Below are 142,781 nucleotides of genomic sequence, written 5' to 3'. Positions count from 1 at the left end.
TTTGAATTCTATAAAAGTGGGTTGCGACTTAATGACCATGGGAAAATGTGGGTCCCAGTGTGAGACTAGTTGAAAACCCCTGATCTACCCTATTGTAGTGTGGTGTTGACACTGCTTTGTGAGATAAACTATGAATTTCCAGTGAACAGATTTAAGTAATACAGAAGACAACAACATTTTATTGAAAAGTGGGGCTGAACTCAATTCAGCTAAATCTCTGTAATTATTGTTTTGCAGCCTTATCCCCCTCTCTTCAACTAACACCTTTTAGTGCTGTACAAAGAAACCTGTGTTGCATTCAGTGAGTTCTTATACAAATTTCGCTTGTAGGTGTTTGAAGAGTTGTGAATTGTCCTGCAGCTGAACCCTGCGTGCCGTTTTGTACTTAAGCAGAGCAGAATTAATCAACAATCAATCCCTGTGCGTCATAATCCAGATAAACCAACAATATTTTGCTAACAGATCCAGCCCACTGGCTAAAAGTGAAATCTGCAGTCTGTAACAGCAGTGTTAACAAGTCCCACCGCTCTGCCCTGATCCTCCTCAATCATACCCCGGCCTGGAGATGAAGGAGCTTTGTCCGTGCAGCCCCGAAGACACGACGCCCTCTGTGCTGATACATGAGCTGCTGTTTCATCCCCACAGCTCATTTTAAATAACAAGAAAAACCGAGATCGAGCTCTTTCCATGTGAAACAAGCCTGCTTTGTGTTCCTTGGTGTGTGTATATTTACCTTCTCCAGTACTGTACGCCTGTCTTCCTCACAGAGCTGGGCTACAGTAGAGGGGGCCCCATCTACACTGCTACACATCAAAATTGCTGGTTCAGTTTATGGTTCCTGCTCCAAAACGCTCAGGTTTCTCCTCATCTGGTCCACATAACACTAACGCTGTGAGGGGGTATTCTCATCTCCAACTTGGGAATCTGTATGTCTGATTTAGGGGGGAACTGAGAAGTGGCTCCAAGACTCCACAGCTCCACAACACTGCTGTATCCTCAGTCCATCAGTAAATCCACAATAAAGAGAGCTCAGAGTGATACAAAGGTGGATTGTTGTTCATTTATTATTGTTGTGATGAAGTGGCAGTGAGACACTGAAACCCTTTCTAGGAGTGTTGACCTGTCTAACCTCTGACTCTTTTGGAAGAAAAAAAAGGTTGGTGGAGAAAGTAAAGTTTTTCCTTAAATAGAATATCATTCCATCATCTTCGGAAATTTCTTGTTTCCCAGAGTTAGATTATCTGACAGGGGGGGTAGTTTATATCTTTGCTAACCCACACGGAAAGAACCTATAGGTTTTAATATAGGTTTGAATGTGACATACATAAAATTGTCCGTTTTCATATATACGCATATATGCTAATATATATGGTGCATATGATGCATATATACAGCATATAGATTTCATCTATGCACATATACTATATATCCTATATATCCTCATGAGGATATATGTGCATAATGAAACCTATATGCAGTTTATCTGTGCATATATGCAGCATATAAATTAGCATATATGTGTATTTATGAAAACGGCCAATTTTATGTATGTCACATATTCAAACCTATAGGTTCTTTCCGTGTGGGAATGGTTGAAATTGTTCACTAAAACTAATGGATACAGAGTTGAAACAGCTAGTAAGCAATCCATTAACAGTTAGTATTATGCCTTATGGACATGATGATACACGGCTAACTGATTTAACCAATGAACGTCTATCCTCTGTCACCCCAGCTGGTAAAATGCAATGTCAACCATTTCCACTTCAATACCCACTTATAAAATTGCAATTATACAGTATGATGGGTTGTGTCGATGAAGGGTTAGTGAGCTCATCTGACACTAATCCAAATTCCTCAGGATGGAGGGTAAATGACACTGCTTCTGCAGTAGATTATACTCACACCCTTATGCTCTGTTTCCCTGCAGCAGGCTTGTCAGCAGCGCTGCAGAGTCCTGGCACAGCTGAATACTTCATCTGCATCACTGTCTGGACCAGTTTCCAACAGAAAACCCAGGAGACACTTTTCCGCTTGAAGTTTTCATCATGGTTTTCTGAATGGTGTGTTGCATTTCAAATTTCGATCTGTTACTCATTTGTACTGCAACTAAAGCCAGTGATGTTTTACATGTGTCAGTTGATGTGCACAAATCAAACATGGCCAGATTTCAGATTGCATCCCCACCAAATATGTTTCTTCATGATACAGTAAAGGCACTTCGGATGAGGGCATTTGAACCATCAAACAGGAGTGTGTTTGTGTAAATCCTGAAGTGTCGATGGAGACCCATCGGTCCCAGCCGAGCGTTGACAGTTGGAGTCATCAAAGAGACTTTACTGCTACTGCATCTGACAAAAAACCCCAAACAATGACAGGAAAAGGTGCTGCAAGTCTTCAGGAGATGAGCCACACACAGACGTCTTCAAGAAGGATTCATTAGACTGGCGCTGAGGTTGGAGGGGTCCGTTCATTTCCTGTTTTTACCTCCCAGCTCAGCGGTGATGAGGGCCTGCGTGTGCCAACACCCTGATGACTCAAAACTTGAGAGCTGCTGCTAACACAATCATTCAATGCTCTATTATGCCCAGAATGGAAGTGGTGCAGACCAAGTATCCCTCGGCCCGCACATGTGTATTGGCAACAACATCATCTCATCATTAGTGTTGACCAGAAATGATGCCAGTGACTGTGTGTCTCCAGCTATGAACACAATGGTTTATTAAGAGCCTCCTAACACAGAGGACATCCTCTCCATATGGTTGAGGGAGCCCGGCTCCAGTACTAATCTGCTCCCACTGTTTATAAAATAAACACACCCCCAACGCTAACCTACAGGCTGCCCAGTTTCCCCCCTCCTGTGGCCTCTACATCGCATCTGGCTGACCTTTGACCTGGACTGTTTGAACTGTGCTTCCTGTCCAGTGCAATGTGAATATGACATGAGGGCAAAATTCTTTTTTTTTCTTTTTTTCTTTTTACACTGTAGGCATTATTTCACACAGCGGAAGAGGAGATTACCAACACATCCCCATGGAGATGGCACATGTGCCACACACATGAGACCATAGGGTTACAGCCTATACGTAACTTAGTGGTTAAGGGGAGACACTACAGGTGAATAGGGTACAATTTTTAAATAACAGATATCACCATGAAACTTCCCAAGTTTATCATTTACATTAAGACAAATATTTTTTGTATTACAAGTTTTGTCAAATTCTGTGTTTAAATATATAAATAAGGCAATATTTGATGGAATATGCGCTAATTTGCATACATTTCCAGAAGCGAAATCTGAAAAATGGATAAAGCTACTTTCAAAATTCTTGTTTTATTTTGTTGACATATTAGAGTCAGAAGTTTTTACAGAGGGGATTTTGGATATCTCTTTTTATCACTCTGTAAATGAGAAAATACTGTCACCAGCCCTAAAAAAAATCCAATTTCGCCACGTTTTTAGGAATAAAATGTTGTATAAATCTGCCTTTGAATGATATCAACAATCCCTTCAAAATATAGACAGGAATAAAACTGGAAGGTTTGGTGTAAGTGCTGCTGAAGTGGAGATTTTGGGTTCAGAGTCTGAGGAAAAACTAATTTTGAGAAAACGGCCTTTAAAATTCCATAGTTGTTAATGTAAATCATACTTTTATGATTGGTTGCGGATACGGAGGAGATGACAATTTTCTGAGCCTACATCATTGTTCAGGAGAGAGAGAGCTTTACAATGATACCTGACATGACATGGGTCAGACAACAAGTACAGCACAGTATGTCACAGTAGCTGTTAACTTTTGGTGAATTTAGGAGAAATTTACCAACAAAAGAGACACAATGAAGTAAAATAACCACCTTAATGTGGATTTTCTACCATTTCTTTTGACTTTTCTGAAAGAATACATGTTAAGAAAGAAAAATAGCCCAGAATCTCAAAATTGATCAGTGCATGAAAAACCAGTGTGGTTCAACACCTGGACGTGATGCTATAAAGGTGAAATTATGTATACATTTAGATAAGGCTCCATTTAGCGGTGTAGAGTTACTTCTAATTGCAAAATCTGTGCCACTTAAAGGCAGCAGCATTACCTTTTCAAAACAAGGCTGTTTTCACACAGACCTCCCCACCAGACACCCCCGCCCCTTCTCTCTGGGAGCCCCCGAGCCTGCTATAGGCCCACTGGTGGTGGAATGAGACGAGATAAGCCCATGGTCGGCCTCCGTCAACACATGAGGCTTGCCAAAGTGAGTAGAGTTACAGACAGGCCCTCCTCTGGGGGCTCAGTGGGAGTAGGAGTGGGCTGGGGGGGGGGGGGGGCTGCTCAGACACGGGAGGCTGCTAATCTGCCCCCAGCCAGCCTGCTGATGCCCACCATCTGTGTCTGTAACTTATCACCCAACGGCAAGGAGCCTCCGCAGGCACACAGACAAGTAAACAAACACCCAGAGAGAGGGCTATTTACCAGCTCATTCTCAACCCAGTTCTATTAATTACTGATTATCAGTGCCATCCAAAAAGCAGAGTACAGGAGCCAGGGGGGGAGGTAATCAGGAGCAAACTCTTGAGTAGCTATTGGCCGATTTACTTCAAGTTGTTTCCCAGTCCTCATTACCGGAGGAATTTGTGTCCGACAAATAAGAAGGAAAAAAGCCCAATCAGGATATAAAGATGTGAAAACCAATCGTGACAGGTTTAATTGCCACAAGTGGGGAGGGAGGGAAGACTCATGACTCCGGTCAACAGACGTCAGCAGAGTCAGGAAAAAATGTGGCTGCTCCTTCTGCCTCATTTACTTGACAAGATTTCACAGCCATAATTGTGCGTGCCTCTGGCTGCACTGAGTCAGGGGATGTGGAGGGGTTAAGAGGTCAGGAGGATGGGTGCAGAAGGGTGGGATGGGATGGGGGGGCAACTGATGGAGATTAAATGAAACGCCTAAAACTCCTCAAGGAGTATGAAGCCGCGCAGGTGTGCAGCGCTTACCCCCACCTAACCCCCTCATCCCCACCCAACACACCCATCGTTTGGAGCTAAAATGTCCTGTAGGCGTATAGGACCTGGCAAGTGATTAGCAAACACAATTACTATGCCTCACTTACTCTTTCACCATTTCACCCGCGGGTTTGAATCTCGTTTGACAGAGACAGCCTCGTTGGCTCATGGGAATTCAACCACGAAAACCTGTAAGCGGTTTTAGATTTTAAGGTTTTTTTTTAAACATCTGCTAAGGGACTGTATGAAAATTACAGGAGGGGATTGGAGGGGGGCATCAAAGAAGATTAAGGGTAGGTCTTGTTTCTTTGTGCCTAAAGGAGAGTGGTTTCAAATTTTTCAGGGGGTTCAAAAGGGTCTTAAATCTTTTTTTTTTTTTTTTACATGCGTCAGATTTGTCTTACATTTAACATTATAACAGAATTATGCTAAAATGAAATATCATCTAGTGTTAAAGGGACAACGAGGAGTTACTATTTGGTTATAAAAAAGTCTCACGTTAATGTGGATGAATGTACGTTACCCACACTTGTTAATGGGCCCATTTTCGATACATATATCGTTTTGTCTCTATCGATATTTTGTTATTATTAGTGGTGCCGGAAATGCTGGTCGAGCCGACCAGCGTTTCTTTACTTTCGGTTTCGCGGCGAGTCATGAGAATAACGAAGCCGAATCGCCGTTTATGACTTTAATTCTTGATGAATGAAAACATGAGTCTGTCATGCGCCGGTCAAAGAATTTCACGGTGCGCGCGGAGGCTCATAAATGTAGTGTGAAAACGCTTTGCTTTTCCAAAACTCCTCGTTGTCCCTTTAACCTACGATATAATGCATATTCAACCGTTCTTTTGTCTGTGAACCATTAGTTTATCAAGTCACAGTGGTAGTAACTGTTCATTTAGCAGCTCTTGCTTCAAAAATAGAGAGCCACAAACCATGTATTTTTGTCACACTGCAATAATTTTGATACCGTCCCTAATGTAAGTTGGCCTGTCCGTTGGGAGTAGCTGGATTGAGAACCGTGATGACATTTAAAGTACTTTGCTAAATGCACCCGTGAGAATTTGTGAGTGTTATTCTATGTTAAATTTACCTGCTAAGTATTTACCATACATGTAGACATCTGTGCACCACAAATGGAAGCAAAATGATACAATGGAAACAACAGAGGTGCCAAAACTACATTTTCCAAGATAGGCAGGGCCTTGTATAACACACAAGGGAATATTTCAGCCTGCAGGCTCTGCTCCAGATTTAAAACATTAGCGGGCATTTATAACATTATTTAACAGTAGTCTCTGTTTAGGGTGGACAGAAATAGCTCACAGGAGCCAGGAGACGGAGAATATACAAAGCTATGTCTGGAAAGAGAGATGTCATGTTTCCGTCTAAGACAAAACCTGCAGGGCCAGAGAACAGACAGCTGAGTATTAGTATTCATGACATACTGTGCATACAATACTGTAGAAATCAAAGGCAGGTACGCTGTAGATCATTTGATTTAAAGGTCTGGATGTGGAAAAGAACTCAGTCATCTACAATGCTAAGGGGTGGAGGGGAAAGTGAGGGCTTTTCCTCTGGCAGATGAACATACGAGGTCCACACAGAAAGAACAACACAAGGATGATTCAATTATCCACCCTGGCCCTCTCGCAGGGATCCCCCCACTTAATGCCTCTTGCACTAATGTTTTCCCTCAGTGCAATAAATAACTTTTTATTCCCACTGCCACAGAAAGTTCACCTGCACAGACCATCACAACGTCTGCCCTCATATTTGTTGCTGCGGCCTTTTAATTTGACCTGAGCCAACCTGTCATGCTCCATCAAACGTGGGAATCGGATACTTTAGGAACACAGGCGCCTTTGCTTTGCGTTATGCCCCCCCCTCTCTCCCTGCTCCCTCTCTACCCATGCCTTAACACATTGAGCCATGGGAGCAGAAAGAAAGTCACCCGCATCACATGAATCAAGCACTGTGACAGGGGTTCGTTGGGTCTGGGATCACACGCAGGATCACAAGTCTCTCTTTTTACTGCTCTCTCTCCCATCTCTATTAGCTGGGGATGAGAGAGGCGGGATGGCCCTCTAAAAGGCATATATTTCCGTTGATGAAGAGATAAATCAGATCATTTCTGGAGTAAGGAAGGGAGCACAGAGAGAGCCTTCTTGGTCGTCCTCCTTTGAGATGTAAATGGCACGGTGGCACTGAAAGAGGGCCAGGTGTCTGATGCAAAGAGGGAAAGCGTGACGGTGCATGCATTCCTCAGGGACCAAGACCATTAACTGTTGCTGTGCCTTATGTGGGCAAACATCAACAGACCCCATAATGGTCCATAATGGCCCTGGTGGAATGACATAATGGCCAAGTATGATTAATAGATATTGACAGGTTCTCCCTTTCAAGGAAGACATTGATATCTACACGCACCTATTCTGCCCTACAACGCAAGAAGGGGGTAACTAATTTTTTGTCAAAAATGAGATTTTGTCATTTTTGGGACATTAAAGGTCTGCTACATCATGTGGATAAATATCTTGATCCAACATTATCTTATTTGGGATATATTTTCGGGTGGTTTTCACAGTAACTCCCAAAAACTGCGGTGAAACAACAAGAGAACACAGTAACTAGAGTTACCTTTTTCTCTCTGTGTATAGAATGTTCAACATGCCCTACTGTACAACAGGCTACTACCATTCTACCAACCAATGGGAGTTTCCCCTTTCTTGTGTTGTATGGCCAGCTTTTTTTGCCTCAGTGCACAAACAGACAGAGGTAACTCTGAAATAAGGGTAAAATGTTAAGTTTGAGTTAAATATTTTTACACAGCTAGACTACTTCTCGCAAAAGGAAGGATTTAACCAATTTTCAGAATCCTAAGTTCAATACAGTTGACTGGACAACTACAATACTTTACTTTACTTTACTCAGAACTGCACTCTGAGGAGTTACCCCTTTCCTCCGTTGTAGGGCAGTATACACTGTCAATATAAGACCTATCAAATAGTTATTTAAAAGACAGTGACAATTCTCACATTACCTGCTATGCCGTCTCTTTTAATCACTACACTGAGCCCCTGGTGACCAGAGGTCAACAGCTGCAGCTCACGCCTTGCTGGACGATTAGAGATGAGCCAGCAGCCTCACTCAGGTCATCAAGGTAGCAATTTACAATGGACCGTTTAAAGCCCAAGGCAAACTTCAGATACCCCACACCTCAAGGTGGAGAAAAAGAGGCATTTGGCAGGTCAAACTGTGAATTAAGAAAAGAATAGTAACCTGTCATTAGTCTAAACGAGGAGAGGGAGCAGGGCTGATCTGTTTGGGTGGTGGAAGGGGGTGGGGGGGTTGTTCAAGCTGAAGAGAAAATCTCCAAGGAGAGAGGTCAAATACTTGTGTCATTAACAGATCCACTCCTACAGCAGCTTCACTATCTTTTTTTCCCTCCCATTTCCAGGATGCTCAGAGAGACAGACAGACACCAGAGCATGGATGAGATAAGATTTTGCATCATAGAGTCTGATCTGAGGTGATTTGAGCACAGAATTACATTTATTACTCTGGTATCTATTTTTTTTGTTTTGTTATAATAGTCCTACTATTAAAGGGACAACGAGGAGTTTTGGAAAAGCGAAGCGTTTTCACACTACATTTATGAGCCTCTGCGCGCACCGTGAAATTCTTTGACTGGCGCAAGACAGACTCATGTTTTCATTCATCAAGAATTAAAGTCAGAGGTTCAAAGACGATCACATACCGTCGTAGTTCCGACCATAAACGGTGATTCAGCTGCGTTATTCTCATGACTTGCCACGAAACCAAAAGTAAAGAAACGCTGGTCGGCTCGACCAGCATTTCCGCCACCACTAATAATAACAAAATAACGATAGAGGCAAAACGATATATTTAACGATTAACGTGAGACTTTTTTTAATAACCAAATAGAAACTCTTCGTTGTCCCTTTAATGATAGTAAACAACAGCTAACCTTCATTGTACATAGACGCTTGTTTATCCTGTTACATGCAGCGTCTGTTGTCTGTCTGACGTCTGCCCGATTTCACATGAATGCAACATCAAGAATATGTTCCGATATGCAACCGCACCGCTAGATGGGGGGAATTCCTATACAATGTACCTTTAAGAAGCTCTTACATCTGTCTTTGGGAACAGCTGCTTTGCCAAACAAGAAAGTTCCCAAACAGTTTTTAAAGGGATAGTTTTTGGGAAATGTGTTATGTGGAGGTTGATGCAACAAATATACTGCGACACTAAAGATGTGGCAGCAGTCTGCTGCCTGCTTCCAGCAAACTTGAAGTTCACCAAGGTCAAGAAATAGTCCATTACATTAATGTGTGTTTTTTTTATATATATAATGAAGAGATATGTGTTAAATAATATAATGTAATTAATGTGTGACTAATGTGCTAAGCTGCTCTATCCTGCTCCTCCTATCTATATATTTAGATAACAAGTACATGAGTTGTACAAATCTTTTCGACTTGCTCCTGCCAAGGTAAAAAATAGGCAGATTTCCCAACTTCGAACCTCATAGCTGTCTTTCACGGTATGTCTCATGTCGACTGCAAACCAAGAAAACAAATTATGTGGATGAAAAATAATACAGATTTGAACACACTCCAATATGAGTTCATTCTCAGTAAAAAGACACCACTTGCCCTGGTTTGCAGATAACAATCATGAAGGTTGAAATTTTCTCCAATTTAGTTTCGGTCTGATGCCATTTCAGCTGTGCAAGAATGCGATTGTTGATTTTTATGCAGTAAAACACTATTAAAATGTGAAAAAAACAAATCTTGGGAATCCCTTGGCCTCTCTCAATGACACCCACGTTGGACAGCACTGCTTCATGTCAAGCTGATAACTTTGGTGCCCCATCTGCTGGAGATCATAAGACATTGCATTAGAAAACATGTCGACGTGTCAAAATACATTTGTGGATTTTTGTTATAAATTCATTTCTAAAGAAATGCTACAGCAACGAATTAAGTTTGGTTTAAACAAAATTTTATTCGTAAAATTTAAACTCATGATGGTTACTGCCCACGTCTTGTCAAACATTTCTTTTATCACTATGGTATACCAACCTGTCTTCAGAGAGAAAAACATTTTAAGTGGAAAAGGTCACACAAGTTTTTTTTTTCCTAGTGTTACAAATGCTGATCTAAAATATGTCTGTGGCTGCAAATGATTTGGAGATGTCTCCTCTGCAGTTTCTGTGACTGCTCAATAAAATATGGCATTACACATTGAAAAATAGATTTCTTTACAAAACAAATTGTTATTTTACATGTCATATCTACACAAACAGCATTAAATTAAGATATAATGTCAGCGGAATGTGAGGTGTGTAATACAAGCAACTAAAAAAGTATTGCATACAGGCGAGTGGACAATGTGTTGCCATCTGAAACCCCATCTTTTTTTGTCTTTCTTTTTTTTATTTTTATAACTGACCTACACATGCATTTGTCGAAGCACAGACTCTCCTTGATATTGATACACACAGACACATCCCACACGTGTACATATGCTTGTCAGAACTCCCTTTGTCATTTATCAGCGTGATGAAAGTTAGAAAACAACTTGGACTGGTCACAATAAAAGATTGTCCAACATGTTTTGAAGAAAAAAAAACACAACTGTCATTTGTCTCCATATTTCCCCCCAAAAAACAAGGTAACTTCTCTTCAGAGAAATGCTTTAATATATCCCAAAAAATCTTGAAATCTCATGATCCCCTCAACTGTACTAATGGAATAATCCTGCTCACAGGTAGTGGTCGAAGATCATCTCAAAACAACAGTCTTGATTTGCTTTGGAAATTCTAGCAAAAATATATATATTAAAAAATGATCCAACATACTACTCAGTAAGATCTGCCTGGCCCCCAGCTGGGTGCTTGAGCTTTGCCAAATGGAAGGTCAGCACCATTAGGTAATTTGCAATCGCTCACTGTCCCAGTTGAGGAATAAAACACACAGACAAATACTGTACATATTTTGGCAAGAGACAGCTTTTCAGACTGATTAGCTTTTAACAAGGCAGGAATGTGTCATATAGTGAGGAATGTCCAGTGTTCTCCTCTCTGCTGCCCGAGTAACATGAATTACTGCTGCTCTAAAGTGGCTGGAAGTGCCTGGCACAGTGAGTTTTATAGTTTATACAGAGTTTAACCACATCAGTTAAACAGACTGAAAAACAAAATGTGTCCATTTTCGCACTAGCAGGACATGTACAAACAAATATCATGTTTAAACTGTTCTGTAAATAAATAGTGCTTGTAGAAAAAAGGCTTTTATGAACACAAAGTGGCACGATTCGATTTCACTGATTCAGGAAGATTATTTTCAGTTAATGTAACAATGCAAAACATAAAATGCACAACTTTCCCTACTGGAATGCAAAATGTAACAAATCTCAGACACAATACCTCCCAAAACTCTGAATCCTCCCTGCTGTTCTCAGCTTTACTAACAAAATAATAACAGGATTTTATGACTGAAGCCTCTGCAAGGCTGCCCTCTAGTGGACAAAAGCCCTAATGAAAGATACTGGCTTAAAGGCTGAAAAGCGTGGAGTTAGTATCAGCAGTTTATATCCGTGGCTGCACAGTATTACAGGTGAACTAGTGTTGAATTAGAGTGAAGGTGTATTGGAATAAAAACTGCAGAAGCTGTGGCACCTCATTGTTCTCTGTGTCCCATTCACACCACAATTGTCTGACTTTGCTCCCAAAGACTCAGTAACGTGTCTCCCTGGTAAACAGGACACTTCTGACCCGTGGTCATGTGAAAGCATCAAGCATTTAGAGGAGGTAACATGAGCTTCATGTGGAGAAATGGCACAAGCATCAAAGAAGTTTTTACACTCAGCAAAAGGTGCTTTAGTGTATACCAATAATATCATAGGCAAAATGGTGTCTAAAAATGAATAAATGAATACAAAACAGTCCAACGGTAGAAGAGTAGGGACGCTGGTTGTTGGCTGAGGGGTGCTGGTGCTCTGTCCACACATACAAACACACACACATAGACACACACACACAGACTGGTGCGGAGCTACAGGTAGGTATCCTGATCTGTGCTGCTAAGGCTTTGTGTGGATCGCTGAAGAGGAGACTCTTTGGCAGGGGGAAGGTCTGTAGGAGGCGCTGGCTGCTGGTGAGGGGGGTCTGTGTCAGTCTGTGGCATGGCCTCTGGCGCCGTCTCTTCCCTGACTGGAGGCGGGGCGGGCGGCTGGCAGGGTGGAGGCGGCGGTGGAAGGTCCGGGTCGACGGGAAGAGGGTAAGGGTTAGGGATCTCCTCCACGGGCTTGGATTTCTTCACGCTCTTCTTCTTCTTGCTCTTCCTCTCCTCCTTGCCCTTGGTCAGCGGCGCGGGGGGCTGAGGCACCTCCAGGACGATGGTGGGGTTCTGCTGCAGGTCCTGGCGCCTGGGCGGCTCGGCCAACATGACCAGCCGCGCGCCGTGCATCCTCGGAGGCGGTTTGAAGTTCAGCTCCCCGCGGTTCTTCCTCCAGCGCTTCAGCTGGCTGTGGTGCTCTCGTTCCACGTCTCGCGCCGTCACTGGCACCTCCAGGATCTGCAACAGGAAAGAGATGCGTTAGGTATCTCACTTTCCCAGCATGAATGGGACAGAATTTGGAATAACTCTACATCTTTTACCAAATGTGCATGCTTCAGGATTATCAATTTTAAAGGGATAGGCCAACATTTTTTTTTTGTGTGTCTTGTCTCAATCCCCAGTCCATGACAAGCAGATAGACACCATCCTTCCGACTGTGCGTGCAGTAACAAGGGAGATACGGGCAGAGCTGGCGCACCGCTAATTAGCTTGGCTCAAACACTGGAAGTGCATAGGTAGTGTTAGCCTGCCTCCACCTAAAGTCATCAGAGAAACTCTTCAGCAACTCTAAATGGAAACCGGCGGGCCGATCTTCGTCTCAGAGCTGACAAAACTCTCCGGTAAGGCATCTTGAGCGGTCAAATGCTGGTAACGGGACGAGATCGGTCAAAACGGAGGGTTCAAGCAAAGACGGTTTATTTTGGTTCAAACTAGCTACATCGAGGGTAGGTTAGCTTCCTATTTCAAAGTAAAAGCACAAATTCTATCCTCATGGTTTTCTGTATGTAAAGGGCAACGGGTGTTTTATTTTGTGAAAGTAACCCGGAAGTGCGTTGGTCACAACGGCTAGCTTGAGTAGCGCTGAATTCGTCCGAACAAAATTGTAAACAGCTGGTATTTAGACAAATTAACGACACAGTGCTGATCTAAACGGCTACTTTCTCGCCTAAAAATGTTTGAAATGTCGACAAAGTGATATATTTGCAGAGTTTAGAGCTAAAATGAAATCAGCTTCTGACTGCTGATTTCGGCTTGGGTAGGAGGCAGGCTAACACTACCTATGCACTTCCAGCATTTGAGCTAAGCTAATTAGCGGTGCGCCAGCTCTGCCCGTATCTCCCTTGTTACTGCACGCACAGTCTAATAAATATAAAGGATGGTGTCTATCTGCTGGTCATGGACTCGGGAGTGAGGCAAGACACAAAGAAAAAAAAATGTTGGCGTATCCCTTTAACCTAGCTCTTCTTACTTATTGTTTTGTACTGCATCCCCCCCTCCCTTGAGTTTGTCTTGTTTAAGTAAACTGTCCTAGTATTGTAATGTTTTGTCCTGTACTGTCCTTCGTCTGTTCGTATATTGTATAACCCCTAATGAAATTTAAATATTAAAAAAGGAAGAGACGCGTCACCGGGTCACAGTTGGATCGTCAGGCAAATGTGAAGCAACAGGACCAGCCCTGGCTGGAAAATATGTTCCTTCCATGTTGGTGCATTGTGTTAATAATGTGAACTTTTGTCAGTAAATGCCAAAGGGTCTCAGGGCTGCTGTGGATGCACCGTCACTCACAGTCAAGTCAGCCCTGTGTATAAGAGGGGCGATTGTTAACACGAACAGACACTCAGACAAGACTCACACACAGAAACCAGACAGTGGCCGGCCAGCGCTCTGGACAACTTCATTCACAGACTCTGTGCTGTTCCCTCGCCTACATCTGGGAACACTTATTGTTCTCTGTCCATTCCACATCCTCAATGAGTGACACAACCCTCCACTACATCATTAAAGTATTATGCCAGCCTAATATGACCTTTTGTGCATTGCAATTATCCACGTGCAGTGCTGCAGCACATCACGGCAAACTGCTGTACTTAGTAGTTATTTGCATGCACTGCTGATTGCATGCAAATACACGCCATACACCACACTGTCTGTGCAAAGTTCGGAATGGACAGAGTATGAACCAAGATTTCACTCAAGTGTAAAAAGGACAAACTTATCTGTAAAACCAAAAACCTCAACACCAGCACTAACTGAATGATCTATGTTGTCTTGTTAAGTCAGATATAGATGATTATAGAAGTAAACACACACTTAAAGGGCTAGTTTAACATTTTGGCAAATTGGCCCATTGCCATAATCCCTATAGTCATAGAAGTAGGTTCGTTACCTTTAATTGTCGCTGCAAGCTATTTTTAGAACGGTGGAGCTGCTCAGAGCTCATGGGATTTCTTGGTTTCCCTCATCAAACTCATCAAATACACAATCCAACAACTCCAAAACGCTCTGGTGGACAAGTTGTGACCTGCACATTCACCACGCGATGAGATAATAATGGAACGTTATGAGACGGAGTTGTTGGAGTTGTAGGAAAATGCAACTGCCCCCATGGCAACGCGCATCAGCGGTTTTGGATGAATTGACCTCGAAAACAACTCTGTCTCGTAACGTTCCGTTATTATCTCATAGCGTGGTGAATGTGCAGGTCACAACTTGTCCACCAGAGCGTTTTGGAGTTGTTGGATTGTGTATTTGATGAGTTTGATGAGGGAAACCAAGAAATCCCATTAGCCTCCGTAGTGTAGCTCTGAGCAGCTCGCCACTCCGCTCCGCCGTTCTAAAAATAGCTCACAGACAATTAAAGCTAACAAACCTACTGCTATGACTATAGGGATTATGGCAAAGGGCTAATTTGCAAAATGTTGAACTATCCCTTTAAAGGAAAACATTCTGAACTTATGTATGTTAACAAGTAATTTAAGGGAAAGTCTGCAGCAGAATAATGCAATCTAAATGAATCTTTCCCAATTAATCTAACTGCTAACTACTTTTCATACAAGTTGAAGATTTGTTTCCTTTGTGGCTCCTCTTTTCTTACCTCTCGGACGAGGAAGCCCTCCTGCATGTATCGTGGCTCTATGGCCCTGAGAAGCTCCATGGTCTCATACTGGCCCTGGCAGGCCTTCAGTTTCTCCCGGGTCCCCAGCATGCACTTAAGTAGCACCAAGCCGACGCGGAAGATTATCTTTACTCCTGAGAGAGGGAGGAGGAGAGTTTCACTTTGTTAGGAGTTGTTAGGAATCTGTTGCTTGTCTACAACCAGGGGTGCACATAACTGGTACAGATGCATGCGCGTCACAAATGAGGAATGCGCAACGTCATTTGTGTCACCAAGTGACATTTTCAGATCGCCCTAATAATCAGAGCATGTGAGCAGAGCGGAGCAGGTGAAAATTTCCAATCACGCTCACAGACCTGTCCATTCCTCTGCTCCGCTCACATGCTCAGTGGATGTGGCGCTGCACAGCTGTAGTGTGTGTGTAATATGTGTTTTATATCATCGGCAAGAAAAAAAAAACATTGTCGATCGCCCTCTCAATCGCCGATACACGATCAGATTGCTGATTGGCACAAGCCTAGTGCCAAACACTATCTCCTGGTAATCACTAAAAAAAGTTATGTGCACCCCTGTCTACAACACCTGACATCAGAGCAAGTGCAATGCTAGAAGCCACTGTTTACCATCACAGAGGAACATGTCCCAGACACGCAGCACAGAGGCCCAAGGCAGGGTTCTGGAGAAGGCACACATAAACCATTCAGTCATGTAGAGGATGGGGTCAATCTTGTGTTTCTCCAGATGGCGGAAGGCTAGCGGGGAGACACGTCGCAGCAGAGCGAACAGGATCTCTCCATCTAACTGTATAGCTTCCTGAAAGAGACACAGGTAGGAAAGCATTACGAGAGGAAACAAAAGCTATTGTACTTGTGTACTGTCAGGCCTGAAACCTGATATGCATGTGGATGTTCATCCATTTCATAAAAAACACGTCCAAATGCATCATGTTGCTCCAAACGCTAACTGTTTGCCGCTAAACAAGACCACCCAGATGTTGTAACATCTTCTCTTGTAGCTCCATGTTTTAATAACAAGCTGAAACGCTTCATCAGTAAATCTTGCTTCTGAAATTAATAGCAGAAGATAGTTTACTGATGTTGCTGAGCAAATAAGTAACCCAGTGGTTAAATTATGGTCCAAGTCTAAAGATGCCTCACTGGTTTCATCAGTAACATATGACCACAGAATCCCTGTGTCTGCAAAAAAAAAAAAAAAAACCTGCACTGTAATCACAGAGTAAGCCCAGTTAGTTAATGTGGATTATAGTTGTTGTTGTAACAGCAGCGTCAGACCAAGTCACGCTCTCTCTGCGTTTGCAAAACCTGTGTGCTTGCGCGTGTTTTCAGTCTCACCAGGCCAGGACTGTAGTAGCCAGGAAGATACTTCTCACAAATTTGGACCAGCCCCCAGAAGGCATCCTGTAAAAAAACAAAACATACATGATGTCAAGAAAGCTACTGTTTATCTACAGGACATCTGATCAGCAGAGATTCTGACTTGTGATAATAAACCTGATTTAGCCATTGTTGTGGAAGTGGTTATTACATGTAGTTTTTGAAGATGACATTGGCTCTCAACAGTGACGTATTCCTAAACCAGAAGTTTTATCTGAATACACTGCTTATCACTATCAAGTAAAAACAACACGCATAAAATGTTGTTAAGTCACCATGGCTGTTGATCTATTATTCATTCTCTGGAGCGGCTCCAGATGACATCATCTGAAGGCTCTGCGCTGTTCCGCTTAAAAATAGACTTGTTCAAGGTCACTAATTAAAACTGAACAGCAAATGATAAAAGAAAGAACACAGGCTTCCTAGTTTAAAGACCAAAGTTATAACAAGCCTTCTGAACTTTTTTTTTAAACAGTGCCGCAGACGAACCAATAACTCCACAGGCAGCTGCGTATGGTGACAGCACGTTTTACACCGTAGGAGACAGTTTAAATGTTTGTGGTGGTTGGGGGTGGGGGGGTGGGGGAGTACACAGTACCTCAGCAGGCATGTGCATGAGCAACACGGCAGCAATGGGAGCCTGAGCCTGGCAGTATCCCTCCTCCGGTCTGAAGAGAGTGTAAGCCTTGAGAACACGAAACAGGTCCTGCTGCCTGTGACGAGTCAAGACAACAGACCCACAGAGCAGTCAGACAAGCTCAACGTCACCATCATCAAAGCCCTGCCAGTCACATCACGTCTCACTGCTCACCCGTGTCCACCTCGAGACACAAACATCTCGTGGAAGGGAAACTGTCGATGGAGGTCTTTCTCAATCACGTCCACCCATTTGGGGTCTCCTGGTTGGCTGTCCAGCTCCTGGTCAAACACATGCAGGAAACGTGAGATTATTGCACAGTATGATAGGGTTAGTATACGGAAGCTTATTGCATTCACTTGACTAACAATAAAAAAATCCTGTTTTTCTGAGTAATTTATTTTTTGGTTTGTTTTTTTGAATATTTCCTTCCTTCCCGAGTAGTTTCCTTTCAATATAAATCTGAATTTACTTGGAACACAGTGAAAATAAGTCTGTATTTTTGTGGAGCATATATCCATGGATGTATGTTAAGCAATGTAAAAGAAAGCGCCTTTACTCATTGTGTTATGAGTAGTACTTCTATTTTGAAGGATGTTTGTTATACGCTCTCAGATGTGACGTGTGTAGCTTGTCCCAGGAAAAGTTTGTTGATGCTTGTGTTCGAGGCTCGAACCGTCAGTCTGGAAAATAAAGCAATGGTGGAACCTGAACCAAAGTGGAGTTTGAATAAAGATCCTTAACAATGTATCTCATGGATCTAAGATGTAATAGATCGGTGATGTGGAGGCTTGACTGCAACGGTTAAACGTTACTTGCAGGTGGGAGATTCTCGCGGGATTTTGAAATCTCGTTAAGTCAGAAAAAAATTACACCGAAAGATATTACCCAAAAAAACTGAAAAAAAAAAAGTCAGAAAACAGAAATAATTACCCCGAAAAACAAACCAAAAAATAAATTACTCAAGTGAATGCAATACGCTTCCGTAAATATAACTGTTTTGAATTAACCTAAAAAAAAAGTTAACTGAGGATGAATGTTTACAAAAAAGGAATGTGTTATTAGCTAAACAGCAGGCCATTCCCCATGTAAAAGTGAAATGGCTGCAGCTCCTGTGCACCAGACCTCAGGCTTCTCAACCAGAAGTGGCCCTGCTGCTCGCCCACAGTTTCAGTAACAAATTCGAACGAAAATTCAAAAATGAAATGAACCTGAAAATTAAGCACAAAAAAAGAGCTGCCATGGGGAAGTGAAAGGAGAAGCTCTCTCACCTGAAACTTTCCTTGGTTCTGCTCTCTCTTCACCTTCCCCCCGGACAGATAGAGCCATGCACGGCCTCGGAGGGCAGGAGGGATTCCTTTCTGGGACCGCAGTCTCACCTGTGTCACACAGGAAAGGGGCGTTCAGACACAAATGACACAAGTGTGACCAAGGCTTGCCACAAGCTGACAAATGTGTTAATGCTGGCTGTTCTGTGCAACAGACCCAACACTTTTGTATCGGTTCCTCTTCTTCAATCTATGCAAAAAGTAGCTATCTGTTAAAACACTAACGCCTCACTGCCATGTTTCTGTCGTCTATGGGCCTTTCTCATAGAAGACATTATGACATTTCACAATAGATTAAAGTTACTAGCAGCTACTTGCATACCTGGGAGACTTATAGACAGGTGTGTCAAATCGTAAACTAGTTTTAAAAAAAGACTTAATGTTAACAATCTGAGGACAGGTGAATGAACCTCCTACTGTAACAAGTCAAAATGTCGGCTGTGAAACAGACAGGAGAGAAATGTTTACCAAAGATCCCGGAAAATCTATCTGGCATCTGCAATAAATCTGCATTCCTGGGGTGTTGACATTGTTATCTGAGACACTTTTATTAGAGCATGACAAAGCTGTCATGTTATGTATACTTTGCTGTTTCAGTCTAATGTCACCACAAGCTATCGGTCAAAAATGACTGCCAGCGGGCAACAACACACCTCATGTGACAGCTATTTGATCTATAAAGGGCTTTAAAGATACTCAAGCAGGGTTCGACATTAACGGTTGCCCGATTGCCTGGGGCAATTAAAAATTGCCAGCGGGCCAGTAGAACCTGTGCAGACTTGCCCGGTCGGGCATAGCCTCGTAAACCAGCCTCTCGCGGAAGTGCATTTCATTTCATTCCGAGGGAGAGTCTGGCCTCATCCCCATTCTAAGCGTTTGGACTGAAACCCTCAGAAGGCCGAGCCAATGAGCGTCGCCTGCTGTGATTGACACAGCACGTTGGCCAATCAGGGACCGACTGGTGCAACGCCCCGTAACTACACCAACTTGCTGATTGGCTGAATGGGGGGTTGTCTGTCAACGCTACTACCAAAGATATCAAACCGTCTTTGCTACTACTCCCGCCCAGCTCCCACCCACCCCAAACGCTTGCAGGGGGAATGAGGCCAGACTCTCCCGAGAAATGAAATGAAATGCATTTCCGCGAGAGGCTGGTTTACGAGGCTAGGTCGGGCAAGCACCGACTCAGATTTTATTATTTTTTATTTTCGGGCTTTTTATGCATTTATTTTGAAAGGAGAGCTGGAGAGAGACGGGGGAGGGGGGAGAGTGAGAGTGAGAGGAGGGATTGACACCGAGCAAAGGGACTGTCAGGTGGAATCGAACTGGGTCACTGCAGCGGGTGTGCTACGAGGTGAGACAGTCTGTACGTCGCTTGCGGCTCGTCATATTTAATCTGTGATTTCAGCGAGCGGCCTGACGCTGCTTCATTAACGCCGCCGCTGTTTCAGACTCGGGGCAGACGCACGCAGTAACAGTCATCTGTTACCGTTACCATACCGACGAGCTAACGTGTCCTTTTTAGGTTATAACCCTGTTGTCAATAAACACACCTGGAGACGGTGCTTCAACCGAACTATACAGCTGTTAGATGACTGGCTGTTTGCCTGTCACTGTTGTTTCAATGTCCCACATCCTTGAGTTTTACAGGGGCATCTCAATAAACTAGAGTAACATGGAAAAGTCTGGGCTATTTCCAGTAGTTTAAGTCAAATGACCCCAACCAAGTATTGAGAGCATATAGATGGACATACTTTTCAGAAGGCCAACATTTTCATCTTAAAAATGCTTTTTTAAATTGGTCTTTCCTAATATTATTATTTTTTTAGATACTGCATTAATACTGAAGCTAAATTATCCACTGTCCACTGCAGCATGTGAATGCAATGAAAAGAATAAAATCTGATTGGAGGAGCCAGCTATCTATAAAAATGTTGTCCAGGTTATTGTTTTTAGCCATTAAAGGCCCTTCAGTTCAAAATTTCAACTGTGATCGGGCATTAAACAGGTGGCTCACCTGTTCAGACGGAGGGTGTAACTGCTATTGGTCAAATAATGTGAAACAGCATTTAATTTTACATGTCTGCAATGGTTGCCATTAATAAATACTGCTTTCTGAAGAAAGAAGTGTTGTGTAGTGTTGTACCAGGGTATATACAGGAATCTTGAAGTTCATTCTAATACCTTTTTAAGACTTTTTCAAGACCTTCTTAATATTTTTCAATACTTCACTGCCACTTCAAGCTGTAACCATTTACATCAGTGACACTTTTAACTTAACAGTTAAATCAAAGGCAAAGTTTATGAAAAAAAAGCAACATTGCTCCACTCTCAAAAAACAAAAACAACAATCTTCTTTTCTTTTTTATGTACCGGTTCATCTTTTTTTTTAATAAAATGAATAAATTCACACACTTTTACAATGTTTTTTAGGACTCAAACTCTTGGACAGCTAATTCAGAAAAAATACCTTCAAAATTTAAGACTTTATAATGTCGTGAAAAGACTTTTTAATACTTTTTAAGGGTCTTAATTTTCCCAAAATTGATTTATCACCATTTAATACTTTTCAAGACCCCGTGGATACCCTGTGTATATAGTCAACAGGAAATGGATTTTAGTAAGATATAAGTTATGAGCGAAAGTATGCACCACACAGCCAGAAAAAAAAAACCTCTTAGGCAGGGCAAGTAAGAATTTAGATGGGGCAAGTAGATTTGAGAAGTACTTGCAAGTAGGGCAAGTAGAAAAAAACCTTAACATCAGACCCTGTCAAGTAAATAGTAGTTTGCTAAATGTGTTCAGCTAAAGAGACCTAAACACTAACATCATTTAAATACTATACACAGAGATGCTGATTTAGGAAAATCCCTTTTTGCATGGCATAGAACAGGAGCACAGCAGCCTTAGTAGAGCCAAACTGTACTGTGTGCAGCTTTAGTGCACAGAGATATGCATCTTGAAAAGTCTTAAGCATAACTCCTGTGATGTGGCAAAGTAGAGATGCAACCCAGATCTTTGATTCACAGCGAGGAGCCTCTGTTTACACAACAGACTGATTCAACTGAAATACAAAAAGGGTGTATCGCATAGAAGTCATCACCACTTGCGTTACCATTTCTGGTAACCTTTGTTTGCCTTCTCTGATATAAAGTTGGCACACTTCCTCAAGGTGAGTGCTGCGTAGTTTATGTAAAACAAAACAAGGGAGCACAGCAGAGGATTAGAAACCTTGACCTTCACTGAACGACCTTTGGGCCCACCTGGGTAACGAAAAACCAGTCTCTGTTCTGCTTCCTCCCAAGAGCTGACTTGCAGTTGACTTAAAGCTATAGTTAATACTCCTAACACGTTCATTATGGTTTTGTCATAGGAAGTCAGCAGAGGCCCGCCCTGAATCTGACTGAGACTATGAATTTGTCACACAGTGCATGAGGCGATTTAGGGATGTGTCGTGTCGTGTCCAGCCCTGCTGCTGCTGACTCATGGAAATGAGGTGAAGCTGCAGCTCTGTGTTGAATCGCAGGGATCGTTTCACACAGAACCAGCTTGACAAGTGAAGATGCAAACAAAGTGTGCACGAGTCTTATCCTTGTGCAATCAAATGCTTAAGCAATGCCCTTTACCTTGTCTGATCTAGTGTTAAAAAAAGACACAAAAATTCTCAGGATGACATATTTGTGGGTAAAACTTGTGGGTAAAACTTGAAACTAGATCTGCCCAATGAAAACAAGCCACCTGATGTTTTGCGTTTCAGAGTGAACACTTTGAGCTGACCTTATCAAACCTCTTGATCATCCATTTGTCCCAGTGGTTGAGCATGTCCAGCCACTTCACCTCTCTTTGCCTGAGCACCTCTGGAGGCACATCCTGAGCTCTGGAGACACAACAGAGAAAACACAGGAAAGAGACACTTTAAATATATGGCACTTTAAACCAACATCAATAAATATGACTCAACAACACCTAACCGTCCGTTCCTCATTCTGGGAATAATCACACGCCAGGTGAAAAAAGGGTGCATATTTTTCACTGAGTTCGGTCGGAAATAAAACCTCAAACCTGGGTAAACATATAAAAGTAGTTTTTCGTAGCTGGCTCTTATGTGTGCGGAGGGTGTAAAAAAAACAAAACATGATGTGTGCCATCAGATCTGTGTGTGTGGCCATTACTCATAAGAGGTTGGTAAACTGTGCAATGCCTCAAAGATAACAACGACTAGACTTCCTTTGAAAGGACTATAAAAGATACAAACTCATATGTAGCCAGTTTTAATAGTAAATCCTGTTTCACGCCAAAGTGCTGCAGGCAAGATTTGTCTGCCTTATGATGCAATTTAAATGCAGAGTGTTTACAGGCAAGAAAAAGGGAATATATTCTCCAAGAGGAAAAGAAAACGTAGGCAAGTCTATCCTACATTATGAATGAGGTCTGATGCTTTACTGAGCTTTGCAATTATCTCATCAGCACAAGCATGTAATTGTAGGGTTCAACTGCCTTCAAAGAGAGATTTTTTTTTTTAAACCTTGGCCAGCCCTCTCTTAAAAAAAAAAGAGAAGTTGTGGGCGGCATATGTTGGGGATCAGTGCAACAATATGTTATACTCCAATTTCAGCTTTCAAAAGATCTTAAAGCAATGATGAGTTACTATCACTGCCAAATACTCCAAGTTAATTCCTGGGTTTGTGAATACCTATAAAACAGTGAGCCAAGAGAGAGGCCCTCTAGTAACCGGGGCACCAGAGAGCTATGGCTCCAAGTCTGCCAAAACTTCAGAAAACAGGAAGCTCCCAAACAGCCAGTGCTTGGCACAACTTTCTCTCACTCCTACCACTATTTTAGCACTGCAATGTAGGCTTCAGGCCACCAGTGAAAAAGGGAGGAAAGAAAGAAAGAGAGGCCTTCATAGAAAAAAAATAACACTGCAACTCGCCTCAATGGCTATGAATAAATCCATTCAAACGATTCAAATGAAAACCTAACAAGAAGAACAGTTTTTTCCGGCTCCTCACACAACTAGTGTGTGTAGTATATTATTATATTCACAAGAGAAATGTTTTGCATGGCAGAGTGAAGAAGAAAGAGGCTTGTTACTGATCCAACTCGATCGTCTTTGCCATGCTGGGTGAGGCAAACAGTGTTGGCACATCACGAACACACTGTGCCACGCTGTCCACACAACAACACTGGTGCAACTTGTAAAATGTCAACACCTCTGCACCACAACAATAACAACAACAGCTGGACTCAAGTGGAATTTAAAAAAAAATCTGGCCACGTTCCAGTACACTGGTGGTGAAGTCATTGGAAATTAATCAGTGCAAGAAGTTGAGACAAACTTACGACTCCTCCGAGTACTGCTGTGCCCCGCCGATGAATCCGTATTTGTCTGTGCGTCTGTCGCTGGTGAAGCCGTTGATCTCTGAGTCGGAGCCCAGGGAGCTCTCATCGTCCATGTGTGTGCTGCTGATGGTCCGGATGCTCCGGGTGTCCACCGACTGACGGCCGTCCCTTGATCTGTCCATGTTAGCAGGAGAGCAGCTAGCGGGCTAGCCAGGGCAGCTAACGTCAGCAGCGAGCTTATTGACAGCCGTAAGTCAAAACTGCTCCTCTGCATATGTTATCGACTCAAACTGCATCGACGCCATGATTTCTCGACGTGACTTAAACTTTCCGAACACGGTTTTTTTTTTTCTCAGTAAATGTTATCTAACCCCGGGCGACAAATGTCAGGCCACATCAAATAGTTATGCGTTAGCGAGCTCCGTTAACTTGAATGCTTAATCAGATTTAACATTAGCTAACGTAAAGTTAGCTATAACTCTAAAAGTATTTTTATAATGACCCTACCTTCGACAAACTAATGTTATGTTGTAATCTCAGTTTTCATAGTGAGCCTCCGACTAACTCCGTTAGCTGGTTAGCCGGCTAGTTCATCACGCCCTCGGGTTAACGGCAGCTCGGCTCGCTGTCCTGTCATCCCCAGGAATGGTTCACTACACTGGGCTGGAGAGAGAGAGAGAGAGAGAGACTGTCTGCCGACTCGTCCTGGGCTGGTTTAGGCGTCTGAATGTCACGGCTACCCCTAGTGGCTGCCTCAGGAAGCAGCTCCTCTGTCTCATCAAAAAGAACACACACACACTCACACACAACAAACCACACTATTCTGTGCACGAGACGGAGTTCCCACTCTTTTCTTGAAATAATTTTCCAGGTCTTTTCCAGCTGCTACAGTATGGCAGACATGTTATTATTACTACCCAATACACTATACATCCTCCGTCTCATTCATTCTTTGAGAAGTGTTCTTTTCTACAGCCGTACCTTATTTTGTACATGATTGTTTCTATTCCTCTCTCACCCCCAGAAGTCTGATTTAAAGATGTGCAGTCTATGGTTCTAACTTATCTATGAAATAATATCTTACATGCTTAGAAACTATGACAAATTTATTATAGAACGTTTTTTGCTTTTTAACTACAGCTCTCTGCTGCTCCTCAATCTGTCACTCAGCAAAAGAGACAGGACAGGGATAGCTATGCACACCTCCTCTACTTCCTGAACTTAAACAAGCTCCTTTATTTCCTGTCTTACATTTGGACAAACTGATTAATCCAGGTGTGTCTGACTCTGACCTCAGTAATCAATGGTCAGACACACATGGATTAATCAGTTTGTCCAAATGTAAAACAGGAAATAAAGGAGCTTGTTTAAGTTCAGGAAGTAGTGGAGCTGTGCATAAAGCCTATACTGGAATCACTATCAACTCAAAGTCTCTAGTTTTCTCGCTAGGCACTTGTTTGGAAAAGAAATCCTCAGTGGGGTGTGAAAAAGTCAAATAGAGCTCTGGTGGGTGATGTCACGATGTGATAAATAATTTTCCAGGGCACCTAAGGACATTTGACTTTTTCTAATTTTTCCATGTGTTTTCCAGGACACGTGGGAACCCTGCAAGAATCCATCTAAATTGTCCTCCACAAAGCCAATACCATGGTTAAGTATTGAGGTCACCTAGTGACCCTAGTACACTTACTAGTTTGTGAAGACAGTGGATTGCATTAACCCATCTTGTGTTGTGTTTAAATACATTATCCAGTTTCTAATCTTATACATGAAACCACAAAAGCACACTTAAATGTTTGATTCCTTTATTTAAATGGGTGAACGTTGTAGGGCTCTACAGTTACCAAATGCTGTATATCATCATGAACAAATCAAGGGTTGGCGTATAATTCTTTTAGCATTCTGAGTAACACGGTTAACATTTAAGAACATGCACTTAATACACAATTGCATGAAAAAGTACAATATAATATGATGATCAATTAACTAAAATGACATGACAGTACTGAGCGACAAAACAACCCCAAGACAATCTTTTTCTTCTTGCTGCATGGCTCACTTCTTTCTTCCACCTCTTTCCTTCAGTGCCAAGTGAATGATTGAACCATTGTTCATGTTGTAATAAGCCAGTGAGTTGGAATCCTTGATGAAAATGCCCTGAGAAGTAACAAAAACACAACAAAATGAACATCATCTGTCATTTAGATTTATGTAGATGAGACATCACAAGTCCATACAAGCCGAAAAGAAAAGGTTACCTCATACTGTAGCTTCTGTTTTCCCGCTGGCATGCCTGTTGCTTCATGGATTTTGACTTTAATAACAGACACCTGTGGAGACATCGGATTTGCACGCCCATGAGAGTACAGTATGTGCACACAATCACTTTAAAGAGAGAAACGTTAGGCCAGCATCTGCATACCTGGTCTGTGAGTGGGACGGTGAAATTCAGCACTTGGCCGTTCAGCTTCCATTCAGTCTTGTCCTGCATGTTGGGAACCTGCACTTTAACTGCCACGGGACCCTAGAGAGGAAAATAAATCTGATTAAAAAAGAGCATATTGCAGCAAGACAGTTGATGTTACAGTCCCAATGAGCATTTTGACCATATCTAGTACTGCTAAAGGCCCATACTGATAGAGGTTACCTTATCAATGGAAAATAAGGACATTGCATTAGTTAGCCATCTCACACACAAAGGCCCAGGTCATTCATGTGCTCACATACACATCTCATAAAAACTAATCCAAAACCATCCATAACATCTATTTTGTTGTTGTATTCCTTTGTCTTTATATTTAAGGAACCTGTAAAAATATTTGGCTGAGAATGAAAGTATGAATCCTTTATTTTGAAACGTGCAGATCATAAATTGCACCACTAACCTTTAGAGAGAGAGAGAAAAAAAAACACTGACATATTACATTGCTCTTACAAACCTTATTTCTACGAAGGAACTCCTCCTCTGGAATGAGGCTGTCCTCTGACTTCATCTTCTTGCTGACTGGCTCGTCCTCATGAGGTGGGGGTGGGTGGGAAGGTGGTGCAGGAGCAGAGCTTGGCGGCTGTGGTACTGGAGGAGCTGGGACAAATGCTGGGAGAAGAAGATATGAATTTAAAAATCATAATTGATTTGCCGGATTTATTTCCTAGGGAATGCATATTTATATTTAAATGTCAGTGAGTGATGTATGGAAACCTTTCCCTTACCAGCTGGAACAACCATGGGCGGTGGTCTCGGGGCCATGATGTGGGGTGCTGATTGTGGCATGGGGACCACATTGATGCGGGGAGCAGAAATCATAGGAGGCATTGGTGCTATGACTTGTCCTGGGGCAAGGCGCACCACCGGAGCCACGGGCGGTCTTGGAATCACAGGTACAGCAGACAACAGGGTGGTACGGACTGGAGGGGCCATCTGTTGACCAGCACATTAGTGGATTATGTGATGCATACGTACAAAGAGGATGTATTCAGGATGAACTATCATTCTAAAAAGACAGTTACTCACAGAAGAGGGTGGACGAGGCACGGAAGTGATAGGAGGACTGGGTTTAGGCATACTAGGTGCAGAGGAGGGCATGGGAGGCTGGTGATGGATTTCACTTGGCTTGCTTGGGCCGATTTTCTCCTTGGTATCATCCTCTCCCACCAGCCCTTTGGCCTTGTGGATTGCTTCGATCTGCTCTTGCAGCGTGATGTTGGCCTGTGCTGCCTGCTGCGTACGAGCCATGCTTCCAGAGTGGCCATCCCATGTAACCTGGGATGGGAGGACGAACGCAAACGTTACGGCCAAAACACAAACTTAAAGAAACAAGCTGATTGTAAACACTGCTGCGATGACTCGACTTCATTCATCTCAAAGATTCTGATGATGACTGTTCTCACCTTCTCCTCTGGCTTCTGGATTTCTTCTTCACCAATCTTCTTACCGATGGCCGTCTCTTCCACACCGAAGATATCGGTACGCCTCTCGGCCAGCTGTTTCAAGCTGCTCTCGATATCCAATCCCGGAGCATAGACTTCATCCTCCGTCTGCCTCTCTTTGATTATGCGGTCTCTTTGCTCCAGCCAGCGTGGATCCAGCAGACCAATACGCATGTGCTCTTGCATCTTGCTGGCTGGGATCTTTTCACCAGTAATTGGTGAGATGAGGTACTCGTCAGTAGGTGCAAGTTGTGGCTGAGGCTTGGAAGCTGGGAGGCAAAGACAGCATTGGATCAGCACATGTTGTACATGTTACTAACGTCTTACTCGGTGTGTCGCCTTATCTAAAGAAGCATGAGTTACCTTTGGGGTCGTAGTCTTTGCGAATAATAACTTGGTCTGGAGTTGGGGGCAGTGGGGGTGGCATCGGGTTGTCTGGTGGCAGTGGAGCCTTCATATGGTCATCATCGTCATCAGATCCCTGGTGAATTCAGGAGGAAAAGAACAGTGTTTAACATAAATTCATTATTTATTTATTTTTTATCAACCTACAATCAGGGTTCCTACACATTTGGAATTTCAAAATTCCATACTTTTTCCCAGACCCTAATTTCCAGACTTCTCTGTAAAAACATTCAAATAATTTGTGACTTTTGAGTATTTAGATGTGTATCATGTAAATAAATTATGCAATTAATCATTTGTTTTCATTATTCTGAATTTGTATTCCATTATGTCACCAAATAATTCCAGGAGATTGTAGCTAGGTACAATAGCGCATACAAAATAATTAACCCAAATGAATTCAGATAAGACCAAACCCAGATAAGTATTAAGATAAATAGTTTCCATTTTCCATACTTTTCCAGACCTGGACATGTATAAAATCAAATTCCATACTTTTCCATACTTGCGTACTAGGAACCCTGTACAATCAATCGGTGCATAACTGTGGTCATGAATTCTCTCATCATTTCTTACCTCATCCATATCTTGCACTTGTGTGTCTTGATCAGGTTGTGAGGGATGGCCATCGTTCCGATCCTCCCGTTCATCGTCTTCATCCTCACTCTCCACCTCCATCTCCACCTCCTCGCTCTCTCCATACTTCTCGTAGCGCTCCTGGATCAGGATGCGAGCACCAAGCTCCTCTGGTGTGGTGGGTGGTGGGAAGTGACCTGGGGGGGGGGGGGCAGAGACACCAATAGAAACACATTAATGGCATTGACATTTAGGGAGTTCTGTGTGTTTTAAGTTGAGAATTACTGTGGTTACATTACCTTGTTCGTTGGGCTGGAAATCAACAGTCTCAACCACTACAAAATCATGCCAGTCGATTTGGGCATACGCCACCCGTTCCTTCTCTCGTTCCTCCTCCTCCTTCTTCCTCTCACGCTCCTGGAACTTCGCCCACTCGACACGGTATCTAACCTGATGGTGGAGCAGCGGGACAGCTGATCAACATCGGCAACATGCTATTAAATAATTACTGAGAACATACAGAAACATTAGAGAAGCAGACAGATTACCTGGTCCATAACCTCTCTTGGATTCTCAGCCTCTTTCTTCAGCTTGGTGAGTAGGCCTTTGGGAGGGATCAGAATCTAAAGGTGAAGATGGACACAGTTTAGCGTCGCCACACAAACAAAAGGGTAATGATAATGTCAAAGGCACAATTTGTCAGGTCACCTTAGTGTATTGCTCAACCAGTTTGGTGAAGTAGTTGAAAAGGCTGTGCTGTGGTCGCAGAAAGTCAAACTGGTAGTTCCTCTGTTCTTTCTGCATGAGCTGAGTGAGAAATTGCCGGCCATTGCGAGCAACGAACTGGGCAGTGAGCTTGACCACATCCAGGTCAAATGCTGAGATAGAAGGGGGATCTGCAATGAACTCAAACTCAGGAGGTGGCTCTTTGGGCACCACTGTCTCCTGAATCACCTGCACCTATGGAAAACCATGACAGATTAGTCGTTATAATCAAATACTGTAGTAACAGTTGTAATCAAAAAAAAAAAAACGAGAAGAGAAGCAGCTGATTGATATGAAATACTATGTCTTACCTTTTGGGGAAGCTGCTGGGCCTGCTGCATTGCCTGCTGCATAACCTTGGGCACAGCTGCAGATGGTTCCTGTGCTTTGCCCTCCTTAAATTCATTGACTTTGTGACGGTAGTAGGCATGGTAGGGGTCATTGGGGTTGAGGAAGTTAAATTTGGGATTGTTGATCTCATTTTGACGGATTCTTGCTTCAAACTCAGGTCCATTCCTGTGAAATGACAAGAATTTAGATGTATAATTGGCATAAAATCCATCTGAGATTAAGACATTAGGCTATATGTAACAGTGGGATTACATGATTGGAGAAATGTGCAGTAACCAACCTGGCCACAAAGCTGGCTGTCTTGTCAACGATGTTTCGGACCTCAGGAGGTGGATATATGATGCCGACAATGGGCTTAGTGGCTGGGGTTTCCTCCACTGGTCCTTCATTCTGTTGACAAAATTCCCAGTTTACATCACAAGATTCACACTTCATCATAAAGTTGACTACATTAGCACTGCGTGTAGAGCACTGGTATGACCTTGTTATAAAACATCAGATTACTACATATTAGCTTTAGCTCCCTCAACAAGTCAGCTCACCACAATGACTGCTATTCATGCCTGTTTTTCATGTACTGTGCCGTTATGCCCCTACACAACAGAGGTGAAAATGACTATGAAGCAGCATCATTGGAGAACTCATTGGTGACCTAGATAAAGAAATGAACGGGAAACTACGGTCTATCTGTGGTACAAGGAAACGATTGCATTTAAATTTCATCAATGGTAACCATTGGAAAGAAATATTATTACCCAGTTTTCAAGAGTGTACACTTTTAATCATTTTCACAAGCAAACCAAAAGCGCTGCTGCTCCGCTGCGTAAAGTTAACCACGGTCCAAAAGGCTAATGGCTCCCTAGTGTTTGGTTAACGTATGTGAGTAGCCTATGCTAATGACAAACTTTATACCGTGGGGTGGTCAGTCCACATAGACATTACGTAATCTATAACCCACATTCAAATAAACTATTCAAACACAAGGTGTAAGTAGTCAGTTGTTGATATCGCCGTAGTTAGCTACAATGCTAACATTAGCTAAGTTGAGCGGCGTCGTTACCTTATTGTTGGGCTCCGGTTGAACTATCTGAACAGGCCCAGGCGGCATGGCTGCGGTTTTCTGTAACGCAGGAAGTTACCTGCAAACGCCAAACAACAAGATAGTGTGTATTGAAGTTACTATTGTAACACTGTAGGATTTTCAAAACGCGGTCTCTGATAAACTTTTAATCCTAAATTCGCTGTGGTCGGGCACTCACTGCGTCGCGCTGTCGTTGACCCCAATGGAGGTGTATTACTTCCGGAAACAAGCCCGCAATGCATCATGGAACTTGTAGTTCTTTTGCGGAGGTTGCCAAGGAGACTCGACGTCAACAAGCTGCACCCAGTCTCCCTCATTGCTGTGTGGTGGTAGACCGTATGTGGCAGACATGAGTGAGCTGCTGGGTCGTCAGGACTGTATCGAAAGCCTCCGGAGAGACCTGGTCGACCTTCAAGGTGCGATAGTGGACGTGTTCTCCAGAACCGGACCGGTCCGCTTCCCTTCCTGGAAGTTCCCTGATAAACCCTCCTGCAATCTGGACATGGTGGCTCTGCTGGGGCAGTATGACTTTGTGGATGGGGAGGATGCATTCAACCAACACTCTCACATTGTTTTACTGGAGCTCATGATTGACAGGTAAAATGCAGTGCTGTTGATGATGATTAGAACTTTACTTTATTTGTTTATTTGGATCATGGGACAGTGCACATTAATGGACATAAAACATGTAAATGTGATAATTTCCATCTGGAGTCCCATAAACATAAAAACAGTTCAATGGCAATAGGCTATACATGTAGACAACAAAAGGACAACAAGACGACTATGACAATGTAAAACATATTGACAAACACGTTCCATGGGGGGACCATAAGAGTTTATGGGGAATAAAGCACATAAGTACTGGGTTAAAGTGCAGGAATGCATAGGTACCAGGTTGTATTGCACGATGCCCATACCATAATGTAAGTGCTAGATAGTATTTGCACAAGGCCCTACAGTGGCAGTGCACATCAGTTTAAAGTACCAGGTTGTTTTGCATGATGCCCATTACACGCAGTTGCACAAGCAGAAGTGTGTAGATATTGCACGAAATGTAATACATAATTGTAATTATGTAAGTACTACTAGAACCAAAATTATGTACACAAAAAACATTGTGTACAATTAACTGAAAAATATAAACTCAAATGGTGCCCCGGCAGTTGTTATACAGGTTACAGGTGGTCACATGTCTGGTTTGCTTGTAACCATGCTTTTAGTTTCCCCTTGAACATGGTAAAAGTGCTGCTCTCCCTAATTGTGACTGGGAGGTTATTCCAGATTTGCCCACCTTTTATAGATAAAACATTATGGCTAAAAGTGGTTCTTCTGTGTGTGATCTCAAGGTCAGGATCTCAAGGTGATGATGATGATGATGATGATGATGATGATGATGATGATGATGATGATGATGATTCATTCTTTCTCCTTCTCTCCTTAACCAAGATTGCTGCTTCTTCTACAAAGCTTCAACGCTCATATTGAGCAACTGCAGAGCTGCCAGAAGAGAGAGCAGCCTCAGCAGAAAGGATGTCTGTCAGTTGGTCTTGTTGTCAGAAACTACTGGAGTAATTTTGTACAGTTTGCCAACTTCAAGGTAGTCCTAGAGCTTAATTTAAGTTAAGATAAAAATAAATTCAAGGAATGCCAGAATGTCAACAGAGAACGGATTGATCTTAATGTTTTTCACCACTTTCTCCTGTTTTTAGGGGACGTTCAAAGACATTAGGAAAGTCACAAACCCAAAGACATCGGACCACGATGAGACAGAGACAGTTTCATCTGTTTACCACCAAATGAGCTCAAGGAGTGACAGCTACCTGTCTACCTGGTCTTCAACAAGCTCCTTTACAGTTTCGCCACAGAATCACACATCCACCGGTCCCACCCACAACACCCACAACACCCTGTGGCATCCTGAAGCCGACAGCCAGACCGTAGGCTGTCAGACAATCCAATCGTCCCTCGTTCCCTGTGACGCCTGTCATCGAGTGCAGTCTGCTTTGAGAAAGACGGGAGATGCTTTGGTGGAGCTGTTTCATAGCGAGGGGCTGCCCTCCTCTCTGCAGCCACTCTCAGCTGCCGTGGAGGACACTCTGGAGCTGGGACAAATGACAGCGGGGGACGTCGCTCAGTGGGCCAACGAGCAGCTCAGGGACATGCGCCGGCTGGCTAAACATTTACAGGATGTACGCGGTACAGTACGTCCGCTTAAAGACAGACTGGCGGCGGCAGAGACGGAGAGGGACAGATTCAGGTCTCAGCTGGAAAAAGCACGAAAAGACTTCAAGAAAGAAATGGAAAAACACCAGGCTACCATTATCCAGCTGGAGTTTTCACTGCACAGGGCACAGAGGTCCATGAAAGAAACAGAGCAGAGGCTACTGGAGGAGCAACATCAACTCAAGAGAGGTGCAGTAAACTCACTGATGAATATGATGGGATGGGAACTCACTGAGATCACAGTTACTGAAATCGGTGCCTTTTGCGTCCCCAAGAAGTAATCAGTCATAAAAATGATGATAACAACAAATTAATATGTAATTTAAAAATATAAACATTACCATGACTTCTCTCCTTACTATAACATCAAATTAAAGTCAATTAGATATCATTTCAAATAATTAAAATGACTTTATGCTGATGAGGGTGAGGTTTTTGGCCTGTCCCTCACTGTTGTTGTACGTCAACAGGACTTTTAATTTGTAAAATGTTGGGAAAATGTTAAAATGTTTACATTTACACATTGTTTTAAGTATGATCTTATTGTAAAACAGTGTTTTTGGTAATAATATATATTAATTATTATAAATATTTACCAATTTATCGGTGTCCCCTGATTTTATGTCAACCCTGTTACCCTAACCAAAAAACCCTATCAAATTAATGGTATATTCCAGATTTGACATGATTGACAGGAGGTTGCATCATCTCTGACCCAGGATGCTAACAGCTCAGTATCTCTATCTTTGTTTTTTCTGAAACAGAGTCTTTGTCTTTGGAGGAGAGTAATTCCAGACTAAAGGAGAAAGTAGAAGTGCAGCAAGCTACATTACAAACACTTGGTAAGATTTAATCCACCATCATGCTACAAATGCTTTACAGAATTGTATGTAATAAATTACACACAGAAATAACCTGGTATGCTGTATGATGGATCGTTATATTTTGTGGTAGAATGTGAAAAGCAGTCGCTGCAGGAAAAAGTGGAGGCCTTGCAGTTAGAGGAAGAGGCCTGCTGTAAACTGCAACAAAGGATCCAGCAACTAGAGAGAGAAACCTCTGAAACTCAAGTCCTCCTGGATAAGGAGAAGGCCAAGTACCACAGCGCTTGTCGTCAGCAGGAGGTCAGTGTCCCGGAAAACACTGGATCTTTTTTTTTTTCATCCAGAGAAATTTTAGCCTTTTTCTTTTCTTTTTTTTCATTTGTTGTGCATTCAGTCAATGCAGGAGAAGCAGAAGTCTTTGCTGGAGAGAGTGAATGCTCTCGACGAAGAGTGCGAAGAGCTACAGATGCAGTTAGGAGAGAGAGAGGAGAGACAGATCGAGCTTCACAATAAGCTGCAACAGATGTCAGAAGAGAAGGAGCAACTGCAGGCTCAGCATGCTCAACAGCAGGTATAATACTGGAGCCTTTACCCATAATCATACACATAATAAACGCTTTAAAGGTACATTGTGTAGGAATTACTCCCATCTAGCGTTGTGGTTGTATATCGCAAGCAACTCAATCATATTTTGCATGCTGCATTCACGTGAAATTGGGCAGACGGCAGGCGGACGACAGCCGCATAAACAAGCCTCTATGTAAACAAGTGGTCCGTCAGCACGAGGCAAAACAATACACGTGACAATATGTTGTCATGGTGATGTCGTATTGTTTACCTGACCCACGTTTTACCGGCTTTCTCTGGACTTCTGTGACTAAAATGACATCTTGGTTGTTACTGACGGCCGTCTGCCCGACTGCAGGTGAATGCAGCATCAGTGTAACGCTCCATTCCTCCTCACTGCGTTACCACGGTGACTTTTCACAGACGCCACCTCGACCTGAGCCGACAGCTCCGGTGTCTCCGCTAAGTTTCCGTGGTTTCCTACCGTCACGCTGCCACTGAACGTAAAAACATGGCGACACCACATGGCAGCCAGCACCGAGCTTACCCGCTCCATGTAGATATGAATGATATGAACGGCTAATTCAGAGCTGAAAGGAACACTTCAGTTTGTTGATGGGGGGATTACTGGTTAATGAAAAACAGACTTTTGAACCAAATAATCGATTTTCGTGAATAGATAACAGGAGAAGTTACACAATGTCCCTTTATGCTCATGATTATATGTCTTTTTTTCCCCCCACAACAGGACATGCGTTTAGAGCTTCAAAAGGAGAAGGAGACTCTAGAAACAAACACAGGCCATCTCAAGAACAGTGTGGCTGAGCTGAAGGAATACGTGCAGGCTCTAAAGGAAAGGGAGAGGCTGTTGGTGGCGTTCCCAGAGCTCAGCCCCTTGGCTCGGGCCCAGCCACAGAGTAGGCATAGTCACTCAATATTTGTCTATGTATATAGGAAAAGTCGAGTGTGACTCTTGTATTCAGCTATTTATTAGCCACCTGCCTGCTTCCTAGAGTAACTTTGAATGCCAACATATTGTTCTTTGCATCTTTACAAGGTACAGGAAATGTGCTTTTGGATATGGAGCAACAACTGCAGGCAAATAGCATTCGTATAAAAGTTCTGGAGCAGGAAAATGCCACTCTACACACCAGCCTTGAGAAACTGAAAGACAGAGCACGACATAATGCTGCAAGGGTAGGCTGGATTTGGATTTTTTTATGTTACACAATATGAACTAATATACTACAAATATTGGTTTTGTGGATGTGGGATTATGAGTGTATTAAACTAAACTTTATATCATCAGGAAGCCTGGGCCCTGCAGACCACACCAGTGGAAACACAACAAAATCACTTGACAATGATGCAAAACAGCCCTCTGTAAGAACTCTCTCCTCTTTTAGTTCAAATGCTGCAATCTGCCACAAGCAGCACTAAGCACCCATTTTATAAATGATTAATCATCATAATACTGTGTTTCCATCGTTGCTTTCTTGTGCTGGCTTCTTTGTTCCTCAGGCAGAGCAGCAGTGCAGCACGGCTGGGGTACAGTAACAGAGAGAAGGACGCAAGAGCAGGGGAAAGTGGTCGGGAGTCAGCCGAGTCAGAGGATCGTGTGTCCGCTGCCGCTGCCTCCCCCTTGTCCCTACAAATTCACCTTCAAACGCTCCACCTCAACACTCCACGCTCCGCTGCTGCTAAAAGCTACTCAGAAACACGCAGTGCGTTTCTCCTTTCGCACCCCAGAGGCCTGAATAAGAGGAGAAAATGAAACCCTGAGGGCATTTATGCCTGGACAGTTTTGCAGTCTTAGAGAACACAGCTTTGTGTAAGGAATTTTGGTAAATAAAAAACGATTATTTTCTACATACCATGGTGTCTTATTGTCGATTTATAACATGCTACTTTTACATTCTCATTGTGTACACATTACACATTTCTGCAATACTGTTCTGTTATATGGTCTGCAGCTAAGAAAGAAATACAGAAATTGCAACTGGTTCAAAACAGAGCTGCTAGACTGGCACTTCACTGCTCAGCTGATATGCACTCCCGACTTTCCTGGTTAGTTGAAGTTAAACTCAGCTACGACATCCTGATCTTCTTTTAGAAACATCATATTTAATCAGACACCTGAATATTTTTTTAACCAGTTATTGAAGACTAGAGACATACATAACCATTACACCAGAAATGCCAGCTCTGGTTACCTGACTTCCAACTCCCAGAATTAATCTACTCAAACACTCTGTTATATGTTGTTCAATAATGTCCGGGTTCTCTTCACCTCCTCATATATCTCACTCACAAAACAAATGAACTTTTAAAAAACAACCCAAGGCTCACCTAATGCAGCTGACCATATGACTGGGAATTCATTATTGGTATTGAAATTAGGTTTATTATGATAGTAGTGACAGAAAATATATTACAAATGTAGGGTATTAATATATAATATATATTAATCATGATGTTTTTGATATATTGTGGTAGTATGCATGCATAAATTGATGTGTGTGCGTGTGTGTCTACATATGTATTGTTGTTTTTATTATAAGTGAAGTGTAGTTATGATTGGAATGTATGATTGATGTCTGGGTATATGATTGATATAAGAAGATTAGTGGTCGCCAAGGCGGCAGCTAATGGGGATCCACCTAATAAACATTAAACAATTGTATGTACATACTCTTTATCTCAAATATATGTACACAAAACAAATACAGTACACTTATTTCAGTCCTTGCTCTATTATGTTTCATGGAAATTCTATATCAGGTTTCTGGAAAGATGATATCCTTCTCAAACAAACATGTGTGAATCTGAATGGGAGATCTTCATAGCAGATGACTAACATGCTGCGGAGTAAAGGGGTGGTGTGTGTACGGTCTTGAATGTCACACAAACAATGACACGGAGACAGATGTGCAGTCTGACTAGGTCGGGCAGTGCGAGTTTCCATGGGAACACAAGTGCATCCAGGATTCACAGCAGCATTCATGCTCCGCTGAATCACATCACATCAGTCCTTTTTATTTTGTGTCTTATATAATATAATTTGTCACCAGGACCACACACTGTGTACATGGGTGTGAGTTGTTTCCTTTCATGCACCACACATGAGGAGGGTTTTTGTTTGGCACTGGTTATCTGAGATGCCCTGAGCTCAGTTGTGTAATCTGAGTCTAGTCCAGGAGACTTGTGCTTCTGTCAGAGATGTTAGAGTCAGACGCTTGTATTACTGTACTGCAAACACCTGATTAGTCGCACTAATCACCTTAGTATCAACACTCGGATCTCTCAGCAGCACCACCTGAATGAGCACATGCTCGATTATTTGATTTACTTAACAGACAGCTCATGACCTAAGGGTTAATCTCTAAATTGGGTTAACGATACAGCTGTGTCATCAAGCATGTAATCAGCTCTCTCAGCCAGTGCCTAAGATGTCAATGAGATATGCATTGACTTCATGTGTTATATTATTTGTTCCTTTTCATTATCTGTGTACGTTTCTGCTTTTTTTTTTTTAATGTTTGGTTATGTATAAGTGACCCAAAGTGAATTGAAATAGAAATTGCTTTCATGATTTATGCTTCACTAAATATGAGAGGATTGATTCTCTGAGATGAAAATGAATTGAGGCTACTCCACAATTTAGATTTTTGTAAATGCTGCTTCAAAACATTTATTTTTCATTTAATTACACAGTCATTGCATTTTATACAGACATACACAACAACAGAAAGATCTGAGACCTTAATGTGCAAGTAGAGTACGATGCTATTCAGAAGTAAGAAAAGAAGTGGATTGTTTCTAACTGTGCTTCCCGGCACAAAAAAGACAGAGAAGGAGGTGAGAGAACTTTCAGCCTAAAAAAAGCACCACAGTATTAATATCTGTTGCTGGCCTTGACATCAAAAGCATGTGACACAAAATTACCAGACAATAGTTTTCAAATGGTGTGCAAAGTTGTACAAAATTCTCCTGAACCCGACTCCTTTTTGTAACTATGCCAAAATGCCTCAGACTGTACATTCTCCTCCGTGTTTGTGTTTTGGTTTAATAATTAGAAAGCATGAAGTCCCGTATAAGAGTTTTTTTTGTTTTTTTTTAAATCTAACATACACATAAATTAAACAATTTAAACCATTCAGACTACTTTAGCTTTGGAAGTCAGTCTGCATTGATAATAACATGTTTAAGGCCATTGGTTTCTTATGTAATACATGCAAAAACAAACTGGAAAAAAAAAAAACAGAAATGAAAAAAAAAAGTGTTTTTGACTGAAAAAAAAAAGTTCCATGTTGGTTCATTAGCATTGTGGACTGTGTGGGAATGTTATCTCTATAATATGAGTGTTCTCACATGTGTGCCTTTATCTGATCTAGGTCAAGCTGCCGACCGGCGACAGGGACTGCTCCAAATCTGCTGGGATTACAGAGGCCCATCAACGTCTGCCTGCCTGTCCATATTTCACCCTGTGTGTGAAGAGTCCAAATGTGCTTGATTTATATACCCAATAATCTAATGATCTATCAGGTTATCTCAGGATATCAGTCATATGACAATAATTTACACACATTATATATATAAAAAAACTTAATAATCTATGTGCTTTGACTTCTCATAATCTCATGACATCAGAGAGAGAGGGGTGGGCGGAATTTTGCTGTTTAAAGGTGCGTGAGAAAAACCTGCAAAAGTGTAAGATCAGTGACACAAAAGAGAACAGGGTCATGGGATAAGATTTCGATGAGGTGAAAAGCTTACCACAAATTACTAATGGAAACCTACTGAGGTATGTAAAACATAGTGCTTATTCATATACACAAACACAAAAACACAGACACACCAAAAATAAAGCTAATGATATCTAAGAGCTAAAAAAAAAAAAAAAAAAAAATTTAAAATAAATACAGATATAAACATATTAGATTCAGTTTGTCAGTAGAAACTATAGGTAGGGCAGTTTAGGTGAAGTGGATCCACAATAATAGATAGAACCTGTAGTTTCTTCTGAGGTGGAAAAGAAGTAAAAAGGTGAAAATGTAAACTCACAAAAGTCTGTGCATTCCTCTGATAACTAAAAAAAACATGCAACAAATAGATGCTTGCCATACAGAGATGATATTGTCAAAAATGCAGCGGGGTGTCTTCTACCTTGTTAACAACAGAATCATATTTTTGGTGATTTTCCAGCTCTAGATTTGTGTTTAAATGATTTTTAAAAATCATTTGCTGAATATACAAATTAAAAGTGGAATTTGTCACAAAAAAAGCACCATATATATAATCTACAAGCATGTGGATTCTGACAAACTGGCAAAGGTTGCAAGAAAAGAGCTGGTCTTAAAAGATATTTAACACAATGCAAGAAGTTTACAGGACAGTAATAAAGCTCTCTACTGTACATTCGAGTATTACAAGATATACAAATAAGCTTCACAACGAGACAGAGAGCGTGCATCCCATCCTGTGGTGTGCTTACATTTGCAGAGCAACGAGTACAGACTGTGGCAGGCCAGTCACACACTAAAGGGAGTGAGATACAGAGAGTATAGTAATAATACGGCGCATGAGTGGGAGACGACAGATAAAACCAGCCGGCTGTAACGGTGACCGCGACTGGTCACACATCATCTCTTCCCTGCGTACTCCTCAGCTGTGGAGGGAGTGGAGGCGTTAATGTGGGGCGCCGTGGAGTCCACTTGGCCGTCGGGCTGGACGGACTGCACTGTTTCTACCAGGCTGCCGCTGGGTAGCACCACATACCGGGCCGCCATGTCTTTGGGATGCAGCTCTCGCATGCCCTCCTTGCTGTGCCAGATCCCATATCCAAAATACACAAGGAGACCTGGGAAGACGGGAAGTCATAGCACACATGAACCACAGTGACTCAGAAGCAGTGGCGTGCACAGACTTTTTGAAGGGCAGGGGCGAAAAGGAAAAAAAAAAGGCACATATAGCGCGTCATCGCCACTGAAGAGGGCACTTTAGCACGCATTTTGGATAGAATGCACTTCAGCTTGCGTTTTGGCTACCAAGAGGGCACTTTAGCATGTGTTTTGGCTCCAGAGCGCACTTTAACATGCGTTTTGGCTACCAAGAGGGCACTTTAGCATGCGTTTTGGCTACCAAGAGGGCACTTTAACGTGCGTTTTGGCTACCAAGAGGGCACTTTGGCATGCGTTTTGGCTCCTAGAGGGCACTTTAGTACACGTTTTGGCTTCCAAGAGGGCACTTTAATGCGCATTTTGGCTCCCAGGGGGCACTTAAACAATTGGGCCCCCCCCTTGCCCCCCCCCCCCCCGTGCACTGCTCAGAAGTAAGATTATAGGGCTAATGTTTTATTCTCTATGATATAATAAAAATTCTCAGATAACTGAACAATAAAACCATACTACTCTGGTGTAATATTCATTAGCTTTTACTCTGAGTCCAATGAAGCACTCCCATGCTTTTTTTTCTGCAGGGGCCATTACGGAGGATAAGTGGACGAGAGCGCCCAGCCTGTCAAGTGTAATATTCCACGATTGTGCATCTTGTTAACTTGCTGCAGCCTGACAGTGGGGTTTAAATGGTTTACTGGTTCAGAGAAGCCTTAAGCTAATGCAGCTAATCACACCTCCCCTGTGATCCCCCTTTTCTGACAGGGCTTTAACGCTGTTTGACCACCATCCTCAGAGGGTTGCTGACAAATGGGAAAAGTTCTCCTTCCCTCAGAGCACTTGAAGTGTTTTTTTTTCATCTGCTGATGTAACACTGACGTACACTGACGTTCACTAGCAACAGAGGCAGGTGTTTTATTGCTGTGTAACTGAGATAACATTCATTTTACGTCGTGTGCAGATCCATCAGTCTTTAGGTGACCAAAGTTACACTTACAATACACAGGCCTATGTTTGTGTAAAGAAGAGGTTCTACCTGAAGAGCTTTTTCTTTGAGCTCTAAGGGTGTCTGGTTGTGAAGGTTTTTGTACTGTGTTTTGCTGCCTAAATCCAGAGCCTTCTTACCTATTGCAATCCACACAGTGAATCGAATCCAGGTTAGGGGGCTGAGCTTCATCATAAGGAATACATTAATGAGGATACTGGCACCCGGAGTCAGTGGAACCAGAGGTACCTACACAACAACAAAACTCGTCATACTTCAATCATTCAACTGTATTAACATGAAATCGAAATGAGATTAATTGTTTATCTGAGTGTAATTAAAGTTTATGTAGCTGCCAGGACATTAGGCCATTAGAGCATGTAATAATAGTTCAATCACTAGCCTATATTACACTAAAATTCAGAAAGGGGCTTACCTGGAATGTTTTGCTGTCAGTCTGTGGCTCGTGGATACATATGAGCGCCAGGCTAAGGACGTAAGCCAGGGAAAAGATCACCAGCAGCATGGTGAAGCTCCAGAGTGGCAGCTGCAGCTGTTTGGTACCGAATTCCAGCACAGCACAGAGGGATGCCGAGCTCACTATCAGAGTCAGCACGCAGAAGGCCACCACCTCGCCCGGCTCGCAGTCCCCCAGCACTTTGCCCAGGTACGGTTCCCAAAAAGCCTTCAACTGCCCAACCCCACGCCGCTCTGTTGTCTTCTGCCTCTCCACCAACTGCAGCTTGTCCGAGAAGGACTCATACTGCTTCAGCTCCCCGCTGTCCTCAGTGATGGTCTGAGACTCTGAGGGGGCAGGGGAAGGTTCAGCGTTGGGGTTGGGAGACGTGGAAGCGGTTCCCTTGGAGTTGGTTTTCTCAGGCTGGAAGCGCAACACAATAACGCTCGCTGCCACGAAGGTGTAGGCCAGGAGTGTGCCGATGGACAAGAACTGAACTAAGGCCTCCAGGTCAAAGACCAGAGCCATGGTGGACATGAGGATGCCAAACACCAATATAGCATTGACGGGGACTTTGGTGACAGGATTGACACGTGCAAAAAAGGAGAAGAACAATCCATCCTCTGCCATGGCGTACACAATCCGAGGGAGGGAGAAGAGGTTACAGAGCAGCACAGTATTCATGGCTGGAAATGAAAAAGACAGAGGATGAATATCACAACATAACACAAGACACAGCATTGGGCAGATAATGCTACTAGACTGCTAAACAATATGTACAAATAGGGTTGCAAAATTCTGAAATTTTCAAAGTTGGAAACTTTCCATGGGAATATATGGGAATTAACAGGAATAAATCCGAAATTTACAAAATTGAAGGTTGGCCCTTGACAGGGAACTTAAATCTAGTTGGGGAAAATAATCTTGGCTAAAACAACCAGATTTAAGTATACTTGTACACTTGAATATCTATGCTATTCCTCAGTCACATGCACACAGCACACTGCTAACTGTAGGGCTATTGAGGGCTATTTTCTTTCCCAACATTCATGTTTTTGTTGTTCAGTAAAATAATTGATTGTTCATACAAGAAAAGAATTGATTGTTCATACAAGAATTAAAACTTGGTACAGTTCTACTCACAAATAAATCTGTTGAAATGTCATGTTTTTTAATTGCGTTATTTTGCATGGATGTCTTCTTATGACAAAACAAAATATTAACATTTATGTTTGGATATGATACAGTTTGTTTAAATTACCCCCAATTTCCAGTTAAAGCAGAAGTAAGCGATCCGATCGTTTTGGCTAATACTGCATTCTAGGCAGGCTTTTGAAACCGTAAGTTACGGCTTCAAGTCACGACTTACGACTTTGTAGCGTTCCAGGCAACCCGTAACTTGTGTTTTTCCGCCCTGTTGCCTGTGAAAGTGCACTATAACGGCCACTCGTGTTTTTCCGACCCGTGAAGTCGTACCAGATCCGTGAAGTCGTACCAGATCGAACTGGTCGGAAAAACACGAGTTACGGGTTACCTTGAATGCACCATAACTTCTTGTCAACCGATGGAGTTAGCAGCCCCCGCCCTTGTCATGGATCTATTGGTCCTCGTCCCTACGTCACCACATTCACGCGCATCCCTCGGCTGCACACACAGCCCTTCATGCCGTTCTCTCTCCTCACTGGATAAAACTTGTAGGATACAAGAAAAGTTTTCTCCTCGGCTCAGAGCAGAGCAGAGTGACTGACAGACCCGTGTTTCGGTCCAAACACTCTATGTAAGTGATTCTCGTCGGAAGATATAACTATTTAAGACTCATATTAACACAAAAATATCGCTTACTTCTGCTTTAATTCCCATAAATTCCCAATAATTCCCATAAATTCCCATAACTCCCATGGAAAGTTTCGATTTTGGAATATTTCCAAAATTCCCCTGCTTAACTTCCCATGGAAAGTTTCTGGAAATTTACCGGAAATTTACTGGAAATTTTCCGCCCCTTTGCAACCCTAATCACAACATGACACAAGACACAGCATTGGGCAGATAATGCTACTACTACTAAACAATATGTACAAACCACTATTTAAATTATACTCTTCAATGAATAGTTGAACACTCACCACATATGGAGCCTACTGCCACAATCACTCCAGCCCAGCTGTAGCCACGGCGGAAGAAAGCGTCGGCCAGAGCTGAGTTGGGGTCCAGTGAATGCCAGGGAACCATTAGTGTGAGCACTGTGGAGACCAGGATATAAGCTGTGGCTGCCAGTCCCAGAGAGATTGCAGTGGCAATGGGAACAGCTTTCTGTGGATTCTTTGCCTCCTCGCTTGAGGATGCGATTACATCAAAGCCCACGAAAGCATAGAAGCACGTGGCCGAGCCTGCCAGTATCCCGGACAACCCAAAAGGTGCGAAGCCTCCTTCTTTCTGGCTCCAATTGGCCGGTTCAGCCAGTACGAAGCCGAACACCAGTATGAAAACAATAACACCCATACTAATGACGGAGAAGATATGGTTGAGGTAAGAGGACACTTGAACTCCAAAGGAAATGAAGAACGAGGCAACGACTAGAATCCCTGCTGCGAGTACATCGGGGTAATGGGCGAGGAAGGGCACGTTCCACTGCATAATGTGTGTCTCGGTGAAGTTCTGGATGGCATGGTTGAAAATGGAGTCCAGGTAGCCACTCCAGGCACGTGCCACAGCAGCGCCGCCAATCATGTTCTCCAAAATCACATTCCAACCAATGAGAAAAGCCCAGATCTCTCCCACAGAAACGTAGGTAAACATATAGGCAGATCCTGTTTTGGGAATGCGTGCTCCAAACTCTGCATAACAAAAGGCAGCCAAGAGAGAGGCGAAACCTGCAAAAATGAAGGATACGATGACTGCAGGCCCGACCATGTCTTTGGCTACTGTTCCTGTCAGGACATAAAGGCCGGAGCCCACCATGCCCCCGACACCCATCAGAGTCAGGTCCAGAGTGGAGAGGCAGCGTTTCAGCGACGTGGCCATCATGTCATCATCCAGGGTCTTGAGTCGGTTTAGTTTCTGACAAAGGTGCACCGCTGGTGCGCAGCCTCTTGGACAAGTTGCCATAGCTACAGAGATAGACAGGCCAGCTGGACAGGATGGTGTTGTGACGTTCACACTGGATCCATTACCTGTCTATGAAGATGACCTATAAGGCACAAAACAAGCACAATGTTGACACAGCGGCAGAGCAGGAAACGCTACTTAATGTCACTTGTTTAACCTCCACGCTGTGTGTCAGACAGTCAGGAGAGAACCGAAATATAAACCTTATATTCACACACATATTTAGTTGTAGTATTTGACACATTGTAAGGCTTCAGGTTGTAGCCTGGTGTTTGTCTCATAACATTTTATTCAGAGCTGTTGGTGGACACACACAGGGCCATTGCTAGGAATTCTGGGCCCCCTGAAAGAATATTAAAGTGGGCCCCTGACTTTTCCACTTTTTTTTTCTTAGACTATTATGTATTATGATTATCATTTTTTATTTAGCCTACTTTGTTTTGATGCTGATGCAGCATTACCATGAGTATTAGTCAGAGTCGTATGCAGAATTAATCAGTCATACAAAGATTAGACAACTGGGGTTTTTTGTGGGCCCTACTGGGCGCTGGGCCCCTAGAATTATCATCACCTTTCTCCCCTGTACAACAGCCCTGGACACACAATATACATTAATATGTCTTTACTTTGTCACTCTGCACGGAGTGGACAATTGTTTTCCAAGCTCGCCCTCTATATATTTTTTTCAATTGATGAATAAATAGGATAATTGTGTAATGAAAACAATAGTTCATAATAATGACATTAGACACAAATGCTACATCTCTCATTGTAACAGGAATGCAGCAGTAACTTTGCTTGGTACATGAAATAAAACTGAGTGTCCACTGTGGTTCCACAGATGTACTACTCTATTTTAGCTGTCCCCTCATCCTACATGTCTGTTTTAGCCAGGTATTATGCCAGGTATTCACTCAGGCCCTGACTTGAACGTGTGGCACCCATGAACACTCGTGACCACGTCATCTAAAAGGCATCGCTGGTGTGTAAATAAAGCTGGTCTAATATTTTTCATTTGTTCAACTGCAAACAACATGTTTTAGTCTTTTCATCAGTATCCACCATCCCAGTCTGGGCGGTGCAACATCTGATTCTTGCCCTCGATAGGCATATGGCGACAACAGGATGCCTCTGTTATAATTACGTAACGCCTTATTCCCCTCTAGAAATAAACCCAGAGCCATAAAACACACCACTCGCTTATACTGAAATATCTACACACATCCGTCATCACAAGACGTCCCGTGCACACAACAGAAGAATAGTAGAATAAACGTCGTTTTAATCACAAATTAATATTTTACAACGACATGGAAACGGACGCAAAGTGAGGACGGTTAGTGCACTGCACTTCCTATCTCCTGGATGGAGCCGACTGGAGAGCGACGACGCACTTTTCATCCGGGAGGGATGTGGTAACATAATATTATCCGCTTTGCATCAACCAGGAGAGCACACGTCAGTATTAAGACATGAAACACAATGATCGCCGACGCCGTAGCTACCTTTGCAGTTCAGGATCTCTCATCTGTGCGCCAGGTCCCGGGCAGTTAGGAGTTACCGGGCTGCATCGTCTGGTGATGGAGCAGAAGGTGCACCGAGGAATAAAACCAACATGTAGAGCCAGGACTGCTTCTTAAAGGCGCAGTCACCCTTTATACTCGGCTGCAAGGGCTTCCCCGCTGGGCCCCACCCATATTACAGCAGAGTAGTAGGAGATTATCCGGTGGTCTCAGAGGGGGTCCCCGGACCCTCACCACAGGCTATGCAGTCAATCATAAGGATTTAATACAAGCATTTAATTAAAAAAAAGAAAAAAGGAAAGAAAAAAATCGAATGGATGCCATACAAAATAAAAATTAAATCTAACAAAAAATGTTTCAATTTAGCCTGGAAGGATGTGTCTTCCTCTGATGACCCCTGGACATTTCTGTCCACCTCTCACACTTCCCCAACTCCCCACGGTCAAATGAAAGGTCACTGGGGCCTGATTTTTGGCAAGGAGGTGTATGGGGAAACTCTGGATGTCCCTTGTTTCAGAATGAAAGTCCATTTTTTGGACCCATAATGCATTTTAACGACACCCATGACCCATCGCTGGACAAAAATGTCCACCTCTGCCTATGTTTTTAAATTTTTTTTAATGTATTTTAAGGTAACAATTTTAACTAACAGATATCATCATGAAACTTCCCATCACTCACATTGAGACAACTATTTTTTTTATTACAAGTTTTGTCAAATTTTATGTTTAAATGTGTAAATGAGGCAATATCTAATGAAATATGCACTAATTTGCATATCCAGAACCGAAATCTGAACACTTTGTTCAGATTTCAAAATTCTTGTTTTATTTTGTTGACATAAGGTCAGAAGTTTTCACAGAGGGGATTTTGGATATCTCCTTTTTTTTATCACTCTGTAAATGAGAAAATACTGTCACCAGCCCTAAAAAAAAAAAAAAAAAAATCAAATTTAGCTTTTTTTGTTTTTGTTTTTTGGAATAAAATGTTGCATTAATGATATATCAACAATCCCCTCTGTAAAAACCTTCAGAATATAGACAGGGATAAAAAATAATAAAATAAAAACACAGTATGAGAAATCATGTGTTTTTGCAGCTAAAACAACTGGCCAGGAAGGGGTAAAATTTTTTTGAAATCCATGTCAAAAGTGATTTTCATGTTTAGTCAAGACCCAGTTTATATGTATCACAAATATTTTGGGAGTAACTGATGTTAATTGTCTCTCACTATGGCCCTCATTTATCAAACTTGCGCAGGATCTGGTGTAGATTCTGGTGTAAATATCAGTGTACGGCAAGTGTCACGTGTGATTTACGAAAAGTGTGTACGCTGCTGATTTCGGCGTAGAACCGGCGTGGTGGTGATAAATACGGCGGCTGAAAACGAGCGTCATTTAAATGTCACGCCCCGATATATTCCTGCTTTAGAGGCGTCGCCCTGCCCCTTTTACGACATGGAGACACGGAAGACGGCCAAGAAGACGGACTTTACTGACGTTACCGCGTTGAACAGGGAGAGGGCGGCAACATTAAATATCTGGACATTGATAGATTGATAGATTTTGTGATTGATAAGCGTCATCCCGGTGGATGGAGGCTGCAGACGCACGTGTCACCGACCACGTCAGGAAACCCAGCGATCTCATGAAATGCTCCTGCAGTTTACTAAACACAAGTGACTGAGGAGAAATCATAGGCATATTACTGCTGCGAACGCGACTTTATGACCATCAGCACAGCATGGTTCGGCTGATGGAGGGATGTGAAACACTGGCCCGATGTCCCGCTGACAGGTCCCGGTGACTGGGGAAAAAAAAAAAAACACTCCGCCGCGGAGATCAGCTGCACCTGGACAGGTAGCGGAGCCGCCCCCCCCCCTCCCCCGCCGGCTCCGGTGTCCGGCAGAGAGAGACTGAGGAGCCGTCCGGTCATGCTCTGGTGCAGGAGATGTTGGAAGTTTGTGTGTGTGATCTAACAATAACAGGTCTGTCTGTCATTGACTGTTTCTGTTGACACAGCTGATTAACGAGCATCTGTCACATCGTGGTTTTTAATTCATCTCAGTTGCTCAAAATAAAAGTCCAGTTACATTTTCAACACGGACTTGGTTGTAGCGTTTTTGGCTACTTTTTAACTTTTTATCAATATAAACAACAACAACATGTGGTCCACATCGCTGCGTTATTAGACTATGGTTTAATAATCATTCTGACACAGCAGCACTCCTTCCTGCATGTTCTACGCTGGTTCCAAATGTGCGTACACCTGGTCAGAGCTGGCGTGAGATTTGTGCGTACCGTACGCTCACGCTCAGATTAATAAATGCCGATCCTTGCGGTGAATTTGGTGTACACCCATTTTTTTGGTGTACGCAAGTTTCATAAATGAGGGCCTATAGGTGGACATTTTTGTCTAGGGGTCATGGGTATGGTAAAAATTGAGGGATCATCTGAGGTTATAAGAAAAGTATGCTTGGTCATCTTTAGTTGCAGCCAATGCCAGGAAACCTAACAGGCTGTAGGAGCAAGAAGAAAAGTAAATCACAATCCAGTGACCGTGGTGCCTTTGTGTGTGAACATAAAACTATTGCATTTATTAAACAGTCAGTGAGAAGAAGATGGATGTGATATGAGCCCTGCTGTTGGACCTTGTCAGAGGCCTGGCGGCAGCACTCGACACCATAAACAGTAGGCATAGCCCATGAATGACTTATGGATATACAATAGTGATGTTATAGTTAGAGTGGGATACATGTAATGAGCATGTCTCAGTTTGACACTCAGTGAGTGATTGTAAATATCAGGAATGTGTTGGCAACCTTTGATGTTGATCATATTTATCAGGAAAAAGGCTTACAAATTAAATTAAAAAACTATTTGAGAGGCTTCAGATTCTGTTCAGCAGCAGATTTATTTACTAGTATCCAGTCGAGCAGGTGGCTCCACACGGAGTGATGAGCAGTACCATCACTGCATCTCCATGAGAGGACATGATTTGAAACAGTATTAAATTATTGTGCTGATAAGTAAATTCCTGTAAATTGTCACAAAACACAAGGCTGTTGTGAGAAACCATTTGTTTTGAGCAGGAAGATGCTTAATTCTACTGAACATATATATATATATAATGTCAAATAGTTAAGATTAATTTACACTTGACATTTATTAAAATATCAGTGTACATACATGAACTGTTTTAACACCTAACCTCAAATGAAGTATGTTCAAGACAATGCCAGATCCACAGAACTGTCCACAGGTTGTTTGTAATTCTACTTAATTAAAATGAACATTCTCCGGTGAGGCCTGTCGAACCCGATCCACTCTCCAAGTGTCCAGTGGCTCATTGAAATAAACAGCACGTTTTCACACAAACTTCCAAGACACTTGGAAGACAAGTGAAAAGTTACGTAATTCAGCTTCATATTTGTTGTCAATTCACTTCTGCTGCTCAGAGTTGGGTCCCTGTGAACATGTAAAAGGAATAAAAAACATCCCTTTTCACCTCAAATGTCATTGAATGTCCAATAGTTTCATGAGGCACTTGTGAAAACACCATCTCATCAAAGGAACGCAACATTACTTCTAGTTACAGCCATCTGTTCATTTCTTTGTGTTCTTAAATGCATCTTCAGATGATTTGCAACAAATCAACTACGAAATTTCCCCATGTGTGACAGAGCATTAAGTCTGCTTCTTGAAACTTACTTAATTACTTAAGAACCAGCCTTGTCTCAGGTTTATAATGGTAATGTAAATTCGACTCAAGACGTAACAGCCAAGACTCTGCTTCATTTGTTCCTTCTGCGATGTCACACCGTAATTGAAGCACAGTCAGTCACACAGCGTCTGTTTCTACTGGTGCAATTAGATTTTGTTGATCATCTTTCTCAAATCACTCCAGATTGGGACTCCTTCTGCTGAAGCTTGAGGATCAATTCAAGCAGGTTCATCTGCATCGTCAGCTCCTGAAACACACAGTGGTTGAGGATCAGTGAGGGCATACATCGCCATCTGCTGGACATTTGTCTGTATCGCAAACAAAGAGAACAAAGTTTGCTATGCTTCCCTACAACAGTATGTGGGATCTTGTTATAATAAGTGAACAGATGTAAAGGGTCAACCTGAGGATTAGTGGTGATGTAGAACCCAGGGACTCCTGCCTTCTCCAGCGTGTTCTGCTGGTCTATCACTTTTTGATCGATTTCTCCAACAATTTTCTTATCCATCATTCTTTGCTCTTCTTTCACTCGGATTTCCAGAGCCTGGTGACACAACACACAAGTATTAAAACCATTAAAAGCCCAAGGCAGTAACAATGAACCTTTTAGTGATGAGAAGTAATTCTCTGACTCACCTCTAGTTCTGCTTGTTGGTTTGATTTTAGAAGTGCAAGATTGTGAGACTTGCATGACTGCAGAGCGTCTTTGTGTTTTCGTACAAGATCTTGTTTGAGTCCTATACACAGACACACACGCACACACAATATAACAATATAACCAGTCAAGCAAATGTTACCTTGTTGTCTGTTTCGTCATGTCGTGTATATAACTGTGTTCCCCTGTTACTGTATTGTTTTTATGTTCTGGGACTCTGGATGGAAATTAGCATCGATGCTACAATCCGGCACATTTACATGTTTTTATATGTATATTGATGTGCGCTGTCCCAGTCAAATAAACAAATAAAGTAAAGTAAAGTAAAGTAACAATTAGTCACCGCATGTTTTCTGTGGGATCATCCCTATGTTCCCCGGGTCCTATGTTCCCCACTTTGTATGTTCCCCGCTGTGTCCGGACCGGGGAACATAGAACCCTTTTTTATTAAAAGGATCCTATGTTCCCCACTTTTTCCCAAAAGGACCAGGGCAACATGCAATTTTTGGTCCCATACCTGGAAGTGGAGTTGTAACTTTTCAGATTTTTGCCTATTTTTGAGTGAGAAGTTGAGTTGTGAGTGAGAAGTGGAATTGTCCCATTGGTTGGGTTTAGGCAATGAAGAAAGGAGTTGGTTAAGTTTAGTAAAAAAAATACCAGGTAGAGGATAGACAGGCCAGATAGATAGAGAGAGTCCAGATAAGTAGAGAGAGGTCCAGCAACAGCGGGGAACATAGGACCCTTTTTTAGAAAAAGGGTCCTATGTTCCCCAGTATGTATTGCGACCGGGGAACATAGGACCCTCTTTCGGAAAAACGGGGAACATAGGACCCTATTTCAAAAAGAGCGTCCTATGTTCCCACCCCCACCCACCTTGGTGTTCACAGTGCAGCTTTTGCCTCTGGTTGTACAGGTTCTTCTCTGTCAGATGCTGAATATCCAGCAGGCCCTGCACGATCTCATAAACAGTCCCGTCTATGAGAGCCTGAGCCAGGTCACTGAGCGTGTTGTAGGACAGGCGCTGCTGGAAGGAGCTAAACATTGGAGACAATTAAACAACTATCATCACCACCAGGATCGTCCAAAAAAACAAGCTGAAACATCTAAAGTTGTACGTTACCTTGGTAAATCTTTGACTAAGGTCTGTAGCTCAGACAACAGGTAGTAATGTCTCTCTTGTTGCTTTGTAGAGTCGCCGCCGATGACTCCGGGATATCCATCCATCTCCTTCAGCGGAAAGATGAGAGGGAGGAACGCTGCTCGTCAACACATCCAGCGAGCTAACAGCACCACTTCAGGTTCACTTCACTGTTCTTTACAGCCAACAGTTAGCAGGGTGAAGACAGTGTGTCGTCTTTCGGACACTAACTTGTATCTAATTATTTCCGCCAGTGAACGGCTAACGTTGCAACAGTTATTTGGAAGAAAACGGATGATGTTTCTCAGCGGAGCGGCTGTTAGGTTTTGTTTATTAGCTTCCAGATGCTCTGTGTGGCGAGGACCCCGGGGTGGAGGTGGCTGGCTGCAACAGTGCCTGTCTGTAAATGTGAACGCCGTAGTGTTTTTTTTTTTGTGTTAACTTTATTTATCATCAAATAGTAGGCTATGAACAATTGAAAAAGGAACAAAAAACAAAACAAAGCGACAGACATTCCAAGACATGACAAAGGCACACATCGAAATGATATAAGGACAAACATTATCAAAACATTTAAATAAATAATAATAGGCTATAAGAAATATAGAAATGACAAAATAAATACCTAAGTGAATAAATTAAATAAATGAATTGGTCTAATAAAAGAAACAAATTATAAAAAGGAAATAAAAAAAAATATATGGCCAAGTTAAAATGGCAGACAAGATCACTGAATGTAATTTGAATAAAATTCAATAGCTGATAGACATTTTTTGTTGGATTCAACATAGGACAAAATATATTTTTAATTCAATTAAAAATAATGGGAAGGAAGGGGTTGCCTTGGACATTTTGACTTTATGTATAGGCCTATGGAATTTACCTAGCTAATATGAAGAGATTAATTATGTTAAATGTATTATTGATTATTATTATTATTTATTAGTGAGAGAAGGAGCCAAAAATAATAATTTTCTCATCAAAGTAGGCTAAATGAACGCCGTAGTGTAGTTAACGCAATGTGCTCACAAGGTGGCGTATTGTGTCAAAGAAGAGACGCTCCAGCGGACCAGGTGTGACAATAGGCTACATTTACGGGTATTACTGTATTATAAATGTGCGACAGCGAATGCATTGATAATGAGAATAGGCCTAATGTCAGTGACAAACAGTTTGGTAAAAAAAGAAAAAAAAAGGGATGTCAGATATGAAGATAAACAATGTTTCGTTCCTGTTGTGAATGTAAATTGGCTATTGATGTCGTGTGCATTTCAGAGTGGAGCCGTCTGACGGTTCTCCCTTTCGACACGAAGGGGAGGCGGGATAGGGCGGACTAACGCCGGGTGCTCCGTGTTGCTGTCCACAGTGGAGCCCACAGTGTTTCACCTGCTGTGGGCTGACTGACTGGGTGTCTATGGGCTGAGACTGGGCTGGTGGATGCACGCGCGCTACTGGTGAGCCGCGCGCCGTCGTCATGCGCTGAAGGTGCCATGAAATGAAGAAAAGTCAGTTACGGAGGGGAAGAGCAGTATTTAAGAGCGCGTATGGGAACATATAGGAATAATTGGATTAACAGCTCACTCGACTGAAAATGGCCAGAAACACATCTCTTTATTTTCGAATTGTCGAGGGCAGGAACCTCCCGGCCAAAGACGTGTAAGTAGATTTTGTGAATGGCACGTGAAGCGCTTTGACGTTGTTGAGCAGCCTATATAGCCTACTTATCAGGTTAGATACGTAAAAAGTTCACCCTGCATTCATCCTGTAAATTAGTCAATTTAAAAGAATGAGATGATAGCCTACAGGCATTTTTTTTATTTATTTTTATTATTATTATTTTTTTACAACCGAACATTAGAAGTTAGTCAGACAAATCTCTTGTCTTAACTGTTCCTCTTTCTGTCATATTTACCCCATTGTCATAAGATCCGGGACCAGTGATCCATACTGCATTGTGAAAGTTGACAATGAAGTTGTGGCAAGGTGAGTTCCCCCATTAGTCCGAGCCTATATGATGATGTGCATAATGTGTTCATGAGAGTTTACAAAGCCACAGCTGGGGGATGTTGGATGTTCCTCATCACATGGTTGCTAATTTGCATTAGTATATATTTCTTGCTGTGCTTCCGCTACTGTGACATGTAAACCGGGGATCAGTGTGTGTGAGATCAGGGCGGTGGTGGTACCCACAGCATGGCAACTTCAGCACTGAGAACCTGATACTGGTTTGGCCTTTAAAACACCCGCAGGTAACCATGGAGAGGGCGCATCAATTATTGCAGGGGGCTCCCGGTGTAAGCAAGGAGAAAGCTGAAGAGAACAAAATGTGTTCTCCATATGAGAGTGAAATTACTCATCCTCCAAAGTGTTCAAATAAAAGGTGCTTCATTTCAATAGCTCCTATACTGTCAAGCACAGTAGCCTATATTGCAGTGTTTCTAAGTGCCACTCTCTGGCAATAACCTAGACCGCTGTAAAATAAATGTTTGTTGTTGTCACTATCAGGAACATGCAGCGAACTCAGTGGCTATTGTTCCATCTGACACGTTGAGGGAAATCGGCACAATGATTCACTGCAACACTCGTGCTAATTATCTTGTACTTACTGTTACTTACCAACTGACTCCTCAAGTGTGATGCTCATGGATGATGTGGCTGGTAGATTGTGGTGGGAAATAATGGGCGCACTACATTGACAGAGACAGAAACGCACCTCTTTGGAATCTTTTGATAATACTAATATGTTAATCAATGTGATTGACATAATACGTTGATCATTTAGCCTAATGTAAGACTGAAACAGGAATTCAGGCCATGTTATGAACACATTTCCTCATAGTCTTAACCATAACAGAAACTTTATGTGCCTCCAGAAAACTGAAACCTATAGAAGCTTTGCTGCTAAAGTTGGAACTTTTTAACCTAATGTGGTGCTTTGATTCCTGATACTTATATGAGATATGACAATGAAGCAATGTAAGTAGCCTAAGTTGTGAGCAGATCCATCAAAGAGGGGATTTTTTTTGTAAATTGTTTGAATTGAATAGATAAAACTTAATTTGTGTAGCAGAACTGTTTTTTTTAAACCCTCCTCTTGTCCTCCTAGGTCAAGGAAGGAAGGACGAAAGGAAGGAAGGAAGGAAGTTAGTAAGGACGAAGGGATAGATGAAAGAAAGGAAGGAAGGACAAAGGGAAAGAAGGAAGGAAGGAAGGATAAAGGTATAGAAGTCAGGAAGGAAGGAAGGAAGGCAGGAAGGACGAAGGGAAAGAAGGAAGGAAGGACAAAGGGAACGATTGGAGGAAAGAAGGAAGGGAAAGGGAAGGAAAGATAGATGGAGGGAGGAAACAGATTGGGTCAAAAAAGAAGGAAGAAGTAAGGACGAAGGGAAGGAAGGAAGGAAGGAAGGAAGGGAGACAAAAAGGATTCCGGAAAGAAGGAAGGGAAAAGGGAAGGAAAGAAAAATGGAGGGAGAGAACAGATTTGTTCAAGGAAGGAAGAAGAGGGAAAGAAGGAAGGGAAAAAAGATTGTGGAAAGAAGGAAGGGAAAAGGAAAGGAAAGAAGGAAGGATGGAGGAAGGGAACAGATTGGGTCAATTTGACCCAGAAGGACAACAGGAGGGTTAAACGTATTCCATTAATCATCATGTTGTGATCCCTTGAACCCACTAGATTTTGTGCATCACTTGAACATTACATGATGTGTGGGCAAGTCAGGACATATACTGCTGTTAATGCACTGCTTTCTATCGTTGCATACATTCATGTGTCATGTTTTTGTGTAAAGTCTAGTTAGCCATCATGTAAAATCTCTCTTTTACAGGACTGCCACCGTGTGGAAGAACCTTAATCCTTTCTGGGGTGAAGAGTACACGCTGCACCTCCCCATGGGTTTCCATTCACTCTCCTTTCATGTCATGGATGAAGACACCATTGGGTAACATTGTCATTTAACGCTGATACTCTTTACCGGGGGAGCTTGGCAGTCAATCTACGGTGCTCTGTCCGTGCCATCGGTGTTTGTTCAGCTTGGTTCATGAATTGATAAATTTGGGTTTAAAACCTCATGTACAATTTAAATGTTTTGGGAAAGAACTCCAAGCTTTGAATAAACAAACATCATCAGACAGATGGTCGCCCAGATTGAGTGATTAAAGGTTTTTTTTTTCTCTCCTCCCCTCATGACCACCAGTTTTCTAATTGTGTCTTCACTCTATTGATAGTATTTTCAGTTGCGTCATCTCTTCGTTTTATCTTTTTCTACAGCCATGATGATGTTATTGGAAAGATTACTCTGAGCAAAGAAGCCATTGGATCCCAAGCTAAAGGTATGACTCTGTAACAGGATGGTTGCATGACCACAGCTCAGAGGTTAAACCAGCATGCATTCCCATGACCGAGTCAAAGGTCTGTAGTGATTGAGGAGACATGATGTTGTTTTTTTCTTGTTTAGACAGAAACTCTGGGAATGTTTCTCAGTGTACTCTACTCTCACACTCTGATTTGGCCCACATTTATCAGTCTGCTTGGAGTCTGTTGTGTAGACTCTAACTCAGCAGCAGTGAAATCAGCATTCACACCGACATACTGTAGGTGTTATTGTGCTGACTCTCCTGGTGCCTGTCTGCATAAACTCTGGTATTTTTTCATTGTGCATGATAAACCATCTGTTTGTGTGGAAACCCACAGTGCAGTAAAATGAGGAGAGCAGAGCAACCGATGCATTTCAAATGGCCAGAAACCATTTAATGTCTGGCTCACTCACCGACGCTCCAACGTTCAAGAAATTAGACACATTGTTTACCTCAGCGTGAACCCCGGTTCTTGGCTTCACTGTCTCGGCCGAACAGAGGACATGTGAAATATGGTATTGCTTGATGCTGCTGTAAGTTTTATTAAATTGCCCAAAGCGTTTATGGGGGTATGTTTGCTGCATACTGATGCCTCCCTTGAAAGCCACCTGGCACGACCCCATGTGATTCATGCAGTGGTACTGAGTCACTTACTCCCTCGCAGGAATCTTCTCACAGTCTGGCCTTGACATTATGCCCTCGCTCATGTCTTAGATTTTTTAAAACAATGAAAGATGAGCACATCGAATCTGGCATGTAGATAATATAATCACATAATTTACATTTTTTTTAAAACATCAAAACTATATTAAAGCTTTTTGCTCACCTTGCCTTGTACATGTCAGAATTTTTGAGAGGTTTCACACAAAATCTGTCATTTTAAAATTTGGATTTACTCAAATGTGTAAAGACAATTCATTAATTATTAGACAAAACAATGTCAGAATTTAGGGGGAAGAAATACAGTAGAATTGACTAAATCTCAATGTGATGGTTTTTTTATATGTATATATATTTTGCCCTATATTTCTATCCTGCATTTTATTTTATTATATATATTTTTAATTTTATTGTTGTTAAAAGTTATTATTTTTTACTATTACTATATTTTATTATTGTTTTTAATCTTCCTGCATTAGTCTCCATGTTATTCTTCTTGTTTCACCTCTTATATACATATATATACTTTTTCAATCAAAATGTAAAGCACTTTGAACTGCATTTATTAGCTTTGAAAGGTGCTATATAAATAAAATTTGATCGATTGATTGATTGATTGATCTATCTTCATAATTGAATAATTGTTTCAGCTCTAAATACATTCTTGCCATAGGATATTTCTAGGTTTTTGTTAGTTAGGTCTTCATATTCTTTAGAAGAGTAGTCTGTTTGTTTATCAGTTTCTCAATGGTCAATAAAAAAACAACAATCAATTTTAGTTTTAATTAAAAAATGTGATCTTTAAACGTAAATGACAGCTGTTGTGATCAATAACATCTCACTGTGTGGTTTGGTTTAGGTTTAGACAGCTGGCTGAACCTTACCAGGGTCAACCCTGATGAAGAAGTCCAGGGGGAGATCCACCTGAGTCTGGAGCTGCTGAAAGACACAGAGAAAATCAGCCTGCGATGTCAAGTCATAGAAGCCAGGTAAAACAATCAAGATCTTTAAATCTGACCTCTGCTGAGAACAATGTCATGTAGAGATAACGGACAGCGGACAGTGATGACCTTATTAGCCAAGCAGGCGTTTGACCAGAGGTTAAATAGACTAGATAAGCAGCATACACATCATTATGTTATGATCTTTATGTGCAGATTGAAGAGGATCAGAGTGGTGATTAAAGTGAAGTTTCTGCAGCTTAGACCTGGCAGTGCTGTCATTATTTCTGAGCTGAAATCTTATCACCATCGCCCTGCAGGCCTCCACACTCCCGTCCTGAGTCATACCGCCACTATCACACCACTCACTGTCCCATCTGTGCGTCCCAGGCTACAATCTCTTCCCCACAGGCAGGGCACTAATGAGCATGTCAATCAGGGCTTGACACTGTGTTATTCCAACATGCTCTCATGAATGTGAATTAACTTTGAAAGAATAAGGTCAAGTGGGAAGTAGTGATTTGGTTGTTTTCCCTCGCAGCAGCTCGCTGACTAATTTAATTTGCTGAATTTGTTGAGTGTTTTAAAGGATATTGATCAGTTGTGTTGTCTTTTGCTCCGGTGACGTCCACAGAGACTTGGCTCCAAGAGACATCTCTGGCACCTCTGATCCGTTTGCGAGAGTTATTTTCAACAACCACAGTGCAGAGACCTCGGTGAGCTCTATGTGCGTGCATGTACAGTACGGAATGGTTTCAGTGGATTTGTCTGTCATCTCCTTTAATGTTGCTAGCAGTGCAAGAAGTGCTTTGTGAATTTCTTACCATCCCGAATTCTGCGTTTAAGATTATCAAGAAAACCCGTTTCCCTCACTGGGGAGAGACTCTGGAGCTGGAACTGGATCGAGAGGAGCTGAGTAAGGAGGGAACTGCCACTGTGGAGGTCTGGGACTGGGACATGGTGGGAAAGAATGACTTTTTGGGAAAGGTGAGGTTGCAATATATAATTTTTTTTGTTTTTTTTATTTTATTTTATTTTTTTACAATATTGCATATTTAAGAGATTTCATTGCATGATTGCCTTTGAAAAACAGTGAGAACAGTATTTCCCACCATCAGATTCCTTTATAAGTTATTGTTCTTGCGTGATGTTGTGTCCCTGTTTGCTATTTTCTTTCCACAGGTGGAAATCCCGTTTGCTTGTTTGCACAAGACACCTCTGTTAGAGGGCTGGTTTCGTTTGTTACCCTTGGGAAACAATGAGGTGGATGCTGGGTGAGAATTATGGGTGTGATTATTTGTACAACGTGATAAGTTTGTGATGCTTGTTTAACTTACGCAAGCGTTTTGCTTTTGAATACATCTCAAGATTCCAACTGAGTTCCAATCACTGTGTCTCCTTTTTTTTTTAAAAAATGCATCCAAGTTAAGTATTTGTTCCCCTCCACTCTCTCGTTCATGCATTTAAATGAACACTCACAGGTGTATAGCCAGGTCTCTGACAGCATCTGTTCCTTGAGATAATTTTAGAACAAAGAGCACTGAGTGAACTGCAAGAGGATGGTGTCAAAGTAAAGCAAATCTCAGAAGCTCATTAGGAAATGACTCGCAGTTAGTGTTTTCATTGAGTGCTGCAGGCTGCTGGATTGAAATAGGTAGAGACCTACTTTCACTAAAAAGAGACATTATGGTGAAAAATCCTCCTCCTTTTGGTTACAACTGATGGTTTGGGAAGGAAGTGTCAACATAGTCCTTTTTTTTATCTTAAGGACTACGGTCATTTTAAATCAGACATTTAATTACATTTGATCTGGTATTATCAGTGTTTCACTTCGTATATATACATCTTATCAGATAGCTTAAATGAGATTCATTTAGATGCAATTGCACTTTAATCATCTAATCAGTTTTCACCCCCTTTTATTTCTAATTTCCTCTTGATGGAACACAGCAAATTGTCTTGTAAACAAAGCAATGGGAAATTAAATGACTGGTTATCTTGAATTAGAGGAAAAAGTAATGCAGGAGGATTCAACTTTGCTTTTCTTTTTTTCTTTTTATTTACATTATAAATGTTCTGGGTGCTGTCAGACACTGTGTTCCAGCACACCTTTATTGGAGATTTGCCTCAGCAGAAGATCAAAGTGTGCTGAAAAACCTTCTTTCTGAGATTTTCTGGTATTTTTCTCTGCTCTCAGTGGCAAGCTGGGAGCCCTGCGTCTGAAAGTGCGTTTGGTGGAGGATCGGATTCTGCCATCTGTGTACTACCAGCCTCTCATTGACCTTCTGGTTGAGTCAGTCATCTCCCCTGCAGAGGTCAGCATCAGAACTCCTCCATGTGCCCACCTCTACCATTAATAATGCACTGTAAAGGTGCTGAATGTACTGTATGTCAACAGAATCAACAGAAATTTTGACCTCTGTCTGTTAACCTTCTAGTGACACAAATTCTCTGCCTTCTTGACCACATACTTTCTCTATTCTGCAAATAACCTGAGTGGTCCTCTGACCAGGTGGAGGACAGCAGCGCTCTGACCATGCTGGAGGAGGTGACCACTGTTGAGAGCCGTCAAGATGTGGCAATGACCCTGGTGAAGATCTACCTGGGCCAGGGCCTGGTGGTGCCCTTCCTTGATTACCTGAACACCCGGGAGGTCAATCACACCAGTAAGATTAAAGGGACAATTCAAAACTAGCCTTAAAGGTATAATGTGTAGGAATTAGCCCCATCTAGCGGTGCGGTTGCATATCGGAACGTATTCTTGATGTTGCATTCACGTGAAATGGGGCAGACGTCAGACAGACAACTTACTTGACTTGATTTAAAGGTACATTGTGTAGGAATAACTCCCATCTAACGTTGTGGTTGTATATCGCAAGCAACTCAATCGTATTTTTCATGCTGCATTCACGTGAAATTGGGCAGACGGCAGACGGACGACAGACGCTGCATGTAACAGGATAAACAAGCGTCTATGTAAACAAGTGGTCCGCAAGCACGAGGCAAAACAATACAGACGTAGACATAAAATGACATCCGGTTGGTTTGCCAACGGCCGTCTGCCTGACTACACCTGAATGCAACATCAGTGCCTCCGTCCTTCCTCATGAAGCAAGGTGAAGAGGGCCCGGGCGGGGATTGAACCCAATCGTGCTTGCCAGTCACCCAAAGGGACATCCCCTTGGCCAAGTAGCCAGGGCACATGATCAATTGGAGGCATAGTGACAGGAACCTCAACTGTCACACTCACACTACACAGTGGTGACAGTTTTAACAGGTGCTACCTGGAAAACTTTCTCCCCGAGCCGACAGCTCCGCTGAGTTTCTATGGTTACCTACGGTCACGCTGCCACTCAACGTAAAATATGGCGATGCAACATGGCCGCCTCGGTTCGGTGCGTCGCCCACTTATGTATTTGTAACGACTTGTAACAACTCATTCTAAGGTACCAGAAAGCTTTCATTTGTATGCGGGTGTGATTCGACTTCAGTGAAATACGTATTTATGAAAGAAATATTTGATTTTTGGTAATAAAAAGCCAAATAAGTTACATACTGGGGCTTTAACTAACAGTTCAGATTCTGGATTACAGGATTTCGCAGCTGCACTGCATTTATTATGTGTACTCACTTGACGGAATAGATTATAGATGAATGCCTACATATGTGTGATGATTGTGATCACACAATACGCAGTGGGCAAAAGATCTATATTTATCTCCTTTAGTCAGTATTTGTGTTAGTCAGAGTTTGGGACATGCCAGTTTGCTGTAATTGCTCCACGCTGGAGAGCTCCTCTCAGGGCTACAGCTATTTATCTCTCAAATGACATTAAGGTCTCTGAACGCCATGGTCTATGTGTGGGCATTTAAAGCCTACCAGCACTATATTTACTACCTCGATGCCAATTATTTCCTCACCCTGCAGTCTTGTCATGGCTCCTCTGTGGTCTGGATTAGTCACATATTTGCCTCCGCAACACGTTCCCATGATAAATTACACAGAGTTGTGCTCTGGTCTTTGGGTTCTGTTGGTGTATTTGAGATAATAAGCATAGTGCCTAAGTTTCCATAGCAACTCCACACGATCCTATAACGGTAACTGCTTGATCAAGAATAGATGCCGAGAGCAGCCAGACATTAAAGTTGTGCACAGGGGTAAGGGAAGGAAAATGCACTGTACTGCCCCCGGGTTGCAATGAAAGCTGGTTTCCCATAGGTCCTCACCATCGTAAGACACATACAGCATTTTACCTTGAAACCCAGCCCTGTTACCATGGATATTTTAGCATTGCCACCTTGAATGATGTAAGTGTTGATGCAGTAAGGTCATTTTACCCTTCGTGGTTTTGAGCAGATCAGTTCACGCACATCCGAAAACATTTGCATTGTGCTTTGGCCCCGAAGCCTGGACAGAGGTCAGAAACAGACAAAGCATCCACGCACTGTATTAATAGCTTCCTGTGAATTTAATGAGGCATTGTTTGAATCTCAGAGATTTTCATCAAGCATGATTATGTGCCTGATGAGGGTCTTGGTGAAAGCAGCTTTGTTAGATTCGTTTGGAGTGGAATCCCTCTCCTGCTTCTCTCTTATTATGTCAAACTCACTGTCTTTTTTAGACATTGATTGATTGCCTTTGTTAGACAGAAAACAGTAGCAGGAAATGATGAGGGATGCCGTTAGAGAATCATGTTCAGTACCTTTTAACCCCTGTTTCCTCGTATACTCTGTAATATGGAAAATGCTGATGTAGTGTACTTAGTACTTAATTCATGTCACGTTGCATGAAAAGAGCCTTTTCTCTTTAAAGGGACATGTAACGTGGAACTTCTCCTGTTATCTATTCATGAAAATCGATTATTTCGTTCAAAAGTATGTTTTTCATTAATCAGTAATCACCGCGGTAACGCAGTGAGGAGGAATGGAGCGTTACACTGATGCTGCATTCACGTGCGGTTGGGCAGACGGCTGTCAGTAGCAAACCAGATGTCATTTTAGTCACAGAAGTCCAGAGAAAGCCAGTAAAACGTTGGTCAGGTAAACAATACGGCATCGCCATGACAACATATTGTCACGTGTATTGTTTTGCCTCGTGCTGACGGACCACTTGTTTACATAGAAGCTTGTTTATGCCGTTAGGTGCAGCGGCTGTCGTCCGTCTGCCGTCTGCCCAATTTCACGTGAATGCAGCATGAAAAATACGATTGAGTTGCTTGCGATATACAACCACAACGTTAGATGGGAGTTATTCCTACACAATGTACCTTTAAATCAAGTCAAGTAGAACAGACAGAGTTGAAATACGCTGCATTAAAAGAGCCATTTTTCTTTAACTTACAAATATCCATATCTCCCTACGATCTAAGATGTTGCATGTATGTGATATTATACAGAATGATGTACTTTGGGTCAAACTGTTATAATTTACTGTAAACCTGATCAGTTTCTTTTCTGTTTTGCTGTCACAGCTGATCCCAACACTTTATTCCGCTCTAACTCACTTGCCTCCAAGGCCATGGAACAGTTCATGAAGGTGCGCTGATGTATCTTCTTTTATTTTTATAACAATATGAAAGCAAGCTTCTGCCTCTGCTATGATATTTTTTCTAACATTTTGCTAAATCTTTTTCTTCCTGAACACACTGACATATGGATGTTACATCACGCTGTACCTTGCTTACTGTTTTCACAACACAAATTCACACGTTTAGAAAATAGTCTGTCGTATGGATGCAAGTGAGATATCTTCAACATGTGGTCTTGTGTTGCTGTCAGGCTGTCGGCATGCTGTATCTGCACGAGGTGCTAAAGCCCATCATCAACCGCATCTTTGATGAGAAGAAATACATTGAGCTGGATCCATGTAAGATCGACCTGAACCGCACAAGGTAAAACAGATCCTCATGGAGCTCACAGTACCACGGTTATGTTCTGACTAGTCCAGATCTGATGCCTGTCTTCAGTCACATATGACACATGGCGATGTAAGGTTAGAGGTTTACCTGTGTTCCTATGTGATGAAATTGTAAAATGGAAATGCTACCACGGGAGACTGCCTGCTTCCTCTACGCTTCTCCCCTGAGAGGAAGACATCATCACTGTGAGAAAATGAAAAAAAGAAAAGAAAAAAAAAACAGCGTAAAAAGGGGGAAGGCTGTTGCTTGGCAACTGCCATGAGCCCCCTGAGATGTCTTTGACATGGAGGGAGATCCACGATCTAACATCCTCTACATCTGCCAAACATCTGGCTGCCATCACCTTATTAGTTTTCTCTCCTATCTGTGTATTCAGGACTCTGTATCCGTGTTGAGCCTCTCCACAACATGGCTGATACTTTGTGCACTGACATAGCGATTCAGTGATTTCAGTCATATCTTTCTTTGTCTCCCAAAGGCGAATTTCATTCAAGGGTGCAGTTTCAGAGGCAGAGGTACGGGACAGCAGTGTGGAAATGCTGCAGTGCTACTTAACCAGTATCACTGAATCAATTGTGGGCTCAGTCGATCAGTGTCCTCCCGTCATGAGGGTGGCCTTCAAACAGCTGCACAAGAGAGTGGAGGAGCAGTTTGCTGAACCTGAGAATGAGGTCAGTCCAGAGCAAAACACCATGAGACGAGAGGCCGGAAACACCTTTTCTAAACCTAGCAATATATTTGTATTTATTTGTAAGTCTTGCATATTTTAAATTCTAAATATGTTTTACATTACCTTTGCCTGTTGCTTATTCAGCTACCACTTTCATGCCAAATCCACACCCATTTTTTACAGGATGTGAAGTATCTGGCCATCAGTGGATTCTTCTTCCTGCGTTTTTTTGCCCCTGCAATCCTCACACCTAAACTGTTCCAGCTGAGAGACCAGCACGCTGACACGCGCACAAGCAGAACACTGTTACTACTGGCCAAGGTACGATGCACAACACAGACACTGCTATGAATAATTTATTCATATCCAAACATCACAGTTACCAAGTGGAAGAAAAACAAACAGCATAGAGGTGAAGGAAACTGGATTTGATGCTATATGTTTGCCAGCAGTGAGGAATTCTTTCCTTATTGTCATGTGCAACGGATAAATATGAAGCAGGAAGCAGTATGGTGTTTATACTGTGTGTGGAGCTGCAGCAACTCAACTCAAGGTCACAAACAGAACAGCACCCCTTACAATGGATTGTTTTACTTACTACACCAAGTATGCAGTGTTTTTCTTTTTTTGGAAACTTTCTTTTTATTACGTTTTCAGTTATTTTTTCAACAATAAAGGACAAACAAGGAAACATAAAACAGAGAAAGAACAAAATCATATAGAACAGACAGGTTGACAAGGGTGACATATGCCATACATTAGAGCAAAATGGGGTTATCATTCACACAGACAATGAGTTATACCAGTGTTTTTCAACCTTGGGGTCGGGACCCCATGTGGGGTCGCCTGGAATTCAAATGTCCAGTAATTGATCAAAAATATTACTGATAAAATATTTTTTATTATTCTTTAAAAAAATATGATTAAAAACACCACACATAATCCTAAACAACTGTATTCTATACTTTCACTTGCTCAAATTTAAATCGAGTTCAAATAAAATGCAGCATATAAAAATATCTGAGCTGGCGCATCTTGATTGACGGGGTCACCAGAAATTTGTGATGTCAAAATGGGGTCACAAGCCAGAAAAGGTTGGGAACCACTGAGTTACAGAACATGAAGTCCACTTTTCCCAGTACTTAGTAAACTGTTCAGCTCGTAGTCTCAGGATGGAGGTCAGTTTTTCCATGCATTGTATTTCGTTGACAATGGCGATCCAGTCATTCTTTGATGGCAAATTTGTCTGCAGCCATTTCCGTGTGCAGTGGTTTTTTAAGTGTCATTGTTTACCTTATACCTCAACAACACCTGAACAAGACTGTCTCACATTATCACGTGCTGAAAAACCCTGTTACAACTGGAGGTGGATCGAATTGCAAAGGGAAGACACTGAAAAAAACATTTCCTTGTTTCTGACGAGAAAGGCCTCACGCAGGTAATGACCAAAACTGTAGAAAACAACCTCGATGCCACACGGGGTGTCAAGGTCACAAATTGGAAGTAAAGTAAAAAACCTTGTTCCTCTCCCACGTGTTGCTTCTGTGGTTGCTGTCCATGGTGCTGAAGTGCTGTTGCCATGGGTCCTCTACAGAGAGAGGGAACAGGCTATTTTTACCTTTGTGTGTGCTGCGACCGGCCCGCGGTTCAAAGCCGAGCATCAGAGAGGGGTGTTGAGAGGGACTTCCTCCTCACCCTAGGCCAGGTGTGGGCCGGACAAAGGGCCTCACAGCATGCTTGGCCTCAGGGACCCCTTTGATCTCTGACTTTGAGATATGCAGTCACTCACACTGAGTTCTGTCAGTTGCCAGGGAGTTGATGTTGCTGAAGATGCGAGCTGCTGAGTGGATGTTGTGTCTTTTCTTGCGGTTGGCAGGCGTTACAAAGCGTGGGCAACCTGGGCCTTCAGCTGGGTCACGGGAAGGAGCAGTGGATGGCGCCTCTACATCCCATCATCCTTCGCAGCGTGGCCTCGGTGAAAGACTTCCTGGACAAGATGATCGACATAGATCATGACATCGGTAAGGCTGATAACAGTGAACACAACCGCTGAACTTGTAATCAAAAGGAGAGCGTAGAGGTCAAGCTGTTGAGCTAATCAGCTGCAGGCCAGCTGCTAGCGGCTTCCAGCTGATATCAGGATTATGTGAAACAATATGGTGCTCCCCTCATGGTGAAATATTCATAAGTAGCTTGAAGTTTCGAAAAGAAATGACATGGTTAATGAGCTGGCGAGGAGCTGGAGTGAGAAGCTACACGCCACACTGGTTAGCCAACTTGCCTTGGCTGCTTTCTTACCGTCATGTGTCAGCGAGGCGCTTGTTGTGAAACATCTTCCCCCTCTGACAGATCATGTTTCGGCCTCCATCTGCACATCACACCCACTCTTTTTTTCTTAAAGGCCAGTTTGACATTTAATGCTCTTGGGGTGGATTTGTTGGACAGAAGTGGATGCTTGTTATGCCTCTTTGAAGCTGTCCTTTACATGCTGATGGAAAGGGAGGTGGGGGGGCTGAGGTGCCATCAATAAAAAAGTGCTGAAAATAAAGACATGTAGACTGTAGTTAAACCACTCAATGCGCTCTATTTGCTTATTCTCACAGCACCACCTTGTGTCTATATGGATGAACATGCCATTACAAATCCAGCTCTTTTCCTGTTCCTGTTCTCCCTGCAGTGTCTGAGGTGCCTCAGAGGGCCGTGTTCATGCCCTCTGTCACAGTGAAAGAGGGATTCCTCCACAAACACAAAGCAGAGGGACCCCAACTCTTGTCCCGCTTCGCCTTCAAGAAACGCTACTTCTGGTTGACCAGCGAGACACTGTCTTACGCCAAGACCCCTGATTGGCAGGTTGGTACCAAAGCGGTAGACGCCATATTCCACCAATATGTGTTGACATGCTATTTTTATAATTTTTTTTGTATATTTTTTGGGCGTTTGGGGAGACACTACAGGTGAATAGGGTAAAAATTTTAACTAACACATATCACCATGAAACTTTCCAAGTTTATCACTTACATTAAGACAAATATTTTTTGTATTACAAGTTTTGTCAAATTTTATGTTTAAATATGTAAATGAGCAATATCTAATGAAATATGCGCTAATTTTCATAAATTTTCCAGAACTGAAATCTGAAAAATGGATAAAGCCCCTTTCAAAATTCTTGTTTTATTTTGTTGACATATTAGAGTCAGAAGTTTTTACAGAGGGGATTTTGGATATCTCTTTTTATCACTCTGCAAATGAGAAAATACTGTCACCAGCCCTAAAAAAAAGAAAAAAAAAAAAAAAATGTTGCCCTCTTTTTAGGAATAAAATGTTGTATAAATCAGGCTTTGAATGATATATCAACAATCCCCTCTGTAAAAACCTTCAGAATATAGACAGGAATGAAACTGGAAGGTTTGGTGTCTGTAAGTGCTGCTGAAGTGGAGATTTCAGAGTCTGAGGAAAAACTCATTTTGAGAAAACGGCCTTTAAAGACTTGTACTGTAAAATTCCATAGATTGTTAATGTAAATCATACTTTTACAATTGATTGCTGATGAAAAGCCTACATCATTGTTCAGGAGAGAGAGAGCTTTACAATGATACCTGACATGGATCAGACAACAAGCACAGCACAGTATATCACAGTAGCTGTTAACTTTTGGTAGATTTAAGAGAAATCTACTGATGAAAGAGACAAAATTAGCTAAAATAACCACCTTAATGAGGATCTTCAACCAGTTCTTTCAACTTTTCTTAAGAATACATGTTATGGAAGAAAAATAGCCCAAAATCTTATCAGTGCATGAAAAAACAGTGTTTTTGCCTGTAGTGTCTCGCCTTGGGATAGTTGACAGAGACAGGAAATGGGGAGAGAGGTAGAGGGGGAATGACATGCAGCAAAGGGGCCACCGGATTCGGGATTTGAACCGGGGCCGGCTGCAGCGAGGACTGTAGCCTCTGTATATGGGGTGCCATCTCAACCCACTGAGCTATACAGCCCCCCCCCCCCCCGTTCTACCTTTCATACGTGGAGTTGAGCACGCCAAGTCTGCTGATTACCTATACAGCCCCCCGACATGCTATTTCTTCCATCAACTTTACCTTTGAAATCATTTTGCCAGGTAGTGTTTCTGCTGCGACATATACTATACTAACTTATTTTCTTCGTCTTAACGTTCAGGCCAAAAATAGATGATTACATTTCAGTCAAAGTCATGTGAAAGTGACTGATCCATAATTCAAAGCTGATAGGTCTTGTGATGATGAATCAGTCACCGTGTCTGCCCTTTCAAAGCACGTTCATCACATTGGCTCATAAAAAGAGGAAACATTTCAGCCATCCCCGAGCTCGCTTTAATGTATTTGTGTTGATCTCCTTGTGAGAACATCATTAGTGTTATTACCATGTGGTGCCTAGCCTTGTGATAATGATCTCCTCTCATTCACCAGCCAGAGATTCAGAGAGAGGGAGAGAGAGAGGGGAGCAGGCTTCTCTAGCACAGTAAAAGGCTCCCTCTTTGAGCCGGTCTCTGCATTGTGCGACTGGAATAAAGGAGAGGGTTAATTGAAGGCTGTGGATATTCATGCTAACATTGCAAATCAGATTGCAGACAATGTCCTGGCCCCTTTCCTCCATGTTGGAGCACTCCTGTCTCAGTGAAGCGAGCTCCCATTGGAAGTGGCTGATTTACACTTTAAAGTGGCCTCGCTGCCATGCTGATCTCATCTTCGCTTCCTCCTCGTCTCACAGTGTTCCTCCCTTTGCCCTAATGTGTGAAAAATATTTCAGTATCAGACGCCGCTCCAGTAATTTGCCCTTTGATCAAATGTCACTTTTATCTCACTTAGACCTCAGTTCAAACTGCCCCGAGGCAAAAAAGCATGAGCCATCATTACCGGCCTGAACATACTTGTGGTTAATTGGTTCTGTGGTTTGTGGCTCAATTGTTGCAGGTGCGCTCTTCAATCCCTATTCAGTGTGTGTGTGCCGTGGAGAGGGTGGATGAAAATGCCTTTCAGCAGCAGAATGTAATGCAGGTCATCACCCAGGACAACGACGGACAGCTACACACCATGTACATCCAGTGCAAGGTGCATTCATTGGTACTGACATCAGGCAGTCACCAAACACCTTTTCCAGTTTGCTACAAAAAATGTGTCTTATTTCTAGTCAAATTGTAATTTCTAGTCAAAACAAATCCAATTCTACTTAAAATGAGACTCCTCACATTAAAAAGTAACTTGTTTTTAGACACTTTTTACTTCTTTCACTTGAAATAAGTAGAACATTTTGATAGTAGAGCAAGTTTTTCTTTCTTATTAAAAGCACAAAAAACCTGCTTTCACTGGCAGATTTTTCTACTTATTTCAAGTGAAAATGTGTCTGAAAGAAGTGAAAATGATCTAAAAACAAGTTAATTTTTAGGTGGTGAGTCTTATTTTAAGTGGAAAGTGATTAGTTTTGACTAGAAATGAGACATTTTGACAAGAAATAAGGAAAGATTTTGAGTTTTTGCAGTGTATGATTAAAAAATAAAGTGGTGACATTTGTCTTCTGTGAAAAAAAAGTAAAGGAATTGTTTTATTTTTCATTTAAATGGTGTTTTCCCCTGCTTTGATTCCAATATGACTTTGAGGGACCATTAAATTCATCTTTTTCCCTCCATACAGAACGTTAATGAGCTGAACCAGTGGCTGTCAGCGATCAGGAAAGTCAGCATCTACAATGAGCGCATGCTGCCCTCTTTCCACCCAGGGGCTCATCGCAGTGGCAAGTGGACCTGCTGCCTGCAGGCAGACCGCCCTGGTAATCCTGTTTTTATTACCACTGACGCTGCAGAAACTTTGAAATCTCTCTATGGGGACCGGGAATATGCTGTAACCATCTAACCAGTTTTTATTGTGCTGTTTGTGGATTTGAAAATGCTGCTTAGATTTATAATCACAAATGTGTTGAATTACGCCCAAGACGCTGCCAGAGGGTTGGTTGTAAGTTGAAAGCGTTCTAGAGCATGAGCTGTATTTTCTGTGAACATGCAGGTTTACATCTTGTTCACATTTTCTTACTCCTGGATGACTAACTTGTTGTAGCTTGCTTTGGAGAGAGAGTGAGCTCCATGGCGATCCATATTTAATGACTAAACCCTCCATTTGTAGCTGCCATGTCTCTGTTGCTTCAGTGGAGTACGAGCCCAGAGAATCATAATGTGATTTAAAGGTATAATATGTAGGAATTCGCCGCATCTAGCGGTGTGGTTGCATATCAGAACGTATTCTTGATGTTGCATTCACCTGAAATCGGGCAGACGTCAGACAGACAACAGACGCTGCATGTAACAGGATAAACAAGCGTCTATGTAAACAAGTGGTCCGCCAGCATGAGGCAAAACAATACAGGCGTGACAATATGTTGTCATGGTGATGTCGTATTGTTTACCTGACCCACGTTTTAACGTCTTTCTCTGGTGGAGTAAAATTACATCTGGTTGGTTTGCTGACAGCCGTCTGCCTGACTGCACCTGAATGCAACATCAGTGCCTCCGTCCTTCCTCACAATACACAGTGGTGACAGTTTTAACAGGCGCTACCTGGAAAACTTTCTCCCTGAGCCGACAGCTCCGCTGAGTTTCTATGGTTACCTGTGGTAACGCTGCCACTGAACATAAAAAATGGCGATGCAACATGGCCGTTTGGTGCGTCACCCACTTATGTATTTGTAACGACTTGTAACAACTCATTCTAAGGTACGAGAAAGCTTTCATTTGTATGCGGGTGTGATTCGACTTCAGTGAAATACGTATGAAAGCAATATTTGATTTTTGCTAATAAAAAGCCAAATAAGTTACATACTGGGGCTAGTAAGCGAAGTAAGTAAGCAATCCGGTCGTTTTGGCTAACTTCCTGTCAGCCGATGGAGTTAGCAGTCCCCGTCCTCGTCATGGATATATTGGTCCTCGTCCCTACGTCACCACATTCACGGGCATCCCTTGGCTGCACACACAGAGAGGACCGCCCCTTTATGCCGTTCTCTCTCCTCATTGGATAAAGGTTGTAGGATACAAGGGAAGTTTTCTCCTCGGCTTACAGCAGAGCAGAGTGACTGACATGTTTCAGACCAAACACTCTATAAGTGATTGCTGTCGTGACACTGGTCACTGTCTGAAAGCTGCCTGATTTTATTTCTTGTTTTTTTTTTCATAATTCTAACCAACAGAATAATTTAAAAAGTCATTATTTAACACTGGGGCTGTTTGCAGACTTGCTACTATGAGGATGTCTGTGTGTTAAATATAAGGTTGGTTCTTAGTTACAGGCTGCAGTCGAACACACTCAGCTGTGACTCTGGGTGACTGGAGCGATCCACTGGATCCTGACGTTGAGACTCAGACCATATACAAGCAGCTTCTCCAGGGAAGAGACAAACTCAGGTCAGTATAGAAGAAACAGTCTGGGTGCTGTTCAGTTACTGGACACTAGAGGGCTATGTTGTAACACGGGAAGGCTTAACACTGCTCTGCTGCTGCTGCTCTCTACTGCTGCTGATAATGCTGATGCTTCTTGACAGTACAATCAAATGTTGGACTGTCAGCCTGTGAGAAAAGCAGCTTTTGGCAAAAAATGTTGAGTGATGATATGATTGATGTCTCTGACTGATGCCGTAGGAAAAAATATCTGGAGGTGGCAGACGCTGATCAGTCGTCGAGCAATAAAGAAAAGATCAGCTCTGACATTCGGCCAGGTGAGGCTGCAGCTGCCGCGCCGTCTACACTCACTGTACATTTATTTTCTTGAAGGTGTGAAGGATGTCCTTGTGTTATCGTCATGGTTACATATATTTTGTTTGATAGCACCACACACTTCCCTCCCTGTCTTGTCTCACAGATGGTGCAGAATGCAACGTTGAGCCTCTGAAGCCAGGTCAGGGTGTCGCTGCTCGGCTGCTGGCCGTCATCGAGGATCTGGAGCAGGCTCACGCCACCTTCCAGTGCAGAGAAAAGGAGGACGCCGCCGGTGTCATCCTGAATCCCTAGACTCCGTCATGCACTAGGATCCACTAATGCCTGAAGGGAGTTTTGGGGGTTGGTGGGGGCAGCATCCTGTACCAACACGAGTGAGCATCAGATTTTCACTCTGGTGATAAGTCAGGGGGAAAAGTGGCCACAGGGTACAACCTCCCTCCTGCCTTTTAGTCCATTCCCTGCTGTAAAGAGCACAGGGAATTCTGCCACTTCAAATCTTTGCGTATTCTCTGAGTGCCACTGACTTCAACAAGCGCCGGGGAGAGATTATGATACTTGACGATAAAAGGGGGGGCGAGGGACTTTTAAAAGCATGATCTGATTTTATATTTTTTATGTAGATAACAAGCAATCTGTTGCATGGCCTGCATCCACTTGTTGTGAAATGTGAAAAGAAGCGTTTTATATATTTTGAGAAACTATACGGGACCTTGGTCACACATTTTTATGCAAAGAGCTTGTAGTGTCATCTACAGTACCCGAATGTAAGGTGTTTTGATATTGCTTTTTTCAACGTTTTGTATTTTATTGAGGTAATTTATCACCGTGACCGTAATGTAGCAGTGACATTAACATTATAGGTCATTCCACCATGAGTTTATGAAATGCTGGTGCACATGCCACAGTGTCGATGCCTGTGCCGTGAGCAAAAATGATTATTATTTTTAAGTGTTGCTTTGGTCCCTTGATACAAAACAATGTGCTTTTGTTTGGTGCTATGGCCAGTCAACTTCAATGTTCAGTTCTGATGTAATTTTCATTTGATGTAGCCATTCCTAAAGTCATATAGGTAATATTTACCTGTTTGAAAATATGATGTCCCATCCGTACATGTAAAGGATCAGTCTTCAATATAAGACAGTAGAGACACGCCCATTTGATGAGTTTACATTTTTGATGAGTTTTTGGTGCCACTACATTTGGCTCACACACGTCAGGATGTGTTTGAGATGCCAAATTTGTCTTTAGAAAATGAAAAAAGTTGATTTTTAAAATCCATTTTCTATACCAACGAGACACACAGAGCGCTACACGATCATGTTGTAAAGCCATTTCCTATAGAGGGTGTCGTGTTCAGTGTCTTTACCTGAAACAGAAGGTCACTGAGTGTAATGGCGATCAGATCTGAGATCTTTCAGATAGCCTCTGGAGCGCTTCAGGTTTTTATTCTGGTCCAGCTGAATGGGGTGAACATTCCCTCCTTACCTGAACTACAGCCGACTTGCCAGACACGACAATGAATAGGCTACATTGACACAGAGTTATTTCCTAAGTGTTTTTGTATTTGCTGCTTTCCAGAATTGGTTGTTATTGATTTGCCACTTCAGTCTTTTCAAAACTAGAGTACACATCAGCTGTTATTTGTGAACTTTATAAACCCTGAATGAGGGCTCTGATTATGACAAGAAACTAGAAAAACACACTGCCTGTACTTTATTTTGCAAATGCACCATGATGGATCGTTTCAAGTCGATTGTTACTGTGAATGAAACACAGCTGCATCATTCAGTAAACTCTTATTTCAGCTTACATGTCTACTGTCAAATTTGTGCCCAGAAAAATGAATGAACCTGCACAATACATGCGGTAATTGCTTTTCCATTCGGGTTAACCTGGGTTGAATCAAGAGCAGGAATTATTAATACTAAGTATCTCATTTTCTACATTATTCCCATACCACTCTTGGTTAGTTTTAAAGTGGAAGGTCTGAGTCATTTCATGATATTACAGGAAATGTCATTACGTGTTTGACAGATCCCAGAGCAGTCGCAGTGTCATGGTTACCGCACCACGCCTTTGTTCAAATGAATAATTTAATCAAACCAGCGTAACCCCAGACTATACAAACCAACAGGAGTTAGAATCTAATGTTAAATCGTTCCACACAAACAATGTTTGCATCTGTTCCTCCTCTCGGCCTTATTTAAATGCTAATGAGAACAGACCTACCTGCAGTGATGCAGCACACTCTCCCTGGCTCTCTCATTAGGGAGGAGAGGTGAGTGATGAGAGGAGGCAGGGCAGGGAGGGGTGGAGGGGTGGGTTTATGTATATGGGGGTGGGGGGTTTGGAGGGGGGTTAGGTACCAGAATTTGGAGGAGACTGACCCCTAAGCTGCTGGGTCACTGCTGGGAGGAAGAGGAGAAGCTTGGTGAACAGACTGCTTTAGTATGCACCAACCACAGCAACAACATACAGATCCCACTGACAGAAGAAAAAGACCATAAAGCAAATTTACTGGCAGTGAGAAGAGTGAGAGAGGTTTCTGCTGCACCACAGCTCATTTATCTCCATATAACAAGGTGCAGAGCAGAGAATCTGAATGGAGGAGGAGGAGGAGGAGGACACTGGAGTGGAGAGGGGGAAAAAAGAAGAGGAGGAGCCAAGGTGACAAAAAGGCAAACAAACTACCCCTGTCGAGGGCACATTTATTTTTCCACAAGAAACACACAAACATGCAACAAGGTCATCACAATTCAATAAAGACCGATAGATTAAGAAGCCCTTTATAGTTAAATCAATGTCTCTCTATATCTTGTTTTTAGTTTATCTCAGTTGCTCTTTGAGAACCATTTTTAACAGCAATATGTAGACACCGCTTCAGAGAAATCAAACCACAGATATCATGATTCGAAGATGTCAATTCAAATGGGCACTTAAAATGCAAAACATTCAAGTGTTTTACACGTTTTCAAAAGAGTGAGGAGAGCAGCCAAACGCTGCCCCGTCCCCATCTGGATAAATCAAATCTTGATTGAGGGAAATAAAATAAAAAAAATATTTCTAACTAACTGGAGTAAGATGCAAAACCACAGTGCTAAATCACCAGAAGACCTGGGTGATGTTTCTAAAGTAGCTATGATGTTTTCATACACAAAAGAAGCTATGCATTGTCAATAAACTTGCTCACAGTTTGGTTTCCATGCACCTCTAGGAGAACATTACTGTATCTTTAAAGGACATGAACCTAAGCTTCGTCTACAAGACACTTGCTCGTCAATCACACACACTCGCACGGACGAACAAACACAAACGCACAGTATATCCACACACAATGTTAAGGTATCATTTAGAGAGAGAAGTACATTTTGCAGTGGACACTACGAAGAGAGTACAGCTGTAAATACTTCATACGTTAGGACAGTGTGATTTCATCCCTCATTCCACTTCTAGTCGAATGGAAAATAGTATGGAATGAATCTTAATAGCAATACAACAAAATGTTATGTAATAGTTCTTTTAGAGACAATCATCATTCAAAAAAAGACATCAAAAATATATGTTTTCTAATACATAGCATGAGAACATCTTCAGATTGCAACCCCTTTATTTAGAAACCAGGAGGTTGGCACCTCTATAAAGAAATCCTCTGTAAAACCATGAACCAGCCTTCCTGCTACACAGAAATCATGTGTTAGATCTTAAAAATAGTAAATTGCATAAACACCATCTCTCTCTTCCTTAATCAGACAAATACCAATTTCTTTATTATATCATTCCCACGTGACGTCTGTACACACCTGAAAAGTCTAAAGGGCCGGCATCGTTCGCACCACAAGACCAACATGTGGAAAGGAAAAGTCGCAGAAGCAAAAACATTTGGATTTCTCTAGTTATTCAGTCAACGTGGATGAAATTCCCTGATAGATTGGAAGCATCCCCTCTTGTCGTTCCACTTCATAAAGGGTGTCAAAAAAGGTGTGAATAAGGAACCAGGAGATGGAACAGGCCGAATAATGACTGTTTTCATTCAACACCTGGGTCAAAATCATCACAAATACTTTTAGTGAGTTGTTTTTAGCTTAGAGAGGTGAGATGGAATATATACTGTAGATGAGACACAGATTGATACTTAAACCTGCAATAACTTGTGTTTTTGTCCACTTGGGGGCAGTGGAAACAAGTTGAGTACATGACATGAATATTGACATATCATCACCTTTTAAACTGACAGAGTGAACTTGTTATTAAACCGTTGCTTAATATAGAGACATCAAGCAGTTATTTATTTGGTTAGTTAGGTAGAAACTGCTGCTTGCTACCTTCAGACACTACTGTAGCTTTTTGAGACAAATCAACATGGTCCAGCAGTGGAATTTATATGAATAACCAGGGGAACAACAAAAATGTCATGTAAAATAACCACAAAAGTTCAAACCTGTTGATATAAGAAACTGCTAACACAGCTGATGAAAAAAATCTTTATGTGGCTTCGGTAAAAAAAAAAAAGAAGAAGGAGAAATTCAAAGTACTTATCTCTGGCTGACAGCTGACTATCTATATTTTCAGATGATATTTGACCCAGGTTGTTTTCATTTTCAGACTGAACAAATCAAAATCGCTGCTGACTGCATCCGTTCCCATGATCTGGACAAGTAGGAAAAAGGGAAATGGCCCATTTGGGGAGGAGGGGGCGGCCATCGTCATGCTGCTAAAGCTCCCCAACCAGTAATAAAGACACATTTACTGTACTTATTGGAGTCCCACAGGAGATCAACTACACAGATTCTACATTAAGGTAACGACAGCAGCATACGCTAAGACTACTTGTAATATAGACGTCCATAACATGTCATACATATTTCAACAGTCCCTGACATACTGACAGATTTTTGCCAGATTTTATGTATTCATGTTAACATGTGCCTGTGTATAGATATGTGGGCCAGTCTTTATATTTTCTATATAGAAGAGTATAAAAATAAATTAAACTTACACCATTGACTCAAAATGAGCTTGAATTTAAAGGTATATCACATCTGCAAATGTATATCATATATATATATTTTTCAAAGCATCGCAAGCCAGTTTATAAACATCAACTTAAAAAAGACAAGATTTAGTTGCAATTTGAGACATTTTTCTAAAAATTAAACAACTGATTCAACAAAACTGTTGCCTCAAAGTGCTGTGGAAGACTATGATTCACTCCGAAATTAAGCCCACAGCTGGGCACCCACACGATAAACCTAACATCAACACCCCCGCTCATTAAAATTGATCAGATATATTTATGGAGAATTATGCAGCACTGGCTTATCTTTTATCTCAGAGCAAAGAAACATCACAAGATCTCCACCAAGGACCTTCAAAAATTCTTTTTAAGCTCAGGGGCATATAATCTGGGGGGAGAAAACTAGTTCCCAGCAAATAAGACCAACATTTGCATGGTTCCTAGAATGAGGCGCTGTGCTGCTGAGGAGAAGGTGAGGTGAGGTGAGGCCATACATCAGGATCGGCCTAAACAACTCTGAGTGCTGCTCACTATACAAGCAGTAGAGCCCAGCGCACTGCCTCGCAGCAAACAAGCTCACCAGAGACTTGTAGATTGCAGGCGAGCAGGAGCGCTGCCCGAGGTGGATCTCCCAGGGAAACAGCGTTGGGTGTTTAAAACAGGAAACGTCCGTGTGTGTGCAGACGTGTGTTCAGCTTTTTCCTCCTCACGGACTCGGAGCCTCTGTATTAATGCCTCAGAGCACGCAATCTCGCACGCACCGCTCATGTATGGTCAGCATAATGGATCACGCCAACGCCCGGGTCTGCTCCAACAGGGAGAATAATAATGTGGGGTTTATATTCACGAAGGTCAGCGTCATCCGCGTGTCAACAAAACAAATGAGTTTAACCTTGCAGTGTAGCAAACCCCGCTCCACAAACCGCAGCCTTTTTGAGTTACAACACCTCTCAACGAGCATCTAACTGAACGGCGAGATGCTTGTTTCATCTATTTCAAGTCTCCTCTCTCAGTGACAGTCCACAAGGTTAAACATACAACATACATTTATCACCAAACACTAATATCTCAAGGCCGTTAGCTCTGTGATCCACTTCATGCACTACATTGCGCACTTCCACTTCACAGAACAACTCATCTGTAGTGTCAGAAGTGGGAAACGTCCAGTGCAGCCTGCATGATGATGATGATGACATCACCAGAGTCAAGGTCCTCTCCTTTAAAAACACAAAACCAAGTGCAACCACTCGTTACAGGGCAATAACTGACTATTAGAGTAAAAAGGAGGAAGCAAACAATCGATTTCAATTTGATTAATTTGTAAAGCTGAAATTCTCTTAAACGTATCATCACAATATCAAACAGCAAACTGATCCAGTGACGGCTCGCCCCCATCGCAGATATTCGCTCAACATTCAATATGCAGCGTTAGTCTGGGCCATGCATTCTGGAGTTCAGCATTTTACAAAGACGCCTTTGTATAGTTTTCACCCCTCGTCATTTTACTCCGAGTGCAGAGGAACAGCTTTAGTTTCCAAACTAAATGGGGTTAAATACCATCGACCTGCAGCCAACATCAAAGACAGAAATCTCACCTTTTCTTTACATTCCTCAAACCTCTGAGAAAATTTGGCATGAACATGCTCAAGGCATGGACCAAGAGACATCACAGGGGGGAATCTTAGCTTATAAAAATCAAAACGTTGATCATAATTGTGTCATTTATTCTGCTTCTGTCGCTCTCGTGCCACCACTTCTGGAGGATATTTTTCTTTGTGGGGAGTAAAGAGTTGTTGGCTGCATGTTGGCCCGTCATGCAGTGTCCCTGTCCCTCTGGGAGATGGCGGGGGGGCATGGTGGGTTGTGTGTCCCTGTGTACCAGCTCAGCCGGCCATCAGTCCTTCAGGTTGTCCTCGCCGACCCCCTGGGCCGACAGCTCTGTCAGGACGTTGTCCAGGTAATTGGGGTCTGGGTAGCCGTGGCCGGTCAGGTTGGAGCCGAATTCTGTCTTGTGGTGAATCTCGTTCCACACCACTGTGTCCGACTCGCCTGTGGTGCTGGACGTGCCGATGGTGAAGATGAGGCGCCTGTCCCACGCCATGATCAGCAGCTTCAAGACCTGCAGACACGCACAAAAAAGAAATGAAGGGTTTCAACAATCAACCACGCAACACGATGGATGGAACAACACACATACACATCAAGCGCATCTATCTGGGTGAATAACATCAATTGTAATTCACATTCACTAATGTTAATCTAAATTATATAACATTTGTGTTGTTGCCTCATTGTTGACTGGATAGACATGTCACAATGTCACTCTAAAAACTGAGGTTAAGCTTCAACTATAAAACCATACAAGGTGAACACCAGACTAAAGTCGAGCCATCCAGTTTATTTGAGTCACAGAAACTCAGTGTGGAAGGACCTTTCATGGTAACACTTTACAATAAGGGTCCCTTAATTAACGTTAGTTAGTACATTATTAACCATTAATATAAACTAATATGTTAATTAATGCTGAGTAATGCATACATAATGATAACTTCTTTTTTTTTTTAAGTATATTTTTCGGCTTTTTGCCTTTATTTGATAGTGATGACAGTAGAGATAGACAGGAAATGGCGAGGCAGAGAGAGGGGGAATGACACGCAGGAAAGGTCTGCCCGACGCGGGATTCGAACCGGGGACGCCTGCGGCGAGGACTGTAGCCTCTACATGGGGCGGCCGCTCTACCCACTGCGCCACGCACCGCCCCTACATAATGATAACTAATTACATAATTCAATTTTTATTATTACTTAATAATTTATTAACTAACTTTGAGTAGTAAACATTAATTAACTGCTCAATAGGCTACATTAATTAATGTGTTTCCTAATCCTAAATAATACATAATAATGATTGTTAATATATCTGTAAACAGTTAATTAATGCTTAATAATGTACTAACTAATGTTAATTAAGGGACCCTTATTGTAAAGTGTTACCCATTTCATTTCACAGAAACAAAGGAATACAATGACGCTGGACATCACAGCTTCTGTCCCTGAAGGTGAAAAAAGCTCTAACAGCCAATTCTGTGCTGTTCAGTAGAGAAATTGTTATTGTAATTTCATGATGATGCATAAAACAGTTGCTTCCAGAAAGAAACACATACTTGTGTTACTCCAGTGAATTTAATGACATGATTTAGACCCAACAATCAAAGTCCAGTGACAAAATGTCAGTGGTGAAACAGCTTTGATTACAAGCTCATTAAAAAAAAAACAGTGAGTAAAAATCAGCCTGTACACTTCAGATTACAGAGAGTGACAAAGCTCTCTCCCTAAGTACAGAAACTATGAAACGCTGCATGTTTTCAGCTTTTTGTCACTGTGTTCTGGGAGAGAGGTGTCAGCTCACCTTCCTGCCTTTCTCGTTGTCGGGGAGGTAGCAGTGTCGAGGGAACCCTCGTGCACTGAACTTCTTCCCGGGGTTGGGGTGCTCATTGGTCTGGGGAAAATGTGAAGAACAAAAACAAACATTAACAACAACTTCTCCTCCATGTATGACTTCACTGTGAGAAACATGTCAACATCAACCACAGGGAGAGCTTCTTTGTTCATTTGAAAATCATGAGATACAGTATGTGATAATGTGAATTGTATCTTTAAGGGGAGACAATACAGGTGAATAGGGTAAAATTTTTAAATAACAGATATCAACATGAAACTTCCCAAGTTTATCACTTACATTAAGACAAATATTTTTTGTATTACAAGTTTTGTCAAATTTTATGTTTAAATATATAAATGAGGCAATATCTGATGAAATATGCAGTAACTTGCATAGTTTTCCAGACCGAAATCTGAAAAATGGATAAAGCTACTTTCAAAATTCTTGTTTTATTTTGTTGACATATTAGAGTAAGAGGTTTTTACAGGGGATTTTGGATATCTCTTTTTATCACTTTGTAAATGAGAAAATACTGTCACCAGCCCTAAAAAAATCAAATTTCGCCATGTTTTTAGGAATAAAATGTTGTATAAATCAGGCTGTGAATGATATATCAACAATCCCCTCAGTAAAAACCTTCAGGATATAGACAGGAATAAAACTGGAAGGTTTGGTGTTTCTAAGTGCTGCTGAAGTGGAGATTTCAGGCTCAGAGTCTGAGGAAAAACTAATTTTGAGAAAACGGCCTTTATCTTGTACTGTAAAATTCCATAGGTTGTTAATGTAAATCGTACATTACCAATTGGTTGCTGATACGGAGGAGATGACAAATTTTGGAGCCTAATTCATTGTTGAGAGAGAGAGCTTTACAATGATACCTGACATGACATGGGTCAGACAACAGCATGACTTTAACTTTTGGTGAATTTAGGAGAAATCTACTGATGAAAGAGACAAAATGAAGTAAAATAACCACCTTAATGTGGATTTTCTACCATTTCTTTTGACTTTTCTGAAAGAATACATGTTATGGAAGAAAAATTGATCAGTGCATGAAAAAACAGTGTTTTTGCCTGTAGTGTCTCGCCTGAAACACTGAACCTTGAAAGGTGATTTGTAATCGTACTGCCCTGTGCTACATTGCTGCTATCCGCTAAGTACTGTATATTTAAAACTGTCCAAATGAATATAAGTATGGACTGAAGAATGAGAGGAATGAGAGGAAAATAGAGACAAGAGAACCACAGTAATGCTCACTGACAGTCGTGTTGCTGTGCTGCTGTGCTGACCTGCATGGTCAGGTGACACCCCAACCCCCACTGCCTGGTCTACTCTACCCCCCCAGGGGCTAAGCCTGCTCCTCTGGTGGAAAAGGGTCAGTTTAATGACTCTATTAAAATATGTAGCCCTCTCATCTCCACCAGCACAAACCCAGACTGCAAAACACCCTCTCCTCTCCAAATGCACACGGTGGTGCAAACTTAAAACAACCTTTATGGGATTCATCTTAGCTTTATTTATTCATGAAAAAGGACAGCAAATGAACAGATGCATGAAAACGGCCTTCTATGGCCATATTATCTCTCACATATTTCAGATTCTGAATCATCTGTTTTTGCTGAGAACCAGCGAGTGACGCCGAAGAATGCTGTGACTCACAGAGCCCCAACACCTCGCCTTCCTGCACGAAAAAACCGTCCATCAGGCTTAGGCGGATAAGCAGCAGTTGTAGAAAAAGGGCACAGATTTAGACGAGAGACAGTGGATCAGGCCACAAGAGCAGCATGGTAGACGTAGTGAAGTGAGACCGCTCTGACCTGGATCCCGGCAGGAATGTCGTAGACGATCCGAATGGTCTTGGAGTCTGAGTAGCCGGGCAGGCAGTGGGGGATGACGTGGTACTCCATCTTCCCAGGAGGCTGAGTACCTGTTTTCTCCCCATAGATGGTTTTGCATGTTGGGCACTGCAGACTGCCATCCTAGTTTGAAGATATGCACAGCGTAAATGACACAATATGATGTGATGCACATTTACAACTATGTATTGCATTAAAATGGTTAAAAATGTCACTTATTTCTCCTAACATCTAGCCGTGCAGACAGTGATGGTTTTGTTTGCGATCGGACATTTCTGCCTTTACACCAAGATATGGCAATAAGTGAAATTAAAGGTATAATGTGTAGGAATTACCCCCATCTAGCGATGCGGTTGCATATCAGAACGTATTCTTGATGTTGCATTCAGGTGAAATCGGGCAGACGTCAGACAGACAACAGACGTTGCAAGTAACAGGATAAACAAGCGTCTGTAAACAAGTGGTCCACCAGCACGAGGCAAAACAATACCGGCGTGACAATATGTTGTCATGGTGATGTGGTATTGTTTACCTGACCCACGTTTTACCGTCTTTCTCTCGTGGAGTAAAATGCCGGTTTGCCGGCGGCCGTCTGCTTGACTGCACCTGAATGCAACATCAGTGCCTCCGTCCTTCCTCACACTACACAGTGGTGACAGTTTTAACAGGCGCTACCTGGAAAACTTTCTCCCCGAGCCGACAGCTCCGCTGAGTTTCCGTGGTTACCTACGGTCATGCTGCCACTCAACGTAAAAAATGGCGATGCAACATGGTCGCCTCGGTTCGGTGCGTCGCCCCATGTATTTTTAACGACTTGTAACAACTCATTCTAAGGTACGAGAAAGCTTTCATTTGTATGCAGGTGTGATTCGACTTCAGTGAAATACGTATTTATGAAAGACATATTTGATTCTTGCTAATAAAAAGCCAAATAAGTTACACACAGGCTTTAAATGTATGATGTTTGAAGCTATGACCACTGGCCCGTCACTGTTGGCCCTACTGTTTAGGTTCAGTCTCACTGCTCTTTGTGTTGTTTTAGGCCACAGCAGGCAGCTGCCTTCAAAATAGACCCACTATAAGCCCACAGCCCTCTCCACGCTGCAGACAAGACAAACACACAAACTAGCAAGAATACTTAGCAGCTAAAGAGCCAGATACTTTTCTCAGAGTTTGGTAGTGACAATTGCAAAAATATAAAATTATTGTTAAAAAAGAATCAAGAATCTTTTTGAGTTCATCCTTTTTTCCTTCCCTATAGCAAAACCTGACGCCTACATTACCCACAATGTCAGCGACATTGGTGTGTTATGCTCATAGTGGCTAATGTAGCCTCAAGCCGTGAGCCTCACTCAGAGACGAAGAGGTCTGGTGAGTTCACTTCTTTCTACCTCCTCGGTTTGTTTCATTTTCAAACTTCAGACCCAACCAACACAGACTCAGGCAACGTATCAGATTTAACCCAGCTTCCTCTGGAGCTGCAGAAGGCTTTATGTAACTTATTTCATACAGTAGAACTCCCCCAAACCTGTGAATTAACTTTGATGTACAAAATGAATGTTGCCTTTTGAAGGTGATGCTCTCTCAATATTGTAATATGCTTTGTTTACGCTGACCCTAAGATCCATTATTACAGCTAAAAAAAAAAGCAACGATTGCTCCGAATAGGAACTACTTTCCACAGAAAAAAATGGTGCCAAAGAAAACAGGGTGATCAGTGGATTATCCAAAGTGATGTGAATATTAGATCTATATAATGTATATTATATTTCAGCGTTGTATATCAGTGCTTTGACAGTCACAAAAGAGGCAGAGGCAGAAATCTCAGGGAAGATTATTTCAGAATCTGGACAGACTGAAACCAACAATTCTTCAACAGCCATTGCTACTCAGACTAGCTTTATGTCACATGCCTATCCAGAATGTAACATTTTTACCATTAGTGTGACATTTTTGTCATGATTGCTCTATTAAGTCTTCAGTGATGGCTAAAAAGTGTTTCTGAGGTCACTATGACCTTTGACTACCAATGTCTTATCAGTTTTTCTTTGACAAACTTTGTCCAAGTGAATGTATCAATATTTCAAGCAATTCCCTTATGACAATAGGGAGACATTACATTCACAAAACCAAAGTTATGTTTTGTGAGACCTTGACCTTTGACCCCTAAAATCTAGTTCTTTCATCCTGGAGTCCTAGTGAGGCCTTTCTGAGTTAATGAGAATGAGATATTGTGTCAATGAGAATGGGATGTCTGGGTGGCCACATATAAATATCAGATGTGTTTTTTTTTCATTTGTGTGAATTGACCTTTTTATTGCAATCGCTAATGATTATTATATTGTATTAGGCATTACATGAGTCATTATATTACACTGTGCTTGCAGATTAACTGTGCTTGCATCTTCAGGATGAATAAGTAGCGTATTTGTATTTAATGTACGTGAACTGAAGTGAGCAGAGTTTATTTTTGACAAAGTGCTGTGCTTTCAAGACAGACACGAGCAATCTGACAACAATATGTAAGCTCCCCCATCTGTGTATAACAAGACAGAGGCCTGATCATCTGCCAGGGCAGTGCAACCCAGTCAAGCTGTAAGACATCACAAGTTTATCATTTGAGCCTAGAGTGACATCATAACAATGTCTGGCTCAGAAGCTTTTACCCACCTTATTGCCATTGTTGTACATGGCCACCAGGCACAGCAGATGGTACATGTGCCCACACTTGCCAAGTTTGCCTACCAGCTCTGGCTTGATGCCTTTGTGCTGCAGGACGCCTTCATAGCCTGACGCCATGACCAGCCTCTCCATGCAGATGGTACAGTCCTGGAATAGCCAACCAAAATACTTCAGCTATCATTCTACGTGATTTTGTATTTATGAGAGTTTCACACTTGGTTAGGACATAAAATGGTGACAGACTGCAGCTCTTGGTGGCCACAAAACTTTTAAAGCCCTACACAGTTTCCCCCCCCCCCATCTTTTGTCTTACCTCATCTGGTACCACTTTAATCCTCTCTGTGTATCTTCGCACCACATCCTCTGGGTTTTTTCCTAGTCAAAAAACAAAATATTAAATGATATGACCATCAAAGAAAAACCCAAACTTACCTACATCTACATACTTCATCACAGGTATTTAAAAACAAAAAACAAGATAGACCACTGGATGATATTTGCTTGTCAAATGAGCACAAGAGAATAACAGCTAGATCTTGATGGATGAAAAACTTTGATCACTTTCAGCAGCCACTCGGGTCTGGGTGCCATTTTTTTCCCAATAAAAGGGTGAGCGTGCATATGAATATACTTTACATGTCCATGATGTTGAAGAGGTCACCTTCAAACTGGCACATAACAACCAGCCATCCCCATATTCTCTGATAATCCCCGTGTGCAACCAGGCTAGCATGGCTGAGAGCACACCCACAGCTTACACCCCTAATACGCTTACAGGCAACCTCTTTTTTTTCCCTGGAGCCTTTGTTTGTTCATTTGAGGGACAGCCAGTGAACAGAGCAGAGGGAGGGAGAGCAGTGGAAAGGCTGCCTGACTGAGCATTAAAACAAGTTAAGGCGTTAAGGGTAGGGAAGACAGAGAGGGAGGAGAGAAAACAGAAAAAGGAGGGGAAAGACAGGGGACTCAATTATGTATTTTATGCTTTTGCTATGTGATGGCTTCATTAGCTGGATCAAAACCCTCTCTGACCTTTTTCTGTACAGAGAGTGGAGTAAATCTCCCTGCGTGAGTGAAACCACATCTCCATTCCCCTCACAGCCCTCCACTACGTCTCTGAGTTCATGCTCTTTCTGCACAAACAGGTTCATGCCTCACTTCTCAAGCTACAGTGTCACTAGCAAGATTTTTCAAATGCCCACAATCTCCTAATCATTTCCAAAAATAATCCTAAAAAGAACAATCAAATTTGATTCCAATGAAAGGCAGAAAAAGTGGAAACGTGGTCTTGGCTTTGGCCATGCCAAAACCAACAAGCGTGAACTCTTCATGGAAATTCACATTTTCCGCTTTTGATGAAATGTCTCAGCAGCTATTAGATCGAATTAGATAGAAATAGAATTATGAAATATAACTCTAGTGAGGAGAGTTATATAGTCCTAATATAATAACTCTGATTGCAAAGCAATGACCTTTACCTTTCATGTTAGCAAATATTAACACTAAACCAACATGGTGACCATGGTTACTGGCTGAAAAAACACCATGGTAGCATTGTTGTCCAGGCAAAATAGCATTTTACGATTACATTTTTTTCACCATACATCATTTCTATGAGGTGTCCAGAACAACATATTAAAAGTCCAAGTTAAAAGTTCCTCAGAAATCCTAGTTGGGGAAATATGTTTAATTCTCATCAATCCAAGATTGATTTACAGTCTATTATATGGTGCCAATAAGGCCAGAAAACAATACAACTATTTTTTTCCCTTTACTGCTATCACAATAAAAGTATCTATGAAATGCAACATTTTATGTATTACAAGTTTCTTTGAAAATGAATATGAATATGCAAATGAGCCATACACTAATGGAATAAGCCCAAATACAGGTTTGTTTGTTTTTCTTCCCCTTTACTATTCGGGTGTATTTTGGGCATATTCCATTATTGTATGGCTCATTTGCATATTCAAATTCATTTTCAAAGAAACTTGTAATACAAAAAATGTTACATTTCATAGATACTTTCATTGTGTAAAGTTTCATTGTGATAGCAGTAAAGGAAAAAAATAGTTGTATTGTTTTCTGGCCTTACTGGCACCATAGACTTTATACAGTAAATCAATCTTGGTTTGATGAGAATTAAACATATTTCCCCAGGATTTCTTAGGACTTTTAGTATGTTGTTCTTGACACCTCATAGAAATGATGTATGGTGAAAAAAATTCTATTACAATTAGTTCTATTTTTAGATTGCCTGGACTAATTGTCACTTTGAGTTTCTTAGCATACTAAGCATTCAACTCAAAGCGCTGTCTCAGTGAATCCTCTAATGTCACAGTCTGTTCCTCAGGTTTGACCCTACTCTCCTCTTCATCCTCCCACACCTGACATTTTTCATCCACACCAGATGCACCTGTGACTTTCTTCCTGTCTTCACACCCACCTGCTGACTTGTTATCTTATCTCAACCACCTGAGCTTCCCTGCCCCCTCACACACCTGTTCCCAGTCACCTCAGCGGCTCCTGGAGCCCTGTCACCAGCCTCTTGTCGGTTCATCTGTTTCTGTTCCTCTGTGGTCTCCTATGTTCCTGCTGCATGTGTTTTCGTAACCTTTAGTAATCCAGTTTGTATGTTAGCCTACTTTTTTTCACCCATTATAGATGCGTCACTGTGTGTATCTGCATGTGGGCCATCGCTACCTGCGCTGTTATGACTAAATGTGACACACAGAGCTGCTGGCATGACTGCGGTCTTGTTTGGCTTTAGTTAGTTGTGTTCACCTTAGAGACATTTCCGTGGATTAAAGAACTGCTCTGGTAAATTCAACTACATACTTGGAAACTAAGCTCTCGGAAACTTTATTCTTCAATTTCAAGCCTGTAGACAGACTCTTGGTTATGCTACCAATTAACTGGAATTCCAAGTGTACCAATTGAACACTGTCTCTATTTTCCCTATAATTAGTACAAAATGATCTCTTCTTTTGGAAGGAAATTATAAAAGGAAATTATAGGAAACTGTGAGACCTGTAAAATAAAGTGCTACCACATAATCTCACCACAGCGAAGTCTATACAGTACGTGCACAGCAATGGAGAGCTCTGAAGGGCTGACTGAGAGGAGTGTGGTGCAGGGATGGAAACCCAGCAGCCTCACTGATCAATTAGGACAAAGACTCCCTTGGGAGACCAGTGGTTTCCACGGCTTCCATCGACCAGCACTTACTCAAGCCCAGAGCTGCCCAACTAAACAGCAGATCTCTTCTCAGACCAACTCGGTACAACAGTCCTCCGTTAATTACTTTCCTTACAACTGCCTCCGTCGATCTGCATGTGGTGGTGTAACATCTATAAATTGTTTCACTGCATTTACTCATAAATCTGAAACCAGCAATCATCGTTACATTTTATAGGACCCGTTTAAAATGGAAGGCATTCAAATAACAATTATGGACCCTTGATCTTGAACAAAAAGAGCTTTGGTATTGTTTTCTCACTCGACAACAGGCTTACAGACAGCTGACACAAAACCATCCTGAGAAGCTTGGCAGGAGACAGAGAGTCTGCTGACAGTCAGTGGTTGGTCTGTTCCTCTCCTCCGTGCCTTTCCCATTTATTCATTAATACACAATAAAAATAGATTTGGTAGCATTTCCACTTCTTTGTTTTCATGTGATTTCCTATTTTCCATTCCACTGCTCTCCTCTCCCCATGTCTTACTATTATTGAATTATTATTGTTTATTATGAACTCTAATTGTTTTTACTAGTATTGAATTATATATTTTGAACCTTATTTTTTATTTAATATATATGATCTACTGGAGTAGAATTAAACATTTCTATATAATAGAAGTATCTGCTCTCCTCTCCATCTTACCTCTCCTCAGGTGCTTTTTCTTGGTTTTGCGGCGCATGCCATTGATCCCTGGCACAGGCTTCATGTCACTCTTGTTGATGGGTGGTGGGTGCAGTATAGGCTTGGGGGCCCTTGTCAGGCAAACTGGCAGACCTGCAGCGCACATCAGGATACCTGTCATACCTGATGGCACACACATGCGCACACACACAGACACAAATAGAAGAGTGGGAAAAAACACTAATTGTTAATGTCTTAAATGAACATATCATTTTGGGCAAACTTTTCTGAACAAAACTTGTTGTTTTTGCTGATTTCCAAGCATATTCTGCAGCAGATATGTTCTAACCTGCTAGTGCTGGGTGCACTGGTCCAGATCCAGTTAGGTTCTTCACTGGGAGGGCAGGAACGCTACCACAGAAAAGAAATAAAGCATGAAATGAAGCAATAATAAAGAAACCACCACCTGTACTGGCCATTTGCAGGCATCAAGTCTGCAGATCTTCAGGAACACTCTGCTCCTCTCTGTGAACACGGATGCCTCTGCTCAGCCAGTCTGTCTTTGTTCCTTTTATGAAACACATATACTTTTTCATATTATGGAAATGGTCCTGTGTGACCTCCAAAATGGACAGTGAATTATCCTGATTGTGCCGCACAGCTGAGAAAACTGAGAACAGCAGCTAGTTCTGCTCTGCATGACATGAAAAACACTCAAGTTAAAGTGTCACATGTGCTTCGCCACAGAGACAGAGACAACTGCAATGGGACAAGACAGCTTGACTCATGTACAAAGCACTGCAGCAGAGCCTGATTCAGGATGACATTTGGAGCGGCTGGAGTTCATGGCAAACACAGACAACAAAGGCAGTTGACTTGCGCTCTCTTCAAGATCTGCAGAGCTGAGCGGACAAAAGCACTTTGGGCATTAGTATGAGCACAGAAGTCAGGGAGTCTCTTTTCAGAGAGAGCCGAGGCCAGGACTCAACCAGTATCCCACAGCAGAGCCACAGAGCACTGAGACTCAGCTCACAGCAAAGACATATGACAGAAAAGCTGAATTTATAAAGACTTTGATTAGACTCCAAATCTTGTTTTCAATCACATTATAGATAGAAGCAAGCTGGTGAACACTGTGGAGATCTAGATCTAGTCAAACTTATAAATATATTTATATTGGAAATCATTTTAGCAGTGTGTAGATTGATCATTGTGTAAATCTCTGTACACCTAGAATTGAAGATGGAATCTTTCTCTGTATCAAATACAACAAAAAGTGCAGGATTAAAGGTTCAGTTGGTAACAATTATTCAGTCATATTTGCTGGAACTGTCACTATATTCTGATGGTCAGACATTAAATGAGTAATTTAGGACAAAATCCAACTCCTCTGGCTCCACCTACAGCCTGGAATCCTATTTCCCGAAATCCACCGCAACCAACAATACTCCACCAGTCAGGTAGAGGGAGCAGGAGGAGCAGCCAATCGCTGCTCGTACACGTCGGACAAAAGTGAAAGTAAAGTCTGCGACTTAGTCGGAAATTTCAAGACAACAGACCCTCAGTCAGGTCCCTCTTTTCACCTCTGTCAAACCCCCTCCCTCCCTTGGCAGAGGTTCATAAAGGTGTATTGTCTTGAAATTTCCGACCAAGTCGCGGAGTTTACTTTCACTTCGTCAACTTATCAACTGGAGCTTTAAACCAACAATGGACACTGTCATCTTCACTTCCTGGTGGGTTTGCTTTTAAATGGGTTAAAATGGCGAGTGTAGCAGCATTTAATAATAGTTGGATAAGTCATGAAAAAAAGAAGGTGTAAATGGGCCACTGCTCACTGAGTCACTTGTTAGTTTTCTCACTTTATCAACCACACACACACACACACACACACATAAAGACAGACAGACACACACAGACAGAAAGATAGACAGACACACACACACACACACACTACTGCACATATACTTTTGAATCTGTCTGCTTTTTGACCATAAACCGACTGAGGTCTCTGGCACCGCAGCTCCCAGGCATTTCACAAATCCGCATCAAGCGACTGCTTTGATATTAGCGCGAGCCTCTGTTCCTGAGCCAGGGGAAGCCCTTCAATAAGCTGAGTGCAATAACACGAAAGGACACGGGGCCTGGCTCAGGCTGCATCCCATCCCATCTCTGGTAGGGACTGCGTCTCATACACCAGTGGACCAGACACCAGGGTGAGCCGACTCCTGTGGTGTGTGTAGGGGCGATGTGAGTCAGAGTAGAAGTACTAGTGATGTGCAGCTGTGATACGCTCCTCAAATCAGGAATGTGGAATTCATGGGTGTGAAACCGAGACAGGTTTGATTTTGATTGTGCTTCAAGCTCCAACGAATGTTTTTGACACCATGGACCACAGCCATCGCGCTGCGGTCTGTGACTCTAACTGGTGCATAGCTGCCCGTCACCCAGTGAAAATACCAGTTGGAGTCAAGGGTTGGCAGCGATGGCAGTGTTTGTTTTCACTGTGGAAAATGTGGGAGGCGGAGGAAGTGACAAACACAAATATGGAGAAAAAAAGTGATTGCGAACAGTGCAACTTGATAATAAAAACAAATTCATGTGGGTGCTGCCCAGTGGAGATGTTCCTCCTTCATTTAAAGGTACATTGTGTAGGAATTCCTCCCATCTAGCGTTGCAGTTGTATATCGCAAGCAACTCAATCGTATTTTTCATGCTGCATTCACCTGAAATTGGGCAGACGGCAAACGGACGACAGCCGCTGCACGTAACGGCATAAACATGCGTCTCTGTAAACAAGTGGTCCGTCAGCACGAGGCAAAGCAATACACGTGACAATATGTTGTCATGGCGATGTCGTATTGTTTACCTGACCCATGTTTTACCGGCTTTCTCTCGACTTCTGTGACTAAAATGACATCTGGTTTGTTACCGACGGCCGTCTGCCCGACTGCACGTGAATGCAGCATCAGTGGAACACTCCATTCCTCCTCACTGCGTTACCACGATGACTTTTCTTTTTTTTTCTTTTTTTATCAGGGAGAAATACTCAAAGTAATTTCAGTACCATTACACTCATACAGAGCAAAACAAAAACATGTATTTGGACAATTGTGTTAACATATTCTCCAAGCTATTACTCCCCCTTTCATTTTACAATGTTTTAAATAAGAATATTTCAACAAAAGAAGTCACATTTACTCATTTTCCATCAAGATTTATAGACTAGTACTTCAAGCCATGTAATAGAGGTACTTAAAGCAGTTCAGGTCTCCGTGATCTTATATATCTGATCCACTTGGACCACCAACTCTTAAATTTCTACGAATGCAATTTTAGAGTGAATGTCAGTCTCTCCATGATATACATTTCGTGAACAGTCCCTTGCCAGTCTTCCAGTGTCGGTACGTTGGGTTGTAGCCATTTCCTTGTTATAGCTTTCTTTGCTCCAATCAATAATATCTTCATTAAATATTTGTCCGCTATTGATTGGATATGTAATGCCGTGGTACAAAAATACATTGAGCTGACATCAAAAACATAAAAACATGGCGACACCACATGGCAGCCAGCACCGAGCTTACCCGCTCCATGTAGATATGAATGATATGAATGGCAAATTCAGAGCTGAAAGGAACACTTCAGTTTGTTGATGGGGGGGATTACTGATGAATGAAAAACAGACTTTCGAACCAAATAATCGATTTTCGTGAATAGATAACGGAAGAAGTCTGTCCCTTTAAACATACACTTAGGCCTTAATCAGATCACAACACACTGTGGACAGGACGCCCCGCCTTTATGAGAGCATGTAGAATTTAGGTTGTTCACAGAGAGCACTGTGATCAAACAAATAATTCTCATTAGGTGAAGTAAAATGGGACAACACACCACAAGGGCCTTTAACACCATCTCACTGTGCGGCGTCTGCACATTTTGCACACACTACACACTAAAAAGCGCAGCACAGAGGATCCGTCAAGGATCTGTAACGTAACATGAAGCAAGAATGGTTTTCATCGTTACCGCTTTCCAGTTCTAGCAAGGATCTCACTATCAACCGGAGAGCGTGCTGCATAACAAATATGTTGATGAAACAGCTGCACGCTGAGCAATCCCCCCCCACACACACACACAAAAATACACACAACTCTTAGTGTTGATCTTTATCTGCTCTAACACCCAACCTAACACACTTCACTAACACTGTCTGTGGTTTAACTTGGAAATCGTTTGCAAGATGTGGATCTATCTGTCTTTACAATTGTGCTCGAGCTCACTGTTTTTTTTTCTTCTTTTTTTCTAAAGATTGCATCTGTGCACTGCTGAAACAGTTTTCAGACAACGCTGAGCTGTTCACCAGCCAGTCAACCTGTAGCCTGTGTGCAGCTGCCACCTCCCATCTCAGTCTGCATGAAGTTCTTTTCTCTTGACTTGTGTGTTTTGTTTTGTTTTTTTCTTTCAGAGATGTGCACCTCTGGAGGCGCTGACCCGGTCTGTCCTGGCTGCGCCTTGAGCCCTGAGGTTCAAGACACATGCCACCTCCTTGCACTCTGCTGACAGTCTCTAATGCTGGCTGACTTCCACTGTTTAACTCCAGCTTTAAAGGGACATTGTGTTACTTCTCCTGTTATCTAGTCACGAAAATCGATTATTTCGTTCAAAAGTATGTTTTTCATCAACAAACTGAAGTGTTCCTTTCAGCTCTGAATTAGCCGTTCATATCATTCATATCTACATGGAGCGGGTAAGCTCGGTGCTGGCTGCCATGTGGTGTCTCCATGTTTTTACGTTCAGTGGCAGCGTGACGGTAGGAAACCACGGAAACTCAGCGGAGACACCGGAGCTGTCGACTCAGGTCGAGGTGGCGTCTGTGAAAAGTTACCGCGGTAACGCAGTGAGGAGGAATGGAGCGTTACACTGATGCTGCATTCACCTGCAGTCGGGCAGACGGCCGTCGCTAACAAACCAGATGTCATTTTAGTCACAGAAGTAGAGAGAAAGCCGGTAAAACGTGGGTCAGGTAAACAATACCAAATCACCATGACAACATATTGTCAGGTGTATTGTTTTGCCTCGTGCTGACGGACCACTTGTTTACATAGAGGCTTGTTTATGCCGTTACGTGCAGCGGCTGTTGTCCGTCTGCCGTCTGCCCAATTTTAAGTGAATGCAGCATGAAAAATACAATTGAGCTGCTTGCGATATACAACCGCAACGCTAGATGGAAGTAATTCCTACACAATGTACCTTTAACTCTTTCCTGTTTTTGCCACCCTCCCTTTCCCTTGAATCGCACCATCCTCACTCTTTTTTATTAAGTATTAAGTATTTTTTGGTTTTTTGGGGGGGCTTTTTTGCCTTTAATGGACAGGAGAGTTGAGAGAGAGACAGGAAATGGGAGAAATGAGAGGAGGATAGGGCCGCTCGACACAGGATTCGAACTGGGGCCGCCTGCAGTGAGGACTATAGGCTCAACATGTGGGGCGGGTGCTCTACCAACTGAGCTAAACACCGCCCCGCACCATCCTCACTCTTGTGAAAAAATGTAGGAGTCCACCAAAATCCTTTGTCAGTACTAATCTCTAATCCCTGTGCTAAACAGCTGAATCCAGACAGCGTCCCCAACAGTGGGCTCCGTTGGCTCAGATCTCAGGAGCCATTATACCTCATCATCAGTGTAAACAAGTGCAGATTTTTCGCCTGTCCGCCGCAGCACTGCAGCTCCAGCCCTCCAGTTTTGATAGAGACCCATCCTCCAACATACCAGACTGAACCTTGTCACCTCTGCATTTCTTTCGCCCTGCCAACTCTAATTTTCCTCCTGATCTCTGTTCACTTCTTTGCTCCCTTCTGTCCATCTTGAGTGATTAAAAAAAAAAAAAGCTGTGCCTGTCTATGCCCAAAACCTTTGATCAAGGACAGTGCTAAAGAATTTCCTATGGTGCTATTTTTCACATCTAATAACTGTAATTTCTGACCTAAAACCGATGCAATTAAGTGATAAATCCAGCCCCTTCATACCTAACCCATTAACACCACTTTAATTATGGCCCTTGTCAGGTCAGGGCATGAAGGTCGCTATCCCTCCTCTGACTCCTACTCAGTATCATCCTTCCTTTCCTGAGGGAACCTCCAGCCTGCCTTGAGGACTTAATCAGACTGAGAGCGATGTGATTCCCCAAATAGAGACCACATTAGGCCTAGTTAGGAAAGTGCTGACGGAGGACTAATATCTCCTCATCTGTTTATTATGCACCATAAAGACAGTGAGTGGGGGGTTGGAGGAGAGAGAACTCCACGAGTGCTTAATTGCATATTGATGTAGGTAGCAGGAGGGAGAAGCAAGCCCCGCCCCCTGCCTCAAGTGTGGGGATACAACGCGGGTAATGCACCTGAGATGCCGTGAGAATAAGCAATAATGACACCAAGCATTTCCAAATTGCGTCAGTTTGGTCCAGATGAGCTCTCATGATTAATTCAATAATTTCAATATTAATTCTTATCTTATGGGGAGCGCCAGAGCAGAGCAGAAGCCCACTGAGGGATAATGATCTCTGCACTCGACACACAGCCCTCCAGACAAAACTCAGTCGAGTCTTAACACGATGGAGTTCATGAACACGGCCAATAGCAGCAGCACACACGTGTAAACACGCCGAAGAGAGCTGGACATCCTCTTCTTCCTTCTCCTTACCTTTCATCTTTTCCCCTGGTTTCACACCTTTGGGCTTTTCACAAAAAGCAATGCAATGCAGTCATTCTGTCTGAAGAAGTGCGTTCTTAACTCTGAGAAAAAGGTACAAGAGGATGTGGTTTCTCTGGCAAAGAAGAACTGAAAAAAAAGAAAAAAATCCCCCGAGATCGTGTGAAAATCTTTCTCTGTTCATTCCACCACAAAACGATCTGTCTGCTTAAAAAACATATAGTCATTCCATATTATCGCTGCTCATCTTATGTTGTCTGATCACAACAATGAATTACAAATATAGAAACTGTGGTTTACATGTTGTGTCTAGACTGAGGTAAAAAAATTTCACAGATGATACATGCATATCTGCTCTAGTTTACCCCCCAACCCAGTTGTATATCATTGTTAACTGTATCACTGTAGCAAACTGATTACATTCTTTTTTGCAATTTCCTGTTGAGTTCTGGATCAACAGATTAATCAAGAAAATAATTAGCAGAATAATTGACAATGAAAATAATCTTAAAGACACAGTAGCTTCTTACTATAGCATCATATATCATCTATGAAACATGAGCTTGTCTCTTCAACTTATAGCAGCCAACACGTTAAGGCCAGTGGTGATGTAGTGTGGCTGTGTCGGCCCCGTAATAAGATAAAGTGATGTGTTGACACAAACCAGCAGATGGTGCCACCTCTAATATTTGTGCTTGTAAGATACATGCATGAAGCAATACAACCCCCCCCCCCTCATACACACATACATCCCCTCACACCCTTTACTAGCCCACAGCCACTTTGTCTTGAGACAAAAAGATCAATATCTGAGCTGAAGCCTTCATAATCAATGATGGCCATAAAAACATATTCTGCGCTGCGTTATCTTATAGGCAAAGATGAAATCAATCATATGCCAGATTTTTTTTTTTAAATTACAAGTCCTCCTTGTATTCATCTGGCAGAAACAGACCTGTAATCAGAAATAGCATAAACTCATGTAAACAAGTCGCAGTGTGCCAAATGCAAACACATTCCTTGCACCCAACACCGGTTCTATTAGGGTGTGGGTGTGTGAAAAACAGATCTGATGTTTTAGATTTTGTGTGGGTTCCTCTGCTATCTGTCTGTAGCACGCTTGTGGGAATGTGCGAGGGAGTACACATTTCAGTTTGTGTGATTGTGTGTGTGAGAGCATGTCCTGCTTTGTGTATGTTAACCACACTCATCCTGTATGTCGAGCCACTCGCCTGGGAACCGGTGCACTCTGTCTCACCCCCCCCCCCCCCCCACTCATTTCTTCCTCTCGTGCGCTCTCTCTTTGCTTTCTCTGTCTCCGCATTTAAAAACCCTTTTGTGCTGCGGGGTGAAAAGTGCGCACCTGAGCTTTTCACCGAACTGCTGAAATACAGAGGAAGCATCCCGGAGTAGGACCACCACCCTATCCTGGCCTTCTCTTGTCACATACACCTCTGCACAGAGACACAACACCTCCCATCTGCTCGCTGTACGAAACAAGGTCATGGCCTGCTATGATGAGCAAAAGCTCTATATCCCCTCTCTTGTGTTCGGGTCACCAGCATCAAGGCTTTTTGACTTTGCCTCTAGCTTAACAAAATAAAACATTTTTTTTTCCACAAAATTCTAAAATGCTCTGGTTAAAATTTTGACCCGATTATAACGATAAGAACAATAATTAGAGTTAAAACTGAAATCATAAATGCAAAACCAACCTTTTCATGGATAAGGAAGCATAACAATGTAACCAAGAGATGAGAAACAAATTGAATGATAAATAATTGTTTTTAGTGTGTTTTACAGCTGACCCTAACACCATAGATGGTAGTAGAAAGCTACAAGAGGACGGTTCAATTGAAGCCAAGGGGTATACTGACAAAAAAAAGGCCCAGCGACCCACCAAAAAATATTAAATCCAATATTTTCATGGAAGCCTAACAATGTAACCAAGAGAAGAAAAACAAATTGGATGGAAAAATATGTTTTTAGTGAATTTTTCCGGTGATTTAAAACACGGGTCAAAACTGATCCGAACACCATAGATGGCTGTAGAAAACTGACACAAGACAAAGGATATATGTTTCCTTTCAGTCACACAGAATCAGGCCACAGAAAGTGGAAGCATGTGTGCCGGGGTGAAGGACAGTATTATTCAAACATGCAGTAAGTGTGTCTCTCCCCATGAGCAGCGAGAACAAAATGGAATCAAATTAGATCAAGAGAGGGTTTATTTTAGTAAAAGAAAGCAGGATAAGGGACTGAAGTATCGGTTACAACGCCAGACACACTTCTTTTCCTCAGCTCCTTTCGCTGAAGTGCTCTGAGGTCAGAGCGCTCTGCTGAAGCTCCCATTTTTCCTTGATCCATTATTCATTCTTCCCCAGTGGAGCTCTGCCTCCATGGCAAATAGGTTTCCACAGCTACACCGGGGCCCTGCCTCATACACACCCACACCGTAAAACAAAGGCGCAGATGTGCAAGTGACACACACATCCAGATCCTCCACGTGCCATGTCAGACTTTTTTTTCCACAGCTCATGACACAACAAACCACAGCGTCGATGTGATAGCAGCAAATTAGTTCAAAGCAGAAGTAACAGAATGATCCACAAGAGCTGCAGTATTTCACGCCTGTTGGGGGCCAACATAAGCTCATTATGGATCAGTAACCGTGGCAGGCACACATATGGAAGAGAATAAGGAGACTTGAGCTGGACCAGAGGCTTTTTCTGCAGAGCCACTGGCCAGCGTGTTAACGAGAGCCGTCTTAAATGAGCAGAGCGATGCGGAGAAAGACAGAAATCGGCAGAATACAACTACACCAGACCCATGCAGGCTGAAGCTTTGTGAAGCAGACAAGCAGAAACTGAGATTGTCTCTTTTTATATCCACCCATTGCCTCAGCTGAACTGTAAATGCAAGCAAATCTTGGCATAATACCCGCTCTGTAGCTGGTTACAGGCGACTGACCAACTCCACTATATCCTAATTAGAAAACAAGGGGAATGCATGATTGAGTTTGCAAACATCGTTTACCCTGGTGGGATGGCTCCTCTGGCAGTGCCCATGGAAATGCGCTGGGTGCCCGGCCGGTTCAGGTTGTTTTGTCCGTTGATGGTGAGAGCGTGGTGGCCATGGGCGGATGAAAGAGATGGCATCACGGGGGAACAGGGGAAGTTGGCAGTGGACAGTGGCAACTGCACCTGTTCAGCTTTGGCATGCCCTCCTCCCACACTTATGTTGTTATTGTTGGTGCCGGAGGAGTCGGACGTGGGAGACCAGAGGGAGGTCCCAGCGAAGGTGTTGCTCTGCCGCACTACAGCGAGCGTTCCCGCCGCGCCATTGTTGCCCGCCGTCCCTCCGTAGAGCTTACGCCGCTGAGAGGCCAGAATAGCGTTGGAGGCGGCTCTCGTGCTGTTGACCAGGATGCACTGCTGGCAGGAGCAGGGATGGCCGGAACTGGCTCCCACCGGCCAGGACTGCGACTTGGGGATGGAGCCCATGATGAGCGGGTAGGCCAGGTCCATGCGTCTCCGCAGCCGCCGCTTGCGCTGGCTCTGCCTGTTGGTCTGAGACATGCTGTTGAAGTCGATGAGGTAGCAGAAGCCCAGAGAGGTCAGGTCCAGCCAGGGGTGCTGCTTCTCGTAGGCGTTCTGGATGGTCACGCAGATCTCCATGTCGTAGGGCGTCCACGAGCCGTTGTCGTTCTCCCACTCCCACACCACGCCTTTCCCCGGGGCGGACGACGGCTCGTAGAAGTTCCTCTGCACTGGCCTCATGGTTCCTGAGGGCAAAGGACAAAGGAGAGGGAACATGAGGACAATCACTCTGGTTCTAATGACCAACTGCACCTGTGTGCATCACTTGTGCCCACTAGACCAACAACAACGTTAAAGGTATAATGTGTAAGGATTACCCCTATCTAGCGGTGCGGTTGCATATCGGAACGTATTCTTGATGTTGCATTCACGTGAACTCGGGCAGACGTCAGACAGACAACAGACGCTGCATGTAACAGGATAAACAAGCCTCTATGTAAACAAGTATAATGACTTGTAACAACTCATTCTAAGGTACGAGAAAGCTTTCATTTGTATGCGGGTGTGATTCGACTTCAGTGAAATACGTATTTATGAAAGCAATATTTGATTTTTGCTAATAAAAAGCCAATTACACACAGGGGCTTTAATCAACTGACTTGTCTATAGAAAATAGTTTTCACTTTGACAGCTGTTAAAATCCAGCAAACAAGCATCTCTCCCATTAGGTTTTTAATAAAAAATTTAATGAATTCTTTAGTTCATAGGTAGAAAATTAGTCAAATTGGAGTGAGCAGAAATATGAGATGTCTTTCTGTGGTACAAGTTGTTACACTGAGAAAACCTGATTAAATATTCACACTCCTGTCTTATATGTACAAAATCATACATGGACTTGCGCCTCCTGTATTGAACCAGTTTATAAAAATAGCATCAACATCCACACGAAGTGCAGCTAGAGGAGAGCCGGTCTGCATTTTCAGTCAGGGCTGCCTGTGAGTGAAACTCCATTCCAACTCACATTAGAAATCTTCCAAACTATGCTTCTTTTAAATGTTTTTTATTTTTTAAAGTGGTTAATTAGTGCTCAAAGCTGTCAGCATTAAAGTTTAGTGCTTGATTTTTCTCTACATTTGCTGCTCTGCCTGTCGGTGCTTTCTGATGCCATCCGTCATGTTGTCTGTCAGTTTATTAATTGTCTAGTATTACTGTTGCTCTTTGTGAGTGGCTTTTAATGTGTTTAGTGTCTATGTTCTGCTTGTTTGTGATCTGCTAGTTGTTATTGTGTCTTGTTGTGTTATCAATTTTTGTTGATGTTGGGTTAGGGTTAATTCTGGCATGTTTACATTTGTTAAAATGTTTTATTAATGTGCATTGTCCCTGATTATTAAACCTTTATATACATAAATAAATACAGTTTTACAAATGCAAAATGCTGCTTCCTTTTGACCATTTTATAATAGCAAATCTCATGATGCGGGCTCATCATTGTATTTGACAATTAATGGAGCAGAGGCATAATCATGTAAAGGATCAGCAGGAAAAAGCATCAACAGATTAATCACTGATGACATTAGCCTGAGGCACGCTGCAGTTTTAATGTTGTTGCTTCAGCTTCGAGCTCATAGAGTGAGCTAACAAGTGTTGAGACAGCAACTTGACCAACTGATGGAGATGAGGCGTAACACATCACTACCTGCCCCAGGGAATATGGTTGCAAACTGTGGCATTAAAGCAGCAGCTCAAGAGGAATTCAAACATAAATCGTAACAAGCGGCGGTGGGCACGCAAGAAAAACACTTCATCTTCAGGGGGCTATCAAACTGCATGTATGGCCTTTCAGAATACCCACAATGCCTTGCTGTCTTACTCTGCACACCACTGCTCTGTGTGGTGACAGGAAGTGGAGGGACGTGGAGTAAAGTAGCTTGTATCTCTGTCCCTCTACTGACGGCCACTCGGCTCCCACCTCCATTATAACACAATTACGTAAGTCACGCGGGAAATCAGGATACCTTAGCCAATCCATCTCCCCGCCACACGTCAGCAAAGGTATCCAGGCTCTCCGCTGGAGACCGCCATCCCCCTCCTTCCCCCCACCTAATTTAACGGGTAAATGCACACTCTCCTGCCGGGGAGCGACCACGGTGATAATGGAGGGATGGGAGTGTGTGCAGAGGATGAATAGGTGTGGGAATGAGTAGAGGAGTTGGTGGGCAGCGCCGCGGTAACCCCTCATCCAGCAGCACTGGTGCTGGCTCCAGAGAATAAAATGCATCAGCAGAATCAGCAAGTCTGACCTTGAGTCACTGCTGCAGACGGCTGCTAAAGGACTCGGCTTGACGGCTAATTTCATTTAGAGCTGCTGAGAACTACCCACCCACACACATACACACACACACACAAATGACTGGCTCAGTGAGCCAGCTGCCTGTGTCTCTCACATCTTCAGTCAGTCAGGCATGCACAACTTTCTCTGCCAGTTGCATCCGTGCCTGTTCACAGCTTGCCCATCTGATTTATGATGGTAATGAAAATATTAATGATTTCCCCTCAAAGGATTTCAAAATAAAACACTAATTGATTTCCTGAAAGTCAGTCAGTTCTAGCGCAGCAGTGGTAAAGCTCTGTGATGGTGAGCCACATGTCAGCGTCTCCTGCACTGACAAAAAATTAAACCTGAGGTGAAGTAAATTTAAAGTAATTTGAATTTGTGATGGGCTACTAACAATAAAATTTCAAGTTTGTACTGTATGTTTACACAAATAAGTCTAGTTTTGCATCAATTCGTGTTAGACCCAACGGAAACTTTTATTTTTTTTCTAAACAAGAATATTAAAGTTATGCAAGCCAATCTTCTCATGTTCATAATCTCAAACAAACAAAAAAAAAAACAATTTGTTATCTGAACTCCTTTTCATTCATCAACACCAAACACTATACCTATAGCACTCTTGCCTCCCAACAAGAAGGTTCAGTGTTTGATTCCTGGGTGGAGTAGACGTAGACCTGGTTATTTTTATCAGTGTGAGGCTCAACACTTTCAGCATGGCTGCATGTTGCAGGGCCATGATCAATAATAGCAGCAGTCACAATCTAGACCAAGCCATCTGGATCATAGAACTTTTCAAACATTAATAAACATTGATTTTTTGGGGGAAATTCGGATGCTCAACTCTGGAGTCCAAATGCAATGGTAACACGAGAGAGGCACCAACCGGGCCTCTACCTGCCTCTGATGCTTTCTTGCTTTCATATGATACAACTCTGAACAAAGCAGACATAACTTGTCACATATTTCGCTTAAGGATAATTTTTTCCTGATTTTGGGCCTTGAGCAGTGTCAAAAAAAACATTGTAGCCTACTAACAACAGTAATTATTCCTGAGATCTGGGAACATGAAAAATGTAAAATCTGATGTAGCTTACAGACCGTCACTCAGCTTTTTTCAGTTTTGAACTACTGTAGAATAAACAACTATAGGGATAGTTTAACATTTGGGGAAAGGCACCGATTTGTTTTCTTGCAAAGGAAATTAATACCTTGGGCAGGTAGTGCAACATAAGAGAAATACAAAAAAAAAAAGAAAAAAAAAGTTACAAGCTGGAGCTAGCGATAGGTCTCTGTGGTCACAATGCCATTCAAGTGTTGTTTACAAAGAAATGAAGCAGCACAAACCTGTGAAACCACAGCACAGATAAAACAAACATGTTAAAACATGTTAACTGGGCTATAGGGGATGGGGTGGCAACCTGTTTGCAGTGAATTAGGTCGACAGTCAATAGCTCTTGCTTCACTTCAGTGGTATTCCCATAAAAAATAACAGGAAAGTGAAGTTTAATTATGTCTAAAAATGTTGCACCATTCCTTTAAAGACCCAGTATGTAACTTATTTGGCTTTTTATTAGCAAGAATCAAATATTGCTTTCATAAATACGTATTTCACTGAAGTGGAATCACACCCAAATACAAATGAAAGCTTCCTCGTACCTTAGAATGAGTTGTTACAAGTCGTTACAAATACATAAGTCGGCGACGCACTGAACCGAGGCGGCCATGTTGCATCGCCATTGTTTACGTTGAGTGGCAGCATGACCGTAGGTAACCACGGAAACTCAGCAGAGCTGTCGGCTCGGCCTGTTAAAACTGTCACCACTGTGTAGTGTGAGGAAGGACGGAGGCACTGATGTTGCATTCAGGTGCAGTCAGGCAGACGGCCGTCGGCAAACCAACCGGATGTCATTTTACTCCACGAGAGAAAGACGGTAAAACGTGGGTCAGGTAAACAATACGACATCACCATGACAACATATTGTCACTCCTGTATTGTTTTGCCTCCTGCTGGTGGACCACTTGTTTACATAGACGCTTGTTTATCCTGTTACATGCAGCGTCTGTTGTCTGTCTGACGTCTGCCTGATTTCACATGAATGCAACATCAAGAATACGTTCAGATATGCAACCGCACCGCTAGATGGGGGGAATTCCTACATATTATACCTTTAATTATGTCTAAAAATGTTGTGCCATTCCTTTATTTGATTGTCTCCCTGTCGGTCAAATGTTGACTGATTGTGTTCAGCACCTTGTGACTGCTGTCTGTGAAAGGTGCTATATAAATAAATTTTCCTTCCTTCCTTCCTTCCTTTAAAGTTGAACCAGGAAGTCAGAAGCATGGAATTCTCCCTAGTTTTCTCTTTCAAATCATTTCCTAACCTGAGTGTATTTTTTTTTTGACATTTTGTGTAATTGGCTGACTGGCGATGTCACCCCATTCCCATAAACAGTGAACATAGGAAGTAAAATGCTATAAAAATAACTACTAGGAAAAAGGTTCCAACAAACCAGAATTATTCTTTAAATATTTGCATTCTTTTGTAGGGACTGTCCAAGCTGCTGCTCAGGGACCTTGGGAGCAGAGGCCACAATAACAGTTAAGCTCTGTGGTCGCCCTCATGTGGGAAGTTTTTTTTCCTTAAAAAAAAAACATGCAGCCTGCAACTGCTCACTGCCTCCAATTCTGCTTTAATTTACTGCTGTATTTCCTGCCTCCTGCCAAAAGCTGTTGATGCTCTCCCTGTGACATTTCATCGTCTTCCTACCAGGAAACTAAGCAAAGAGTGGTCACTTCCTGTCTGACCCTGTGTGCCTTTGGCAGCCATCTATCCTGCCCTCCCCTCTCATCCCATGTGCTCCCTCCCACATTGTCCTCCAGCTGTCCTCGTCCGACACCAGTGTGGTTCCCCTCGGGTGAGCTCTAGCTGCGTGATGCATTGCCACGTCAGGCCTCGCTGTGGGACCGTAACCCCACTGTCATGTGGGGCCAGGTGGGTTCAGGCTGAGCTTGGCTGCACCTCTCACATCTTAGCTGAAAGGAAAACTTCAGTCTGTTCGCCATATGAAGCCATGGTAGTTTCTTTCCCTAATGGCATCGTTTTCCTCTGGAGGTGAAGGAGGGCCCTGCCTGAATCACCTTTAAATGGAAGGACATGCAACATTAAATGCAGAGTGCTGCAGGGATGAGCCCTAAAACCCAGGAATTACTTTGGTTTTCAGCCCCTCAGGTTATTCCGTGTCAAAGTTTCGGTGGTTTTGATGGTTTTTTGAACAGGTTCTTGTCTGGAGTAAGGTCTGTGGTTAACACCAATCTTAAAACATGTGCACACATATTATTCCACAACGTAAACTGCAGGTACTTTCTGGCACGTTGTCATTGCAAACACCAAAAACAATCGACTTAATATTTTAATTCTAATCTCTTAAAGCCCCAGCATGTAACTTATTTGACTTTTTATTAGCAAAAATCAAATATTGCTTTCATACGTATTTCACTGAAGTCGAATCACACTCGCATACAAATTAAAGCCTTAGAATGAGTTGTTACAAGTCGTTACAAATACATAAGTGGGCGACGCACCGAACCGAGGCGGCCATGTTGCATTGCCATTTTTTACGTTGAGTGGCAGCGTGACTGTAGGTAACCACGGAAACTCAGCGGAGCTGTCGGCTCGGGGAGAAAGTTTTCCAGGTAGCGCCTGTTAAAACTGTCACCACTGTGTAGTGTGAGGAAGGACGGAGGCACTGATGTTGCATTCAGGTGCAGTCAGGCAGACGGCCGTTGGCAAACCAACCAGATGTAATTTTACTCCACCAGAGAAAGACGGTAAAACGTGGGTCAGGTAAACAATACCACATCACCATGACAACATATTGTCACGCCTGTATTGTTTTGCCTCGTGCTGGCGGACCACTTGTTTACATAGACGCTTGTTTATCCTGTTACATGCAGCGTCTGTTGTCTGTCTGACGTCTGCCCCATTTCACGTGAATGCAACATCGAGAATACATTCCGATATGCAACCGCACCACTAGATGGGGGGAATTCCTACATATTATACCTTTAAATTAAACTACAAATAGAAATTGGCTGTACTACTCGGTTTATAGTCTAACATTAGCTTTTTACTTCTAAAAATTTTATTAAGGCTCCAAAAGTCATATCTGTGGTGTTCATTTGTGAAAAATATAATGCGTAAGTGACACTGTTTTCCGTAAAATCCAAAAGCCAGTTAAACAATCCCACTGGCTTTTTGTTGACAGAACCAGAGTGACAGACAAGACAAGAGAGTGACTAGACAAGCACAGTGATGCTTTGTGGTACGTTTGCATGGATCCTTGTTTTCAGGACTGTTACCAAATGCAAATCACATTTTAATTTTCAAAGACATACAGTACAGTGTGGTCCAAAGATGTATTTCGACTTCATAGCAGAACCGCAGACATCTTTACTGACAAAAACACAAAACGTGATTCTGATTGTCTACTGCTGTACGCTGCATTTCAATAAGCAAATGATCAATCAACTGATACGGAAAAAAAGGGGAAATTGTGGCTTTGACATTGAAGCAACAGATTCACTCCCACTAGAGCTCATCTAGGGAGTAAAACAGCTTCACTCCACACAGCGAGCAGTAAATCCTATCTAAATCTGTCACTGAGGTTATTGATGTGTGTGTTCCTTCCACACTAACACCTCGGAGGTCACGCAGGAAAAGTGTGATGAAAAACCTTAATGGAAACTGTTGGTGGCAAACACCTGGTGTGTTACCAACAGGTAACACCTGAGCAGCTGCTGGAGGACGCACCAGCTTAGTTGTCACAGAAACACAAGAGGGAAGTTTCTGTTGTCATGGAGGCCTTCCCCCTGGAGCGGGAGGAGGAGGAGGAGGTTTGCCCGTATGTGAACGTTCCTACTATTCGTTTCCCTGAGCACCGCGCCAACGGAGTCAACTCCTCCTCCTCTCGCTCATCTCATCTCATCTGCTGCTGACGCCAGCTTTCCCCTCGCACTCCACCGTCTCTGCTGGCTCCTCACCAAGGCTGTCGCGCTGAGCCATTCTTCAAATTTTCCACTCTGTCACTCACTGGACCCCATCCTGCTCTCACTCTCTCTTTCTCTCTCTCTCTCGGACAGAGAGGAGGAATCTGTGTTACTGAGTTAGGGCCTGCATCACCTTGCAGTTAATGCTCTTCCTCCCGCTGTTGTGGGAGGACGGCAAGACGAGAAGTGCTCAGATCAAGCTGTATAATATATCCTTATAATTGACAAGCCTTTCCAATTTCCCTGGGGCTGTGTTGAGCCTATTAAAACATAGTGCTGCATTTTTCCTTTTAACTACAGAAGGAGAGAGGCCAGTAACAGGTCCAGCATCATACGGCTCAGTGCTGTCTGAGAGGTATTTAAAAGTAACTAATCCAGGATCTCCACACGAAAACGGACAGACCTGCACACATAATCTGAGGAGCTAATATTAACAGTGATCTACTATGAAAATGTAAACACTAACACTGGTGCTCAGGCTCCTTATAACATAATTTATTTTTTCCATTTAATTAATGAATATTGAAAAACAGCCACTCTGTTGTTTTGTCCACCAGCAGTTCAAATCCTCATAACATTAATGTAATATAATATACTGTATATATATATATACTGGACTTGGTTATTTGTCTAGGAAGACCAGGCTGAGACTGGTCAGATGCGAACATGAACTGATGAAGCCTCTTGGTTGAGAGGTGAAACGTCTTCCTAGACAAATAACCAAGTCCAGTTGCGTTTGATTTAAATTTCCTTGAGATAACTATGACCTGGACAAATGAGAATATTCACAGGTGATTCAAGTAATTATTTCAGACATAAAAACTGACTAAGTCAGGCTCAAAAGAGCAACTTGAGATATTTACACATCAAGTACAGTTTATTTGTTACGGAGAGCTGTTTGGCCTACAAATGCAGTCATCAGGGTGACCTCAGCTCAGAGCCTGGAGAGACTGGAGATGTATTTATTTACAGAAACCCTGTGTCACTAGCTGAAGGAAACTTGGGTCACTGGGACTGAGAGGTACATCCTGTAGGGAGGGTCTAATGAAATATGGTTCAAGGTTCAAGGTTCAAGCTTTCTTTAACAGTACCAGACGGTAAATTTGTTGTGCAGACAGGAACTCAGCAATCCCAATATAAAAAGACATAAGACATTGTGACAGACAAATCATACAATAGAAGAACAATACAATCATCCATAAAAAAAAGAAAAAAGAATAAAATAAATATGGTCATAGAAAAGTGCTTTAACATCACCCTGGAAGGTCAATATGAACAAAGTCACCTTGTGGCCTTACTATTCAGGCTGTAGGTCCGAAACTACGTCTGTATCGATGATATATGGTACTGAGTTGCATCAAAGGAAATGTAGCATCCATGGCTTTACAGCATTGACCAACGCTATGTAAAGATGCGTCAAGCTCTGATGCTTTGATTTGGTGAGTCTTTGTTAAATCTACGGGACGTACTGATACTGGTGGAATGCAGTAGTTTGCATTTCTTACACTCTCTTATCTATTTGAAGGTATGGCTGAACAAGTTATCAAAATATTATCAATTTCACAAGTGCAATATTCAAATCACAGCAGCTGCAGTCTTTTTTGATAAAGGTAAAATGTCTCACAACAGATCATAATGAAGAACTGTGGCACCCCCCTGCCTCACAAATCACATTCTCCAGGCATACGTAGGGGAACATGGTTGTTTGGTACTGTTTGGTATCATAATTTTTATTTTTCAGTATTTTTCTATTTTTCCCCATTGAAAACTAAATGCAAAAATTGAATTCATTAATTTGCATGATGTGAATCAGCCCTTGGTGGTTTGCTTTTTCTCACAAACAATTAGTTAGATGAGGTCTATGTCCAACCTGCAACACACACCCAGTGTGTAAGAGCAAATTCTAAATCTCCGCTAAATCTGGATTGACAAACAAGGTCAAACAAGAAAAAATGAAAAAGTTTCCACCATACTGTAGTCTGTCACAAATTTGCAACAATTCTCACCCATCACATGAGAGATTTATCACATGAGGCATAAGAACATCAATATTATCTACTTGAGTTCCTGCCACAGAGATGCAGCCTCTGTGAAACACGTCTTCCTTTTTGGTGGCTTTTTTGTTTTGTTGAACGAGGTTAGGTTCACCACAGCATTGTTCTCGCTCTGCACTTTTAGCTTGGCAGAAAACCTCTTACAGTGTTGTTGCATTGTAGGCAGAAGTGCCCTCCTTCTCTAAAGGTTTTTGAAAGTCTTTCTTGTAAATTGCTAACTTGAGTAGAAGTGAAAGGAAAACACAACTATTCACATGTACTAATAAACCTTATAAACAGATAACAAACTGCTGTCCAACTGTGGGCTGGACTTGTCCTTTTCAGGACGGGTTCATGGGGACAAAATTCCTCATTACGGCCACACTGAGTGGGACATTATACAATTAATAGATTTGTCAGTGCTGTCTGGTAGAGAAACTATGTAAAGGTGACACTGTTGTAATTACCTCAAACCTCGTTTGGCACTTTTTCTGAACTGAAATTTATTATCCCCCTATCAGCTATATCTGTAATAAGATAATATTGGTCTAGATCTAATTACCATGAAATTAATCATGACTCTGGTGAACCCTGCACTGTTCCTCTAATGATGTGCTTGATATCTTTGGGTTTCTGTGAAACATCTTTAGTTATTTTTTGGGCCTTTAGGACAGTGAAGAGACAGGAAGGCGGTGAGAGAGACTGGGAGAAGGACATGCAGTAAGGATCGCCTCAGTTGGGAGTCGAACCGGGGCAAATACCAATATGGGATGTTCTCTAACCATTTGACCACCAAGCAGCACCCAGCAAAACATCTTAATAACTATTGAACAAGCTGATATGAAGTGAAGTTTAGACACTGACTGTGTCCCAGTGAGATATCTAATCCTCTTCAGACTATAATGGTGGTGGTTTTCATCTAGCGCCATCATTAGGTCAAGAGTTTAACTCCTAAAGTTTTCTTTCAGACCAAATCCCTGCAAAACAAATGATATTCCCAATAATCTCCGCTATACTTTGGTAAAAATTTGATAAAATGCGCTAAATGCAACCTAACCCTAAACTAAGATGGTGAGCATGGTAAAAAAAAAGAAAAAAGAAAAGTGTGCCTATGAAACATGAGTATGCTAGCTATAAAACTATGTTAGTATAATCAATTTGTAAAATACTGTGTTCATTTTGATACGACTGGACTTCCTGGATCAGATTTCATTGTCTTACCAGCACCTCAAACAACAACACACAGAACCCTGTGTGGTTTTAACACAAAGCTATTTCCAGTCTGAATTCCTACTAAGTGTTGTTGAAGATTTCCTCCATCTTGATCGCACCGCCTTCTCAACTTCATAACACACTTAAACAGCACAAGCGTCCACACTATCACTCCTGTCAAAACATGATTTGGCACGCAACTTTCTCTTTTGTTCTTCATTTCATTTAACAGTTAATCAACTTGTGCTCAAACAATAGACCTACAGGGCTGTAAGCAGCACAGCGCTGATGCGGCCCATGATTTAACATCATACAGCCTTCATAATATCCTACATGTGAATAGTGAACACATGATGAATATGCTAATAAATTCTACAGTATGGGGGAAATAAAATAATTGAAGCGCGTTTGATCTTTTCACATAAACCCTAGAGCACAGCATGAAAAAAGGACTTTCATCTCCCAAAAAAGGCCTTCACAAACAATAAACCCGAGCTGGCTATTAGAGATGATAAAGAGACAGAATACTGCAGAGCAGTTAAAATGCACCACAGGAAGGAAACATCTGTCTCAGATCTGATCAGATTTTATATGAATATGATAAGAAGCGAAGTCTTGGTTTTAACGCATGTACCACCGAGGCTTTGGGTGTAAAAACTCTCCGGCTCAAAAAGTGTTGTCATACCTGTACATCAAAGTCTGAGATATCTGTAAGAGCATTATCTGCTCATTAACGACTACCCAGAGATCAGAGACCATAATAATGAGGATGACAGTCTGGCATTAAGCTGGTTTAACAGTATTATATGTTACATTATCACAGCTCCCCTGCGCCTCTCTCACAAAATCACACATTGAAGCTCATTTTCTATACTGGGATGACACTTTCGTTTTCCCAGAATGCAGTTCTTTATAATGAGCCGGAGTAGTGAATAGCGACTTGGATTCCCCGAAGAGTCCTCGTCTCTTTTGTAAGCAAACGTGATGGATGAACAAAAGCGGAGGGGGCAGCCGCTGGCTGGGAGGCAGCGGGAGAAGGAGGGAGAACCTGATGGAGCAGGAAGGAGGAAGGGAGGAGAAGAAGGAAGAGAGAAAAGAAATGACAAAAGGAAGGAGGAGAAGTGAAGAGGGTGGAGGAGGGGATGACAGAGACAGAGGAAAGGTGGAGAGCTAGGGGGATGTACTGGGGAATGGATAGAGGCCAGAGAAAGGGGAGGAGGGAGAAAACAAGCAGAGGAAGTGCGATGTGAGTGTGTAAGGAGGAAGGGAGCAGATCCTGAAGGACGCATGTGATGAGTGGAGGATTCCTGCCAAAGAACAAAAAAAAAAAAAAAAAAAAAGGGAGATGTCTCACTTCTGCCTGAGCTTAGAAAGTGAACACTGCGGTAAAACCCGTCTCACTAATACAGTTTTGCTGCCAGCAAGACAAAGTGGTGAGGAAAAGTGGCTGCACTCCCACTGCAACCATCCTCATCCTCATCCTCATCCTCAGCCCCTTCAACTCTCAACACTCTCCCACACCCCAGCCCGGGGAGCTAGCCAGTTACTGTGCACTTGTGCAGAGTTTGCAGTTACTGGGGGTAACAAAAAAAAAAGACAGAGTGGATGAAAAAATCTTGACAAAATGAAGTTACAGTCCTGTCCACCTGCCAGCTGCTGCACTGCAATGAAGCAACAGATGCTGAAACAACCTTCTGAATCTGTGGATGTCGTGACCGTCCTCGGCTGAGGAGCTGCCAAAGGTCTCTCTGACTCACTGTGTGCGTACTATCGCCTTGTGCACGCGCGAGTGTGTATATCTGTGCGTGCATATGTGTGTGTGTGTGTTTTTTAGTGCACAATCGCTTCCACTTCACACCACTTCAGCCTCATCAAGTCCAGCAGGACGCTCGTTAGCGTGTCAGCGCCGTGCTGTGTCGTCACTAGGGCAAGGGGAATAGGAGGCACAGCTCCAGGCATGGCTACAATACACACACCGACACACACACACACACACACACGTGCAGCCTTGGCTTCACATGCCACAGGCCAGCGCTGCCAAGGAGCAGTGTCAGGGTTACAGTAAAACAGGTTTCTCGTTAGCACACAGGACTCACTTTCACACCGACTCAATCCTGCTGTAGAACTTTCCCATAAGAGAGCAGATCTGTCTCACAGGCTGAAGAACTGAAAACAGAGATCACAGTTGGTCGGTGCAGGTTTCCACAGGTTTTCCTTCTAAGGTATGACACTCGATCACGACACTTCATCTCTCCTGTGACAGCCGCCAACCGTTGACTTCTCCTTGGTTTTGGCATCAGTCCAAACTGAGCAGAGTGCTGCGAGGAAACTGAATCGAAAAAATATGCAATGTGAAATATTAAATTTACAGATGTCTGATGCACTGCATAATTTCTTCTTAAATGTTTAATATAAAATTTGCATTAGAAAGCTAATACTACCCATTATATATTTTCAAAATGTATATGGGCTTCACTTAAGAGACTTGAAAAAGTTTTAATGCACATTATAATTAGTCCTAACCCTACCCTATAATTCAGTTCACTTGAAGGTTTTAGCTAAGATTTCAATGCAGAAAAAAGGTTGTGGACTTGGATTTTTCCATAAATTGTACTTTATATTTTAATTTCAGGCAAAGTTTTTACTTTCCATAAAAGCAGACCTGCTGATGGCAGCATGCCAACATGGCTAACATGGTGATGTTATGCAGGTGCACACATCCACTATCGAAGAATACCATAGTGTAAAAGCCAACCTTAAAGGTATATTGTGTAGGAATTACTCCCATCTAGCGTTGCGGTTGTATATCGCAAGAAACTCAATCGTATTTTTCATGCTGAATTCACGTGAAATTGGGCAGATGGCAGACGGACGACAGCCGCTGCACGTAACGGCATAAACAAGCCTCTATGTAAACAAGTGGTCCGTCAGCACCAGGCAAAACAATACACCGTCACGCTGCCACTGAACATAAAAACATGGCGACACCACATGGCAGCCAGCACCGAGCTTACCCGCTCCATGTAGATATGAATGATATGAACGGCTAATTCAGAGCTGAAAGAAACACTTCAGTTTGTTGATGGAGGGGATTACTGATTAACGAAAAACATACTTTTGAACAAAATAATCGATTTTCGTGAATAGATAACAGGAGACGTTATACAACGTCCCTTTAAATTTTATTACCAATAACAATATCAGAATCATAAAATCACAATATCATTCATCACATCTCATGATCTTTTATATGAATTTCAAAATGAATCATGAAAGTTTTTGTTTTGCAGTCTGAAACAGCAGGAAACAGATCATTGCTTTGATAAGTTTCATCACTCTCTGAATGATTATTGCTTATATTGTCCATATATACATCACTAGTGGAAAATATATATTGTGAAGTGACAATATTGATATTGTAATATTTGCAAATTATTCCAAACATATCACTCAGCCCTACAGCTGACCTTGTAGCAGAGCACACCGCAACGGTCCTCCTTGAGCTCAGGAGGAGAAAGTGACACACACACCATACACACACACACACACATACACAGTTCTCACACTCCCATGATGCAGTATTTATCTGTGACAACACCATATTTCATGTCAGCCATCACACCACTACGGCAGCGTGTACATCAGTGAACCCATTCTGCGTGCTCAGCAGAAAGCTGATTGATGGCCGCATGTCAGGAGAAGGCTTTGAGGAACGGCTCACGTGGTTGTCCACTACGTGACCTCTGCCATGCTGTACATGAAACACTAACTGCTACATCACTCCATCAAGAATGAATCACATCCTGTGAGGTTTATGGGCTGCGCAGTCACTGAACTCAACCTGGAGTCACCAAACAAAGGCTGCGAGGGTTCAAACTGTACGAAGAGGATGTTACTTCATTTGTTATTGTGCCATCAAGGCTGTTGGAGAGGAACCAAGTGGGAAAATATTGCTCAGATTATTACGTATGACAAATAAAGGGAGTCTGACTCATTGAGATGAACAGCACGCGTTAAATGTGTTTGCTGAGACAGGCTTTTATAACCCACTTCATGGCTGTCCGATGCAGTCAGGCCTTATCAGAGGAAACGTCTGGTTACATTAGAGCAAGCTGTCACCGTGCCAGACTACACTGGTCAGCTCTTATCAGCATTAAAATGGACATGGTGTGAGAGAGGTCAGAGGGCATCGGACCACCCTGTGGGGGAGATGAATGTTTTATAAGGCCCACACTGTGATGGATTTACCAAACACAACTTCACCTTAAGTATGTTCTACTTTCCCAATGAGTTTTTATTATTAGGCCCAGCTCTTCTCCCTGCTGAATCACAAGTGTAATCACATCTCCTCTGTGTTCATACCTCACAATGAACGCAGAGACATTCCTTTTTAATAGCGCATCCTCACAGCTCAGTTATTTTCACTGTCATGTTTGCATGATGTGCACTTTTAAATTTGACCATCGAGTATATAAAGAGGAACAGAGGATATTCATGCTTGTCATGGCTAAATGTCAGACGTTGGAGTAAAATCAGGGTCATGTCCTTGTTGCAAAGTTGCTGCTGGATCACTAAAAGCCTTTATCGAGCTTAAAGCCTGAACAAAGGTCCAATAAGCTTTATCAAAGCGCAGGGGGTGTACTACAGGGGTGTCAGTGGTGTGTTGACTTTGGGGGTCAGAGCCTGTAGAGAAACTCATTTCACCAAACCACTTTCCAGGAGTCATCAGTTCTGTTCTGTTCTGCTGAAGAAGGAGGAACAGGAAGCTGCTGAAATATGAATAATAATTCTTACAGGAAACTGTGCATTATGGGTAGACCCATACTGATATTGCATGATAATGAAGGGTTGTTTACAGTGTAGTATCCGCGCAAGTAGATGACTTCATGCTATCCAGGCTTTAATAGCTGCAAGACATGTACATAATTTATATGATGAATAAATCATTTATGATTTTACTGGAAAGGCTTAATAACTCTATAACACACGAGGGTCAACGCTCAAACTCGCTTTATGTTGCACTCATAAGGGCTGGGAGGGATGGGATTATGGGGCTTAAAGTGATACACACGTTACCCAAAAATCTGCTGCTTTGTTGTGTTACAATCTACCTCAAAGGTACGGTGGCCCTGAGGTGCAAATCACAACAGCAAATCAGAAAACACAACAACAAAAGAGAAAACACGACGGCAAATCAGAAAACACAACAGCAAAAGAGAAAACACAACGGCAAAAGAGAAAACACAACACAAAAAGAAAAAAAGGTTTAGTAATTTGTCGTTGTTTTCTCTTTTGCCGTTGTGTTTTCTGTTTTGTCGTTGTGTTTTGCACCTCAGGGCCACCGTAGAAAGGTCCAAAGCTCTGAGTCTCAGCCAGTCAGTGCATTTAGCCACGTGTTGGCGGACAGATGACTGTTTGGATCATACTGACCATGCAACTGGAAAGCAGAGGAACAGATTATGCTGCAGGAGCACTTTCACAAGTTTCAGTTTATGCTTGATTTTTGGATCTATTGTAACTGGCAGAAATTCAAGCTGACCACAGGACAAAACTACAAAATTAACAGCCGAATTCCAAGTCAGCAGGGGAGAGCGTTTAATACTTAAAAGCTTGTGAATCACCTTAAACCCCCACCTCCGTTCAAAAATGTGTTATGCACATCGTTTCTTCACTTGGGTGTTTGTTTTAGTTTCACTGTGCAAAACGATCTGTGTTTCGACATCAGGGAAAAGCACCCGAATTCAACATGGAGCCACAACAACCTATAACCCAAACCTAAACAACCACATGGGTCACAGCAGACGTACACCGGACCTTTGTTGTCATGGTAATACTATTCAAGGTTAGGTTTGTGGAGTTTTCAAGGATAAAAGAAACAACATCGGGTATCATGTGAACAGAGAGTGTGAATGTTCTGTGTTTTATCATCTGCACCTGATCTGAGAGTTCACCTGCTGCGTCCCAGTATCACCTCTTTCTTTTATTACCTCGCCACTTAACCCCATTAGCTTTAAAGCTTTCAGTGAGGTGTAGCTCGCACCGTCAGCTGGAAATCCAGATGCATTTGGAGTTTTTAATGTACAAAGCTAATCACAGTTAACATTCCTGTGGTGATTCTGTAAGTACCGTCACACATTACTGGAGATAACTGTCAATTTATGAATGAGATTAATTAATTTCAACTATTCTCCTTTTCTTTCGATCATTATTTGAAAGAAGAGCAGCAGGATGACAACTTGGAGTGTCACATCTATCAAACCTATTTTTTTTTTTTACACTGTTATATTAGCAGAAAGGTTCTTGAATGTTTGTATTTGCTACGTCGACAATTTGTTTTTTTTTCCTCTTCTTTTCTTTCTTTTATTATCATCTATTCTCATTGTTTTCTGGAATAAAATCAAAATCAAAAGTGAACCATGTGTCCTGCTAAAAAAGAAAAGAAAAAAGTGTGGGGCCTTTTTTATTCACCGGTGCACACCTGACTGAATGCATGCATCCACTCAGCCAGAGAGAAGCCATTGAAGTCTGATGAAAATTCACCTGGAAGCACCAGTGGTATAAATCTAGAGAAAGTTTGTAAGTTGTAAGTTCTCATTAATAATGAAACATCTGAAAAAGTGATGGTGTGTGAGCTGCAGGAGGTTGGAGGGGTCTCCACCAAGCCAAGAGCACCTGGCAAATAATAATATTCAGCTCACAGGCTAACTGCAGGATGCTTCTCCACACCGACCAATCACAGGAGGACACAGACTCTCACCACAAGTCATGATTAAGAGGTACTTAAAGGCGACACAGAAAGCAAAGACAAGAGTGAGACAGAGACTTATATTGATGTTGTCCAGAGCAGCCGAGCCACACACACAGTCAAAGTAAGTGATTGTTTTTGCATGTGTGCACACGTGTTCCCGTCCCCATGCCTTGTAGCAATGATTCCTCCTTGTGTTTATCAGTTCACACAACCTGTTCACAATGCACACTATGTACAAAAACCTGAGAACAAACGACACCTGCAACCCCAAAACCCCATGCAGGTTTGCTCCATGTCATTGGAGTCTACATATACATATTTATCAACCACATGCCAGATAGATAGATAGATAGATAGATAGATAGATAGATAGATAGATAGATAGATAGATAGATAGATAGATAGATAGATAGATAGATAGATAGATAGATAGATAGATAGATAGATAGATAGATAGATAGATAGATAGATAGATTTTTTATCATAAGGGAAGAAGCATATCAACTATGACAGGTCCTCTATGTTGTGTGACTGGGATCCTGTGTGAAAATGTAATTTCAAGACCTTTAATGTGTTGACGTGTCTCTCATCCAACTGTCTTGTTTCATTTTTGTCAAGTAACTAATAATAAACCCTCATGAAGATTGTGTTATATCTGGTAAATAAGGCTGTAAGTAAGTAGTTATCTTTTGCTTGATCAACACATCTGACAATTCTCTTTTTTAATAATTAAGTTCGCTCCAACCCCTCATTATTCCCCCAAAGAGTTTTTGTCCTGCAATCAAAAAACATGAAAATAACAAGGTGGTTGGAGAAAATGAGTCACTCCAGGTTGAAAAAATAAACCGTCAACATGAGTTTACTTCACTAGAAAATCATCAAACTATCAGTTATCAAACATTCACACTTGAAGTCAACTCGCTCCTGCGGGCCTGAGGAAATAATGAAACTGTCATGTTCAGAACAGTCGTTTATCTGGCCATAGGCACTACAGCTGCGGTTCAGAGTGGCAACAAGGAATTGATTTCTGGTAGAGCAACATTAGCACAATGTCAGGAATTTGGTAATAATTCACCTAGCAAAGTCCCATAAGGCAACATATAGTATGAAAGAGATGGCGCTGGTGTCAGAACATTGTTCAAACTGGAGGAAGAGGACAACAGACTGAAGCTTGATTTTAAACATACATTTGCAAGGCTAAGCTTAAAACAACTGTGTATTTTTGTTGCAGGTGTAAAACTATGGCATTCACAAAGAAAGGAACTGAAAAGTTGCATAAGTATATCTCAGTTAAAGAAAATGTTTTAAAAAAAGAAAAGATGAGCGCCTACAAAGAAGGAGAAAGAGAAAAAGAAGGGGAAAAAAAGAAAAGATGGATAGACGAGTGGCGTCCACTGCTATTTTGCTTCTTTGTTTTCTTGTTATTATCATCTTTAATTTTTTTAAATAGAGTATAATATTGGTGTTGATAGTAAGCCAACACAATTATAACAATAGAGAGGGGCAGGTACTATAAGTTTTTCATCCTGCTCCTTTTCATTTATGGTGACTATGTGTACATTATGTAAATATGTGCAACCATGTGTATGTATACCATGAATGGAATAAATCAAAATGAAATTAAACATATCTTATATATTGTTATATATTCCCTTTTTTAAATTGACATTCAAATCAATTGAAAGTTTCACCTGAGCCATCTCATACAACAATGATAATAATCAAATCACATCCAGGTACATCAATACAAGAAAAAAACACCTCTAAAAGGTGCATTCAATGTGTTTCTGTTCATTTTATTGACATATGAAAAATATAACAAGTTGTATTGTAGACAACAGTGAGCAAAGTCTCAAAGTATTGTGTAGAAAATGTGATGTAAGTATATTCAGCAGGACCGGAGCAAGTGACTGTCTGAGTAAAGGGCTCAGTGTGGAGGTGTGAGTAGTGTCTGTGTTTAGTCCTACGCCACATCTATTTTTTTCACATCAGCTTAAAATGGAACAATGATGACTGTCTCACCACTAAGGTGCTTTTGAGGAAGCCACCCCAGTTTCAGCTTTAGCGATCCGTCATGGCTCCGCACTGTGCTAAAGTGGGATAGCGCATCTTCTTGTAAAGTGAGTAAAAAAAAAAAGGCTGAGACCAAAGCGCAGAGTCCCCGCAATGTGTTGCTGTGTTTCACTGAGACCGATCAAGGGAGCTGCGAGCTTGGCTTACTGCAACCGCTGGCAGCCCGAGTTGCGTCAGTGCGGCTCTGGTCTCAGTCAAAAGATCCTTTCAGTAAATGTTAGGCCACACTCTCCTGTAGATCAAAGACACTCCATTTGCTATAGAGGAACAGTCTGTCCCTTTGCAGCATGACAGCAGCCAACATCTGGTGTACATGCTGAAACACCAGGATGCTATAAAGCTATGTACACAAACACAACAGTCACTTTATTTTGATTTTAGTGACAGTGACATTATTATGATTTGTGACAACATTTGGGACATGCCGACAGAATAACTTCTTACAGGCAAAGGCAGACAAGATGAGAGTGAGGATACTTTAAAGGGGTAGCTCAACATTTTGGCAAATTGGCCCATTGCCATAATCGCTATAGTCATAGCAGTAGGTTTGTTACCTTTAATTGCCGGTGTAAGCTATTTTTAGAACGGCGGAGCATGGCCGTGAGCTACGCTACAGAGGCTCATGGGATTTCTTGGTTTCCCTCATCAAACTCATCAAATACACAATCCAACAACTCCAAAACGCTCTGGTGGACAAGTTGTGACCTGCACATTCACCACGCTGTGAGATAATAACAGAACGTTACCAGACAGAGTTGTTTTAGAGGTAAATTCATGCAAAACCGCTGATGCACGTTGATTCAGGGACAGTTTTTCATCAAGCAGTCTCTGTATTTACCTTGAAAACGGTTCAGTTTCGTAACGTTCCATTATTATCTCATAGCGTGGTGAATGTGCAGGCCACAACTTGTCCACCAGAGCGTTTTGGAGTTGTTGGATTGTGTATTTGATGAGTTTGATGAAGGAAACCAAGAAATCCCATTAGCCTCCGTAGCGTAGCTCTGAGCAGCTCGCCGCTCTGCTCCGCCGTTCTAAAAATAGCTTGCACCGACAATTAAAGGTAACAAACCTACTGCTATGACTATAGGGATTATGGCAATGGGGCAATTTGCCAAAATGTTGAACTATCCCTTTAAGATGCAGATATAAACTCCGGTGTGACAGATTTCAACAAGAAACCTGTTTAATGTAAACAGGAGATGCACGGTAGTATACTCTAAAACATACTCTGATGATGTCTGATTCCTGTTCCAGCAGTGAAAGGCTGCTTCAGCCGAGGCAAAACGTCAGCCTCCTGATCTGAGTGACTGGCCTAGTAAGCAAGTGGTGCAGAGAGCAGCTTTAAAGTTGCTTCCTCGATGAAAGCCTAAGATATCCACTTTAGAAGTTAAAAGTGGTGACTCGCTGGATTAGAAGTTAAAAGGAGATGTGGAGAGACGCTTCTGCTAACAACGCCAGAGGCTGCCAGAAGCTGCGGAGCCGGCTCATCGCTGGAACGTAATAACGATGTGGACCGAGCAAACCCCAGCACGGCCACCCTGGAAACAAGGTCGCGCTTAGAGGGAACAACAGCCCGCATGACGATTAACAGAGGTGAGGCTGAAGTCTAAACTCAATTTAATAAGCGTAGTGCTGACATGATTATTTGATTTATTAATGGACAGAAAATCAATTCTAAAAAAAAAAGGAATTTAATTATACATTTGTTCATTTGTGTGACTTGAATAACTTTGGGTTGGTATGGTCTATTCAGGCTCTGGAAATATACGACAAAACAAACACTGAAAAATGATCAAAAGGTTAAACAATAATGAAAACGTGTGTTATTTTCAGGTCTAAATAAGTACAAGCATATTTACATGTGTTATTTGGCTGCTGTTTGCTTTTTAATTTGAGTAAAATAGTCAAATGTGCTTGACAACTTCACCTAAAGCTTGATTTCCTGCATTTCGTGTCACATTATTGAAATAATCGAGGGCAGGTTTTAATTTTTTGTATGTGTGTTGAGCTGCTGGTCAGACCACATAAACAAATTTATGCCTCTAGCAGCCGCAGACAAGCATCTGCCTCCGTTTGTTACAATCTAGAAACCAAATATTTAGTCAGATAACTGACAAAAAATATGCCCAGATTAAATTTATAATTAAAATCATCACAGCTTGAGGCCCTGGATGGGAGCCTTCACGGCTGTGTGTGAAAGTGAAAGAGCAGGGGAATGTGCAGCAGCACAGCGGAGGGTCTTTCCAGTGTTATTACCCCTCCCTCCACCCTCTCTTGTCACTTTCCATCAGGAAAACGCTCCACCTCTCCTTCTGTTCCTCTTCTCTCCTCACCTCTGTCAGCCTTCCCCCCTCCTCTCCCTCCCCTCCACTGCACCGCTTCAGTCCTTTTCCTGCCGACATCCAAGTGGAATTGAGCCAGCTGGTTGGGGTTATAATGGACCCCTGAGTACAGTGACACCTAAGCACCACCTTGGCTATAAGCACCATTTTGATTTCAGCTAAAGACCTTCACTGGCTAACTATGCTAATTACAAAAAGCTTTAAGAGAAAAATAATATGCTCATTATGTCACATGTGTTTATCTTGGGTCCGCATGACAGTGGATGTGGTCAGGGCGTGACTTGTTGAGTATCTGCTAAGCTTCATGCAGTCCTCACTTGAAACTACACTTCATTTAACCAAAACAAGTGCCTCAGTCATGTCATAACAACATATACAGTGCTTCAAAATGCAGCGTGTCAGCCAACATCACAGCACTGCTGAGCTGTGCACATCTGCTCTGCTTGTTGACACGTTCAAATACGAAAGCACGCATGATTCTAGCACTGCAAGTGTCCTGTTTCTATTTCTTTTCTATTCTAAATATACAGTTTACAGCCTCTGGGCTCCACTCTTTGCTCATTCTGTTTTCTTCTGACGCAAGTGGGATTTCACAGTCAGAGCTGATGCATACAGCACCTGACCTTTAGCACGTACATAGCGGGAATCCTTTTTACAGGTTCCTCCCACAGACCACCAAAACAGTTCCCACACGCACTTACTACATACTAAACTACATAAAAGAGAGAAAAAAAACTAAAGCATTTCCCTCTTTCACAATCTGCAGCATTGTACAGCCTCAGCAAGTGTTCAGACACATTTCCAGACCACAACCACAGCATCTGTTGTTTGTCAGCTTTAACACAAAACAGACATGAGAACATGGCCATCTTCTTCTTTGTCTTCTGGTGTTTTTCACCGTAATTAGTCAGAGAGAGCATTTAGCCGAGGGAAACGGGCCAGAGCAGAGGAGATTCTCACGCCCGTGGGACCAAAACAAACAAAGCCCTGCTCCGGCAACGCAGCAGCCAACAGCCGCTGATAGGGGTTATCTCTGCAGTCACACATGGGCCATCTCACAACAGGGAGCATCCAGCAACTCTAATGGCCCTGACAACTCCAGAAAGCCATTCAGCACAGATACAGATGTTAATTGCACACGGCTGTCTGTTTGATTTTAAGGTTGGATGGAAATGTCAATTCCTTGCATTGGTTTTTGTGTAAAAAAAAATAGAAATTGTAGTGGTTGTGCAGATATTTTGCTTATTTTTTTTCCTGTTTTTTCAGACACAATCATGACAAGGCTTAAAGCCGGCATGTATTTCTTCTAGCTGTCATGGTGCATAGCAATAATCTGTAATGATCTAAATATGCAACAGTTAGCTTGTTTGCATACAGTTGCCTTTTTATCCAGCATCCAGCACACATGGAGGAACATCAGCTGAGTTTTGTTTGTGTCCAAAGCTCTAGGTGCACTGGCTGGTTGCTAACATTTTCAATGTGCTATTTGAATTTTTTTTTTTCCTTTGATAAAAACATATTTTTTCTGTTTGTGTGTTACGAGGACTCATCATTTCATTAAGTTTTGCTTAGGTTTCAATCAGCAGAAGCAAACTACACAGAGCACGTAACACTGTGCCATCAGGTAATGTATGCTAATTAACCTCTGTGTGGTTGGTTGTTCGTGTTGGATGCTGCAAAAGTAAAATCAAACTTATTTTTGTAATTAGTATGTCAAGCAAAAATAAAAACAAACACACTACACACACCAATGTCTAAGTAAACTAATGTTACTTCCTCATTTGCTGTTGCACTGTCAAACTGAAACTAATTTCTCCTGGTAGGCCTATGTACAGTAATTTCCTATATTTAGTCTATGCCTGTTACCTCCCCTGCAGTTGTATGACCACAACAGAAACCTACAGAATCTGTATTTATGAATAATACCGTATTCAAATGGAAAGTGGCTTTTCCACTAGAAGAAAATGGTAAATACTTTAAAATGTCTATGACTTTGAAACGGTTAGCTCCATTTGGCCACATCTCAATTGCGCCATATCCCTATGTGCTCGCCAAAAGCATTGAAATGTGACTTTTTACCCCCTTTTAAGTCAAATTTTTAAGATGCACTTTTTACATCTTGGTTCTTTTTAACTACATATTTGACTTAGATGAAGGATTTTAGTGTTTTTTAAATCTGGATCTTGAGTTACATCCTCACATCAGCATTAAACTGCCTTTTTTTCAGTCTGTAGTATTAGTTTTAATCCCCCAGTTTGTTTGTCATAGACAAAAAGACATTTCTATGAATAATTTTGATATGAGGTAAAAACCTCCTGAATGCCTGGATCATAAGTAATCATAAGTAATCACACAGAAACAATCAAAACAAAGATTAGCAGTGTCAGCTCACAGCCCCACTGAGGTCCTGGGTCTACTGTGCAGCATTGGGGAAAAAACAAACAAACAAAAAAAAACTTTCACTTTAATGTCAGGCTGCTTTATTCAGTGTTTCTACCAGTTGCAATCATCCAGTCTGTTTGGTTTGGGCAGAAAAAGACCTCTGTGGATAATTCAGCTCCTGGTAAAAAGATCCCGAACGACTTCCACTAAAGGAATCCACAAACTGGGAGATGCTGACAGCAACGGTGGTGAGGACAACTCCCATGATCCCACACTACTTCACAGCATCAACAAAGGCTGTCTTTTGTTAATGTTTTGATTGAGAGACCCCTGGCAGCAGCCGTTAGATAGCTACTGTGCGTTTAAAAGCCGGGGCAGAAGGAGCAATAGCTGCAGTGTGAAATCCATCAGACAGGCCACAAGTGTTGGTATATGATGGAAATGGCAGATAAGCCCATGTGTTTTGCTATGGCGGTGGGTGTAGTGAAAGGGGATCAGTCCACAGCAGTGTTTAGAGGTTCAAATGCCCCTCTGGGGAGGAGATCGGATCGATTCTCCTTGGCCACGGGCCAATCCTCTCCCTGCCACAAGCCAGATATTCATCCAGACTATATATAATCCTCTAAGCCCTCACCCATACTGTATATACAAAAGCACAGGGTTCAGGATTTCACTCCAGACTGATGTCCCTCACCAGCATCTGCATTTAGATGAACCCCATGCACTGTGTTTTTAAAGGGATAGTTCACCCAAAATTCAAATTTCACTCATTATCTACTCACCCTCATGTCGACTAAGAGCTGTGAGAGTTTTCAGAGTCCTCTGTGCCTTCTCTGAGTTACGTGGGGGTCCACGCAGCAGTATTTGTCCATATAATGGTTGTCAATGGATACCAACTTTCTTTGTCCAAAAAGACACACCAAAAAACATCCAAATACCTCCATACTGCTCGTCTGTAATGTCCCTCTTGTATTGAAGCCCCGACATGAGAAATTGTTCCGCCGACACAGGAAGAGCAGTGTACCGAGACACTGGGAGCTTCCGCTACAAACAAGCTTGAAATATAGACTTATTTAATTTTTTTCAATACAAGAGGGACATCACAGACGAGCGTATGGAGGTTATTTGGATGTTTTTTGGTGTGTCTTTTTGGACGAAGGAAGTTGGTATCCATTCACAACCATTATATGGACAAATACTGCTGCGCTGCCCAGAGAGAAGGGACGGAGGACTCTGAAAATTCTCACAGCTCTTAGTCCACATGAGGGTGAGTACATAATGAGTGAAATTTGAATTTTGGGTGAACTATCCCTTTAAATGCCAACTAAATACAGATGTGTTCAGCCTGCTCTCCACAGAGAGGGGCCCTGCCGCATCGTCTGCGGTGTGTGTGTTGCCGTCATGATGCTCTGATTAAAGGGAGCCATGGAGATAAACTCTAGCCACTGTCTCATTAGTCGCAGTAACTCTGCCCGGTTCCCACCCACAGGAGCTCCTCCCAAAGCCACAGGAGAGCCGGGCACCCCTACACAGCCTGCAGGGACAGGACACAAGCACCACAGCTGCCACAGCTGACAGAGTGCACCATCACACATCAGCAAACTCACACACATGTGCAGACACAAGGACACACACACACGCAAGGGAGACCAAGCACGCTAAAGTCTCTTTCCAGCTCTTGCCAAAAAACAGCCTCAGAGGATGGGATCACTGGCTCCATGACAAAATGGGGTTTCCCCACAGGGCCACTCCATAAGCCTGCAACACAGCAAATGGCTGTGTGTGACCTGCTGAGCTACAAATATAACAAACATCCGATGTGAAACAGATGCATCGCAATCCACATTAAAACAAGCTCACCGAGGCCCTCTGCGTAAGCTTCGGTTGCAGCAGCATCACAACGGCCTCATGGGAGCTGGGATTGATGGCTGTGGCACTGGCAGAGGTTGGCCAATATTTAGGGACAGGAGCAGATTGTGCAGAGGGAAGAGAGGGAGAGGGAAGGAGGGTGGGAGGGGAGGAAGCAGGTGTCTGGGCCGCTGTCCGTCAGGCCCTGCACTGACAGGTTTATCCCAGCCGAAAGGGAAGGTAACACACTGAACGGCACAATGAGGAGCGATAAACGTCAGGCCCGGCCCCAGCAACCATGGTAATGGCTGACAAACGGCTCACTGGCTCATCTCGCAGCCAGTGAGACACACACACACACACACACCGCTCTGCGTTATGTTCAATCAGAGGGGAAAACACCAGCGAGCTTCTTATTCTACAAACCACCTGAGAGTCATGCACGACTGGTACCACACGTTTATTTAGCATTTGAAACGTTAAAGAATAACGTTTTCCTTGTCGACAATACAAAGACATCGATATAAGTGTGATATATATATATACACAGTGTACTATATTGCTGTATATAGCTAATACACAAAGTGTTCTTCTTTCATAATAAGAGACTGTAATACGTATGCCATATTCAAAACTAGCTTAAAGAAGTGGCTACTAAGTAAACAAATCTGCAATCATGACCACCGATAATGAGTAAATGTCACTATGTCACTTTCTTCTATGTAACCATGTTACACTAAAAATGATGTCATCATTTTTGGTACTTTTATTTATTAACTAACTGACTGTGTTTTCTCATCTTCACCACTTATTACTTAATCAGTTTTTTTTCTTATTATTTTTCTTTCTTTCTCTCCTCCTCCTTTGGCCCCTCCCTATTGTCTGACCATCAACTACCACGACTAAATCAAGAAACATGACCCAGACCTGCATTGTGGCAACCTCCCATTCCATCTACACTCCCCACCCCACTTTTTTTTATTTTTTTATTTTTTTTACTCCTCCTCTGTCCTCCAAATCTAGCACTTTAACCATCAACTCTAGCACTTTAAATTTCTGACTCCAGCACTTTAACCCCCACTACCTACCACCTGTGCCTACTGGTGTGCCTACTGAACCACGATTGTATTGTGTTGTACAGTTTTTGTCTAACCTATGTATTATGATTGTATTACTTTCTTTGTTTTTCTTTCTAAAAAAAAGGGGGGAGGGGGGCACCTGCCCCATGTTTTTAAATACTGTAGCCTACTTATATTTGTGTTTTCCTTAAAGCAGAAGTAAGCGGAATGTTTGTGTTAATATAAGTCTTAAATAGTTATATCTCCCAACGGCAATCACTTACATAGAGTGTTCGAAAACACGGGTCTGTCAGTCACTCTGCTCTGCTGTAAGCCGAGGAGAAAACTTCTTGTATACTTCCTTGTATCCTACAAGCTTTATCCAATGAGGAGAGAGAACGGCATAAAGGGGCGGTCCTCTCTGTGTGTGCAGCCAAGGGATGCGCGTGAATGTGGTGACGTAGGGACGAGGACCAATAGATGACAAGAAGTTAGCCAAAACGACCGGATCGCTTACTTCTGCTTTAACCTGCTTGTTTATATTTCAGTATAGGGGGACTGTCAATGGAAATATAGCTTGGTAGCTATAATTGAGTACATTTACATTTTATCTTTAAAATGTTTATCAATGTACAATGTCCCTCTTTATCAAATAAAAGGAATTGGATTGAATTGAATTGAATACTTTTCATTTGTAATCACACCAGTCAGTGGGTTTCCATATCTTCTATAACCAAATATCACATTTATTATTCAATATATAGGGACCAAATGATACTCAACACATGTCTGGTTTCTACATGTTGGCCTTTTGGTGATGCGGTTTTAAATAAAACCTGTTTTACACTGTTTATGTAATGTGATGTCAGCACCGGATAGCAACATGTTATTATGTTATTAATGCTCCAATTTATTTTTAAAGGGGGCGAGTACACCACTTCAACCAGAGCCACAGCCCACAAAATTTAACAGCCTGAAGTTGTTGCAACGCCCATCTGTCTGTGGGGTTTTTAAAAAAACACTCAGAGTGTAAAAAGAAAGCGCACACAGACACACACGCACACACATGCACACACACGTGTTTATTATAGCCGTGGGTATTTTTGACCTGTTTAAACATGTCATGGCATTTTGACTTGTTTCTCTACAATCAGGCAATTATTAGAATGGAACTATGAAGACAATTACAATTTTGAGCTGTATCTTGTTTTGTTTTTTAATGCATTCTGAATAACACTGCCAACTAATGCAGATCCATGCACAGCGGGGTCACCTTCTGTATATCCCATATGCATGATATTCCCCCCCGTCCCTCATGTGATGCTCCGACGACGTTACATAACGCCTTCAAATAAGAGACTTGCCTCTGAATTAAAACGAGACTTTCACTATTCATGATTCGCCTCATCAGTGGCTCCAGTTAAACATATTTTTTGACCATCGAACATCAGCTAGCGAAATCACAATCAGTAGCTTTTGATTAAACGCAGAGATGTGTGGCTGAATAACCACATTCAAAATGAATCCAGAAAGCTGAGCTGCTTCAAACAGATGTCTAAATCCTCCCCTATATCTTCACTTCAAACAGTGGGACAGCAGGAAGATGAATCCACTCCCAGAGACAAACAGAGTGTGTTTAGCCTTAGTGGAGTAACAGCAAAAAACATCTGGTAGCAGTCATCAGAGAATCACAGTCAACCAAACAAAGGCTGTGCTGGGTGGATTTAACAGATACTATGCGGAGGGGTGTTCTGTTCTTATAAGCGCATTTACTGTGTAAACCAGTCCCTTGATCACGGTAATGTAAGTGTTGTTCTCTGCTACACAACCCAAATAAAACTTCTAATTCAGTACAGTACTTTGGAAACTGGGCAATTTATTGAGTGTCAAACACACACACACACACACACACACACACACACACACACACACACACACACACAACCTAGTTTGTTTCATATTCTGTGTATTCTTTCCCCTCCTGTGCAGACAAGTGACATAAATTAGCAGAAATGTGGCCGAGACTTGAAGTACTTTCTCTTCCACGGTGATTGTGTACAGTAACTAATTCATCAGACACTTCTGTGATTGCTGTTCTCGTGACAGAGTGACAACACATTTTAATGAAAACAATAAGCTCAGAAGAGCGAGGAGAGGAGAGTGCTGCACTCATTTGCCTGATGGATGCGCAGCCCCTCCAACACATTGACCTTTGGCAAGGTCACGGCATTCCAGCAGCTGCATCAAGACGCTCCTGAACGCATAAATTATCGTCATCAGCTCAACCTGTGGCTCATCCACTCAACGCGTGTCCCAGAGCAGACGGGACGTTCAGGACTCTCATTTATTCCCCTTGAAAGTTACATAAGATTTGTGTACAGCCACCACATCAAGGCTGCCTCTGATTTAATCAGCCCCGATGTGATAATATGACATCATCTGCGGTGATTACAGCCCAACATGATTCATTTATTTACCTTTCTGGGATAGAACTCCGGGGTAAATATTCACATCATGACCTCATAACTGCTGTGTTTATATGATGTGTTCTTCCCCCTCCCGACAACCCTATCTGTGTCATCTGTAGACAGGAAACAGCTCCGTCTCTTACCTGTGTCTTGTCGAAACTGGTGCATGGACTGCAGGTCGATGACGTAAGGAGAGAGCTGGGCATCCACCTGCCCCAGAACCACGGTACCTCGGGCGTCCCCCTTCAGCACGTTCTCAATATGGTGGCAAACCGCCGCACTGTAAGGCCTCCAGCGCCCGTGTTCGTTCAACCACTCCCAGACCACCACCCTGGCCAGGTTCTGAGGAGGGTACCCCAGTCCGTTGACAGGCACCAGCAACCCCGATCCAGGACGAGCCATCTCCTCCTTCTGTGTGGTGTCTGTCTGCACTTCAGCTGCTGGCTCTGTCCTGGGCTACAGCACCACTGCTGCCCTGTCAGTCAACTGACACACTGGAACATTTTCATCAGCCCCAGGCAGAAAAAAAAAAAAAAAGCTTGAATCAGCAATTAGTTTGGTAGTCCTCAATCAGCTCATGCTGCTTTCAAGCTGGAGTCATCGTCTCTACAGGTGCTTTCAGACTGCTGCAGCCTCTGTCCTCTTGTGTCTTGTCCTGTTTTGAAGTGGCAGATGTTGATGGTGGTGATGAGGATGATGATGATGATGATGATGAGATCTGCAGCTGGAGGCAGCCTCAGTGCTCCACGACGGCCGACCACACCGGATCAGGAGCAACGCAGACAGGAGACGCTCTCTAAACAGGAGACAAGGAGCAAGAAACAGACTGGTAAACAAACGCTGTGATTCGTCCCGTGAGTCTCAGCAGTCAGGTAGTGTTTAAGAGCAGATGACATGAGGCTAACCAGCTCTGTGTTCCAGTCCCCTCAGTGGCCTGGCTCTTACCTCTAGGCAATTCTGTTTACCTTGAGTGTGCCAACAACAAAAATGTATATGAGCCTGAGAGCTGGCTCAGCAGCAAAAAATAACTGATTGTCATCAGATTTGTGTAGAGGGGGACAGAGCAGTGTGCACCAACAGCCAAATGCTATCATAATCCTGGCACACACACAACATTACTGATATTTTCCACAGAGAAAGCTGCTCAGATGTCGTGAAAGCAAAGGATTGTTTATGTTGTTTGTGTGTGTGTGTGTGTGAGTGATTTTTTTAAATTTTTATTTTTTTTAATAATAATGTCCTCAATCGTACAGCTCGTGTTGAATGTTATTGTGTGACGCTTGAATTGGTTCTGGCGATACAGACCTGTAGGTTGCAGTTGTGGTGCCACACATCTGTCAGGTAGAAGCTGCATTTCAAAGGCTCCGACCGGTCGGATTGGAAAAGGAGAAAAAAAAAGGAAAAAGAAAAAACCGAGGTGAAACGCACCTGCTTTTTCACATCGGTGACTTGTTCGCTTCCCCCTTCCTTTTACAATCCGAAATCTCTCTTCAAACGCACCTCCTGCGGCTCCCCGGTAATCCTGTGTTATTGCAGAAAACCAAGCCGTCGTTTCATTCCCGTGGATGTTGCTACAGACTAACAGCAGCTTGTTGGTCCGCTGAGCTCAAGTGAACGCGTGCCATTCCGCTGGAGGCGCGCGGTTCTCTCTGCAACGCCAAACATCATCACGCATTCACACACGGGAGAACTAAAAACACGGAATTCTGGCTGCCCGCGAATTACGCACAAATGTCCCAGACGCACCTGTGTGGACAAGCCGCTGAAAATCATCCAGTTGTCAATTACAACCAAACAAATTATACAACTTCCGGTGTCTGGTTTCAAAATAAAACCCAGCGCTGACGCCGTAGGATCGACACATGATCACACTAGATGATGAAGTGACACAGACCTAAACGAGATAAATAGACATGGAGAGAGAGAGAGGGACAGACAGATAGGCAGAGAGACAGAGACAGAGTCATTCCTCTGAAAGCGTTCAGGAAGACATGTGACTTTCTTGTGACACTAAGCCAAAGAGGGACAATGGTTACACTTAATAAGAGCCAATGGCCCAGGGTCAGTTATGCAGCATCCAGATCATATGCCTCTGAAACTTTCCATATCAATATCAACTCAAAATCCATGGCTGTGTATCAGAGCATGCAGACTGGATGTAGCATGAATCCACATGACTGGACAGTTGAATCATATAGTCAAATTTCTTATGATCATTGTTTTCTAACCTTTTTCATCTGAAGGATTTTTAATCTCTCAATCAAGACAAATTGTAGATTGATTTAAATAACAGAGAGGTCAAGTATCCAAGTCAATAAGTATTGATGAGTTGATTATTAAGGATTATTGTGGACACAAACATGTGTGGAAGTTTCATAGCTTTACCTGGTGTCTGGGGTTATTTGTGCAGGGCTTAATGTATCCTTACTCCAGTTCAACATGGTAATTTTCAATTCTCTTAAGTGGAACAACAGTACCATCTGCTGCTCAAATAATGACCCTGCAACAAGTAGAGAAAAAACAAGGAATGATCCTTAGAGGAAAAAACAAACAGGCAGACCTATAGGTCTCTTGATTATCTTTTTCATTCCATGAAAGGCCTCTTGTGTAAAATAAATGCCCATTATTATTTTTTGAACAGCTGTTTCTTTTCTGTTTGTATAAAAAGACAAACAAGTGCAGAATGTCTGGCCGATCTAGAGAAATATTGTTCCTGCCAACACAATTCTTAAATCAGCATATAACTCAAATATAAATTATATAACACTTAATCACGTTGTAATGTGGTCTGTAAATATGATCCTGAGTCTCAGTCCAAATTCACTCACAATGGGTCATTATCACATATATGTGAAGAAGCGTTCAGTGCAGTTTGACCGATTTAAACCATAGAGTCTTTTTTCAGGAAGAGTGAGAGAGACCCACTTCATGCACCACAAGCGCATCAATAATCAAGAAAACACCTCCATCATGTGGTCCTCTGGTGTTCCTACATCAAATTAATCTCAATAGACATGGAATCCAGTTTTCCATTGGTTATTGCACAGTGAAGGGACGGAATAATTAACTGATGGTTAAATTTCAAGCAATGTGAAATTCAACATGACATCCAACAACTCTTCCAAAAGCTGTACTCCAGTAATCAGTGAAAATAACCCTTCACTGCATCAACAGATGGAGCTGTTACCTATGGAAATACATTTACAACTCTCCAGACTAAAGAACAGAAAATGTGGAAACACCATGAAGCTGTGGAACATCTTGTTGACCAGGTTTTTGGCATTGGTGTTGGCTGCCTCATCATCATCAGTGTACGCCTCAGTCCACTTGTGCCTGGATGTAACAGGTCATCAATCCTGTTGTAGGGCCCTGACTACCTCAAAGTCACCCACCCCCATCAAGACATGGACAAGCAGAGGGATTGTGATTGGCTCTGGGAGTTGGAGGAAATGATGATCGCCTGGGCTACCAAAGTAAATCAATATGTTATTTAATCTTTGTGAGGAATAATAAATTCAACAGAAAACAAAACAATCTTTTCTTTTTTTTATTCTTTACCAAGCCATCCCTACAGTACCACATGTATGTACACATACTAAATAGGATTCAGTTGAAAATGTTTAATAATGAATGAAAAAACAAATAATTCCCTTCAAATCAAGCAGATCCTTGTTTTATTATATCCAAATACACGAAAATGAGATATAACTGTTTTCTTTTTCAGTTAAAACTGAATAATATGATTTTTAATACATGTAGGTTTTGTACAAATATACATAGGGATATACAGTATGACAGACATTAGTGTAATTAGATCCTACATCATTCATGGACATATTGCTGTGAGATAACATCACTGAATGACACTGAATGATATGATATACATCACTAATGGAGGACAAATGGAGAACATCCTCTGTTGGCAGCAGTCTGCCACTGTTGACACAACAGTGCAGCAGCACAGTGGAGGGCTCACAGGATGACATAGGTGAAGAGAGCCATGATAGCAGCACTGATCAGGCCGGAGATAGGGACCGTGACGAACCAGGCGATGAAGATGTTCCTGAACAGATGCCAGTCCACCGACTTCCTGGAGCGCAGCCATCCCACGGCCACCACAGACCCCACCTGTGTTCCCACAACATGAGTGAATCAGCAGACATGATCACAGTGACAGTGGCCAAGTTAAGAAAGAAAGTAGAGAGGGCTAGAAAAACCAAAAACACAACACAACTCAACAAGCAGAAAATATAAACCCAATAAACAATAAAAAAAAATCAACCTTCAACCAGGCAATGTGCAAAACAAGTACTGAGGATATGAGGATATAAGGTGGCCTGATATAAAAGTATTGATAGGTAAAATGACTATGGTGTAAAAATATTGCAACGTAAGTGACAATGATATAACCAGTACTGCAGGTATAAACTATAGAAATAAAATATTTCTGTGAAAGTGACTGTAATATAGAAATAAATAATATTTTAGTTGTCACATCATACACAGTTGGTGGTTCAGATTGTGATGGTGGTGTTTGGTTACCTTGCAGTGGGTTGTGCTGACAGGAAGGCCGATGTTCGACGCCACAACGACTGTGATTGCTGAAGCCAGTTCGATGCTGAAACCGCTGAATTGGAAGGAAACATGACGGTGCTCTTTGACTATCAGATATATCAGATTTTGTCCTTGCTATAATGGAACATAAATACAGTATGTGGCATACCTGGAGGGTGTAATTGGGGTGAGATCTTTGCCCAAGGTCTGGATCACCCTTCGGCCCCATACCCAGAGTCCGGCGCAGATGCCCACTCCACCGTACAGCAGTAACCAGATGGGTGTGGGTGAGTTGGACACCACAGAGCCGCTCTCATATAGAAGCCAGAGGGCCACCAATGGGCCAATCGCATTGCTAATGGTGAAAATAGCTTCTGTAAATCTTCTGAATGCAACACATGTAACACATAAACTCCAGTGAGAAAAACGCTGTTGCCTACCTGACGTCGTTCCCTCCGTGTGCGAAGGATCCAAAGCACGCCGTGAGTATCTGCAGGAACTGGAAAAGCGAGGAGACGGCTGGGTGGTCCACCTCCAGCTCATCCTCCTCCACAGCAAGGTCCCCGCCCGCTTCCTGAGTGACGCTCCCATCTTGGACTGTGCTCCCGCTGGTCATGGCTGAGCTGTAGCTGCTGTAACTGTCCACTCTCGGTCTTCTCTGCAGCCCACTGTCCAGGTCTTTGTATTTAGGCTCTCCTTGGATACCATAGATGGCCATGGTGTAAGACGTGTAGCTGTTGTTCCTCCTGATGGGCCGCTCCTCTGTGTCACTGTCCCCGATGCAGTCTCCCACTTTGGCCATGTGCAGCTTGTGAAGCAGGTCTTTGTAAAGGCCAGAGTCCTTGTGGATTGTGTGAGATCTTCCACTGTGAGGATCAGTGATCATCATTGTGCCAATACCGCCATTCAGACCTGTGAAAATGCATTGTTAACTGTAAGAACACTGCAAAAACTCAAAATCTTACCAAAAATATTAGTCTTATTTCTAGTCAAAAATATAATTTCTAATTTCAAAACAAATCTCTTATTTTATACTTAAAATAAGACTCATCACATTAAAAAGTAGCTTGTTTTTAGACACGTTTTACTTCTTTCAAGCATCAAGGATTTTACTTGAAATAAGTAGAAAAATCTGATAGTGGATCAAGTTTTTCTTTCTTATTACAAGCACAAAAAACTTGCTTTCACTGGCAGATTTTTCTACTTATTTCAAGTGAAAATTTGTTTGAAACAAATGAAAATTATCTAAAAAAAACAAGTTCATTTTTAGGTGATGATTCTTATTTCAAGTGAAAAGAGTTTAGTTTTGACTAGAAATTAGACATTTTGACAAGAAATAAGACAAATATTCTTGGAAAGATTTTGAGTTTTTGCAGTGAATTACTTGTGATCATATCTCCATGAATGTTAACACTAAGAGAGATATAGATCTTTCACCATTGCTGATATCCAAGTCTTTGGTTTCCATGTCATTGTTGTCCAAATCAGCCTCATCTGAACCTCCAAGTCTGAAAGCCACCTTCTCGCTGTCTGCTGCAGGGGGCTGGGTGTGAGGCTCAGCTAGAGCAGAGGCCTGCTCTGCTTGCACAGGTTTGTTGGTGTTATTCTCTATAAGTGGAGTTTCACATGGGGCAGCAGCTGTTTCACCTGTAGTAGTGCCACACATAAAGCATGTGCAATAAGCATAGAGTTAGTTTCTATTCAAAATGCATTTGTAAGTGGACGTCCAGGGGTATTACTGTATATTTACTTACGCTTGATTTTCTTTTTTAAGCGTGGACAGACAAGGAACCAAACGACTAAAGCTGTGACGAAGGCGAAGCCCAGTGAAATGCACAGCGTACCCCACCATGGCAGTCTGTCAAACCCCAGCACTGTGTACAAGACAGGGACATGAGAAAGAACTGTGTCTTAGATGAGGAGGAACAAATAAACTGCTTCTGTAATTACATTCATAACTTTTTCTGTCTGGTCCTTTGAGATCAGTGAGAAAAACAAACATGTCACCACTTCTATACACTTTAGCCAAGTTTAAAGAATAATAATAGTGATAATAACAATGGCTTACATTTATATTGCGCTTTTTTAAAGGTACATTGTGTAGGAATTACTCCCATCTAGCATTGCGGTTGTATATCGCAAGCAACTATACGTATTTTTCATGCTGCATTCACGTGAAATTGGGCAGACGGACGACAGCCGCTGCACGTAACGGCATAAACAAGCCTCTATGTAAACAAGTGGTCCGTCAGCACGAGGCAAAACAATACACGTGACAATATTTTGTCATGGCGATGTCGTATTGTTTACCTGACCCACGTTTTACCGGCTTTCTCTGGACTTCTGTGACTAAAATGACATCTGGTTTGTTACAGACGGCCGTCTGCCCGACTGCAGGTGAATGCAGCATCAGTGTAACGCTCCATTCCTCCTCACTGCGTTACCGCGGTGACTTTTCACAGACGCCACCTCGACCTGAGTCGACAGCTCCGGTGTCTCCGCTGAGTTTCCGTGGTTTCCTACCGTCACGCTGCCACTGAACGTAAAAACATGGAGACACCACATGGCAGCCAGCACCGAGCTTACCCGCTCCATGTAGATATGAATGATATGAACGGCTAATTCAGAGCTGAAAGGAACACTTCAGTTTGTTGATGGGGGGGATTACTGATTAATGAAAAACAGACTTTTGAACCAAATAATCGATTTTTGTGAATAGATAACAGGAGAAGTTACACAATGTCCCTTTAAGTATAAGTATAATAAGTATAGAAACCTCTAATACTTGTCATTATTATAACTCACTCACAACATAAGTCCTCTTCCTGTCTCACAAGATGTGGTCATGAGATTTATTGGCAATTTTAGGTCTCAATGTCCTGTACCAGTGTCTCAATGTGTTATTACAGACAACAGTATCAGCGAGAGTATACACCCTCCTCCAATCAGATAGTGTGAAACCGACCAGTCTTGCAGCACAATGATAAAATACCAGCAGTACACTCTGTGAAGGACACTTCTAGTATTTCACTTTTCCTTTTTAGCTTCAGGGAATAGCTAAAGCTCTGTTGCAGATGGAATAAAATGGCTTAATGCAGGTTAGTATGACAATATCAAATTTCTCCCAAACAAATACAACTTACCTGATTGTTTGTGTGGACAACAGCAGGTTAACCACAAATAAAAAGCCATGACAGTAAAAGCACCGGCTTTCATCAACAACTATGCCATAATGGCCGCAGACATTAATAACTGCATACACAGCTGAAGTGTGCGGGCAGAAAATATCTCTTCTTAAATAAAGAAAATTGGGGGGAAAAAAGTTTTCTGTATCCAGGCCAGTTGACTTCTTGATAAGTTCAATCCTGCAAATGAAACAAAAAGGAATGGAAGTTTTCCATTTAATAGTGGTATCTTTTTCATGTTCTTGTTCAGCTAGTTTTATTTTATTCCTGCTTTAATCCCATTTTCAATTAGTGTCTGGTCCTTTAAATTTTGGCATAAATCAGCAGACAGAAATGCCAGGGACTTCAAGTAAAAGATTATTTTGGTTTATGAAATAAAGGCCAAAATCTCTCAGAGTAATAAGACATGATTAAATATTCATGCAATGTTCTCCTACTTTTGTCCTGTCATCATCTCTTCTCTGTGTCTCCAGTGACACATATTTTCAGACCTCATCTTGCTCCAGGGATTTTTCAGCAGCTGCTGTGTTAGTGCAGTGCAGTAAGCAGGTGTCATGAGAGGCGTAGGGTGCAGTGTGCAGAGGTGGTACTCACTTGGTGCTCCTGTAAACATGATGGAGAAGAGGTTGATGCCCATGGTGATGGCGTAGAAGATGGGAAGAGCTCTGAGGCCGTTGGGTACAGGGTCAGCCTGTGGAAATCACTTTAGTGAGCACTCAGCGACATGTGTCTGGGTCATGTGTACAATAGCACATTTTCTCAAGAACTGTACTCACAGGAAAATTTCCCCATTTTGTGAAATATTTACTTCCTTGCCAGGAGTCAGATGAGAAGGCCAAAATCACTCTCAGGTATGTATGAGAAGCTACGGCCAACTTAAAGGGATAGTAGCATTTTTTTAAAGTGGGGTTGTATGATCTACAAATAGCCCCTAAGTACTTTAATTGCAGTAGAAGACTCTCTACACTCCTCCCGTTAGCAACGCCAGCCCATAGCCCTGCCCAGAGATTTACAACATACATTGTTGTGAATGGACCCAAAGAAACGGCCTTTTTTCGTGGCCTAAAAGAGGTTTTACCTGAAAAAAATACACAGTTCCATTGTTATAATATATATAATATAATTTTTTCCAGCCCCTCAAAGTGCAGGAAAAACGCAGTTTTTATTTGGAACTAACCAACTGCTGATCGGCGGGCGCTAACCCTGGGCCGGAGGGATACGTGAGTTGGTTAGGTCCAAATAAAAACTGTGTTTTTCCTGCACTTTGAAGGGCTGGAAAAAATTATATTATAGCGAACAATGGAGCTGTTTATTTTTTTTTTAGGCCGTGAAAATAGGCCATTTCTTTGGGTCTGTTCACATGTTGTAAATCTCTGGGCAGGGCTATGGGCTGGCGTTGCTAACAGGAGGAGTGCAGAGAGTCTTCTACTGCAATTAAAGTACTTAGGGGCTATTTGTAGATCATACAACCCCACTTTAAAAAAAATGCTACTTTCCTTTTAACTCAATGACTACATTGCACATGTTTTTACACTTTAGCTTTTGAGCAATGTTAATATTTCATTAGTGAGCTTGAGAGGTGATGTCTTAGCCAAGCCAAGTTAGCTCATTTTCATCATGTCTAGCATACAAACATTGAACTTGTGTCAGTTTTTCCATGTAATTCATACAAAAAAAAAACAAACAAAAAAACAAATGAGCACATTCTCAAAAAATGTCAAACTATTCCCAGAGTACAATGTATTGCCATGTTACTGCTGCACTTCCCCTTATGTACTGAAAATATACTTTTTACAGCTAGAGTAAATATTTACTTTACAGAATAACACATTATGAAAGCTCATAAAATATCTGATTGTTAGCAGCTCCACACACTTTTCCCCTTTACACTTCTCAAAAACAAATGGTGCCCCCCAAAGACAAGTGAGCCAACATTTCACAATAATAAAAATGCAAAAAATTACTTTAATTAAAAAAGAGTGTTAAGCAGCAATTTAGTGTTTTTCCTTTCCTATTAATCATCTGACGACCATTCAGATTCATCTTGTGACCCTTCAGTGAGGCCCAGATATGAAATAAATACTTTTTTTTTTAATGTTACTTAAAGACTGGAGTATCTGTAACAATAAGTTAATAATAGTAGTTTGTCACATGAGCCGTTTCTCTGGAGAATTAATGTTTTTATTTGCTATAATTACATGTTTATAGTATCTGAGTGTTTTTTTTGTCTCCATGGCAATTTGCTGTGTTATCACTATGACATCCTGCGGACTGAGGCTCCTAGATTGTGATGCCAGGCGTGGCGACTCTCCAGGCCTACACACACACAAACTCCTACATATATACAGATATGCAACTCACCCCCTATTCCCCATCCCCACGCCTTCGCCGCTTCTATCCCCAGTGTGACAAGTGGACAAGTGGGTCCGAACCAGGGCCGTAAGGATGGCTGCAGGAACGGATAGCTGCTTGCCTATGCTGGCCACCCCCCCCCCCGTTGCAAGTCCTGAGTTTTTCATGTTGTGATGTGTACTTATGTGTGCCTTTGTTGCTGAGGTGTCTTTTTCTGTTCCCACACTGCTGTACTCACCATTGGAGCATAGCCTGGGGTTTGCTTTTTCTCCTCCCCTCTCCTCATGTCACTCTTTTTACAAACTGAATTTCCCAGCAATGGGATCAATATCTATCTATCTATCTATCTATCTATCTATCTATCTATCTATCTATCTATCTATCTATCTATCTATCTATCTATCTATCTATCTATCTATCTATCTATCTATCTATCTATCTAGTACAGAGGTATCATTTTGTAATTTGTTACTTAATCTGTATTATCACACTTACATACTTTTAACACTGAAGGAAATATTTTACCTTGTTCAGAATGAATTTGCGAACAAAGTAGAAGAGAATGCCTGACATGATGCCCGACAGCACTGGAGACAGGAACCAGGATGCCACTTTGGATTGCAAAAAAATGTTTTAGATTTCAGATTTAACAGATATTTGCTTTCAAATGTGCAAAAAAACCCAAAACCCAACAACAAAGTATTCTCACCAATGCGCAGTAACTCCATCCATTTGACCCCTTGGTGACCTCTGGCCACCATGGAGAAGCCAATTGTAGCTCCAACAATACAGTGGGTTCCAGAAATGGGGAGCTTCAGGAATGACGCAGCCAGCTGCCACACGGCAGAGCCTGCCGTACAAAAACACAAGTGAGGCCTGAGCTCATAATCCAAAAATTCACTGTAGTTAAATATAACTGATTTTGAATCACGGTTAGAAATGTAACATGTAAGTGCTTACCAAACATGGCACTGATTGATCCCGCCATCAGGACGTGTTCAGAGCCATTGTACATTCTGACGTCAATGATGCCTTGTCGGATGGTCTCGCTGACTTTGGCCCCCAGCAGCACCGAGCCCACCGTCTCAAAGACAGTGGCCAGGATGCAGGCCTGCCGCAGGGTGACCACCCCGGAGCCCACCGCCGTACCAAAGGAGTTGGCCACGTCGTTTGCCCCCACGGAGAAAGCAAGGATGAAGGCTATGATGAAGCCTACCACCAACAGCCACAAGTAGCCCGACATGTCAGCCTGATAGGCCACAGCCATCGTCGTGGCAGCACTCAGGGTTGCTAGTGTAGTTGTATCCATCACTATACTTGCAGTTTAATTCAATTACAATGCTCAGACTCGAACCAAACCAAGTTATTGTGGTTTGACAGAGACTTATGAGGTAGGCTTGTATGTATGTATAAATAAATTTCCACCACAAATAGGATTAAAGAACCCCCTAGTCCGGCTCTAAAGGTGCTAATAGGAAGAAATGATAATTTATTGCTAGCTAGGTATGCAGGGTTTGTGTGCAAGCTTCACCATAATAAGACAAGGCACTGAGATGGGAGAGAGATCCATTGTGACGCTGAGCCTCTGATGATACACACTGCAGAAACACACACAGGTACATGAGTTAGTTGTTAACATTCCTTTTATACTGCTCCACAAATAAAGAGAACACTGACTTCCTTAACGACATGTGTCATTCTGTTCTACAGCCGTAATTTAGTGAGCTACGCCAGAGAGAAGTGGTTATGATGAAGTGTTTTATATCAGCTGTAAGTCACTAGAGCCACATTCTAGTTTGGCATAAAGTTAGTGCAGAGTTATCTGTCTGAACAGGAGAGCTGAGTTAATCATAACATGAGTTGAAGTCAGTGTCTGACCTCACTAATGCAGCTTAAAGTTGAGTAGTCAGTGCTTTGTTTAGACTGATATATAAGCCTACAATTATTTTTATCATCAACAACAATAAAATGAGGAAGGTTTTTAGTAACATAAGTATCCTCCAAATAAAAAATACAGCCATAGTTTAAGAGTTGACCATGTACATGTTACTATAATGTTCACTATTTCAATCAGGATATTGGACCCTTAAGACATGCTGTACTACTAACATGTGTGTTTCATCTCCTGGGGTATTTTAAAAGGATATTATCTAAAGAATACTAATAATCTCTATACCTATTTTCGATCGTTGACAGCCAATACTTCATTATAAGAATTAATCCATGTTTACATGTTTACAATTAGATCTACCTCCGTGGTTTTCTCTCTACAACTTCACCACTGTCTTTGTTACACTCAGACAACATGCAACAGGTGCACAGAGAGTGTTACATAACACAATAATAGTAGTGTAACCCTGGTTTCTGAATGGGTAGCGTGCCAGGACCGTAATAGCCTACCTCATTATTTAAACACAAAATAAAAACAATGGCAGTATGTAGGCTAATATAATAAAAAAAATAATGCTAAGGGTAACAACATACAATTTATAATTAAAATAATGAACACATAATAATCTACACGGTTACAGTAGCAGTTAAAACTCTCGTTGCATAGTGAAAATCACAAACAAATCCACTTGTAACTTCAAACAGGGATTTTAGAGCTGGAGAGAATAATTGGCCTATTCACCCTCAGCCGCCTGTCAGTCGTGTTGTTGTGAACCGCTTCACCATCACTATAGAAAATTGCGGTATGTTAATCTCCTAATCTGCTCTTGCATAATTCAAATGGCGGGACAACGCAGCCAAACAAAAAAAAAGAGAGAGAAACTTAGAAAACAGAAGAACTTACTCACACGTGAGTCCAAAGTCAAAGTGAGGGGGGTGAGTGTGCTCAGCTCAGGCGCAGTGAGAGGATGTAGCCGTGGTGAGGTGGACAGAGGAGAGTCCAAATGTTAACAGGCTCCTGCTGGAGGTTGGTTTATAAATTGAGCTGGCTGAGTTGACACGCCTCTCCTGTCCGGTCATGGGACCTCTGCTGTCTGACTGCAGCTAATGTTTAGCTGCTCTGTTGACAGGCAGGGAAAATAATTACAGTTGTCTTTGATTATGTTGCTTTACTGCATATGAACCTCAAATCCCCCCAAATGATGTTTTTCTCTAACCACCGCGAAGAAACACAGATGTCTATTGTTTAGCCTAAATATATCCTCTTCTAGTTATTAAAAAAAATATAATGGCAAAAATATTTCAAGCCACACGTTGTTTAGAGTAACCAGAGTTTGTTGTTTTTGTATAATCAGAGCCATATTCCTGGATACTATGTATAGATCGACTATGAGTAAATAAAGACAAGGTGCAGTTTGGGCTGATGACCAAATTGAGAGTGTTAAAGGCACATTGTGTAGGAATTACTGCCATCTAGCGTTGCGGTTTTATATCGCAAGCAACTTAATCGTATTTTTCATGCTGCATTCACGTGAAATTGGGCAGACGGCAGACGACAGCCGCTAGACATAACAAGCTTCTAAACAAGTGGTCTGTCAGCATGAGGCAAAACAATACACCTGACAATATGTTGTCATGGCGATGTGGTATTGTTTACCTGACCCACGTTTTACCAGCTTTCTCTGGACTTCTGTGACTAAAATGACATCTGGTTTGTTACCGACGGCC

The 142,781-nt window shown here is 42.2% G+C and overlaps 8 protein-coding genes across 10 annotated transcripts; 2 read left to right on the top strand and 6 right to left on the bottom strand.

Moving 5' to 3' along the window:
• Positions 1 to 11,122: 11,122 nt before the first annotated feature.
• On the bottom strand, positions 11,123 to 24,614 carry LOC146981931 (TBC1 domain family member 10A-like). Its single transcript, XM_085787591.1, has 9 exons — positions 23,964 to 24,614; positions 22,398 to 22,497; positions 18,564 to 18,671; positions 17,467 to 17,573; positions 17,254 to 17,368; positions 16,614 to 16,679; positions 15,885 to 16,074; positions 15,241 to 15,395; positions 11,123 to 12,602 (listed from the first exon to the last, which is right to left on the bottom strand). The coding sequence occupies exons 1-9, from the start codon at positions 24,143 to 24,145 to the stop codon at positions 12,081 to 12,083; spliced, it is 1,545 nt and encodes a 514-aa protein (XP_085643717.1). The 5' UTR covers positions 24,146 to 24,614; the 3' UTR covers positions 11,123 to 12,080.
• A 1,153-nt stretch (positions 24,615 to 25,767) lies between these two features.
• On the bottom strand, positions 25,768 to 31,283 carry sf3a1 (splicing factor 3a, subunit 1). Its single transcript, XM_085787593.1, has 16 exons — positions 31,247 to 31,283; positions 31,048 to 31,126; positions 30,268 to 30,377; positions 29,948 to 30,152; positions 29,580 to 29,831; positions 29,420 to 29,494; positions 29,171 to 29,321; positions 28,872 to 29,068; positions 28,254 to 28,371; positions 27,852 to 28,159; positions 27,475 to 27,723; positions 27,174 to 27,381; positions 26,903 to 27,057; positions 26,386 to 26,487; positions 26,222 to 26,293; positions 25,768 to 26,120 (listed from the first exon to the last, which is right to left on the bottom strand). The coding sequence occupies exons 2-16, from the start codon at positions 31,093 to 31,095 to the stop codon at positions 26,019 to 26,021; spliced, it is 2,352 nt and encodes a 783-aa protein (XP_085643719.1). The 5' UTR covers positions 31,096 to 31,126; positions 31,247 to 31,283; the 3' UTR covers positions 25,768 to 26,018.
• A 26-nt stretch (positions 31,284 to 31,309) lies between these two features.
• ccdc157 (coiled-coil domain containing 157) lies at positions 31,310 to 36,623 on the top strand. The gene is made up of 10 exons (XM_085787592.1): positions 31,310 to 31,665; positions 32,518 to 32,668; positions 32,781 to 33,483; positions 34,059 to 34,136; positions 34,249 to 34,418; positions 34,513 to 34,689; positions 35,434 to 35,602; positions 35,743 to 35,882; positions 35,995 to 36,068; positions 36,207 to 36,623. The coding sequence occupies exons 1-10, from the start codon at positions 31,418 to 31,420 to the stop codon at positions 36,457 to 36,459; spliced, it is 2,163 nt and encodes a 720-aa protein (XP_085643718.1). The 5' UTR covers positions 31,310 to 31,417; the 3' UTR covers positions 36,460 to 36,623.
• Positions 36,624 to 39,579: 2,956 nt separating this feature from the next.
• Positions 39,580 to 46,781, bottom strand: slc7a4 (solute carrier family 7 member 4). Its single transcript, XM_085787589.1, has 5 exons — positions 46,632 to 46,781; positions 44,145 to 45,208; positions 42,001 to 42,707; positions 41,705 to 41,813; positions 39,580 to 40,545 (listed from the first exon to the last, which is right to left on the bottom strand). Exons 2-5 carry the CDS (start codon positions 45,124 to 45,126, stop codon positions 40,328 to 40,330), a joined length of 2,016 nt encoding a protein of 671 aa, XP_085643715.1. The 5' UTR covers positions 45,127 to 45,208; positions 46,632 to 46,781; the 3' UTR covers positions 39,580 to 40,327.
• Positions 46,782 to 49,777: 2,996 nt separating this feature from the next.
• Positions 49,778 to 52,533, bottom strand: dgcr6 (DiGeorge syndrome critical region gene 6). Its single transcript, XM_085787588.1, has 5 exons — positions 52,147 to 52,533; positions 51,900 to 52,060; positions 51,008 to 51,108; positions 50,775 to 50,915; positions 49,778 to 50,618 (listed from the first exon to the last, which is right to left on the bottom strand). The coding sequence occupies exons 1-5, from the start codon at positions 52,248 to 52,250 to the stop codon at positions 50,541 to 50,543; spliced, it is 585 nt and encodes a 194-aa protein (XP_085643714.1). The 5' UTR covers positions 52,251 to 52,533; the 3' UTR covers positions 49,778 to 50,540.
• Positions 52,534 to 53,175: 642 nt separating this feature from the next.
• rasal1a (RAS protein activator like 1a (GAP1 like)) lies at positions 53,176 to 74,241 on the top strand. Of its 2 annotated transcripts, none has more exons than XM_085787587.1 (21): positions 53,176 to 53,820; positions 54,091 to 54,147; positions 55,986 to 56,099; positions 56,429 to 56,490; positions 58,034 to 58,163; positions 58,750 to 58,831; positions 58,962 to 59,102; positions 59,298 to 59,389; positions 60,313 to 60,430; positions 60,628 to 60,781; positions 63,586 to 63,650; positions 63,893 to 64,005; positions 64,511 to 64,703; positions 64,886 to 65,023; positions 66,579 to 66,723; positions 67,380 to 67,552; positions 69,649 to 69,786; positions 70,366 to 70,501; positions 72,002 to 72,122; positions 72,357 to 72,433; positions 72,577 to 74,241. In XM_085787587.1, the coding sequence occupies exons 1-21, from the start codon at positions 53,756 to 53,758 to the stop codon at positions 72,723 to 72,725; spliced, it is 2,463 nt and encodes an 820-aa protein (XP_085643713.1). In that variant the 5' UTR covers positions 53,176 to 53,755; the 3' UTR covers positions 72,726 to 74,241. The 2 variants fall into 2 exon arrangements, with proteins under 2 accessions (XP_085643713.1, XP_085643712.1); XM_085787586.1 differs by having other exon boundaries at positions 53,363 to 53,820; positions 67,380 to 67,567.
• An 872-nt stretch (positions 74,242 to 75,113) lies between these two features.
• Positions 75,114 to 130,960, bottom strand: dtx1 (deltex 1, E3 ubiquitin ligase). 2 transcript variants are annotated; one of them, XM_085787584.1, is made up of 10 exons: positions 130,378 to 130,960; positions 129,216 to 129,868; positions 99,024 to 99,771; positions 89,634 to 89,695; positions 89,306 to 89,467; positions 85,741 to 85,802; positions 85,416 to 85,574; positions 82,707 to 82,868; positions 80,857 to 80,946; positions 75,114 to 79,567 (listed from the first exon to the last, which is right to left on the bottom strand). In XM_085787584.1, the coding sequence occupies exons 2-10, from the start codon at positions 129,472 to 129,474 to the stop codon at positions 79,343 to 79,345; spliced, it is 1,929 nt and encodes a 642-aa protein (XP_085643710.1). In that variant the 5' UTR covers positions 129,475 to 129,868; positions 130,378 to 130,960; the 3' UTR covers positions 75,114 to 79,342. The 2 variants fall into 2 exon arrangements, with proteins under 2 accessions (XP_085643710.1, XP_085643711.1); XM_085787585.1 differs by having other exon boundaries at positions 130,501 to 130,945.
• A 1,758-nt stretch (positions 130,961 to 132,718) lies between these two features.
• On the bottom strand, positions 132,719 to 140,761 carry slc20a1a (solute carrier family 20 member 1a). Its single transcript, XM_085787582.1, has 10 exons — positions 140,124 to 140,761; positions 139,873 to 140,013; positions 139,689 to 139,774; positions 137,406 to 137,502; positions 135,381 to 135,500; positions 135,064 to 135,273; positions 134,067 to 134,538; positions 133,796 to 133,981; positions 133,615 to 133,699; positions 132,719 to 133,200 (listed from the first exon to the last, which is right to left on the bottom strand). Exons 1-10 carry the CDS (start codon positions 140,470 to 140,472, stop codon positions 133,045 to 133,047), a joined length of 1,902 nt encoding a protein of 633 aa, XP_085643708.1. The 5' UTR covers positions 140,473 to 140,761; the 3' UTR covers positions 132,719 to 133,044.
• Between the last annotated feature and the right edge of the window lie 2,020 nt (positions 140,762 to 142,781).

The sequence above is a fragment of the Trachurus japonicus genome, chromosome 9 (genome assembly GCF_045865225.1).
Source record: "Trachurus japonicus isolate A0001 chromosome 9, Traja_1.0".
Lineage (NCBI taxonomy): Eukaryota > Metazoa > Chordata > Actinopteri > Carangiformes > Carangidae > Trachurus > Trachurus japonicus.
Note: the sequence above shows the minus strand (reverse complement) of the source record. Positions and strands in the feature narration are given on the sequence as shown.

What these genes read in the sequence shown, in the direction of transcription:
- LOC146981931 (XM_085787591.1), bottom strand. Translation starts at nt 24,145, where the DNA reads ATGGACAGATCAAGGGACGGCCGTCAGTCGGTGGACACCCGGAGCATC. An exon ending in TGATCAAGAGGTTTGATAAG is followed by an intron (nt 18,672 to 22,397) that starts GTCAGCTCAAAG and finishes TGTGTGACACAG; the next exon opens with GTGAGACTGCGGTCCCAGAA. An exon ending in AGGGCTTCCTCGTCCGAGAG is followed by an intron (nt 12,603 to 15,240) that starts GTAAGAAAAGAG and finishes TTCCTGTTGCAG; the next exon opens with ATCCTGGAGGTGCCAGTGAC.
- sf3a1 (XM_085787593.1), bottom strand. Translation starts at nt 31,095, where the DNA reads ATGCCGCCTGGGCCTGTTCAGATAGTTCAACCGGAGCCCAACAATAAG. An exon ending in TGGTTGAGCAATACACTAAG is followed by an intron (nt 29,495 to 29,579) that starts GTGACCTGACAA and finishes CTTCACCTTTAG; the next exon opens with ATTCTGATCCCTCCCAAAGG. An exon ending in GCCCATGGTTGTTCCAGCTG is followed by an intron (nt 27,058 to 27,173) that starts GTAAGGGAAAGG and finishes TTCTTCTCCCAG; the next exon opens with CATTTGTCCCAGCTCCTCCA.
- ccdc157 (XM_085787592.1), top strand. Translation starts at nt 31,418, where the DNA reads ATGAGTGAGCTGCTGGGTCGTCAGGACTGTATCGAAAGCCTCCGGAGA. An exon ending in TACAGTTTGCCAACTTCAAG is followed by an intron (nt 32,669 to 32,780) that starts GTAGTCCTAGAG and finishes TCCTGTTTTTAG; the next exon opens with GGGACGTTCAAAGACATTAG. An exon ending in ATGATGCAAAACAGCCCTCT is followed by an intron (nt 36,069 to 36,206) that starts GTAAGAACTCTC and finishes TTTGTTCCTCAG; the next exon opens with GCAGAGCAGCAGTGCAGCAC.
- slc7a4 (XM_085787589.1), bottom strand. Translation starts at nt 45,126, where the DNA reads ATGGCAACTTGTCCAAGAGGCTGCGCACCAGCGGTGCACCTTTGTCAG. An exon ending in GGCAGTAGGCTCCATATGTG is followed by an intron (nt 42,708 to 44,144) that starts GTGAGTGTTCAA and finishes TTTCATTTCCAG; the next exon opens with CCATGAATACTGTGCTGCTC. An exon ending in CACTGTGTGGATTGCAATAG is followed by an intron (nt 40,546 to 41,704) that starts GTAAGAAGGCTC and finishes CCGTCTTCCCAG; the next exon opens with GTCTCCTTGTGTATTTTGGA.
- dgcr6 (XM_085787588.1), bottom strand. Translation starts at nt 52,250, where the DNA reads ATGGATGGATATCCCGGAGTCATCGGCGGCGACTCTACAAAGCAACAA. An exon ending in GCTGCACTGTGAACACCAAG is followed by an intron (nt 51,109 to 51,899) that starts GTGGGTGGGGGT and finishes GTCTGTGTATAG; the next exon opens with GACTCAAACAAGATCTTGTA. An exon ending in ACATCACCACTAATCCTCAG is followed by an intron (nt 50,619 to 50,774) that starts GTTGACCCTTTA and finishes TGTGTGTTTCAG; the next exon opens with GAGCTGACGATGCAGATGAA.
- rasal1a (XM_085787586.1), top strand. Translation starts at nt 53,756, where the DNA reads ATGGCCAGAAACACATCTCTTTATTTTCGAATTGTCGAGGGCAGGAAC. An exon ending in CCATGGAACAGTTCATGAAG is followed by an intron (nt 63,651 to 63,892) that starts GTGCGCTGATGT and finishes TGTTGCTGTCAG; the next exon opens with GCTGTCGGCATGCTGTATCT. An exon ending in TTGCTGAACCTGAGAATGAG is followed by an intron (nt 64,704 to 64,885) that starts GTCAGTCCAGAG and finishes CATTTTTTACAG; the next exon opens with GATGTGAAGTATCTGGCCAT.
- dtx1 (XM_085787584.1), bottom strand. Translation starts at nt 129,474, where the DNA reads ATGGCTCGTCCTGGATCGGGGTTGCTGGTGCCTGTCAACGGACTGGGG. An exon ending in AGTGCACCCAGCACTAGCAG is followed by an intron (nt 89,468 to 89,633) that starts GTTAGAACATAT and finishes GTGTGCCATCAG; the next exon opens with GTATGACAGGTATCCTGATG. An exon ending in ACATTCCTGCCGGGATCCAG is followed by an intron (nt 80,947 to 82,706) that starts GTCAGAGCGGTC and finishes CATTTTCCCCAG; the next exon opens with ACCAATGAGCACCCCAACCC.
- slc20a1a (XM_085787582.1), bottom strand. Translation starts at nt 140,472, where the DNA reads ATGGATACAACTACACTAGCAACCCTGAGTGCTGCCACGACGATGGCT. An exon ending in CATGTTTACAGGAGCACCAA is followed by an intron (nt 135,501 to 137,405) that starts GTGAGTACCACC and finishes TCTTGTACACAG; the next exon opens with TGCTGGGGTTTGACAGACTG. An exon ending in ACCCCAATTACACCCTCCAG is followed by an intron (nt 133,700 to 133,795) that starts GTATGCCACATA and finishes CTTCCAATTCAG; the next exon opens with CGGTTTCAGCATCGAACTGG.